Raw genomic sequence first — 121,896 nt, 5'->3', positions numbered from 1 at the left:
GTGAGTTACTTAAGTGTAATATAATAATCTTTATATAACCACCCTCAGGTTATACAGATGGTGACCCCTGAAGTCATGTTTACCTCCTTTTAATGTCGCTATAAAGGACCAATGCTGATATTTGAGATAAAGGTCTTGCTTTTTTTTTTTGTTTTTTTTACACCAACTTCGTTTTTGTCTTTTTCTTAAACGAGTATTACCAAAAACACCCCTTACGTCATGCTTTTTCTCCCCCTTCGCGTGTGGAATGGTGTAAATGACAGTGGAACGGAGGGGGGCGGAGCGTGCAGCATCCCTCACGTTTAAATTCAATTTGCCTCGAGGACCCCGAATCCAAATGCGAATTTACGACAGTGGCACTGGATAATGGGATTCACGTTCTCCGCACACAGGGGTCAAAAAATGTTGTCAGGGAGGGCTGGGTCGCCATCTCTCCACCCACACCGACACCATTGTCGACGTCATTGTCATCAAAGGTGTTGTACAATCGAGATAGTTCACGCGCTAGCCTTCAAAAGTAGCAACCGCTGTGTCCTATTTGAGCTAATGAAATTGAACGAAGATTATATTAAACGTTAGATAGAACAAACAAACAAAAAAACAAAAACAACCCTCAGCTCGTGAATAAATAGCGGTGGATATATATATTTTTTTACGACAACTTACATTGCGCGTGCTCCTAACAGGAGTTGCCACTTTTCTTCAATGTAAATAATTATCATGCTGTGTAAGGCGAGAGGGGGCTTAAATGTGGTTTAGTTTTCAAACGTGTTTCTTTCTTGCAACTCGTAGCTAATACATATATAACTACGAGTTGCAAGAAAGAACATACGGGTAACTCTCTTGTTCCGGCTGTGTTATCTTCGTTGAGTGTGTGCCGTGGATGACAACAGTACAGCTCGTCGCAACAACAGCAGCAGCGGCAGGAACAGCGGCGGCGGCAGTGTATTTGTCATTGCAGCAGCCTAGGGGAGCGAGGTGAACCGAGGGGAGGAAAGGAAACGAAAGGATTTACGGACACCGTCCAAGCATGGCTACCCAAACGACAGCATCATGCACTGGATCCACTCTGTTGCAGCCGCTCAGTGAAATTATCAACCTCCCTCTTGACCAGGTATGTGTTTGGATGAAGAAAAAAATTGATCGGTGAAGCGAAAGACACGTTACGATACATGTTTGTCACAGTTAGGAAGCATCCGTAGATCTGAGGTTAGCAGAGGCTGGTGATGCGCACTACCAAATCGTTAGCTTAGCATTTATACATTGCGGTTTCACTGAAAACGACTACACACACATGCACACGCACACAAATATCACAGTTGGTGGTTCACTGTCACCATCAGCTAGTTTTTAGCCAAGCTACACTAACGGTAATGCCCTTTGTGTCTTTATTTCGATGCCCAGATCCTAATCCAGTCTCTTCCAAACTGGGATCTCTTAAATATTCCATCGGGTCCTCCAGTCTAATTGAGGTCTACTAGTTTAAATGTATTTAAATTTCACTTAAATATTCCTTAAAGAGTCAGTATGCAGGCAGGAACGATTAACCCACTGCATTGTTTTTTCACTCTTACATACAAAATCTATCGCTGTATAGTTAAAGGTGAGCTGTTTTTAAAAAATCAGGCTTGTGATTATGATGTAAGGCTTTATTTTAGGTTCATAGCTGTAGGAATCTTAGCTCATGAATCCCTCTTTAAAAAATTCCCAAACCGCGAAAACATGTGACAGTGTTGTGTTGTTCACCAGAAGAGAGACCCATGCTGTTAAAAAAAATGCCCAAAGCCAGGTCTTTGGGCATTTTTTTTAACAGCATGGAGACGGGTTGGGTAACTTTTGATAGCTGTGCCTTGTGTGGATTATTTTGAAGTATATTTGTCACTGGTAGATTCTTGAAGTAGTGCAAAACATTGGCACTTTAGCTGCACTCACAGGCACCACACCCACTAACTCTGGTGGATCAGTCCATAATGATCTGTAATGGTGGTTTCAAAGCTCTGGACAGCAGAGATGGTGTGTTTGTCTGTAAAAGCGTCTGACTAGTCTAAGACAGATAAGGCCCATTTTTATGTCTTTTCTAATCTCGTGCATTTGTACTGAAATAACTACCTTGCTACCTTCCTTGTCAATGTCAGGTAATGTTCTTTTTGTTAACTGTGATCTGAAATCAAACCTCGATTTACTTTTTATTCCCCACATTGCTTTCGGCATTTGCCATAACTAGTCTGAATAACACTTTGTGAAAGCATAAAAAAAGTTCCCCAAAAATGTTCTCCTCCTAGAGTGGCATGCTCCTAATGCCATGCATTTTTCTTCACATGCAAGTCTTGAAGTCATTATAGAAGGTTTTTGGTGGGGAATGTTTGCTTCCCCAGCCAAGCACTAGTGCTAGTGTTTTACCATATTTTAAAAGTAAAAATGTAACTTTGTTACACAAAATAGTTGTGTCCAGAATCATGGATTTTGTCATTTGTGAATAAACTACGTGGTTTGCATCTCCATTGGCAGACCCTGCACACAGCTACTTAGTCAATGTTTAACTCCTTGTCTTGCTGTGTCAAGCAGTAAACCAGTCTTTCATCCTCAGTTGAAGCTACATGTGGAGACAAGAATGTGCCATTATTTTTCTCCTCCGTAGAATGTACCAGTTTCTGCAGGGAGTGTCATGTGTTGAGGACTCAGTCACATGAAGTAAGGAGTGTACATCCCTGGGATCCAAACTTATTTGCTTGTTTTTTGATTGCAATAGTTGTATAATAAGTTTTAGAATTATTAGAGGAATCTGTAGCTGACTGGAACCAAATCTCATGCTAAGCTGTTGAGATTTTTATTCTCTTGTATCCTGCAATATTTAGCATGTTTCAACCTCAGCGTTTGGCATTAAAATACCTACATTTCCATTTCTACTCTGTGCGGTCCCGTGGACATCAACACCTGCTTTGGTCTAGCACCTCCCTGTATGTTAGGACTCCTCGGCACTGGCTCGTCTCAGAGCTATAACAGAAGCTGTAAAATCTAAAATGACACTATGTTTTTCCTTCTCTCTTCTTTTTCTCTCCATCACACACTGCCCGCCTTCTGTCAGTAACATGCCGGCACTACTTTGAATAAGACCTCCCACTGCATTTTGTGTGCCCACACAAACACTATTCACCTACTCTGATTCAAGAGTTTTTATAGGAGAAAAGATTACACACAATTACATTCAAAAGATTACACACAATTACATTCCAAAATCCTAAACTGTGCCATATCTAGTACAAATTGATGCACTTAGTCTTAAAGATACAGTGTTCATGAAGAAATCATCCCCATCCCATCTTCCTCCTACTCAGTCTTCTTATGTCGACTGGTCTACAGATCCTTTTTTTTTTTATCAGGAAGCATGAAAGACAGTTTTTGTTTCAGATATCCACTTTCAGTGAGGATGCTGGACACTTATTGCTCTCTCTTACTCCCTTTAGGACTTGGTGTTCTATCACGTATTTGCACAATTAAGCAGAGCTGCCTTAGCTGCCATTTTCAGAGCTGGTGGGTAAATAAATCAAATCAAATCTCTTGGATTTAATGTTTGCACGTCCTGTTTTTTTGTTTTTTTTTTTACAAACAGGTCGAGGCATCGCAGATCCAGTTTCAATCTGAAATGTCCAGTTCACATAACCTCACAGCTGCTTTGCTTGTTATCAAGGCTCATTGGGTCCATATCATCATTCAGCTGAGTGACAGAAAATCAAAAATAACCCAGTTGAATGAATTATGCAGTCCATCTATAAATGTATGACTCCATACCAGAAACGACTTCGGTAATGGCCAAATTCAATTTTCCTCCTTTTGATGACACTGAAGATAGAAGGGACTTTTGTAATTTGCAGCATCAGCTGTGATGTTTCTTCTGCAGCTGTTTCAATATGCAGCAGCTGGAGGCCTAGTAAGAGACTCCATGAAGTATATATGCACTAACCCTTTGTTTTAGACATTTGTAGGCTGAAAGTGATGTTTGAATTAACTTAATATAGTTATAATAACTGGTGATAGCAATACCAAATGCATGTGAAACAACAGATACAGCCTTCTTGCTTGTCAACAGTGCAATAGAGATCAGTTGATAAACTTTTTTTGTACGTGCAGCTATTCTTTGTCTTGCATTTACATTGCAGTGCACCAGTTGTGCACTTCTGTACTGTCCTTTAAAAAAGCAATTCAGCTGATAGCTAATGCCATAATAGAATTTTTTTTGATTAATATAAAACGGGAACAAATCCATGCACATCATGCGGTGCAGGTGCAGAGCTGAAAAAATATAACATGGAAAAAATGAACGGCTTGCACACTACAGGACTCAACGGTTTTCTTACTTATTGCATCTAGTTGTGACATTTTAGGCAAACCTGCTCTTCAGCAGACAATGAAACACTGGGCGGCACAATCTTAAATCACCTGTGATAAGTCACATGACCCACGGCACTAACGTCTAATAAGACAGTGTCTTGTATAGGACAAACAACTGATAAATAATTGACAAGTCATACTTGTTGCCTTGGCATAAATCAGAAAAAAAGGTGCCTCAACCGACAAAATGAAGATTTTTTTTTTTTTCACAAACCCAACAACTAGTAGAAGATGTGACGCAACAGATAAATATCATCCACTGACATCAGTAAATACCAACTTTGTGATGCACAGATGGTTGATGCAGCCATTACAGCGTGTTATTGTTTTGTTTCCTTACAGCGCTCAGGCCTAGTGGCTAAAACTACAGGGTGGTGATCGTGTCTGTAACCAATGATCTTGTTGTATTAAGTTTACATAGTTCACGCATGATATACTTTGCATTTCTATTCAGTGTTCTGGGTAAACGTGATGTGACTTGATAAAGTTTACTTGCATTCAAAAGGCTGACGGCACTACCACCTGTGCAGGTGTGTGGGATGTCTCAGAGGAGCATGGCAGTGTGGAAATTTCCAACTGTACCATGTTGTGTTTTGCAGGTGGTGCACTCATAGGCTACACTGCCACGACTGGCACGACATCACCAATAAAAGGCATTTTGCTCATTTACTTAGGGTCTTTATAGATCTCAAATATTCAGTGGAGATTTTGGATGAGATGTTTTTAATGTAAGCAGTGACCTTTAAAGCTGGGAGGCAGGAGCTTGCATGTATTCAGGTTCAGAGACAGCTTTGAGATTTCAGCTGATTATTGCAGACGTGAGTGTGTCAGTAGACCGTAGTGGCCCTGCCTTGTGATGCAGAGAAATACTGTCTGATGGATTACACAGTACTCTCTCTAGTCTCCAGTGATTTGATGGCTCAGCCACAAAAGTATCAATTTCTCACCTTTGTCATTTCATCTTGAAATAGCAGAGCATTTGTACCCGTGCTGAGAGGTATTCCGTGAACATGCAGGTTTTGTAGCTCAGTGGTAATTTCACTGTGCACTGTCTGATATAAAGATATAGACTTTGGGGCTCACGGTGTACAGGCGGCTCTGCTCTGTGTCCTGTGCTCCCAAAAGGCCCAGCTGTAGAATCAATCTTCTGTTTGTGCTACATATTGGATTGCAGTCTGTCACAGTCAACGGACATGTCTGTTATCACAATAACAAGCTTTCTTTTGTTGCTGCTGCTGGATTGCCTACCCAGCTATTGTGCTGTAAGGCCTTTGAGCCCACACAGTGCTTGAGGGTTTGACTCCCACTTTTCTTTTATCCACTGTCAATTCCCTGTGATCTGTGACACAATTCAGTTTAATGGTTAGGTTAAAATGCGTTTAACTGAGGTTTGAAAGCAGATAAAAGTAGTCACATCTATAGTGTAAAAAAACGGGATCTTGAAAGGGGACTCAAAATAATTCCAGATACCTCTGATTTCCTGTAAAATGAACTTAATGTTCCTCTTATTAGCCTTAAAGCAAACATTTGCTTCTTTCAGTTCATTTAGTAAAGCGATAGCAGAGCTTGGATAAGCCTTGCCTGAAAAATCCTATGTTTGCTCCTCTCCAAAGTCTCCTGCCACTGACTGAGTTCCCAGAGTCCCCTGCCTTGGGGCTTCTGGTCTTCATTTTAAGCCCTTGGGTCTTGTTAGAGTTTCCCTACCTCCCCTTTGTCTTTAATTGGCTGACCTCTTGGGAGTTGTATCCTTTCAATTGATTTCGGTCCCTTAGCTCTCTGTAATACAGTGCCAGTGGCTGTTGCGTTATTATGGTTAGCTATCAACTATACAAGCATTGTGTAATTCCTCCTTGGGAATATGGGAATGCTTTGTTGTTAGTTGCTGATAACAGGCAACGCAGTAATAATAACAAGCAGACAAGCTCCCTCTAAATGCAATTAGACGTAATGATTATGTGTTTATGACACTTATCTGTTACAAGTGTGACATACAGCAAAATCCAGAGAAGTACAAGATCTGACCATAGAGGAAGGATCAGCCCATAGCTTTCCAATTTACACATCTTAATCAGTGTAATTACTAAAACTGCATTTTGTAGTACTTCTCCCACATAATGTCCTGATTAAGTTCCATTAAATGTTATTAGGAAAATTAAATTTGTTGCACCTCTTGTGAGTTTTGGACCATTTATTCTTAATTTCTTTTCAACAGCGATTAAAATTCTGCTGCTGCCTTTCATATATTTCTTTCCCTCACTGAGTCTGCTACATTATAGAGAGACAAACTGTGCGCAAACCTGCGTTCTATCATCATAGCGTGGCAGTCACCCTTTTATTTACCCTTTCAAGTGATTTTTCCCAAATTCTTAAGTTGTCTGGAGACTCACTGGTTAGCTGGTTTTGGTAATCTTTGAGCAAAACTTGGAGCTCCCCCCTTTTTCTTCCACTCTCAGTATTCACCATGACCTCATCCTGTATTATGGTTGAAGTGATAACTCTGATGGGTATGGATGTATTTCTTACTAACCATAAATGCAGTCATGGAATGGCAAAGCCATTAGGCTGAAAGCATCAGTCAAGTGTGATACAAGGCATCTGTTATGTCACACACACACACACACACACACACACACACACACACACACACACACACACACACACACACACACACACACACAGTCAAGTGATTTCCGTATATCCTGTAATGTAGTTTATCTACTAATGCCTGTTGTTATGGGTTTTGCTGTTTGCATGGTAGAGCAAAGCAGGTAGGTTGTAGATTGAGAAAGAGAGGGAAATCTGTGCAGCTGTCGCTCCTCTTCAGTCTGAAGTGCTCGCCACAAAAGTGGATGTACACATGACTCAGCTATACTAACTCATTAGTTCTGTTGGTAATGGTGTGGTGCTATGAGGGTGGATTGGGTTTCTAAAAAGCCTGCACTCTCGGGCCTGGAGTGCCAGTTTAGTACTTTAGTGGCACAGCATATAGGTGGCACAGAGAAGATATTTTCAGGGGCTCATTTTAGCTGTTTCAAATTACAGGCTAGTCAAATTTCTATAAATTTGATGTTGCAGAATGTGAATTTATGTGACCAAGCAAAACTCATCTGAGAAGATCTGCTTTAGGTTATGATGGTGAAGGCAAAGCTCACAGTCTTACTTTATTAGGTGTCACTGAGCGAGGCTGTACTTTAGGAAACTGCAGCTTCGGAAAGTTTTCTCAAAGTAATTAAATGATAGATAATGTCAGTTTATCCAGTGGTGCACAGCAAAAAAGGATTTTTAAAAATTTTTTATTTATTTTTTTTAACCCATATAAACAAATTTAAAACTCATGAAGCAGCGCCTGAACATATTCTCCGCAAGCTTATCAAATACAAGGGCTTCCTCGGACAAATAAAATGTCAAATTCATTCCACAGCCAGTTTTTTTTCATTTCGTCAAACAAGATGAAGGAGATGCATCCAATATAAATATAAATAAGAGAATATACAGTACTGTGCAAAAGTCTTGCACTGTATGTTTCTTAATATTTTGCTTCTATGGAGTCAGACTTTAATTTATTAAAGTAGTCTTGAACAATAGTTATCCCAGCTTGTATTTTAAGTTGCCTGCTTTTTCTACTCATTTTCAGTCCAGTCCTTTTACCCTAACCTGTTTGTTTTCTCTTGCCAAGTGGCAGGCCTGCAAGGGCAGCAGAGGAAGAGTACATGAAACTCCATGTCCTTAGGAAATAGGAAAACCTTTTAAGTTGATTTATCTAGACCAAAACCTCATCATTATTGGTCTCAGTGGGACAATAATGCCAAGAAAGTAAGGTAAACTGTAAAAAAAAAGAAAAAGAAAAAAAGCCTTAGGTATGCCAAATTAAACAAGAACTGGACTGCAAATCAGTGGCGATAGGTCTTGCGGGGTGATGAATCCAAATGAGAGATTGGTGGTTCAAATCGCCTACAGTGCAGAGGTGGTCAAGAGTGAAGTACAACACTGGTTATAGCCACCTGTAAGACACAGTGGAGGCTCATAGTTTGAGGCTGTATTTAAGCCATTGGTGTTGGGGATCATGTCAAACGTGATCCACCAAGCAACCATCTGGAAAAAAGCACAAAATGGAACACGATCAGTCACATATTGTCCTCTTCATAGCCCGGACTTAAACATTATTAAAGCTGTGTGAGGTCATTTTTGACAGAGAATAGAACAAAAGGCAGCCACGATCCAAAGAAGAGCTTTGAATGTCCTGGAGAACTAGTCCCGAAGACTACTTAAAGAACTTAAAGAAAACCTGCCACGGGGAGTTTATTGGTAAGCTGAACAAACTGTTCTTGCCTTATATACTGTATTTCCATCTATGTTTGCACATTTCATTACGTTGTTGTTCCTATTTCCCCATTTCCTCAAAAAAATAAAGCATTGAGGAGTGGCTGAAGACTTTTGCACAGTACTACGTGGGCATACAACGAATTGACCCTCACTGGAAGACAGTCACATTCACCAGGCCTCTGTCTGGCTGTACATTCCAACTAGTCAACACAAATGTTGACTAAAAAAGTACGAGTTGTATTGTCATTTGAAAAGTGGGACTTGATTCATCGTGTTCACTCTCCAGCACCTTCTGCTATCGATTCCCTTGAACTTGATTAGTTGTGCCACACGATGCTTTTTAATTTGTACTTAAAGGTGAACAATGCTATGTGCACGCTTCAAGCTGACAAAGTTACAAATTAGTGTGCCATGGTCTGCTAGAATTGTTATCCCCCCACTTGCAAACATGAAAGCATATTGTGCTTGAAGCTTCGCCACATTATGTACATGTGCATCAAAGCAGCCTCGAGTGTTTCCTGTCACATTGCCAACTTCTGCTAATAGCCAGTCACTTCTGCGCCAATTGACCGAGCATTGTAACACATGTTCTTGATACTTTTTGAAGGATAGCACAGCCTTGAATTTAGAAAGAGCCATTGTATCCATTTTGCTTGTACGATGCCTGGCTGATCGTATTTGTCCATTCAGAAACATTTTAGCAGTTGCCACTCTGCACATGCTGAGTTGCACCTATTGCTATTTTTAATATAGAAAGTGGCCGCAGTTGCTTGGGTTTCTCTAGCATTTGATCGCTCTCTCTCAGTTACAAAGAGATATCAAAGACACACTGTTGATAATTTTAGAACAAGCGTGTCTACACACAAACTCCACTTCTACTTTCCTGTGGGGTACACTTGTGAAGGGGGACGTGGTTTCAGATGGTATGTCTTTCAGCGACCATCAGTAGTAGAATAGAAATGTATTACCACAGAAGAACAACCACAGAACATTCATCCATCCAGCTAATGTCGGTTACTTAACTTGCTTATGTAACATTATCCCTGCATTTACAGTCTTTTGTAACTTTACACAAAAACCTGTCTTTTGTGCTGGTAGGTCCGATAGCCGAGCTAATAAAGCCTGCATCCTCTGTTGCTGATATGAACTGTAAATTCTTGTGAACTATTTGTGGCGTTGCCAGCGGTCAGTGCCAGTTTCCTTTAACTTGCAAAGTGTTATCAAGCAGTTACTGGTTTGAATACATTTGACTATTTATGGCAAGTTTAGGGCCGCACTTTTCTTAGGCTGTTTTACTCTCTGCATTGGTCCTCATCGGCTGAAGAAAAGGCTTTCTTTAAGAGTTACACTCAGGAAATCTTTGCAGAGCTGGTTCACTGAGTAAAAAAAGGCCTTCAGACAGTGTTTGTCAAAGCTGTCATGCTCTTGTAGATTAATTTATTATAGCTCTCGGCTGGGGGTGGAGAAGTTTAAATAAGGTATTTCAGAAACATGCAGATTGAGTCAGAGACAACAGAGCCACCTTTAGTTTAATTGCTGGCTTGATATGACGTCTTTAAGATTAGATCCAGCTCCTCTACTTCACTTTTAAAGTATTGAAGGGGATTATTAAAGCAAGGCTGATCACACATGGCAGCCTGCCCTCCCTTTGAAATGCTGTCTTTGCACATTCCATGTGCACAGCTGTGGCCTCGTGTTCGAACAACATGAGGGTGGTGATTAAAGTTTGCTTAGACGCTCGAGATGTAACTAGCTCATCTTTATTAGCAATTCCCCAGCAGCTCTGTGTGAGTAAAGTGAGATGACCTGTGTGGGCAACAGCCCAGTATTTTTTTTTGCCCTTGGGCCAAAACTTGACATGCAATCAATTACACCAAAAAATGTATTGTTTAAAAACTGCAGCTATTTTGCATTCATGAATCAGTACACACACTCATGTGAAACAGCAGCCGTCCAGAGAACAGGCTCTGGAGTCAGTCCCTTAGGTAATGTGACAGAGATAAGATAATAATACAGCTTCTTTAAACCCTTCCAGCAAAATTTAATCATTCTAATTATTTGCATGCATTTTTTAGGGAGGGTTATGTGTGCATTTTTTTTTTTTTTTTTTTTTTTTTACTCCTGGGCACTATATAGGATACCCGATGCTTGAATAAATGCTACAGCCTGGTTGCTCTGACTCAACTTTTGTAAATCGCTCGTAAAACTAACCACACATATGAGTCCTATTTGGAGACTGTACTCACATGCTATTTGGGCCCATTTAGTACATGTGACTCATAATCTTAAACTGGACTGGACTTGACTTGTTTCTTCAGTTTGCATTGATTCAGTAATGTACAATATGGATGGAATGAAGGTCGAGCTCAAGGTCAGTGCATCTGTGGAAGCACAACTTTATCGTAACACCTTCTTAGGGATCCAAGATGATTTTTGTGGGGGAGGGCTCAGATGATATTTATGATTAAAAGCTGCCATATAATCTTTGCTTGGGACAGGTTCAAACACTTTCCTGGAGACACACACACACCATCAGCATGGTTCTGGCCCAGTGCTACTTTGTACCTTGTGGGGAATGTCTGATTGTTCGACTATTAATAGCAGTGACTGTAGAGCCTGACTGGGATCTGTGGATCAGCTCCGAGGGGGAAAGCACCACACTGCAGGGTTTAACACGTCTCTGTTTGTGTGTGTCTTTGTGCACCAGTGCACACTTCTTTTAGGTTAGCCTTATCCGCATGACACTTTCCTCATTATCTCCAACATAATATAGCCTTGGGCAACACGGTGAGTTTATGGCTCTGAGTGAGGCCTCTATTCCACAGTTTTCAGTGGCTATCTTATTCATCTGACAGCCTTTTGAACTGACTTAAGTGAGACTTTGTGAAAGTGTCAAACTTTTATTTTTTTTTTATTTCTTCTTCTTTTTTATTTTTTTTTTAATTCGAGTTAGCAAAGAGACATAGCCAGTGTCACAAAACATGTCAGAGCTTTGTTTTTGTTGGCTGAAAGAACAAGACCACTTTTGTTCTCGTACTGTCAGCACAACCTCGTTGCGCTGAGCAAACACACACGCATACACAAACACACTCACACACACGGTAGTTTGTCTTTGGGAGCCATGACCAATTGTGGCACATTTACTGGCAGAGGCTAAAGTACTCGTGACATTTCCCACGTCTTTGCCCGCAGAGAGTTTGTTTGGCAGAGGATGGAGCTCACTATATTACATGTTATTGAAATTTACTGCCTCATATATGCATGGACACATTTGCTCTTGTATAATTTTCCTACCTCCGTTTCAGAAAGAAAATTCCTCATCTCTTTTCCTCTGTCATCCTTTTGTTGTCCCCGCTTTCTGTAACGTTTAAGAACACTCTTATCATCAGCTGTTTTTAATCTTCCGGGGAATTAAACATGAGTGCTCTTTCTCGTTGTCACCTAACATGAAAACTGTTGCTTGCACTGCACCACTCTCTAAAGAGGATTAGGACAGTGTATGTGTGGTGCACCATATTTCCTCCACAGACAGTTTTGCATCGAATGCAGACTGTGGAACTAGTTGAGTTTAACTTCGAGGCTTTGGTTCCCTCCCTCCACTCGAATCTGCATGAGTCACTGTGGACTACAGCTGATGGAAATCAAATGAGACTGTGCGGAGCGGGACTGTAGCGCTGCTTAGGCTGTATGGGTGGAGGAGTGTTTGGGGGGAAGGGTGGGTTTACTTAATGACATGGAAAAAAGGGCTTTATGCTAATGACTGTCTAAATTTATCTCTGTGTGTGTAGACACACACAAGCAGATGCACACACATGCTGAGATGGGAACTCACCCGTCACAGCGAGTAAAGGGAGGCTTTGTGCAGGAAGGAACTATTTTAGTCCCTGGGTGTTAAACACAGACTACACACATGGAGAGGACAGGAATACTCTTCATGAAAAGTGATATTACCCCTGTGAGTGTGTATGTGTGTGTACCTGTGCTACTTAGGCTTACTGGAGTGAAATTTTGTCATTCCTTAAGCAAAGATCTCATCTATGGAAAAGGTGTTGGCACCAACAGACAGCAGGTCAAACTCATCAAGGCAGTCTTTAGATGTTTATCTCTCACGGTAACCCACGGGAACCTTTTGTATTGCATTTTCCCCACTCTTATCATAACACACAGTTTGACACAAGTGGGTAAATAAGCCCTTTAGTAGACTCGATGCAAATTCTCACTTCTGCTTAGCATTCGTGCTTTATACCTGAGGCGTGTGTCTGTGATTGTGAGCCTGTCATCGGTTTCCTCATAGGCCACATGTAGATTTCCACATAAACACTACTAATCACATCCTGAGTTTATTGGCGGTTAGTCACACAGGTGATATGGATATCAGAGTCTGTCTGTCAGTCAGTTGCTCTGAATTTTTTAAAAAGTCAGTTTTTTTCAATTACAGTCTGCAGACATTATTTTCTTTAGTGTGACTGTACTATTACTTGGCAAATGTTAGCATGCTAAATGAGTAACATCTCAGACCCCTTGTGACCCCTTGGCAGTTACTGGTTGCTAAATGGTTGGCAAGTGGTTGCGGCAGTTGGTGAAACTAGTTACAAAATGAGTGCTGCCCCACAAATATTCTTGTGAATGGTTTTGTCATTAAACGCTAGATTGCTGTGAATGCCCGCGGTTTGTATGGAAGATGCCGACTAGTCTGCAAAGGTGTCCAACTCCTCACTTAGTAGCAGTGAAACTTGGGGAAAAATGCAAAAACAAACAGGAAATGGCAAAAGTAAATTTCGCACCTTTTTAAGCATGTTGGCTGAGTGGTGAGAAGGTGAATGGTCAACAGGAACCACTGGTCAAGCAGTCAGGAAGTGGATATTTTCCGTGGGGACCAGACATTGCGATGGTGTCACTGAATGAAGACTGTAAACACTATAGCTGCATAACTTGTGAGCATGACATAATTGTTTTAATGTTAACATTTAGCTCAAAGCACAACTGTGTTTCAGGGCAGCGTGAAACTGTCGCTAGCATGGTTGCAGTCTCTTACTGTTGTTTTTGTGGAAAAGAGAAAAAAGATAAGATTTGCCCAGAGTATAATAAAGGACTTGCCGCCCATCCCTTCGTTCCTGTACTATCCCTACTTTCTTTCCTCACAGCCTCCCTGCTCAGCTGCAGCTCCTCTCCAACACAAAATTCCTGGCTGATGAGACAGATAAAAACCTGAACAGAGCGGGAAGTAGTTGCTTTATAGACATGCTTTAAAATCCAGATTGTGGGTGAGGATATCATTTTGGTGATAAACGAACTGGAAAAACTGGAAAAAGATCAGCCCCGAAGGCCTTTATGTTTCCTCATATGCATGCAGGCACCCATACATGGACACTGGGTTTGACTTGGTAATGAGCTTCAGGAAACAGGCTTATCTGTCTTCAGCATTCACAGTGATTTCCTGCCTTCCTTTCAGCTTCTTTCCCAGTGCCAGTTTGTGTCAGTCTATAATATAGCGTCTTTAAGCTGAGCTGAACTGAGCCCTGTGCCACAGCTGCCAGGAAAAACTGCCTGACAGCTTATGGCCTCTAAGCGCTGGCTGCACACTGGCACTTGCTACCTATCAAAACATCCGTATGTTGCCTGTCTCTGTGATCTGTACACTCTGTAATGACATGTGATTGATTTGCTGAGACATCCCTGTTTGACATTGTATGCTGAAGACAAAGGATGGAAGGGGCTTTAGCTTCACAATGGTTCTCACCAGGCCTCATTGGAGCCACTTCTCAGCTTCAGAAGTAAATATTCTGTCAGTAGCAGGCATGGACATGGCACCTTACCAGCATCTCAGATCTGCAACTTTTTGTTTTTGGGGTCTTCCTCCCCCTTTCCCAAGCTGGTCTGTGTCCCTTTTTTCCTTGTCATAAATGCAGTGCATTTATCCAGAATAGCATTTTCTCCTCTTTCATCCCCTTGAATCTTGAACGATTCTGCAGCACAGATATTCTGCCTTAGTTTCTGAAACAATAAGAGTGCTGTACCCCAGGGTAAGGTTGACTTCAGAGTGAATCAATAATGGAAGAGGGGATCCATGTATTATGAATGAAGGAACAACGTACCTCGGCACAGGAGCTTGTCTACTGCAAAGTGTTTATTCAATAAACAACCATCCCAGGCCAAGAGAAAACACATTTAGCCTAATCTTTTAACAAATCCTGTGACTATCACGTCTGATATTGCTTTTCTTTTCTTTTTGGCATGTGGCGGCTTCTATAACGATATAACTTTGTTGCAAAGTACTGCATGCAACCCAGAGGGAACACTGGTTCCTACATATCCCAGAATTCCTTAGATTTATGTCAAAGGCAGAGGGCTCTGGTTGAAAGCACCTTTTTAAAGCGAAGAAGGGGGAAAAAATCACAGATGCTACAGTGTCCATTCACAGTGTAAAATCACATCTGCGAGTGAAATGTAGCAAGTTTGCTTGTCATCTGGTCTCATTGTGTAAGTGCTGCCTGGGTGAAAGAACCGTTCCGAAAATGGTTATGTTTTCCCTGACAGCTTATTTCTCAACTGCTGGCATTAATTTCTAATGTCAATCTCCTACATGATTTCACAGATTCTGCAGGAGCTCTTGTAATTGACTTGTGAGCAATAATAATATATCTTTCCCGCTGAGCTGAACACACAGCACTGAGCGGTGAGAGGTACTGCAAGCTGTAGCTTTTGTCTATAAAAGGATTCCGATTAACTAACATATGGTGCAGAAACACTTTGAGAATATGAATGCAAATGCTCTCATTTCCAATAAGCCACCAGTTAGTGGGGAGCCGCTCTTTAAAGTGGTCATGTATGTGCGCTTACTTTTAGCTATTCAGTGTAGATGTTGCACAGCATTCTCACAATGAACTCTGTGTGAATCAGTTAGTCAATGTTTGGCAACTATAAAAGACTCTCAGGTGCTTTCTTTAGAAATGAACCCCTTCATTACTCATTAATTCAATCTTTTCCATCTCAGATAACAATCAACAGGTAAAGTAGCAAGTATGTAATAAAAAAGTCATCTTTACTATTAAGGAGACTTTTTCTTGCAAGGACTTTAGTCCTTGAAGTAAATTTGTAAGTATACATTTGGTCTTAATCCTGCAGATTTTTCATGAACTCTCCTGTTCTCCTTTAGTCCTGGGCAGTGTTGGGTAAGTTACTTTAAAATAGTAACTGAGTTACATTACTAGTTCTCTCAAAAGTAACTCAGTTACTTCAAGTTACTCGTTACTTTCAAAGTAACTAGTTACTAGGGAAAGTAACTTTGGTTTTACTCAGAATTCTCTTGTTAATGTGTTTCTTCCATAACTTTGCCAGTCTTCTAGCTTGCTTACTTGCCACAGTGCACTGTGCCACCTACCAATAGAAAGGAAAAGATAATGTGCATATTTCCACGAGAGAAATCCCACGCCTGGACCGTCATTGACTGCTGCCATGATTCTAGCCTACGTCACAGCGTCATGTGCGCCTTTTACATCAACACAAAAACTGCAGTCGTGGTGCTTTCGATTGTACTCAGAACTCGGAAATTCTGCCTTCTGAATAGGAAGATGTAGGTAACACCAGACTGCAGATGAGCTGCATACAGGGCTGGACTGGGACAAAAAAATTGGCCCGGGCATTTTGACTAGAAACTGGCCCACCATTATAGGAAAAATCATAAAGCCTTTGAATGAAAACAAACACTGTTGTGACAGTGATGTACACTGTTTTGATGGTATATATGCATCAATCTATCAATTGTTTGTTGTAAGATTCAGATAATTATTTTTTAAAAGCGAGACATTTTAAATGAGAATAAGAAAGAAAAGTATTTCTTTGTGCCCCCCTTTCCCTGTTAATGCCCTACCTGCCCCCCTGGCAACACTTTGCTAGACCCGCCCCTGCACAGTTACCAGCTGTCAGCTACTTAGAAAAGGATCCTGGTGTTATTTGTCTCTCAGAAACAGTTCATAACTTCAACTCATTCATGCCACCTAAAAGGTAAACCTGTTTCTCCATCACCTCTTCAGCTCTGATGATCCAGTAAGGACATCTCCTGGTTTCATCTTCATGTTTCCCTCTCACCAGATAACCAAACCATATCATGACCAGCAAACATCAGCTGATACTAGAAATTAATATTAAATAAATTCTAACAACAGCTGATCAAGCTTAAACATGCTGCTGTTGTTTAGCGCGACATCCGCTGGTTTCCTCTTTCTGGCGCAAAGTGGGCGATAAACAAACAAGAGAGCCGATCAGCTGATCATTGATCAGTTTTCATGATTGAAGTAGAAACAGGAGAGGGAGGGGGGGGGGAGAATGAAAGAAGAAGAGGCAGCTGTGCAGCGTAAACACAGAATAACTCCAGCTTTGTGCCTTTTTCATTGTAGCTGAATTACGGGACAAACTGTTCCTTTTCACCTCAATAAGAAACGCGTAATATTTTCTCTGAATACCAGACGGGACGGTTGGCAACTCTAATAACTTATGAACAAAATAAAGTTCAACATCAGTAACATAGCACCCACCCAGCTGTATAGAAACTCCGTCATGCTAGCTAGCACGCAGTACGGAAAAAGTCAGAATAACGAAAATAAACTCCACCTAAACTTGGTTTATATCTGACCCAGAGAGACTGCAGGTCATAACTTCTTACCTGAAGTTCAGTTCACACTTGGACCGGCGGCCGCCTCGGGTCTCATTTCCTTCTGTGTCCCTTTCCCTCCTCCAACTGCTGGCCTCCACCACTTGCTAATATTACTGAATCTGTGGAAGCTCCGCGATAGCCACCACACGAAGTAACGAGTAACGACCCTTTCTAAATCCTAGTAACGACTAACGCGTTCCTGGTTTTGGCATAATAACTAGTTACCGTGCTCGTTACCACAATAATAACGTAGTTATTGTAACGCGTTATTTAATAACGCGTTAGTCCCAACACTGGTCCTGGGTCCTCTGTTCTTTATTTGTCCTAATTAAATAGCTTGGAAGCGTAATAGGTGAACAACTGCAATCTCATTTCTCAGTTTAAGAATAAATGATTGACAGTTCTCAGTTGGCCCGCTTGAGGTTTTGCCACAAATGGTCACCCACAGCTCCGCTTCACTGTTGACTCACACAATGCTGTCTGTCTGTCTGTCTGTCTGTCGGTCTGTCTGCCACGCCCTTTCCTTGCTCTTAGGGCAATATTTTGATATCCAGGGAGGGGCCAATTCACACTTCTTGATTTTCCAGCTAGTCAGCAAAGGACGTTGTAACTTCCTTCAGTACAAATCCAGAGTCGAGGGGTTGTGGCTGTAATAATCTAAGATCTAATTTAAGATGCATACCTGTGGTTTGACATACTTTCAATGCTCATTGGAGTCATGCACATTTAAACGCTCCTAAAAACTAGTTGGGTTCCCACAGAAACATTCAACTAGTTGACTTTAACTGCTATTTTTGTCTTACTGGAATACTTGGATAAATCAGTGACTATAGTAAAATGTGGGCTGTTTGTTGCTTTGCATATCAGCCTGTTACCCCGTGGGCCGGTGTACAGGCACACAAGTCATATTCAGCAAGTGAGCAGCTTGAAGGTAATCAAAGTGTAAAGCAACATCCAAAGCTGTGGACTGGCTAAACACTGTGCAAAGAAAGAGGCTTGCATGAGAAGGGGTGGGTGGAGAGGGAGTCAGAGAAGGTTGGTTTAATGTGATTTCTTGTCATTACATTAGGGCATCTTATTTTATTTTTAGCACTTGAGCTTTAGAGAATTAGAAGCAATCTGCAAATGAACTGCGGCTTAATTTTGCCAAATTTGTTGCGCTAGAGTGCTACTCGGTTATTACTACAAGTCAGGGGATGATTTAGGTTGAAACTGGGCCTTTTCCCTGTTAACCATAGCTGAAAGATGGAAATGACAGACACTGTCAATAAAACTTATCTTTATTGGCACACAGCTGGGTGCGGTTGTTTGTCTTTCATCCATATGAGACAGATAAATGACTCATAGTCTTCTTTTGGCAGCCGTGGAGCTAAAATGACACATTTCTTCCCAGTGGATTGCTTGGATTTGTTTGCTTTTGGGCTAAGCTGAAGGAGTATCAGCATCAGGACCTGCACACAGCCATCTGGTTTAGCTTCTCCTGCTTGATTATTTGTTAATTACACTCATCTCAGTGCCAACTGGTTTCCCCCTTTTAAACAATATCACTCGTAACAATAGAAGAACAAACCAGGGTAGCTTCTATTGTTGAGGCTCATATACATTGTGTGTGTGTGTGTGTCTGTGTGCGCATGGAGAAACAAAAGCCCTGATATTTTCAACCAACTAGATTCTGATATGAAACTCTCAGGCTAATGCTGCAGATGATTTGTGGCTACATAGCCCTGCAGACGCGAGGGCTTTAGTACTTAGGGCTATATCTGTCCCCCTCCCTTTCTCTCTCATCAATCATGCAGGATCCATAGATAATGGATGGCGCTCATGGTGTTGCTTGTCTTTTACCGTTCACTGGCCAGACGGATCTGTTAACATGACCTATATACATTGGCGGGCTGTCATGTATTCAGACATGTATCGCTTAACGTGACATCAAACAAATGTGGGCTTAGTGCTTAACAGTCTGTTTCCCTTTACAATGTACTGATGTTTGAAATTTGTTTTGTATCTGTAGTTCATTTGCATCTGCCAAAGGAGGCTGAGGGCAGAGATGGACTTGGAGAGGCAATAAAGAAGTTACCGTGCAGCCTTCTGCTTTGCATTTGTGAGGGTGTATGTGGAATAGGCCTGTGCAATGTGCAATTACATGCTTCTATATTGCAGAAAACGTATGATGTTATAGAAAAACTATTATTAAAGATATCATAAGGTTAGGTTCTGAGGTTGCAGAGGTGAGGGTGTGGTGGTTCTTTCTTCTCCCCATATTCACAGTAAAGCTTCTAGCTAGCTATACTGTCATCCTCTTTTTTATTTCTATTTTAAAAATAGTTTTTAAGATAATCACTGTTTAGAAAAAAAAAAAGAAACATGGATGGAATGGGAAAAAAAAAAGTGAGATGTCAATGAACACAATAATATTTAAGACATGGAAAACCATTGAGTTTAAAAACATTGAAGAACCATAGACAATATAAATGATGTTACCCACTGTTAGTGAAGTCTCTTTATGAAGCCTTGATGAGTGTTTTCGCCATCATCATCTTGGTGTTGATGGTGAATGGCTTTATGAAACTTATACAAAATGGACCTAAAGTTTTCTGCCTTGAAGTGTGTGACTGAGCCCATAAATTCATCAGTATTAACAGAGGTCAAGTCCAAGGGGTTTTACACTGAAAGTCTTTCACAAAACACATGGTCCCTGCAGGCTACATAAGCATCAGTCATTCTTTGTCACCTTGCCAGAGGGGATCGACTGCTGTCTTGGCCCACGACTAGCTTTGGAAGATTCAGCTATGTGAAGATAATTGGCACATTAAGTTACCAGTAACACTATGTGCAGAGCTTTTCTTATAACTTGTGTGGAACAATTCATATTCTCTGTTTATTAAATCACCTTTATCAAGATTAAAGTACTGTAAAAGACTCTGTTGTGAAGGCTGATTGCACGTACTTAAGCTGTGTTGTGAAATCTTCACTTCGCCTGGGCTTGCCTCTTTGCTGCCCTGCTGCGTGTGTCAGACAAAGAGGAAAGGCTTCAGCGTGGGACAACAAAACATGATAGGGAACAGTTAGCTTTTTATTGTTTATTTGGCTCAGATGCACTGCCTCAATCCGGTTGTTCAGTGATGACGCGACGAATCCTACTTCCGGGTCTAAAGTAGTCTGCGTTTAATATGGCTTTTGTGTTGTTAACATGTTTAATGTTATGTATTTTCTTCTATTTGATCTCAAAAAGCTCCTAAAACAGTCGGTGATCCCTGTTGACCTCCCTCGGCTTTTATTACCACTAATCATTTATTTAAGCTCAGTTTTTAAAACCTTAGGATGTAACTACAGCCCAGCCATGCAGCAGTATATGAATGACTAACCTTGTATTGTGGATGGATTATCTCAGTTGTTCTCCTGGCTGAAGTTTGGTCCTTTTACAGCATCCTGCCATGCGATTACATTTGTTCCTGACCACCGACAACACTCACGGTAACTTTTATCGAGTGGAAAAAAAGTTAGCTTGTTTATATTATGCTAACATAGCTGTGTCGCTAGCGGTCACGTAGCACATCATTATATACCAGCTAGCCAAACTTCAGTAACCCTGCAAACGTCACTGCTGTTTAGTTTTCTGTCTTCATTTATGCTGGAAGTGATAACAGAGCTGTACGTTTTAATTTGTTTCCAAAACCCCGCAGTCAGGACATGCTATATTGTATTTAGATAGAAGCTAGCGAGCTAACTTCCTGCTAACTTCTAACTCCGTTAAATGTCATAAATTCCGTTTTCATGGATGCCTGGATGTTAAACTCAATTTTTACACCTGGTAGAGCAGAACGCTGATCATTTTATTAAAGATGAAAGACTTTAGACAGTTTTTCAACTCTCAGTAATGCCACAGTGATCGTTTGATATATGGACCTGCAGCGGAGTTTAGACCCAGACACGGCTAGTGACGTCAGACTGAACAACCGGATAGTAATTTTAGGGAAAACCCTATGAGATGTTTGCAAGATATGTGTCAATAAAATAAATGTCCTTTCTCATAATGTGTTAGGCATGTTCATGTAGCATTTGTGTAGTGTGGTGAGAGGTTTTACAGCACACATGAAAAGATTATTTAGTTTTCTGTACCAGTATATGACACACGAGGATTTACACTGCGTAAAATGGTTCAGTGTTGCCTGCACATGTTAAAATGATCATAGATCCTTACTCACCTCTTTGTATACTGAAAGACATGTCAACACTTCCAAAACTACTTGAAATATAATGATGACAGACAGTAGGGCTGCACAATTAATCGTTAGAAAATCGCGATCTCAATTCATACTTATGTGTGATCTCATTTCCAAATGACAACGATTTTTTTTTTAAAAAAAGGAAAAAAGATGGCGATTGTACCGCATTTTGATCCGGGACATAATTTGCATGAAAACAAGCACTCACTCTTCCTGCTCAGCAAATGACAAGGGCGGAGCCTTATACCACGTGATACAGAAGCCAGCTGGCAGGGAAAAAACAACGGAGAGACGAAGCTGTAAGGCCAAGAAAGTGGCAGGAGAAAATCTGTCCCTGTCAACCACCCAAACATCAATAACGGGAACCTTATACAGCGCTTCCCTATACCCGTCGAACTCCCGCAGGCACAAAGAAATTACAGAGGCTATCACTTATCACCTGACCAAAGATATGGCTCCCATCAACACTGTGCAAAACGAGGGATTTATGAAAATTATCAACACCCTAGACAAACGCTACACGGTGCCGTCCCGCAACTATTTTTCTATTGTTGCACTACCTGCTCTATACACGCAGCGTAGAGCAACGGTGGAGACGGAATTTCAAGCAGTACAACATTTTGCTTCAATGACAAAATGTGAGACATTTATTGTTTTGTTATGTTTATTTATTGTTTTCATGTTCTGTCTCAACTGTTACGAAGTTGATGTGCAGTTAAGTGCAATAAATATTTATATTGGAGAAGAAAATCGTGAGAGAATCGTGATCTCAATTCTAAGCAAAAAAAAATCGTGATTCTCATTTTATGCAAAATCGTGCAGCCCTAACAGACAGTGTGAGTCAAACAATTATTACAAGGTTAGCTTGGGCTGTTGTCACAATTGTGTCAAATAGCCTTGATATAGCAAAATCCAGATGGATCAATACCGTATAAGAATCTCTTTTCTATCTTCCACCTGTGTTTGGTGTTACTAATCAAACGGAGAGGTTTCCTTTGCCCCCTCCCACTGGATTCAGTCAATCTCACTATTGACTGGTGTAAAGCCTCTTTGCTGTGCCATTTGGAGACATTAGGAGATGAAACAAGGTCTCAAACACCCACTCTAACACCCTCCAACCCAGCTATGACCTGTCAGACTCATATTATATTATTGTTTTCATAAATAGATGGATATTTTTTGCTTTATTTTTCACTATTAGAGACAATTTAATTGCACAAGGTGGACCACACCTTTGTTTTATGCTCAGTGTCTTCTACTATAATCTTTCATATGCAAGTGATACACAGAAAAAGCATACATTTTTATCATTCATTACTGTGTCTCTGTGCGCAGGTTAACTTTGTGGCATGTCAGCTGTTTGCCCTGCTGATGGCTGTTTGGTTTCGGATCTACCTTCATCCCAGTAAGACCAGTCCCTTCATCAGACATGTGGTGGCCACTCTGTTGGGCTTCTACTTGGCTCTCTTCTGCTTTGGCTGGTGAGTCACCCCTCTGTTTATCCCGCAGCTCTGTTCTTGTCATCAGTGTGCTTTCAGACTCTGCTCCAACCTTCCTTCCTACATTATCACGTTAGTGACTTTGTTTTCCTGCAAACAGAGGGCATGTCCCAGTTTCATGTTATGGCTATGTGCTTTTTTTAAAAAAAAATTTATTTGACTTTACTTATGGTTCAATTATCAGTATATAGTATGTTATGTAATGTTATATAATACAAGAAATGTTATGTAATGAAGTGTTCATTTCTACTTAAGTTATTTTTCTACATTTCCCAGAATGCTTCTTCCTAAATCAGGACGTACGTGAACAGTTCACCCTCTGCTGGTTTTGCTAAACTAGCATTCATTTTTACACGTAGGTAGTGACTTTCTATCAAAACAAGTCGTTTTGATAGAAAGTCAGCTTTTAAAAATGGTGACACAGACACCCACATTTGCTTCTTGTTTGGGTTTCGTCTGTCACAGAAATTAAGCCAAAAAAAGCTAGACTCCCAAACCATTTTGGATTTCATCCCTCTTGCAGCAGTACTTATTTTCCAGTGTCATGGTTTCCGTTGGCCTTTGTTGTCCTTGTAAATATGAATGCGTGCCAAACATTAAGTCACAACTTGAGGTGCGCCTTGGCGTTGTTTTGGCTTTTCGTGCACCCCCCTACACACACGCACATAATTTTTTTTTTTTTTTTAACCTGGTGTGTCCAGGGCATTTTGGATCTGTGCAAGCAGGTCAGAATCTACTTGAGTGTAGAGATGCCAAATGGTGCCAAATGGCAAAGAAGGAGATTGGTTTTAAAAAGAAACCTCTCTGATGGCTTTCTTTCCAATGTCGTTTTCTGGTCTATTTGAATTTCTTAATCACCTGCAGTGTTTATTCTGTTTAAATTGAACTCTGGTTCATTTTCCTGTTGATGCATTTCATTTATGCAGGTGTGAACACAGTAATCACACCCTGGTGCTGACCAAAACAATTGCACCAAGACCCTTTGAGGAAGTGGTCTCAGTGCGTTTCAAAATGAATTTCACAGCGGTTCATTTATGGCGTGAATGTGATTTGACCTTGATCCTAACAAGCTACCAGGTGTACGTTACAAGGTTGAACTAAAACAACTTCCCAAAGCCACGTCTGCTTTTTCCTCCAAGATGCAGCAATGCACTACAGATGTGCAAAGGTTCGTATAAGCTACCAACTAACCACAAAATGAACGTAAACGCTCCGTGTTCTCCAGTAGTCTAGAACATTTTCACGTGGTTTGTAGTGATGAATTTTGGTTCGCTTGGAGTGCACTTGGATTTTTCTTTGTGTGAAGAGAAACCAAACAAGGGAGAGATTAAAAGTTAACAAATTCATCAGCTGATTCACACTAGAGTAAACAAACTATAGGTGTGAAAAACAAAATGTCACTGCTGGTTTTTACTCTGTTGCTTTAAGAAAATTCTTACCCTACTACCTCTACTGCACACAAATGGTTTACAATGAATGATAACCCTCAAGTGTCGTGCTCATATACAATAAGATTGTTGCTAAAACTACTAAAATGCTCATCAAACACTAGTAAAATCTGTTAGCGTGCAAAGAAACCAAATAATCAGTTAAACTGAATACCACAGTGACACTCTTTGGTCTGCCTATGGCCTGATTATTGTAGTTTATTTGTGTTGATGTTACTATACCAAAAATGAAACCAGACTTCCTGCATATTTGTCGGTGGTTGTTCGGAGGTTAGGTTTGATAGTACGATTGCCTCATTCGTTATTCCGGGCTTTTTTTGGTTTTTTTGGGTTTTTTTTAAATTCTGTACTCATTTGTTTGTCTGCTGTTTGCCTGCCATCGTCTTTGCACTCCCTTGTCACTTCTGCCACTACCTTCACAGCCCTTCATGCCAAAGCAAAGTAATCGATTGGGTAGTAACTGCTGTCTCATTAGGAAGCTGTTGTCCTGTATTAGACCATCTACTGTACCTCTGGCACATTGCCACTGTGTGCGTGCGTGTGTGTATATATAGCAAACGCAGGAAACACTTGTTTCCTCCTAATCAGACTTCAAGCTGCACAGCAAGTGAGAAAGTGATAGCCAGATAAAGTGTTATCTGATCATCACACCGATGGGGTCTTATGTCACTTTACCAACAGACTGTTTATGACTGAGCTGACACCAAGCTGCAGATGGATGATAGTCAATCATATAGTATCAGAAACACTCTCTTTATGTACAGTGACATGAAAAAGTATTTGTTTTGGTTTCTTTTGGATATTTGCCACACTTAAATGTTTCAGATCATCAAACAAATGTTAATATTAGACAAGGATTTGGTTATCCTTGTCTAATATTAACATTTGTTTGATGATCTGAAACATGCTGATGGAGTTGTCAGCCTGGTGGGAGGGTGGTTGGCATGGTAACCCAACTTTGTGAACATTCTCAAATTGATGCTATTGGTGCCACTACTAGAAATCTGTTTGATTCTCTGTGACCCTGACTTCAAAGTCAAGGTCATATGACTGCAAGGTCAGAGGTCAAGTTTTCTTAAAAGACTTGTGAATCCAAGAACTCAAGAAGAAAGTCACCTAGAAACTTCAAACTTAGACCACAGGTGCATCTACGTGGAGGGTGAGGGGTAGCACTAGTGGCCTTTAGTATTTTAAAATGATGATTTCATTTATTAAGGGAAAAACGTTATCCAAAAATAGAACCAAAATAGAAAATCATCAACATCTGTCAGTCTGGAAAGGGTTACAAAGCCATTTGTACAGCTATGGGACTCCAGCCGACCACAGTGAGAGCCACTGTACACAAATGGAGAAACCATGGAACAGTAGGGAACCTTTACAGGACTGAACAGCCTATGAAAATCACTCCAACAGTGCATCGACAATTCATCCAGGAGGTCACAGAAGAACCTGGAACAACTGTACGTCTTACTAGTCTCAGTTAAGGTTGGTGTTGATGATTCATGGTAAATGGTAAATGGCCTGCATTTGTATAGCGCTTTTCTAGTCCCTAAGGACCCCAAAGCGCTTTACACTACATTCAGTCATTCACCCATTCACACACACATTCACACACTGGCGATGGCAAGCTACATTGTAGCCACAGCTGCCCTGGGGCGCACTGACAGAGGCGAGGCTGCCGGACACTGGCGCCACCGGGCCCTCTGACCACCACCAGTAGGCAAACATGGGGTTAGTATCTTGCCCAAGGATATTTGGCATGCAGCCAGGGGGCAGCCTGGGATCGAACCACCGACCTTCTGATTAGTGGCTGACCTGCTCTGCCACCTGAGCTACAGCCACCAACCTTAAGAAACAGAATGGGATCCATGGGAGTGTTACAAGGAGAAAACCAATGCTGACCAAAAAGAACTCAAAGGCTCATCTCACATTTGCCAAAAGCACAATGGGATGGTATTCTGAGAACTGATGAGATACAAATTTAACTTTCTGGAAGGTGTGAGTCATGTCACATCCGGAGTAAAACTAACATAAAAAGAACATCGTACCAACAGTCAAACACGGTGGTTGTAGTGTGATGGTCTGGAGCTGCTTTGAAGCTTTAGGATCTGAATGACTTGCTATAATTAATAGACTTATGAACTCTGCTCTGTACCAGAAAATCCTGAAGGAGATGTGTGGACATATTATATCTGGCAGCCTAATCAGTTTAATGTAAGTTTTGAAGCTGGCAACCACAAATGTTTTCAAAATTCAGGCAAAACACAGGCTGTGGTTATCCATGTGGATGCACTGCAATTTCTAAATCACAAGGCCCCGTGGCAATAACGGTCCCAAGTGGACTTAAATTTATTTTTGTAAATGAACAGCATTTGACTTCAACCACAGGCTACTTGGAAAAGTCGTCTCAAGCAAGGCTGTGGAACTTATCATCAGATACTGGCAACAGGGGAAGTGTAGTTATAAAGGAAGTGAAACACCGACTTAGTCCGACAACACAAGAGATGTGAGCAAACTTCATTTTTTCTGGCCAAAACCAGTCGTCTATTTTAGCACAAAGGGGCCAAATAGTCACTATTTGATATTTACCTCTGTGAGCGCCCGCCAAAGAGTTTTATTGTCTGCAGTAATTAGTAGGTAATAAAAAGACTATACACCCATAGAAATGTCATTAAGAAGATACGTTTTATGGAGGTAATATATAGCATTTATTGTACTTGGCTCAGTATTCCCAGTTAAGTGTTTTATGTTGCTAAGACTGAATTAGCCGCTAATCACAGGGTAAAAAGGTTGAACTTGACAAGTGGAATTGGTGATAAACATGTAATGTAGAGGAAGGAAAGGGCATTAAATGCATGAATGCATCAATAGTTTTTTTGTTATGTTTTTTGTTTTTTTTGGGTGTATGCTTTTTTTCAGGGGGCATATATGATGGCTTTCGTCATGGCTTTCATAGCACACAGACATTCTGCTGCTGCTCTGTGTTAGAGCCCTCGACTGCTGGTCTTAAAGGAGCTTCCTTCCAAATGCTCCAGGCTGACTGGTTTCTTTTAGGTTGTATTTCCTCTCTGCCAGAAACATACGCTTTTTCCTCAATGCTGCTGGACAAACATTTGGAACTGATTATTTAGTACGTTTCAGGCAAACTGGTTGGAGTCTCTTTGTATAAGAATTTTATTGCCTTTTCCCCTCTCGGACTCTTAACCCTTGTATTTTCAGTTAATTCCCTTCACCCACCCCTATGATCTCTTGTTCCTCGCCAGCCCTGATAGACGTGTTGTCTTTGTTGAGTCACAGCTAACACACTGTGACATCTCTCCTCTCCTGGAGGGCTTGACGTCTGTAGGATCACACACTGCGCCCTTCAAAGATCCATCCGGTAGCTGCTGCCACTGCTGAACTGTTTGTGCCTCGCACAAAGGGAGAGAGGTGGATATATGGCAGAGTTGGTTTAATATCTTGTTAGTACGTGCTGTTACTAACATGTTAATTAAGAACATAGTGTGATGTTATGGTCACATTCCTTGCCCTGTGACTAAAGATGACACTTTACTAGTTACAAAGGTCTGTCCTCACATGGTTGCTGGTGTGACTATGCTTTGTAATGCTGTAATTTCCTCTTCCTTACAACTATACAGGTAGATAAATAAACAGTGGTATTTATTATTTGTGGTATCTGTCTCTCTACAGGTATTCCCTTCATTTCCTGGTCCAGAGTGGCCTGTCTTACAGTGTGATGGTGTTTGCTGGGCTGGAGAACATGCACAAGTAAGAAGAAAACTCACAAACCTATAAAAAAATCTGTTTGATTTAATAAACCCTGAAACCAAAACTTGAAGTTTGCTGCACTTGAATCTTGTCATTAATGTTACATTAGATATTGGACTGTTTTAAGGCTTCATGTGCTTTATCTGTTTAGGGCACATAGGCCTAAGTCACACTGATACTGATTCTGCTCCCGGGCTTTTGTGTCCATGCCTCATGAAGACAAACGCACACACTCAGACGCACAGGCATATTCACATTGGCTTAGATGTTATTTTTGCTAGAATTCAAGGTTATGAGTGCAGGTGTGAACATTGGATGTTTCCCCCTGGGAAGATCGCTCTAAATAGATACTAAGGAAATATTCATCACAACAGCTGCTCTCAGAAAGAAAAGGCTCCAAACCCAGTGACAGAATGGAAATGACAACTTTGGTTAACTAGATGAGTAACACGTTTTGACATGCATCACCCTTTGCAAGAGGTTCAACTCTTATTGTCCTTTGTAGCCCAGTGTTGTGTCTTTGCAGGTTGGTACATAAGCGCAGTCCACTCCCTCTTGCGGTAACACTTATGAAACCCTCACCTGCATTATATTTTTACATAACAAATTAGTTATTATCAGTCTAATAAGCTGAGATCGAGCTGGGGGTTTGTGCCAAGTGGCTGGACACGTCAGTCTGAACTTTAGATCGCAACCTTTGTTCTTTGAACTATTTCTAACATAGCAGCTTATGTAAACTTTAAAATATCTCAACACATAAAAGTGTGCCACTGGTAAAACGTTTACCTTAATGCCCTCTTTTCTTTTTTTAAAACTTGTCTGCAGTAATCAACCTAAGGAAATAATCTTTTGTCCCCTTTTAATGGAGGCTTGCAGTGAATTATTATAAAGCTAAATACACTATTTTTTTTTTCCACTGTGAAACTTCAAGCTGCCATGAAAACACTGAGGGCAAATCGACATATTCTCCAGTGTTTAAAAAAAAAAAAAAAAATGCCAATCCATAGTAGGGGACATAAATGACATCCTGGATTTCAGCTGCCATCTGTGACAGATGGGGAAATCTAACGAACCCATACACAACATACAGTGAGGAAGGTCAAGCATACAGGGAGCTCAGTATGACAGCTTTTTGGGTCTAAGTGTGGATCGAACCCAAGTCTGGCTGTAGTCTGACTAGAGGTGCTTTGTTTAGTTGTTGGCATCATATTTTGTACTATTCATCACGTGAGCTCCAGATCTCTTTCACTCCCAGCTCCCTGCTGTCTTTGACGGCTCACCTGTTGGATGTGGCAAATGACGGGGAATGTTCTAGATGCATTCCAACTTGCCTCGAGCGTGAACACAGCACTGCCTGCTGGTTGACGGCAAAGAGGGAGAACTGTGACATTGTTAGATATAGTGTAACTAATGAAAGAGGCTATCAGAGTAATGAAAGAGCCCACTTACAGGGATACTGGCAGTAAAAAAGAATTGTAACAAGTCAGACTTCTACAGAAATGAGAGAAAAACTGCTGTCTTGATGCAAATGTGTTGGTACCTGATCTTTATAGTTTTCAGCTTTTGAGCCTTAAAATGAGGTAATTGTATCTAATTGGCTCTTTTACAGCATGTAGCTACTTAAAGCTGTTTAATCAATTGGGTTGTTTTTCTTTATTTTATGTGTTTTTCTTTTCTTTTTCATTTGTTTTAGTGGCCTCAAGAGACATTTTCACACATGAGCTGTGGGCCTGAGCTATATGTGAGAACGCAATTTTCTACTTCAGTTTGATTTGATATCAAATGGTCTTTGCCCTGCCAGCTCCCTAGTTTGATGTCACCTTGAACCCTTGTGAGAATCGAGTATAGTCTAGAGAATTCACAGCCAGCCAAGAGCACTTAATGTATCCTTCCACCTGCACACTCTCTAACCAGGCAGCACCTTCACCTAAACCAAACAAATGACACATAAGTCTGGAACTTATGTGTCATTTGTTTGGGGAAAACATAAAGATAAAGAGATACTGGCATGATGCATATTCTCCCTGTGCTTGTAGGTTTCTACTGGATACTCTCACTTCCTCCCACAGTCCAAAGACATGCACAGTAATTGGTAACTCTAAATAGGGCGTAGGTGGATGCAAGCTAGGTAAAGCACTTAAGTGTGGAAAAGGCGAATATAGTGTAGCATGCATTGAGTGGTCATTAAGACCAAAAAGGGTCTGAATCCAAGTCTGTTGCATCCGTCTGTTCATGAAACCACTTTGCTACCCTTTAAACATCTGTAGCTCCAGTGCTAGCCAACAGAGTTAAGGAAATTTGATCTCTTTTTAAATTGACTGTAAATCTAAGGGTGACATTTGTATGAATTACTTCCTCAAATTTGCTTGGCCTGCTTTTAGTTTTCATTTCTGTATACACCGTGCACTGTATCCATACCTGCACCTCCAGTGTGGCTTGACCTGTCTACCGCTGTCCCACAGCGGGAGACCAGCCTGCTTTAGTCTCCAGGCTCCATCTGATGCCTTGAGTGGAAATGAAACACCCCCTTCTGAGCTGTAAATTACACAAATACAAATCAGGTGATGATAAGACAGGATCCCTGTTGGGCTCAGTACAAATATAGCCGGTCCTGCATATATAGTTCACATCCTCACTGATAAAATGTGGCTGCACACTTCTACTGCAGAGTGCTGATCCTGGCAAAATTAGGGTTTTTGATAAAGATTCTTTTTTTTTCTTTTGTGGAGTCAAAAGAAAAATTCCCTTTTGTGTTGCACTAAATCACTAAATGTGCACTTTCTGGCATACAGTCTAGTCTTTTTGTTAAAAGTGAGTGTAATTTCTGACAGTGCAACTGAACAATGTACCTCACTCCAACGCATCAGTAATATGTTTTAAGTGGGCTTTCTCCAGGTGCTCCTGCCGCCTCTCACGGATAATTGGTGATTTTTATCTCGGCTGTCAGTGTCAGAATAAGCGTTAGTAGTCATTCTCTTTGTGTCTGCTGTGTGATGGACTGGCGACCTCTTAACGATTTACCCCTCTTTTCCCCAGCTAGGACAGACTGCAGATGCAGATTTCAGTTTTTAATTCAATGCTGGATGACTGTTCAGGCAACAGTGACTTACCTCTTTCCCTGACAAACACTTGACGACCTCCGCTGCACCCATAATGACGAGTCATGACACCTCAGAATATATAATTAAAGATGTAGTTTGACCACCATCAAAAAATAGTTTCCAGGTTTTTCCAAGGATAACTTGACTCATTTTGTAAAACCCCGTATGGGGGCTCAATAAAATGTGTATATTTTCACCAGATCTGACGCATGTGCAACGATACACGGAGCAGATATAATAGGGCGTTCACACTTTCTTGGGGACAAACTAATCTACTCCTTGCAAGTTTTCAAGGGGTAAAGAGTTTTGTCATTACATAATTTCATTGCATTTGTTTCTTGCCACCGGTATTTACCAGCCAGTGTGACAGATAGCCCTCCAATATTTACTGACCAAATGCAGAGTCTTCCTACTAATCTACTGCTTAGTGGGTGTTAATTTTGGACCACGTATGAATGAAGCCTTGAGAAATATTATGTGAAAGCGTCTGACGGACAGAATATTGTCAATTTATGCAAGAGAATAATGAAACCAGCTTTGAAAAAGCTACAGGCAGCGGTGTGGGAATCTTAGCAACATTGCAAAGAGCCGTTTGGTCTCCTATATGTGCAGAATGCTGAAAGAATATTGTGTAAACTGCTTATACCCTCGGATGAGATGCCAAGTGTGGGCTGTATACAAATCTCTGAGAATAAAAAAGGACTACGCAGTGATTATCACCAGTTTACTGTGCTTTGTCTGTCTCCTCTAAGGGTTTTGTGATTAAGAGGAGTGTGCAATTGTAGTGTTTGATTGCTTCTAGAGAAATGGCTCTTGAAAGCTATACAAATGTTTCATACTGGAGAAGTACGAGTGCCTTCTTTTATTTTGTTTCATACGTGCTTGGCAGCAGATATCAGGTGACGTCTTGGATACAGTAGGCTGTGAGAAGCAAGAGGTCCCGTTGTAGCTTATCTCCAGCACAGCATTGTTGTAGCTGGTATGCTGTATTGCTTCTCAGAGAGGCACAATCCTCTTATTGTTGACAGCGGAGGGATGCTATCTGGCTAGCTTTGACTTGAGCTGACTCTGCAGCAGCTTTGTGTTAGACCCTTTAGCGCTGCTCTGTTTTTGGGCCTTGTCTTGAAAGGTCGTGTTGTCCTCCGTCTTCCCTCCCTGACAGAGATACATTGCTGGAGCCTTCTCTGCCCTTTTGTCCAGTTTACGACTCCCCCCCCCCCCGCCGCATAGTTCTGCCGTGTTCCTGAGGCCACTGCGTACTGTGCTGTGTTGGGGGAAAAAAAAAAATCTTTGTTCAACCACAGAGATCAAAACAAAGAGATGAAAGTTTATTTTTTTTCTCCCCAGAACTCTAAAATGAACTGTTTATGTTGCACATATCAAGGTGCTGGTCTGAAAAGCTCCTCGTTGCTATGTTGAATAGTTGAGAACAAGTCGTACCCAAGTTTCTTAGCGGTTTTTGTGTCTGACTTTTGTGACTACTACTTTATTTCTTTTTTTTAAATGTCACTTAAATGCAGATAAAATCTAATAATTTTTTTTCTCTGCTTCTTTTCTGTGTAGATACTGCTTCATTGTAACACTGGGCTATTTGATATTGTGTCAAATCACACGGGTCTACGTTTTTGACTACGGCATGTACTCTGCAGATTTCACAGGGTAAGCTAACACTAGAACTCTTTCATCCTCATTTTTCACATTTCTGAAACGAGCTATTTCGAATGCTTTCCTTTTAAGACCACGCTCCCTTTAAGCCCAGTTTGATTGGCTAGCCCTTGCATATACAGTGTGTTTAAAGATCAGGTGTGTGGGGCATCTGTGAACTGTATGCCTGAGCTGACCAAATTTTAAGAATAATCCCCTCTCTGTCCTCTCTAAAGTCTGAGGGAAACTGTGTGTTTTGAGTAGACTGAAGCCTGAACGTTTGGCTCACGGGGATTACTTGTGTGCTGACCTCAACATTTGAGACTTTGCCAAATGACAGAAAATGAGGCATAATCGGTGCACTTTTAAGATATTTTGGACCTTAATTTAACATTAAAGACCTTCAGTGATTGAGCTTGAATCCCAAATGGACTACAAATGACGCTAAAAGGAGAAGTCGTCGATAAGAATCGGCCGAATATTGGATGTGACTCGAGCTAAATGGATACAAGACTGAGTCCCACTGCTCATCTGTGTCCGCACGAGGACGTCGGCAGGGACTGCAGTTCCAAGTGGCTGGTTCCCATTTCTCCAGACAGTCTGACAGTTTGAGCACACAGCCCGCACTCCCAGCAGGTTGGGGGTGGCTAGTTACTAAGCAACCTAATGCAAAGCCATACTTCCTCTGTGAGATTTCACTCCTTCAGCTACATCTGTTGTCCCTCTGTTTTCGCTCAAAATGTCAAAATCACATGTTTTCTTAAATGTCATTGTACCTCCCACCCCAGCCAAATGTGCTTCGGAAAAAGGGAATTTTATTTAAGGCCAGTATTCAGATTTTGGACTATTTTGTTTCCTTACTATGTTTCTTTCGGGCTAATAGGGGAAACGTCTAAGATAGGTGTTTATTTAATTAGAGTAGTAGTGCATATTTATTGAGTTAATCCATTTTTTGCATATTACAAAAACATCTCCACACAAAAAATAATTGCCTCAGTGTAATCAATTAGGAAAGTTTTTTTTTTTCTTTTTCAAATATCTTGAGCCACATATCTCCACACTATATTTCAAAGATGACTAATATACAGTAAATACATTTTTTTCTTTAAGTCACTTAACACTGACCTATGAGTCATTCAGGCAGAAAAAAGACATACTCGTGTTGTGTCAACACATAACATACAACGCATTTTAAATTCTGGCTTTAGGCACTTTTTGCAGAAATACACAATTTCTTCCAATTTCTTTGCTGAATCTGCAAAAATGCTTGATGCCAAAAGATGAGACAGTTAGGCATAAAATAGTAGTTTTGCATCAATAAGGTGATTCCTAAAGAGCTATTAGCTGAAAACTTGAAATATTTTGGCATGGTGGTCAGTGTGTGCGTGGACAAGTGGAGGGCAAAACGTTGCAGGCCTAAAAAACCTATCAAGAAAGCTTGCCTAAGAGAATTTAGGTTTTATTAAAGAATAAAGGTGGTCTTATCAAATATCGACTTTCAGGCTGGTTAGTATTATACAAACTGTTTGTATTTAATATACTGCATTTCCATGAATCTCTGCAACTATTTCTCTTCTTACCAAAATATAAAGAAATGACATGTGGCTCAAGACTTTTGCACAGTACTATAGGTAAATAACGCCTCATTTACATATTTATCCGTAAAACGTGCAAGATAAAAAAAAAATAAAAATAAAAATAATTGGCTTAAGTCTCATAGTAACATCCCATAGTTGCAACTTTTACCCAATTGGCCTTTAAAGAGCAAATAATCTCTACCCTGTGGCTTATTCTTCCGTTTGTAGCTCAACTTCATGCCACCAGCAGCTTTCATGTATAAAATTAATCCAGAATGTGCTGATGCAAGCACCAGGAGAGGAGCTGTGTTTTTCTGAGTTCAGGCTTATACATATCCCGCACTGATAGAGAATATCATTAAGTCGGGATAAGGAGGGCTGACCAGCACAGAACTGGAGAAAAAAACAACAACAGGAAGTTTAATAAAGGCTGCCGTTATCCTGGAGGAAACTAGCCATTGTGAAGATACTACCACTCAGTGTTTGCACTGTTATTGGAAGATTCCACATAAAATATCAAACAATAGTTGCTAAATGAATATGGGATAGCAGCCAGGCAGGAAAACTCAGGACAAAGGTTTAGTGCATGAGGAAATGTATGTATCCTAAAGTCAGAACACTGAGACTTAAATGTGCTGCGTGTTTGTTTTTTGGTCTGTTTGGTTTTTTTTTTTTAATGTTTACTCTGTCTTTAGGCCCATGATGGTTATCACACAGAAGATCACCAGCATGGCATTTGAAATCCATGATGGTAAGGACAAGTGTCGTTAAAGCCCGTGTGTCTCCAGTGTAGTGTGCGTGCGTGTGTGTGCATACTTTGAAAAAAAGAAGTAGCAGATGTGACAGAAGTGAAAATGTCAGTTCAATTCTCTTTGGAGTGTGAAAACAGATCAGATGGCCACATTTCTGAGCCAGTTGTCAGTTCCTACAGTGGGCTACTGAACCAGAAGGAGAGCATAAACATAGTTATATAATGGAGCAATGACCAACTTTGCATTGTTTTTTTTCCCCCTTCTCAACCGTTAAGACTTTCTTTAATCCCAAATCTAATTAAACTAGACTTTGTGCTTTTGTGCTGTCCAAAAAGTCAAGTCAAGTCAAGACAAGACATGTGATGGAACAGTCCCGTGTTACATTGTGACATACTGCAGAGCCTGTGATTATTTCTTTGTTCTTTTTTAAGGTAACACAACTTTTAGTGGACGTGCAAAAGTCCAATTTGTCTCCCTGTGGCTGACCTGCATTTGACTCTCCCTCCACTCCTGGAACAAATAGAGACTTTGCTGATATAATTGAAACACCACATGTGCCAATGAGGAGTAAATAAAGATCCAGAAGTGAAATCATGTTTAAAATAGGAACACCTAACCGAGTATCAGAGAGGTACTCACAGCTGTTTAGCGCCCACTTGGTGGCTTAAGTCACCTCAGTGTACTGACTGAACACAGTCATCAGTCTAATGACAATTTGGATGATGTTTACTTGAATAGTGTGATATAAGGATTTTAACTGCTTCTCTTTGCAATTATGCCAAATGCATTGGTGTCACTGGATGATTTTGCAAAGTCTCACAGGAGTACATGTTTTCTGGAGATTTCACTGTATTTTGTAAGAAGCCAAATCATTAAGAACAAGATGTAACATGTGAGTGGCATGGACAAAATCAACAGGTTGGGCAACCAGAGTTTTGAATCATCATCACTTTTACAGAACTTCTTACTGACAATGCATTTCCCATGGCCTGCAATGCAACAATGAACTGAGCTGGTTAAGCCAAGGAGCTGTACCAGCATGTTTTTATTTTAAGTTTTTGCAAACATTTTCACAAAATTCTTTACATACGGCTTAAAAATTTGGATGTCTTTTACTCTTGGTAGCTATGCAGTAACGCTGTTAAGTCCAGTCCACTGAGATAAAATGGCCCATGAATTAAATGATTTTTGACACCCCTGGTCTAATAAGTGGCCATGAACGAAGTGCCGCATCCTGATTACTTGCCCAATATTTATTGTCTCCCTTTGTTAGAATACATGTGTCGATGGCACAGTTTACAGTCTCAGAGGTCAATATTTAATTTGAGTTTTAAATTGAGTCAGAGGGTTAAATTGTGGCCCGAGGAACAGGAAAGTTTAACTAAATATTAGCTTGCACAACAGGCATATAATCTCATAGTATAATGAATTGCATAGCCACTGGTCTTCATAACAAAGAGCAGACTGCAAAGTGGAACAGCCAGTGTTAGGCGATGAGGTTATGCACACACAACACCCTGTTTGCTCTGTTGCATCATCTTTTCTTTACACCCTTTGCTTTTGCTCTCCGTCACTCACTGTCCTCTGCTAACTCAGCTGTGATTGATATTGTATTGAATTTTTAAACAACATAATAGCTTAATGAATGTGAAATGGGGACAAGGGGTGACGGTATCTTAAAAAACAAGCACTGAATAGAGAGATGAGAATGTAAGAATGAATATTTAGGATCAGGTAACAAAGGATCAGGTGTGTGTGAGCCATAAATTTCCATGTAACGGTCGTTAATATTGTAAAGAAATCGTTCCTGTAGCAAGTGATATTGTTGTGTCCCGCTCAGCTATATGCTGCCAGCCAGGAAGGAAAATTTACCAGCCTGCGATTGATGGAGCATAAGTTAATTTCCACTGTTAGACAGGTGGTCTCCTTACCAACATGATGGTGGTCTGAACCCATTCTATACCTATTCTGTGAGCGTACATTGAACTCATCATCACTTCCAAGAAACTGGTTTGCGATGACTTGAGCTTTGTGGCATCAGGGCATGTTACCAGCCATCAAAAGATGGGTACTGTGCTCACAGGGTCAGCAACAATACTCAGGTAGGCTGTGGCGCTTAAGCAAATCAAGACCAGGAAATGTATTTTCCAGTCTTCTATTATGGTGATCCCATGTGAATTGTCACCTCAAGTTCCTGTTCCTTTCCTGTAGATTAGATATTTGCCTTAAGAACCAGTCAATCAGGTTTTCCTAATAAAGTGGCCGATGAGCATAAATGAAGAGGGAATTGTGTTATTAAGGAAGGCCAGGGCTGCGGACAAAAACAAATAAAAAAGGGGATTTACGCGCCTGCAACTTTCTGGATAAAGCCGTGAAGCGATGTCCAAAAGTTTGCAGTTTAGGGCAGCCTCATAGGATGTGAGGTTATACACCCTGGTCAGGCCCTGTGTAGCACCTACGCTAACTTGTACAATTAACGCTGCAGAATCTATGGTACAAAATGTTTTGTTGATAGTTTTAAATGGTATTAAGCTGCTGTGGCAGGAGTGTAATCCATTTCAATCCATATCTTGTTGACAGAATAAAGAGCTAAAATAGCATAGTGTATTAGAAAAATGCTTGTGACCCTTAACAAGCTTAAAATAATGCGTGTGTGTGTGTGTGTGTGTGTGTGTTGTGAAGCTGTTATGCATGTCACCTGTTGGCATTGAAGTGTCTCTCTACATTTGTAGGTTTGACCAAGCGAGAAGGGCAGCTGACTCCCGGTCAGAAATACTTTGCTATCAGGTATGTGACTCAGGTATGTTTTTGATGCTTCAAATGATGAGTTCACTGAATCAAGTGGAATTAAAAAGCTGCTGTGATTTTTAAATTGGCATTCAGTCTGAGAGCAATGATCCTCTTTTCTTTAATAAAGGCGTTATTGCTTTCTGCATAGGCAATCGCCACACTGCCCTCCCCTTTCAGTCTCTCTGGCGCTGTCAAGCAGTTGTTAGGCACTCTGTATCTAGGAAACAACACATTGACTACTCTCTGGTGACTTGTACTGTGGGAATGCCTATCCCCTCCATCTATCCTGCTGTATAACTGACCCCCCCCCCCCCCCCCCCCCCCCTCCAGAGCAGGTCAGCCACTAATCAGAAGGTCGGTGGTTCGATCCCAGGCTGCCTCCTGGCTGCATGCCAAATATCCTTGGGCAAGATACTAACCCCATGTTTGCCTACTGGTGGTGGTCAGAGGGCCTGGTGGCGCCTGTGTCCGGCAGCCTCGCCTCTGTCAGTGCGCCCCAGGGCAGCTGTGGCTACAATGTAGCTTGCTATCGCCAGTGTGTGAATGTGTGTGTGAATGGGTGAATGACTGAATGTAGTGTAAAGCGCTTTGGGGTCCTATGGACTAGAAAAGCGCTATACAAATGCAGGCCATTTGTCATTCCTATTGGAGACCATAATGCAGCAAAAACAAAAGTAAAAGTAGTTGTTTAGAAACAGGTAGTTTATATTTGTCAAAAAGGTTAGAAAAGACTAGCCAATAAAAAGAACAGAATAGAAAAAAATGCACAGCAAAGAATAACACATATTTTACATGTGAATCTTACACAAACCAGCCTAGATGGTTATAAAACCGAGCAAACATAGTGATCACTAGAAGACCTACTCATTGTAGCTTTAAGGCCCTAGACATCACAATCCTTCGCTGGGCTACTCTGAGTCAGCCGCTTACTCTGAAATGGCTGCTGGGAAGGACATCCCGCATGTTCCAGCAGTCAGACTGTGCTTCACCTAGCAGATGAAATTTAAATAGGAAAAACTAGGAGAAAAAAAAGTCTCCAGGGTCAGTCGAGATTCTCCATCTTTGCTTGGACCGTTCAGTCGAATAAATCCTACTTCTTCTCAGTCGATATGGACAATACTGCTCTAAGGCATTATAACATGGGTTTAGTCACTCATATATGTTTGGTCTGGTTTCTGTAATGAATGGATGAATATTTTCTAATGTTCAATCCCTGTCTCCTCAAGTCGTATGCCCAGTTTGTTGGAATACTTGAGCTACAACTGTAACTTCATGGGGATCCTGGCAGGGCCAACCTGCTCCTACAACGACTACAAGGCCTTCATTGAAGGAACGTGCTACCAGCCGCGGCACCAGGAGAACGCCAACGGCAAGGAGAATGGAAAGTACAAGCAAACCGAACCCTCGCCCAAGGTACAAAGCACATTAGTGGACACAGTTAAGTTCCATTTAGATTGGTTAGGCAGATGAGCCTAACGGTCAATACAAAATTGCAGTTTTTACTTGACAGAAGGTACTATCTTGAATCTTGAATGCACATAACTGTGATGTAAAATTGCACATTTCGATAAAAGGCCCAAAGTGGAGCAGTCCTAAGAATAATATATTGCCATACATATACAGGGTTTTGATTTGCGTGACAGAAACTGGGACATTACTGGGAATGTGTGACGCAAATATCGAAACCTCAAGGTTTTTCATATATTCTTGATGCATAATGCATTAATAATTTAACGACAGTCCAAGATTAGCGTTTGTGTTTAAGTGTTTCATAAAAGAAAGGAACAAAGTGAAAACAGATGTTGCTAAATATAAAACATGAAAGGATTCTCAAGGACTTGATTTACCTTCCAATCAGCTTAACCGGGTTTCTGTAGAATAACATCACCTCTCGTCATGTTGCCAGCGTTCGTTTTTGAATATAATAGAGTGCACCGAGTTTAATTGGATTGCTTAATTGCTTTTATTGTCTCCCACCTTTGTCCAGAATGATGTCATCTCCAAGCTGTGTACCTGTGCTATCTCGCTGGCCGTCTATCTGTCCCTCTACAAGCTACTCCCAGTGGAGCGCTCGATAGACGACGACTTTGTAAACTCCACACCCTTCCATCTCCAGGTTGTCTACCTTTACTTGGCAATGCTGGCGCTGAGGCCAAAGTACTACTTTGTCTGGACGCTCGGTGAGTTTGACTTGGCTTTCTTATCAGTGAATAACACATTTCCTCCCATAAATGTGTTATTCAGAGATTTGAATCTGTCATTTGAATGTTTACAAATAAAATCTGTATATTCTGATTTTATGCAGATTTTAAACATTTGCATAAACACTGTATATCCTTATGCTGGAAAGGAAACAGTCTTTAAATAACATGTGTAACGTGCACAAAATGTTAGGAAGAGCTGGGACAGGAGAGGGAGGAAATACCTTATGCCTACTGGCATTCAAATTTTCAAATTTGGTGATAAGCTGGACAGTCTGATGAAATGTGTGTCTATAAGTGTTACTAAGATCATATTGCTCAACCCCACTGCCTCTTTAAGTTTTATAATTGAACTTGTCTATGTGAAATGCAACCTCAAGATATTTTTTGAGGTAACAGTGCCATCTAGTGGTGAAGATCTAGTGGTGTCGCGCTTAATTTTAGACAAACGCATCCAAGGCTCCATTTGTTTCCGTCACTACTTTACAAACTGCAGGGAGGGAAGCTCTTGTCATTCTTTACTGTAGTCGCTCTACTCTGAAGCCCATGTACCTCTGTCCCGCAGCTGATGCTATCAACAATGCTGCCGGATTCGGCTTCAACGGATACAACAAAGATGGCTCCCCACAGTGGGATCTGATATCAAATCTCAGAATTCTGGACATTGAGGTCTGGATCTTTGTTCTCATTTTATTATTTTGTATCCAGATAAAGCTACTTTTTATGTAAAGCCTGAAAGAATATTTTTTTCTGTATTCGTTTTCAGTTCGCCACCAGTTTCAAGTTGTTCCTAGACAATTGGAACATTCAAACAGCTCTTTGGCTTAAGAGGTAAGAGCATTTCTGTTATAATGCTGTAGCTTTCTTAGTCTGCAAGAGAACAAGTTGTGCATGTATATTGTCCTTGACACATAAGCAAAAATGTTTGCTTGATACCTGCATCATTTATGTGGAGACATTTTACAGAACCTATAATCTGAAGCATTTGTATTTGATGCAGTGAACTTAAATTAGACAGTTTTGCCCATTTATGAGATTTTGATTCATTGGTCTCCACTTTTTTGGACTGAGCGCTAGATGTACGCGTTATGTTTTCTTCTCAGGGTGTGCTACGAGCGCTGTCCCATTAACCCCACTGCTGCCACCTTCCTGCTGTCAGCCATGTGGCACGGGGTGTACCCTGGCTACTATCTGACCTTCCTTACTGGCATCGGCATGACCATGGCTGCACGTGCAGTGAGTACACGCAGTGCACACTGTTCAATTGATGAAAAGCTTCTGAATTTGCATATTACTTACTTTCAAAAAACTTGCATTAAAATTTTGCTACAAAAATTGATTTGTTTGCCACCGCCATACTAGACTTTAAGACCTCTATAGATTTACCACAGCTACTTAACAGACCAACGAACACACAACAAAATCACTTAATGGATTGCAAGTGGATAATAATGAAGTAGTGTGCCACTTGAACCTCATTTTGAGCGTGAGGCCATTACCACTAATCTCAGCAAAGCCAGACATCTTCATTCCAGTTATGTCAAAAGAGGAGACAGGAGGAGATTTATGCAGAGACAGTGGACTGATAGTACACTAGGAATGCATTAAATCTCTGGATAAAAGAGATAAAATGCAGAAACGGTCAATTTTGTGTGCGGGGCAGTGAGTTGTGAGTTTCTGCAGCGACTGTATCCTTCTTTATCTGAAGGAAGACAAGCAGAGCATTGACCTAGTTATGCCAACTTCTGGCCTTTGCCACACAAAGCTGTTTCAGAGATAGATTCCTCCTAAGATCTACGAGGGACAGAAAGAGACGGCGCAAAAGAAAGATGGGCAGATAATGAGTGGAAGCCGACAGTAATCCCTGCTGTCATGTGGAGATTTTTGGAACTAGGTCAGTTAGCTCAACTTTAGTCTATCGTACGGAAGAGTGGGTAGAGTATAATTCGAACTTTACAGCTTCATTTACCTAAAATGTTTAAATTGACAAGTTGAACTTGCAGTAAGAAAAATACTTTCTCTTTCAGGTAAGGCACAACATCAGGCCGTACTTCCTGGTGTCTGACTCATACAAGGGCATCTATGATGTGATCACGTGGGCATGGACTCAGGTGGCCATTAGTTATACAGTGGCGCCATTTGTGCTACTTGCAGTAGGACCCTCACTCAAGTTCTACAGGTACGTCTATGAGCTTCTTATACACTGTGGAGTAGGAGACACAATGTCAGCCTTTCTTATTTAAAAAAAATACATTCATTTTGCAAGCAATTCTGTTGTGTGAGATTACCGTGGTATTGTAGCAAACTTAAACTTTATTATTGTTGTAGTATTAAAAATGTAAATGAAATCGTTGCCCGTAGTGTTGAAATTTACATGTTTTTATTAGCCTGTCAGGCGGTAATGGTTAACGAGACAGCTTTATGATTGAAGGATGAGGAGGAAATAAAACAAGTGACCTTAACATTGACCAGTCGCTGCAAAGAAATTACGATCCAAACATCAACAACAGCTGCTAGAAAGGCAGTAAAGAACAGACACTGTAGTAGTGATGTGCGAATCATGAATGAATCGTTCAATACTCGAGAATCACTTTACTGACTCGTGACTCATGATTCACAAGCCCAACTGACACACTGACTCATCCCTGTTGCTATTAGCAAACTAATTTCATTAGTAGAAATATATCTAGCTTATAATTAAAATTGTGTGGGGGGAAAAAAACAACAGCCAGTTTCTTAACAAAAACATTTCTGCTCTGAACTGGAAGAAAAAACCCTGAGTCACATCAAGACAATAGCTCCTCAGTTCACAGTAGCATCGCTCTGCTAGCATGCTAACAGCACATTTGAGTTACTCGCCCCCTCCCTCTGTGCTGAATCATAGCATGAACGAATCACTCACTCACCCCCTCCCTCCTTGCTCACAGCTTCGTCTTCTTCTTCTTGGTTTCTTAATGTTAAGAAACATTACTGAGCTGCAAATGTCATAAACCCATAATTTATTCACAATAGAGTACAGAATGGTAAATGGCCTGCATTTGTATAGCGCTTTACTCAGTCCCTAAGGACCCCAAAGTGCTTCACACTACATTCAGTCATTCACCCATTCACACACACATTCACACACACTGGTGATTGCAAGCTACATTGTAGCCACTGACAGAGGCGAGGCTGCCGGACACTGGCGCCACCGGGCCCTCTGACCACCACCAGTAGGCAAACATGGGGTTAGTATCTTGCCCAAGGATATTTGGCATGCAGCCAGGAGGCAGCCTGGGATCGAACCACCGACCTTCTGATTAGTGGCTGACCTGCTCTGCCACCTGAGCTATAGCCACCCACAGAAAACATATCAAATGTTTAAACTGAGAAAATGTACCATTTTTAAGAAAAATATTAGTTTGTTTTCAATTTGATGGCAGCAACATTTCTCAAAAAAATTGGTAGAGCCATGTCTTGTAGCAGTCTATGAATATCCTGGAACTGAGGAGAGCCGGGCTGGACTTTTGGGAGAAGATTGTCTCATTTTTCAGTCCCGGGTCTTAATTTTTGTATTTTATGTCTGTGATGCGCCAGATGTTTTCTGTTGATGAAAGGTCTGACTGCAGGCAAGCTAAACTGGCTTGTTTGTTTGTTTGTTTGTTTGTTTACTACAAAGTCATGTTGTCAAACATGTGCAGTATGCAGTTTACTGTTGTCTTGTTAACAACATTCTCTCTCATTGATGTTTTCGCAGGACTTGGTACTTTGGGTTACATCTTCTATGTCTGCTGGTGGTCCTGGCCCTACCTGTCAAGTCGAAACGCCGGCAGGCCAAAGAGCAGCAGGACGACCTCCAGAAGGACAACCAGACAGATCACAACAGCACAGACAACAACTGCAACCAGAAAGAAAAGACCACATGAGGGTCGGGACGGTGACGCGCCGCCCCTTCAGCAGCAGAAACACTGAGACGAACTATAAACTACTGAGACCTGGAGTGTGTTGAGTCCGTTTACCTGACAAAGAACCAAATATCTCCTATCAGACAGAAAACACAAGTCTACATCCTGGCAAAAACTTCCAGTAGCAAGGCTGACAGCAATCACACTTCTGACATGGATACAAGACCAAGGTGAAGAAATGGCCAAGGTGTAAACTAATGAGCGGTAGTGGTTACTTTACAATACATTAGTGAAAACGAACACCTCCAAGCTGCCTTAAACCCTCTATGTACTTTGAAGGTGAAATAACAGTTTGAATGGCACGCTGCAGGAACCTAAATGCAGTTACACCAGTGTGGTTTCATGTAAGGTAAACAGATTTAAAGCGCAGTATGTGGAGGGTTTTTGTCATTGTCTGGGTACAAGCCTCTGTTAGGTGGCAACAGAAAACCGTGTACATGTAAAAGAAACATAACCTTTATCATCAGCTGCCAATTTCAAACAGGCCTTAGGATCCTCAACATATTGTTTGATTTCTATGTCTTTTTTTTTTTTTTTTTTTAAATCTCTATTCCAGAAGAATTCACATCGTGTGTGTTTTGTACTTAGATGTTTGAGATGACACTAATTGAAATCCATTCTGAATGCTCTTTTGTTTTTTGTGGGATGACTTGACTATGCCTGAAAGAGAGAATCTCAAAGTGGAATTCAGATCTCATTCCTCTCCAGTCTAAAAGATTTAATAACTGGATATCTTTTTATATTTTTCATATCTGCTGCTTTTTTTTTTTTTTTTTTTTTTTTTTTGTTGGGCAAAGAAGACTCATCTGATAAATGTGTGTTTCAAAGGGAGTTTGTTTACCCTATGGTAACTTAGAATACCTTTTAAGGCTTGTTGACTTGGGGTTCAGAATTATTATTATTTTTAAATTTCTGCTGATATTTGTCTCATGACAGGTTTCCTCTGTGTTCAGTTGTTAAAACAAGTCTCCAAAATGATTTTAATTAACAGAATTCCTACAGAATTTACATCCTTCTTGAGTTATTTGTGCAGTAATTGTCTTAAGTCCTACAAACGCAACAGAAATCTAATCAGATCACCGCACTGACTTAGAAATAAAGTGTCAAATGGTCCATGCACAGTGCATAAAAGCACATAAAGAAACCAGTTACAGTTATATATGTACGTGACTTTATAGTATTGTACAAATTTCAAACACATAAGTCAGCTGTTGTGGTAAATGGTCTTATTTCATATTGTGTGCACTTAATGTTAGCCTAGGGGATGTTTCAGCATTTGCTGTATGGTGTTCCTGTTTCCTCATGTTGTTTTGGTCCGTGGCTCGCCTTATTAGCCTTCTAGAGTCCCTCAGTTGGACCTTATAACAGCGACTGCTGTGATATTTTTCTGAAATCATTAGATCGGATTAATGAATGATGTAGTTAATGAAAACATGGTGCAGAGAGGACCTTTTACAAGGCACCTCGCTGCTCTTTGAATAATAGTGACACATAAATGTACCTGTAAGAGCAAGATATAATCTTGGGATTTCAAAGCCCACAACATCACTTTGAAATTATGCTTCCTTTTTTTTTTTTCTTTTTCCAAAAATCATTCTCAATAATTTAAGTTAAACTGATGCATTTGTTTCCTGTAAAGTAGTAACAAAGCAGCAGAGATGAGTTGGGGATTTTTCTTTCTTTTTTTTTTTGGTTTTTAAGACTAAGATAACACTCGCATTTTCCTGCCATAACTTTGTGTGTGTGTACCAGTATTCATGTGACCCGTTGATGTGAACTCGACTTCACTATATTTGTAGCCTGGGCCCTGTGTAGGTGAGAGCGGCCCACCCAAGGGGAAAGGGATGTCATTGTTCAAAAACATAGCGATTATTGCACTGCATGGCCACCCAAACCAGCAGATCAATGCAAACTGCTCCATATGTCCAAAGTGCCAAATCATAAATGGCGCATTTTGGGTTTTTTTTTCTTTTGTGTATAAGTGGGCCTGCGTGTGTGCGTGTGCGTGCCTGTGGAACATATTGGTTATTTTTGTGTCAGAAGGAAATTTATTGAAAGATTTGTATAACAGTACATTACAATTCTGATTTATGTGGGGGAATAAAGAGAACTTATTTTTAAACACTAACACTGCCATTATGTCATAAATGATTTGTTTTTGTCCTGTTAAAAAAAAACGAAGTAATTTGTTTTTAAATGAATGCAAACACTAGTACAAAAGGGCTTTAGCTGCATATATCACATGTGCATATAACATTAACCTCCTAGGACCTGCCGTCCACATATGTGGACATTACATCATGGGTTATTTAGACCAAAATACACAATTTTGCTCTACAAGGGTCTAATATCCACTTACGAGGACATTATACTGCTACTGTTCTATCAAAATTAGTTTTTTCTTAAAAACAAAAATAAATAAAATCTGGTAATTCTTTGTTTTTACATTCATTGGGCCCCAATGTGACCAAATATCAAAGAGAAATTAAAAAAGCATGTCGTGGAAGAGTTCAGGTCTTAGGAGGTTAAGATTCTTGCATGTTAAAGAGAAACACGAGTAGAATCATTAAAATATATTAAAACATATTTATCAATTGGGTTTTTATCTTTTATTGATTTTTGTCTCTTTTTTTTTTTTTTTTTTAAACAATACTTGACTTGTGTGGATATATCCTTCATCCACCCAAAGTCAAAAAAATGGGGCAAACAAAAGGAATTGGCCTTATTTTCTGCTTTGTAGTGTAACAAAATTGCCATCATCATTAGATTATCCATCTACTGCTCCATGCACATCATAATGGGAATTGAGTACAAATTGGGGGGAGTATCCAGATGCTTTACTCAGGTTCAGCATTTATATTATACTTTAATAGGCGACCAAAGAAAAAGCTAAATATTTTGCTTTATATCAACAGAATTGCCTAAAAGCAACGCACAGCATGTAAGCTTTGTGCTTAAAGCTTATTTTAACTACTTGTTGAATTCAGAAAAATATTTTGTTGTGTTTTTAAACTCAGAACCTATAAAGTTACTGTTAAAACTGTAAAATTAATGTCGTACAGTAAAAACAAATCCCACCTCCCCGCTTTTTTCCCCCTGTTAGTTTTCTTGCCACATGTTACCCTGCTGTACTCTTGGGTGCGAGGAGGTGGAGTCTTACTGTAGCAGGTCGAGGCTCCTCTGTCAAATAGAAGCAAAGATATTATGGCTTAAAAAACGAAGACTTTGTGACTGGATTATCTGGACCGGAATTAAAATACAGAGCAACCCAGCGTAGGTAAGACTACTTTAAAAAATTGTTGGTGTACTTTTCTCCAGCTTTTTAGAGGAGATAAAAAAAATAAATAAAAATGTAGGGACCTGTTGGAAAGCTAACGCTAGCCTGTTAGCCCGTTTCCAGGTTTGGCTAGCTTGTGTTTTCAAGTTGCTTCCTAGTGATAGTGAACGGGAAGTCGCTGCTGTGTTTGCAATATCGTGTTTGCAAAAGACCTTTGTCAAGACACCGGAATAACCGAGCCACACTATTTCTAAACCTTTCTTCGCCTCGTCACATTTAAAGCCATCTGATTATATGCGCGTCATACAGATGTTCTTTTTTTAAGAGTCATGGGGGTCAGAGCAGTGAACGCACCATAGACTTGGTGACTTTATATTATACACCGTATCAACATCGTTTAAATGGCACGATGTTGATACGGTGTTTTGCCTGTCAGTTTTTTGTGTCCATGAACTTTGTGCACGTTGCAAAGCCCACAGCCAAGCAGTTTAAGACTCTGTGTGTATCAAAAACATGAGACAGTTTTTGCTTATCCATATGACATTAGCAGACCCTAGTATGCATAAGGGAACTGAATCCTCAGCAGTTTCATACCCACATGACTGGTCATAAAAAGCTGACAGGTTAAATTTAGAGACCCTATCCAGTGTTGCTTAGTTCCCTTCTAACATTTGAATGCGTTCAGATAACCAAACAGCTGACGTGGAGTTTTATTTGATGGTTTGTGATGTTAGCTAGTGCTCTGTGTTTTTATATAAACACTATAAATGTCATGTTTATGTCAGTTTTCCAGCTGGAAACAAAGAGAATTGGGTTGCAAGTAACAAGTGTTTTCATTACTGATTAGAATTTATTATTTTCTTGGTCGATTTGACTTTTGGACATTAAAATGCCAGAAAACCGAACTTCTAAAGCCAGTTTCTTGTTTTGTCAGGGCAGCAACACAATTTATTTGATAAATTGTCACATTTAAGAATGGGTTAGAAAATAACTTGCAGTGATCGACTGATTTATTTGGTAATCCTTTGTTTTTCTTTATTTTTGTATCCAGAATCCTGTGTGTAGATCATTTTTATAGCACTAATTCACTTTCACAAGAACTGTGTTCATTTTCATTAATAACAGTAAATTGTTTGGTTTTCTACTATATTGTTGGGTGATTCAAAGGGTTAGTTTAATATTTAATTTTAATTGATCAGCACCTGAGTCATTGTAAACACTGTGATTATAGTGATACTAAAGTGACAGCTCCCATGCTACTTTATTGCATTATCTGTAAAATTAAGTCATACAGATGAGTCCAAACATCCTAATTGGCCTTTTATCTTTATCAGTCGGTGCCAAGCCATTGCATGTAATGAATGAATATCTGGTCGTGTGCCTCTATTGTGTTGGGTGAGGATGGGCGTAGGCCAGCCCCCTCATCTAATATTCAGCTGTTTGTAAAAAGGGGGGGATGCTGAGCCTGAGCCTGGCAGTGCTTGTTGAAACTGTGTGCAGCTGAGCAGAGAACCACTGCCAGTTTTACCCTTCACGAAGGTAAGAGTTTCTTTTGTAGTAATGTTTTCTGGAGATTGTAGGTCTTATTTTCCCTTCTTTCTCCAGCAGCTTATTTTTGATGTTTTTTCTTTCTTTCTTTTTTACTGGTTTATTGTCTCTGAGCTTTAGTGTGCATGTGTTTTGTGAAAAAGATGCGATTGAGCTCCACTCTGATCACTGCTGAACAGGGAGAGAGCACTTAATGTTTACTGATTGGTTCTTGGGTGTATTTGTCCACCCATTATGCTGAGAGGCAAGAAGCTGGGGAGGGTGTGTCAACAGGCTCCAATTGCTTTGACTGTAAACAAAGGATTTTTTTCTCACCTCTTCCTGGCACTGTCTAATATGGGCAAATGGTTACCAGGTGATCCCTGACTGAAAATATAAAGAATTCAGAAAAAAAAGGTTAAATATTTGCATTGATTGGTTACTCTGCATTTGAGTAAACTGCCAGGCCTTTGTACTGACAGCCCAAGAGGCATGTGACATTTGAGTGTTTATTGACCTGAGCTTGAGCTGCTTGTCTGAAGGATTATGGTGAAATATTGAGCCGTATATAAAGCCCATTGCCAGGGCAACTTACAAGCAATGAATGGAGCTGATTAATTCTTTGTTACTGTGGCAGGAAGTAGGTCTGACCATTAGGAAAGAGCCCAACTTGATGAATGATTAATGAGTGCTTTTATCGATTGGCTGAATCCCTAATTCCTGTAAAAACCCCTTTCAAAAAAAAACATATTTTAGGGGCTTTTTCTTGTCCAGATATATTATACAGTACATTTATGGGAGTTTTGTGCCATTTTATCTTAAACTGGGAATATCTTTTCTAAATATAGAGTAAGTCAATACCCAGTAGTTAAAGTGTCAAAGAAAAAAACAAACCTTGGCCGTCCAGTTAAGGTAAAAAGGCTTAAAATGACTCAGTAAATTTAGAAACATGCTTGTCTCTGGGTTTAGGATAATTCTTGAGAATGGTTCACTCCAATTATAGATAATCTCGCTCCAGTGGGTTATGTGCATTGATTTGTCATATAGTCACTGCGTCTTACTGCTTTTTTCCTATCGGTGCTAAAGTACTTTTAGGGAGAACTCTGCTTTTTTCTTGTGTACAAAAGTTCCGCAATGTCCAATTTCAGGAAGTGGAGGAGGGTAGAAAAGGCTGGCTCTGATATAATTGGAGCAAACAGTCGAGTGCACCGATTGTCCTAGCCTTTATTACATCAGAGAGTCAAAGTTTAAAGACTATTGTTTGTCTTCATTGGTATTTGATGGCTTGGTTAACTATCTTGAGCAGAGCTTTGTGATTGCTCAGCCTTCATTATACTGAGTGGACAAATTTCAGTCAGTGTTTTCAGCCTCAGCAGACAGACTGAACGAAACTGAAGAGAACTAACAGCCCCTGCTCATCCCTGTGTAATAAGCTTGTTTAATAGATTGTAAGTATGGTTATAATGATACTTTAACATGATATTAAAAGATTTGTAATGACCTCTGAAATGCACGCTCAAAAAAAATTGTCCTGATAATTTGTGATCAATAATATAGTTGCATTAGAGTGGATATTGCAACATGTCGAACTTTTTATATGTGTGTTTCTTAAATATTATACTTTAATGTGTACACCATCTAGTTTCTGCTGTATTGTTATTGCTTGTATGTATGCATGCAAGTTGGGGTTTGGACAGTGGTGATTTATTCCACTGCATCACTTCAAAGGCACGCCACACCTCTTCCCGGTCACGATTTTAACTTCTTGTTTGTCTCTTAGAAGTGCTGTATATTTAGCTGCACAGGCCACAAAGCTATTGTTGTGCTCTTTAGCTCATTGTGAATGCTGCTTTTGCTCTCATTCTGCAGGGGTGTATAGCTGGTTAGCTGTCAACCATGGATACCAGCACGTCCCTAAAGATGACCTCTCTGGCTGTCCAGAGTCTGTTCAGCTATGTGGACGAGGAGAACCTGGCTGCCATCAAAGCGCATTTGGACATGTTCACGGATGTGGACAGCAGGAGTGATGTAAGCCACATCACAGCAGCCTTAATGTTGGCTCTAAAAGTTCAGGGAAGAATAAGCAGTAATTAAAGGCTCTTTAAAATAACTTTAGTTGGTGTTATGTAGGAAAACTGAAATCCTTCTGTGTGGAGTTTGTGTCCTCTTCCTGTTCAAAAACATACTTGTTAGGTTAATTGGTGATTCTTGGCTTTAGGTGAGAATATGAATGGTTGTTTGTGCTTGCCTTATGAAGGACTGGTGACCTCTCCAGGCTGTTTCCTATCTCTCACCCAAAATCAGCTTGGATTGGCTCCAGCTAGTAGCTAAGAAAATGAATGGATGGATGAAGATATAGTACTCATAAAACATTATTATTTTATTATCTTTTGCGTTCTTAATTATTTTAGATAACATTTTAGATATCTCTTGTCGCTGCAACTAAAAGGTCAGCTACTGTTTTACATCAGTAAAGAAATTGTTTATTATGTGCACTTAGTACTCATAGGACGTTATTGCAGTATACCCTGAAAGACACAGAGGGATAGAGCTTAGAAGGGAATATAAACATCCGAGGCCATTAAAAGGTAATGCAGTATCTCCACACTATGTGTACTGTACACTGTACGATTGTAGCAGCTGTAAGTAGCCTGATTCCTGTATTTGCAACATATACAATCTTAAAGGATAATGCCAGTGAGATGATATTTTGTCAAGAAATCCTACAAAAAGACCAGAACTCCAAAACTGAACCGATCCTACTACTAATAAGTATTTTCATGTAGCCAAAATCTGATTGTTGCACATTGCTGTTTGTTTCCATGTTTGTCTATATAGGTGCTGTAGTTTATGCACAGTGCTTGTATAGACACCCTCTTGCTGTTGCTGTAATTACCACAAAGTGCTAAATTTCCTGCAAATGAGTCCCGAGTTACATATAGGAGCATTTACCAAAATAAAATAGAGCACATAGCAGGTTGTTAAAAGATTAAAGAAATAAAATTGTGCAGCGACAGACAGTCTGGTACCCGAGTAGAGCAGATTTTGTAATTTTAGGCTTTACATGAATTTGTTGACAAAGAAAAATTGAGACAATTCCAGACCTCTCCCTTAATGTGGAAAATATCAAGCAGCGTGTAGACTTGTATGGGACAGTAATCAGTTGTGTTACTGTACATGAAGTCATAAAATCGTTGGACCTATCTGTCATTTTGTTCCAGTGACGTCTTATTTCATTTGTATTGGATAATCAACCACCTGTACTCTGCGTCTCCTTGTTTCAGAATGGACAGACTCCCCTCATGGTGGCAGCAGAGCAGGGCAGTCTGGAAATAGTGCAGGAGCTCATTAAGAGAGGAGCCAACGTTAACTTGGACGATATTGTAAGTTCTCAAATGCACACGCACGTGTCATCTCTTAATAAAGAGCACAGCCCCAAACATGAGTAAACGCAATGTACGCAGAATGGAGGGACAGGTGAAAAACAGTGCGGTCATTTAAACCACATCATCCACTTTACAAAGAAGACATAACTAGTGGCCTTGATGTTCCATCTTGCTGAACTCACCACATTCGGGCTTAGCCCTCAGCTGTTATGATCCGTCATGAGCCATAATGACAGCTTATTACATACTTTTACCTTCGCTCATTTGAGTAAATGACAGGATCCACTCACTAGCCAACACCCTGCGACTTCAGATCCCAGCACACACTCACGCACGCACGCATGCAGCCTCCTACTTCGACGCACGCATGCATTGCTCTCACACCACTTATTAACATCTCACGTAATGTAACCTATTATTACACATGGCGCACTCAAAGTCAAAGAAGAGAGGAAGTTTTCCATTTCGTAGTCCTGTCCGTGTCTCACACTCGTGCTCTGTGACACCTTTGTCTCTCGATGCGACACCGCGTTCCCATGAGCACCTGGTACGACCAGCTGGTAGGTGCGGTTTTCTTTTTTTTTTTCTAACCATCCTCGAGCGTCCCATTTATTGCTCTGACAGATGCTCTGTCAACTGGATTTAGAGAATGGGAGTTCTCAAAGTAACAGGTAGTGTCTGTGTACAGGACTGCTGGACGGCGCTGATCTCGGCAGCTAAGGAGGGACACATCGAGGTGGTGAGGGACTTGCTGGAGAACAATGCTAACCTTGAGCACAGAGACATGGTGAGAATGTAGACGGTGTGAAATTTTTCCTCATTTAAAATATGTAAAGTTTGTGTTTACTGTACTACAAATACAAAGGAGCAAAAATGAAATTTGGCTAGAAAACTGGGCTCCCAACATCTAGCTAGCCTTGTGGGTGAAACGTGATCCAACACCTGTTACGTATTGGCCAATAGCCTTTTGTTTTGCTTTAGCTCCTCACTAACTCCCCTTACTTTCAATCAGTGTTACCAAATAAAGTCTTAAATGTATTTGGGGTATATTGCTGAGCTGGAACAAGCTCCAAGCACAACCAAAATGACTTAATTTACGATAATATAAAAAAAAAAAGGCTAGATAGCTTAACAACAGAAAAGAAAAAGACCTCAAATCAGTCTTATGAATTTACTGAAATGGTATATATTCCTTTTATATTTATTAATGCTTTCTGTTTGATGTGACAGTTCCACTGCTGGTTGAACAGAGTAATGCATTAGCTTGGAAATCGACCTAAAATTAAATTACTTTCTGTCTGATGGCTCCTTTCTAGTAGTAATCCCATTTACTGGGCTCTGGTTGTCTTTGCATGGGCAGTGATATGATTTAGTTACTTCGTCAGAGGCAAAGACTCGACAGTAACCAAACTATAGAAGCTTTTTTCTGTATTAATAAGATTAAAAGCAATGCTTAGGAAATATGATCTACATGTTGTTCCTAACTGGGCTGAAATCCTGGGAGAAATGTTAAAAAACACAGTAAGGATAGTGAAAACTAACAGTCTTTATGTATCACCGTGTATCAAAGGATACATTTGCTTTCGTATTATGTACCAGACATGTACATTATAAATCCTTGGCCTCTGCAACTCCATGGCAATGAGTCAGGAGGTGGGCTGACTCATTGGCGTTCATGGTGTGTCTAAGCTGCGTAGGAGAGATCACAGTCAGTCATCACAGTGGGATTATAATAAACGACACTGTGTGATACTTCACTTACTGGGTCACGTCATCTTTAAATAGCACATTTTCCAACCACAAAATCTGTCTAGATCTGTACTAGCCTGTAAGGTCAGTACTGTTGTTTGTCTTCCTCTTTATTATAATAAAATAAACTGAATATTACATGTGTTGTGTGTGTTGCTGTTTTCTGATCGTGTACACTTAAACTCCTCACTAGCTGAACTAGATTATCTGTGTTTTCTACTTAGGGAGGCTGGACTGCTCTCATGTGGGCAGCCTATAAAGGTCGTACAGATGTGGCCCAGCTGCTTTTGGAAAAAGGATCCAACCCTAACATCACTGGACAGGTATAAAAACTCAACACAGCATTGTTATTTGTATGTTATCTGTGTCTTCTGAAATCTTTGGGCATCTGTGATCTGATAATCTGAATAAAGACATTATTTGGTTTGTTTGTTATGATTTTAAACTCTGTGTAAATGCAGGGAAATAGAGAGAAATGTCTCATTTTAAATAAGTGGTAAAAGTCAGTAAATTTGAGAATTAAAGATAAAAAAGGGGTAAGCACCGCAGTGCTTTGCCTCTCCCCATCATCTGCTTTTACAGCTTGAAGCATTTGTATGACCGCGGGCTTAACACTGATCATTAGTTACTGTCAGCATGACTACACGGCTGTCCTCTGCCCCAACAGTACAGCGTCTACCCCATTATCTGGGCGGCAGGTCGAGGCCACGCAGAGATTGTCCGTCTCCTGCTGGAGCACGGAGCCAAGGTCAATTGCTCAGACAAGGTAACTACATACTGACAGATGCTCATTATTTACTTGCTTTAAATCCCACATAAGATGTGCTTTGTGGTTAGGACTCGGTCTAAAAGAACATTCTTATTCCCCAAGTGCCTTTCCTCTGTCCTGGGCCTCTTATTTGTTGCCCTTCCTTCATGATTAATCAATCTCTAGGTTGTTGATTGAATCATCTCTTGCACTCTGTCATTTTTTATTTGTAGTATGGCACCACTCCTTTGATCTGGGCAGCCCGGAAGGGCCACTATGACTGTGTGATGCACCTCTTGGCCAATGGAGCTGATGTAGACCAGGAAGGAGCAGTAAGTAGACTGTCAGTAGCATTCAGCAGTGATGCTAATCGTTTCATATAAAAATGGACACACTGTGTCAAAGGGAGTGTTTTCCTTTCTGTGTAAATTATTTTGATTACGAGTCAAGCTGTACATTAGGCAGCACCTCAGCTGTAGTTCACATAACTATAAACAAGACAGTGCTGTCATTTATTTCAAGGACTACTCCACACAGATGTAAGTACTCAAGAACTTCATTTGGCATTAGTTGTGATGATGCCACTAAAGGTTTCAGCAAAGTCACTTTTATTATTAATAAAAATAGTGTTCTTAATTATTTTGTGTCTGGAATGTTTGAGTAGCAGCATTATTTATTTTATTTCCACACGAACAAAACACAATCTTAACCCCCCCCCCCCCCAAATGATTTCTGCAATGTAGTGCATCTGTGCTGCTTCAAGTCATGTTGCATCTATGCTAATACAAAGTGAATGATGCGCTTTTTTTACGTGCTGCATCAGTAATCGGATGGAACTGTCATAGCTAATGTTACAGAGCAGTTTAAAAGGCAGTGACTAAGAGACTGTGGAGTTTGCAAAACCCGGGTTATTAGGCTCTTTAAGCTAGATTGTTCATTGACAGAAGGGTGTATTGTCTCTTAAAGCTCCTGAAATAAACAGGCATGCGGGAAAGGATGATCTTTACTGATAACTGCACATTTTTTGTTTGATAATAGGAATGAATAGCAAAAAGGGGTTCGAATGATGTCTAAATATGCCTCTTTCCTTGGCTTCACAGAACTCAATGACGGCTCTGATCGTAGCCGTGAAAGGCGGCTACACAGAGGTCGTCAAAGAGCTGCTGAAGAGGAACCCAAACGTTAACAAGACAGACAAAGACCACAACACAGCCCTTACCATCGCTGCCAAGGAGGGACACACAGAAATTGTGCAGGACCTGCTTGACGCCGGAACCTACGTCAATGTTCCAGACAGGGTGAGATGTTTGACAGTAGCAGCAGCAGTGGCTGATATGAAATACAATGGAAATAAAATACAACTCACTTTTCTCTGTTTGGTTTTCTCTGGTTTCTCTCTTGCAGAGTGGGGAAACAATGCTGATAGGAGCAGTTAGAGGAGGTCATGTGGAGATAGTGCGAGCTCTGTTGAACAAATATGCTGATATTGACGCCAGGGGCCAGGTAGAAGCTCCTCTCCTTCTGCCCTCTCATGTGCTCGGTGTAAAATGTCACCCTACTGATCAGTACTGTTTACTTATCCCTATTGTTTCTCAGTAAAGTGAACTTTTCCCCATGGGTTAGAATTACAGATATTTCTTGTTGTTGTTGCATAGACCTACCTTAATGTGCATAAAAATATGCACAGTACAGCATAATATGCTGCATTCCCAGCTATGCATATTAAACCATATATATTTTATTTTATTTGGGATTTTGTTAATGCAATTTGTTGTTGTTAGTACAAAAAAAGCTTTTATTTTTCATCAGGATGGAAAGACTGCCCTCTACTGGGCAGTGGAGAAAGGTAATGCTACCATGGTGAGAGACATTCTGCAGTGCAACCCTGACACCGAGAGCGCCACCAAGGTATCTTTCTTGACCTTTGAACTTCTTTAATTTGATTTCTTGATTATGTTGCAATTTAAAACCTCCAGAAAATCAAATTTTAAAACATGGTATTGGTATTTATATATAATTGTATTTATTTATTTATTTTTAAATGTGTGGTGTTGATTCATTGTTCTTTTTTATTTTGGCCATTATTCAGAGACAACAACAGCAAATATGTTTCCACACAAAGTTCAGAGAGGACAAATTATTATCTGGAAGGCTGTAACCTTCACTTTTACAGAGCGTTTTCTAAATAGCAACACTTTTATAACTGGATTTCACTAAACAAATGGTGAGGATAACAATAAATAAAAATAAACCTTAGATTTATACAATACTGTGCAAAAGTCACTGTGATATCTTTATATTTTGCTTCCAGAGGAATTCTTTCATTTTCAAAAATGTTTTCCAGGCTTTCTAAAGGTTTTTCAGAGTCTGTCTTTGTACACTGGCTGCTTTCTCACTCATTTTCAGTCCAGTCATTGTACCACAGCATTTTCAGAGGCATTGTTTTTGTTTAAGCCACTTAACACTGACCTATGAGTCATTCAAGAAACCGGTCAAAAAAAGACACCTAAGTCAAGGATGAACCGGTGTTGTGTCTACACATAACACATTGTCTACACAGTGTTATGTCTACACATGAGGCAGTTTAGCAAAGACCCAATTTTAAATTGTATCTTCAGGCATTTTCTTACAATAAGCCTACTGCAAAAAACAAAATACTTGTTCTGTTTTTTATTTTAGTTTTATCTGTATAAAATCTCAACAATAACACAGTTTACACAAACATAAAATTGTAGGTGATTCCAGAGAGCTGAAAAACTTAGCATATCTCAGGTGTGCAAAATAAAAATAAGTAAACAAAGAAACAAAGAAACTGAACAAGTGGAGCATGAGGTGAACAGTAAAGTAATCTCCTAACAAATGGGAACAAATCCAGCAAGGAACAGAGAAATGCATTTGGCCTGCCCAGAGCCCGAACCTCAACATTGTTAAAGCAGTGTGGGATCATCTTAACAGAGAACAAAATAACAAGGCAGCCAACATCCAAAGAAGAGCTTTAAATGACCTTTAAGACGCCTGGAGAGCTACAGCTGAATACTACCTAAAGAAATTAAAAGTAAGCTTACACAAGAGAGTTCAGGCTGTTTTGAAGAATAATGGTGGTCACACCAAATATTTTATGCTTGTTAGAATTACGCAAACTCTTCTATACTTTATATACTCTGTATCCATATATGTTTGGACATGACTCGAAAAATCGCTACACCTATTTCAGACTTTCCAAGCAAATATTAAGAAATGAGGGGTTTCTCAAGACTGTATAATACTTTATTTCACAACTTTACCCCTCAATCTTTTTATATGTTGCCTGACCCTTGCTCTGAGTTCATGCTGCATCTCTCTGATAACAAATAACCTCAGGCATAGATTATTTTGTGCTTTGTACATTATTAGTCCCATATTGATTTAGCCAAGCTGTGAAATTTAACAGTGTGTAATGTAATAAATAGTCTGCTGCATACGAAGGTGATGTGGTTCTGAAGGGAAATCATTGTAAAGTTAATTGAGTGATTGTGTTTGTTTGGGTTTTAGGAGGGAGAGACGCCGCTTATCAAAGCAACGAAAATGAGGAGCATAGAGATCGTGGAACTGCTACTGGATAAAGGAGCCAAGGTGTCTTCAGTGGACAAGGTACTGTTTAAAGCACGCTTGGTCTTGCTTCTGTTTTTAGATTGTGTTCTCAGCTTGGAGTGAACAGTCATTAACTGAGCTCTGTGTTTTCTTCTCTCAGAAAGGAGACACGCCTCTCCACATCGCCATTCGAGGGCGTAGCCGAAAGTTGGCCGAGCTGCTGCTGAGGAACCCGAAAGATGGCCGCCTGTTGTACCGTCCCAACAAAGCTGGAGAAACACCGTACAACATCGATTGCACCCACCAGAAAAGCATCCTGACGCAGATATTTGGAGCGAGTACGACACATTTCACATTGCAAACTAAAAAAGGAGAATTTACGTTCAGAATTTGAGAAAAGAAGCTGTTTATTTTCTCTGAATATTTTTTCCTCCTAACTTTCTCTCAGAGCACCTGTCCCCCACTGAGTCTGATGGAGACATGTTGGGTTATGACCTGTATAGCAGCGCTTTAGCAGACATCCTTAGTGAGCCCACGATGCAGCCGCCTATCTGCGTTGGCCTGTATGCTCAGTGGGGCAGTGGCAAGTCTTTCCTTCTTAAGAAACTGGAGGGTATGTATTCTCCTGGATGAGAATAAAGTGGTACTGGGATGTGGAAAGTACTTTTTATTGTTTTTTAAATTTCTTTTTTGTTTTCGCCTCTCCGTTCTTCTCTTGTTCAACAGATGAGATGAAGACATTTGCAGGCCAGCAGATAGAGCCATTGTTCCAGTTCTCATGGCTGGTAGTCTTCCTCACCCTGCTGCTCTGCGGCTCAGTGGCCGTCGTTCTGGGCTTTACTGTTAATCCCAAACTGGCGATCGCGGTCTCGCTCAGCCTCCTCGCCCTGCTCTACATCTTTTTCGGTGAGGAGACAGACCGGCTTGAATACTGGGTACTGAATGATTGTGGGAAAACTCTGCTTTGATTTGAATCACTCTGCAGTGAGATGAGAATAAAAGGTCAGCCTGCTGTCCAAAGAGAATGTCAAGCAGAATTCTTTAACTGGAAAATATTTTGACCCCTGTTTCAGTGTGGCGTGTTTTTATGCTGTGCAAAAACATTTAATCTAAACTGTAAATCAAAGCCTTTTAATAATGAGTCAGTGACAGTGTTGTAATGAACCCCTTTTAAAAAAATTACCAGCTTAGCTACTATTAAATTTTAATTCCGTTTAGTGGACATTACGTGTAAACATTGCTACGCTAGGACTTCTAGCCAAACTTAATTTGCAGATCTTGTCCCTGGTTAGGCTTTTGGGGTCTTCTATTATCCTAATACAGAGACAATTACTAGTAGAAACATAGTCAAGCAACCACTGCAGACAGTATAGAAATATTGACTAAAGCAAAAAAAATAAAAAATAGGAACAATGAGTGAAAAATAACAATTAAGAACAAAATAAAGAGAAAAATGGATGCTTTAAAGATCCAGCTCAGTGCTTACAGATCAGCCTTCGTTTGAATCATAATTTACTAAAGCGTGAAGAAACGTCTTTCGGCTGTTTTCATATTCACAAGGGGGCGCCACAGCATGTATTTGATTTAGTAGATTTTTATCCTGCATGCTGTTTGTGAGCCTCCCAGAGTTTTAAGTCTCCTCCTGGTCTTGAAGCAGGGCATTTTTTGCATGTTTGGTGAATGCTTTAATGTGTCTTAAATTCGTAAAATCTTAACAAGAAGCACAACCAATCCTACTCCATCATCATCCTGGTTACACCATACTTGACAGCATTTGAAAAATTTTGCCTGTCACATTTTTTTTTTGTCACTGAGGCTTGGTCCTGGTAAAAATCTTACTGAATTTCAGAAGCCAAACCTTTTGAGGTTTAAGAAGATAAAGTAATCACAGATATTGGTTAAATGGAGTAAGGTGGACAATGTTATTTTTTTCTTTGTTGACTGTGATATGTCTTTGCATTTAGTATTGGTGTACTTCGGAAGCCGGCGTGAGAGGGAAAGCTGGAACTGGGCATGGGTCATCAGCACCCGGCTCGCTCGTCATGTCGGTTACCTGGAGCTGCTGCTCAAACTGATGTTTGTCAACCCTCGTGAACTCCCTGAGCAGACCACCCGCGCCCTTCCTGTCAGGTGACAATGATGCACAGACACAGAACTACATCCACTCGATTTATTGTAGTCAACACATAAAATACACCATCACAATTTTCTTGTTGTAAGTTGTAAAATGCAATGCATTTGTTAGCACAGTCGACTAACTCTGTATATGTCTGCTGTAGTGATGATATTAAACTAAATACTGATCTGCATTCTCTCGCTCTTTATGCAGGTTCTTGTTTACTGATTATAATCGCCTGTCCAGTGTTGGAGGAGAGACGTCAATGGCTGAAATGATTGCAACGCTGTCAGATGCCTGCGAGAGGGAGTTTGGCTTCTTAGCCACCCGGCTGTTTAGGGTTTTCAAGAGTGATGAGATCCAAGGTGATGTTACTGGCTTTTTTTATGAGTCATGTCAGGACTCGTAAAGAAAAAGTTTACTGAGACAATAAAGAATATTACATTTACAAATAATACACTATATAACTAAATGCTGTTTTTTTTTAAACGTGCTGCAGTTCAGCAAAGGATAAATAATATAAATTATGTATTTTTATTAATCAGAACTTGTGTAAAATTCTAATGATGGGAATTCTGTGGGAGTCTTATAAGCATTGTGGACTTTTCTTGGTGAACCACTGCACAAATTGTGATGGTGAGTCATTGTGGGCAAAAAATATGACGGAAATACAAATGAAAGAAAGCGCTCGAGAGACCAAGAGATACCTGTGTCGCAGTAAATAGACCTTTGAAGAAAGCTGTGCAAACAATCTCCCGACATCTGTCTCCCTCTTAGTTAGCTACATTTGGTTTGGTCATGCAGGAGTGGTTTTAACCTGCTTCAACAGCAAACAACAAATGATAAACAAAACAAACTTGCAAGTTAATGGTGAAAGTAAATGAATAGAAAGAAGGAGCAGGCTCCAGAGTAGATTCCGGACCAGAACTCCCAGTAAGCCCAGTATAAACACCGGTAGCTGCAGATGTAGCAGGAATTTTTTTAATTCATTGTTTTATTCAACTTAAAAAGTCTTTATATCCTTCTTGATGTATTTTTAGCATGTGAAGGTGTGTTGTGCCCTCTGTGCATCTGTGTAATATTACTGTCTCCTTTCTGTGAACCCCTTAGGTCAAAAATGGAAGAAAACATGTTGTGTTCCCTCATTTGTACTCTTTGCATTGATGCTAGGGTGCTTGATCACTGGTGTGGCACTGTTGTCTATTTTTAAGGTAGGTGTTTTTAGTTCTCTGAAAAAAATACTGTGTAGGTGTATTTTGTTTATCCTGGTCTGAAATAGCCTTACAAGAAGAGAGCCTACCCAGTATGTGTCAGAGTTTCAGTCCTACTTTTTATCTTTTGGTTCCTCAGGTGGACCCTAGGAATCTGACAGTAAATGCAGTGCTGATTGCGATGGCTAGCATGGTTGGCCTGGCCCTGCTGCTCAACTGTAAGACCTGGTGGCAGGTGGCTGACTCTGTCCTCAACTCCCAGAGGAAACGCCTGCACAGTGCTGCCAACAACTTGCATAGACTCAAGAGTGAAGGGTTTATGAAGGTAATTTAGTAATTGTACATAATCAAGAGAAAATGGAAATCCTCTGACATCCTGTTGCCATGACAGTGGGGCATTCAGTTTGCTTATGAAATTATGAAGTTGTGCTTTCTAATTCAATTGATTTCCTTTAGTTCATAGAAAATGAATTGGCTTTGATTTGTTTTGGGGTTTTTTATGTCTCACAGGTTCTGAAACATGAAGTGGAGCTGATGTCAAAAATGGCCAAAACTATCGATGGCTTTACCCAGAACCAGACACGCATGGCGGTTATCATTGATGGGCTAGATGCTTGCGAGCAGGACAAAGTGCTGCAGATGCTGGACACGGTGCGTGTTTTCATGTGCGTCAGTACAGGCAGATTAACAATTAGAGCAGCTTCCTCTTGACTGAAAACAAGATAATGGAATAATTAGATTTTTTTGACATCTGCCGCTCAAGAAAATTTATAACTATGAGCCAGAGTGTTTTAGAGCATCTGCCATGTGGTTTAAACACAAAGTGGGTCTTTCACCTGTGCACACAGAGACCACACATCTCTGTTGCACTGCAGCCACCTTGGTGTTCCCAGCTGCCTCAGCTTGCCTCCAAGTTTAGATTCTTTTTCCCAGCTGCTCTAATATAATTTCCTTTAGCCAAATGTTATTATTTGGTGAAGTAATCCCAGGGAAGACGGCAGCCTCCTGTGTGCTAATGCAATCTTCTCATCTCTGCAAGCATGTCCCAGTCACTCCATAACCTTTTTCTTTTGAGAGAGACTCAAACAACACATTTGTCAATTAACTAAATGTAATTTTTTTTCTCTCAGTCTGTGTACTTTTGCTATCAGATCATGTGCATTAAAGATGCAGACATCATGTGAAAACGTTTTCACTTGATTCTGCTGACAGCTGCTTTTGGACAGGAGGTTCATCGTCCTGCAGGCGAGCCTTAGGGTTGTTGGCTACGGGTTAACAAACCAGCACTGCATCTAGCACAAATTGATGTCCTGTGACACTTGGACAATGTCTCTTAGTTAGTCGAGTGGAATTCCCCAGCACCATGTGCTGTGGACAGTCAGCTCTCACAGGAGTCATTATGTTTAAGTACTACAGCTGACTGACTACCTCGAGGTGTCACGTCATGGAGTGATTAGATTGTAAACATATATTTAATGCAACTGAAAGATACTGAAAAACTTTCTTATGGTGTTTCTTTTTCTTTCCAGGTAAGGGTCCTCTTTTCTAAAGGCCCTTTTATCTCCATTTTTGCCAGTGACCCCCATATTATCATCAAAGCTATCAACCAAAACCTCAACAGTGTGCTAAGAGACTCAAACATCAATGGACACGACTACATGAGAAACATTGTCCACTTGCCCGTGTTCCTCAACAGCAGAGGATTTAACACAGCTAAAAAGATGAGCATGGCAGCACCCACCAACGGGGAGCCACTGTCTGGTGAAGGTAGACGACAAAGGCTACACGTCTTCCTTTTAAAGTGCTTTATTTTTTTCTTTACTGTCGTCTTTTAGTGTGTTATATAGCTTTTTGTGTGTGAAAAAGTCTGCAAAGTTACACCCAAAGTTTACTACAAAGGGAGTTAATCTCTCCCACAATAGAGTGCTGCTACTGAACAGTTTAAAGCACCTCATTTGTAGGTCAAGTGTTACTTCCCCCACATCTATGTCACAATAAAACAAACATTTCCACTCAGCAGCTAGTTTGACACACCATTTTTACTTACTTGTTGAAGCCATGCTAACTCTAAAATGTCTCACCAAGTGCAAACACACTAAGTCTTCTGTTACTGGTTGCAAGAGCAAAAACAATGTGCACTTCCCCCATGTGAGGAACCCAATAACCAATTGATTACTTTTGGCAGTGTCCCCATAACAATGTTAGCACATTGTGGGGCTAATTTCACAAGCCAGAGCAATAGTATATTGGAATTGTCACACTGAGGCATCAAAATTTGTAAGCTTTTGTAGATGTGAATGCTTTTTTGTTAGCAATTCCCTCATAGTACATTTGTAGAAAAATATACCGACGGGCACTGTTCTTGATCCTGTTATTTTAAAGAAAGCAATCTAGATTTGCAAATGTCTTTAACGGGTTGTTCCTTTGCTCATGATCATCTCTGCACCAAGGTTATGCTTTATGTAAGGTAGCAACTTCTGCAAGACTTTTTTTGTTCTGGATCATATTCTTGGCTACACCCCAGGATTTTGTTAGCCACTAGCCACTAGCTGGTGGTGGTCAGAGGGCCCGGTGGCGCCAGTGTCCGGCAGCCTCGCCTCTGTCAGTGCGCCCCAGGGTGGCTGTGGCTACAATGTAGCTGCCATCACCAGTGTGTGAATGTGTGTGTGAATGGGTGGATGACTGGATGTGTAAAGCGCTTTGGGGTCCTTAGGGACTAGTAAAGCGCTATACAAATGCAGGGCATTTACCATTTAGCTCTAAGAAGGCAGCTCCTCCTCATAGAACTACGCTAATTAGCCAACGCTCCAGGCAAGCTGACCCATCTAGAGTAGATTGGAATTTTTGTAAGTGGGGTCTTAAAGAGGCAGCAGCTGAAATGATACGTTTCAGTGAGATAATAAAAAGTGGTCCTGTATAGTAAAGGGAAAACCATGACCCACCCTTCTAGTTGACCCACAAATTAAAGTTATAAACTTGTAACTGGGCATAATATGGTCACTTTAATATATACAAGTAGGTTTACACAGAGCTTTGAGGCATTTTATAAACTCATAGTTTCATAAACTGTTTTACATCTAATACTTGGTGATGCTTGATCGTCTCTGTTGACACTTTGACTCTTCCTCTTCATCCCTTTCTCTAGGATGGCATGAAGACACGGACAAGAAGATGTCTCAAAGCAGCCTGGCTCAAGACCAGGCCAAACTTGGCAGCAAGAATGCCTTAAACCGCAGGGTAACAGCTATTCAAGTCAAGTTTGTAAAAAAAAAAAGTATTACATGTAATATTTTGGTGGGATTTACAAACACACATCAGTGGTTGATTTCCTAACTTTAGGTTTGTAAGTTAAGAAGACGAGGAAGAGCCGTGGTAGTTCAAAACAGATTGTTAATAAAAAGAAAAATCAAATAAAAAAACTCCAAAGTGTCATTAGTCCAAATTCTACTTTAAGCAGGGAGTGTTCACTGCTTGCACCAGCCTGTAATACCCAAATCAAAAAGGCTGCAATAGCACATTGAAGAAGCTTTGGACACAATATGAAAGCAGGCAGGGTTTTTTTTTTGTTTCAATAATTTCCCCAAAACCCACGCTGTTTAGGAAAGTACTTAATATTCACGTTTGATTTCTACATATTAATCAAACAAAATGAAAAAGCTGCCAGTTCACTGCTCTTTGACCAGAAAACATTGGCTTCGTGTGAGATATTCTGGCTGAGAAACCTTCACTGCTATCTCTCTTCAGCCTCCTCCCTGAAGGAGGGAGGAGGAGGGGTTCAGTACAGGCGTGGTGTTGGCAGGCGGTGCAGAGGCCAGAGGACAGAAGGAGACACACAGAGACAAAAAGAGAGAGGTGCTCGGTGTGCGGCCAAGGTTCCTGGTGTAATTGATGTAATGGCTGTTTATCCTTCCTGCTGCGTTGCCACAGCCTAATGACAAGGCCTAGCAGCAGTGGGTCCCTGTGACAAAACACTGGCACCAGGTCTGCTGGCAGGAGGCTAAGTGACTCTGCTGCTGTCGCTGATGCCTTCCACCCTCCTATGAGACCTTCCCCCCAATCCCCCCTTTCCTTCCCACTTTCCTTTCTTGTTTTTTTGTTTGTTTGACATTTGGTTGTACCTTGGGTTTACCCAGCATCCTCCATTATTGATGTTGGCCCCTTTAATACAGGTCAGCATTCTCTTTTTATATGCCGCTAGCTAGCACTTGGCAGGAGGGCCCTATTTCTAGAAGTGGAGATTAAAATGAGGGGGCAGGAGGGCAAATTGACTATGAGCTCTCTCCACACTGAAATTCTGTGACTTCTTGAATTAAGTGTGATGCTGTAAATATCTCTGTAGTATTTTAACATTTATTGGATTGAAACTAATTGCTGCTTAGTATTTCTTAGCACTTCAAGGAATCATCAAAATAAACCATTGACGCTGTGAAGCTACAGCAAAAGTTAATAAATACCAAAAAGCTAGCCCCAAAGAGGTGTCTCTATGATAGACCTTTTTGGTTCAGACTGAGCGGTGGCCATATGTTTCATCTCTCTGAGAAAGAGGTCATGAGACTGGTGTTACAACTTCAAAGTCAACCAAAAGGCTTGTCTTGGCTCATGACCATTGCAGCTGTCTGAAATCATCACAGATGTTCTCCGGTAGATCTGTGTCAATAGCTTGCCTGTGTGTCATGACTTTTCAGTGTTGGACAGCGGCTCTTTGATTTCTTCTGTGCAGTCACAGAGATTTAGTGCTGTGTATGTCATGGCCATTAAGAGATTGGTTATATGGAAGGAAAGAAACCCATGTACATCTCTTTTACAGGGCTTATCGGTATAAACCTTAACTGGATTATGTTGAGAGTAAGGTAGTGTTTGCTGTTAAAAATTATTGTGGTGCTGCTGATACTTTAAAATAAAATCTCTCTCTCAAATATGGGGTATGTGGAATAATATAGAAATGATCCCATCTAGATGTAGTCGTAGTCTAATGAAGCAAAGGTTCTTAAAATGGTCTTAGATCACATGGTGACCATGAAACCTCTCCTCTGGTCTCATGATGCACATAGCGGGACAGTAAGGGTGCGTTCTCACAAACATCAGTCAGGGTCCACAATAACTGCTGCAGTTTCAGTTTAGAAGTCTAACATTAAACAGGAAAAATTTATGGCTCTCTATGGTTCCTTTGCTGTATTTCTTTTCCATGTGTGGCTAGAATACACTTCCTGTTTTCCTGGTCCCTTTATTATATACTGTGAACCAGTGGTGTCAAATATAAGGCACGTGGGCCAAAGTCGGTCCGGCAAAGACTCCAATCTGGCTCATTAAACAGCTTTAGAAAATGTGAATGTGGGCACAGATTTTAAACTTTTAACTGTATTTATGAAGACTTTTTATAAATATAGAAGAACCTTAGAAGAACCTTTCCTGTAATTTTATGCATTTATTATGTAGTTTCACCGGTTCTGTCCACTTAAGATCAAAGTGTGGCCCACGATATAAAATGAGTTGGACGTCCCTCGTGTAGTGTTTTTTGGCGATCCATTATGTAACTTATTGTGAAGTAAAATGCAGCATGTACCATCTCCAGCCTCATGCTAATGAGTGTTTGTCTGCTAAGGACACATACCGACGGCGTCAGATGCAGAGGACCCTCACCAGACAGATGTCCTTCGACCTGACCAAGCTGCTGGTGACCGAGGACTGGTTCTGTGACATCAGCCCACAGACCATGAGGAGGCTGCTCAACATTGTTTCTATTACAGGTGAGGAATTAACCATGATCTGCTTGGGAACTGTACATATTATTACAGTAATAAAGCCTTTTTTTTTTTTTTACATCAACATCCGCGCTTCAAGAGTTCTGTTTTAATGAAGAGTACATTTTGCTTGTAAGCTTAAACAGTAATTTTAATTTAACCACAAAGGCTTGGCAGACTTAGGATTTAGAGGTTATAAATATATTATAATAAATTACACAAGGGGTACAGTAATAGAACAGAGTAGAAGATTAAAAACAGTTGGCACTACCACTGACAGTTTGTTTTTAAGCAAGTTGGCACAACAAGCCCCTATAGCTGATTAGTGCTTGTGAGCAAAACCATTATATGTTATACAAGTCAATGATGCAGCCAAAAGAAAATGTTTGTTATTAAGCAGATTGGAAGTGACTTCTGTGGCCCCTAATCCTCTGATTCGTTGTTGGCAGGTCGTCTGTTACGCGCCAATCACATCATCTTCAACTGGGATCGACTGGCGTCATGGATAAACCTGACAGAAGAGTGGCCTTACAGGACATCATGGATCATCCTGTACTTGGAAGAGGCTGATGGGATGTCTGATCAGGTTACTCTCAAGACCATCTATGAGAGGTATACACACACAGAAACATCATCTTTTGATTAGTTACTGATCTGATTTATTGACTTTCTTGCCTTTCTTTCCCGGGTTGTTTTATTGCCTTTTATTCATTCTCTTTCTAACTTGAGGGCAGCACTAGCAGACTGATCATCAACTAAATTATCTAAGTGAAAATTAGATGATGGATGTATTTGGATGAGTAAAATTCCACATCTTCAAGCCGGAATAAAAAGCCTGAGATGTCAGCTAAGAATTTGCTTTTATTGCTCTCTGTTTAAGTAACCCTAACCAGCAGGTGGCAGTAGAGGATTTTGTTTTCCATGCAGGCGAGATAATCTGTACACATGTAGTGCCAAAGGCTGTGCCACACTAATTGGCAACTGTCAGGCAGATTTTGTAATTGACCATAATGTTCAAGGCGAATGATGACTGAGTTATTGCCCGGATTCGAGATTCACAAAGGGACACTAATTCTTTAAAGTCTACAAGAGGAGCAGTAAAGTCTTGTCCCTGTGTGTGTATACTGTGAGGTCATGAATGCTTTTAGGCGTGCTCACCGCAGACGAGAGGAGGAGACCGATAGAGGCTGAGTCGCTGGGTTTGGGCGCTGTTGTGCATCAATCGCTGGCCTTTAAAGGTTGCACTCTGTCACAATACACTAGCGCCCACGACTCCTGCGGCAGGGAAGTGTCACAGACGGTTATTGTCAGCTATTCAGCCAGCTAGATTCAGCCGACAACTCTCCATCCCCCATCTCCAAACACAAACCACTACCTCATTAGACTGGATTTTTGCTCTATGGTTTTTTAAAGGACAAAAGTTATTACCGTTTCTTTTTCCATATGGCACTACAGAATGCAGATTTTTAAATGTCTCGTTTCTCTCTGCATTTTATGGGAAAAAATATCACTACATTTCCTCCTGTGTATGTTTACTCTACTCGCATTCACTGGAGACCCTAAAAGAAACGTTCTTACTTTTGCTGTAATTATTGTGGAAAATAAGAGAGCCATAAAAACTGATGTTTCTACATCTAACAAAAGGCCTGGATTCAAGTCTCCTTACCGCAGCATGGGGTTGTACTTAGACTACTCATTAGACCTAATATAGCCATCATCTTGCTTTTGACCAACGGCCCTGTCTTTCTTTATCTTCCTCCTCGCTGAGTGTCTTTCCAAATGGCTGCTCTGTTCCGCAGTGGCCGTCGAAGAAGCTGGCTTAATGATGATGACAGGAAGCCTCGAACAGGCTAAACACAACGCCTTGCCTAGAGGCCTTATCTCCTACACCAATCTTCCGCTGATAAGACTCAGGCCTCTGTCTGTCTGTCTTTTTCTGTCTCTGCTCTTTTCTTCCTCTTTCATATGATCTGAGGCTCTTTAGGCCCTTTTTTTGTTCTGGATGAGTTATTCTGTCTCATTCCCTTTAACGACGGATGGGCACTTGACTGACCTCTACGAACCTCGGGGTCTCGGGGATTGCCTGCCTGTTTGAGAAGTGGATAGCTTCTTTTATTTGCTTTCCTTTTCAGAGCGTTAAAAAATACACACATCCACCCACGTCTCGTTTCACAGCTTCACTTTGACCAGTTTGATAATTTCCTTTTTTTATACTTAGCATCCTTTTGCTCATGTGGTTCAGATCTCATCTATTCTTTGTTGTGTTTTATTTTGCAAACATGTGTGCGAGTTGTCATGCACAGCCTTTTTTACACAGCAAAACTGCACATCCCCTGAGCGTTACTAAGTGAATATATTAGTGGTGAAGTGAACGTGGGGGGTGAGTCAGCCCCTTATAGGTCAACTGTCGCCCTGCATCTCAGTCACAAGGCAGCAGCTCTTCCTCTTCTCTGCCCTCTCTTTGTAAAAGTGTCTACAGCTAAGTATACCACAGCATCAAAAATAAACTTATTGTTAACCATAAGACTGAAAACAGTGCAGCTGTGGTTGCAATTAAATATTTTTTTCTGTTTCCATCTTCATAAGTACAAACGTGCTTTAAATGGGGCTAACCACCATTAGTTGGTCTCAGTTCAGATTGCATGCCCCATACATTAAAACTAAATTAACTCTCACACTGTAAATTATTATGGAATACACACAGGCCTTTCAGTGAAGGGGGTGAGCTGAACTCTTAAGAAATAATAAACAGAAATGCTTACCCACCTTCTCTCCTATCTCACACAAACAGACAGGATTTCGAAACAGCTAAATGTTTTTCACTAACTTGCTTTGCATTGACAAGCATCAATGAAGGGCTGTGAACTGTCATTTTAGGACGTGGCGTGCAGAGAAAAGCTCACTTCTGATTCCCGTTGCAGGAACAGGCTAGTACAGCCGTCTTAATCTGATGGAGAATGCGTAATCGGTTAATAACTTCAGCGATTTCTATCGTTAATGCTAAGACTGAGGGCCGCCCAGGCTCATGCACGGTAGCTGAGGGAAAGAGGTGTGTGAGGAACAAAGACGGCACTGTCTGAAGGAGATACTGGTCCAAAGCAGTCAAGCTTTTACTCGAAGCATAGGTAAAATGTTTGTGTCACTACTTTCACAGGGGAAATTGCAAAAAACACTTGGACGAGTGAGGCAGCCTTGTGGTGTGTCCAGTACACTGACAGAACCTGAGAAGAAAACAAAAACTCAGATGCTTTAGACCAGCATCTGCAAGTCTTCAATTTGTAGTTGTCAAATTAACAAACCCAAATCTTTCTTTTGAGTTTGTTCTTTCAATTAGTAAATTGGATCTGGAGCCTGCAGCATTATGACTATCATTTTCGGTTACATCATTACTTCCTCTTCGTTATTGTCTCTTCTCAGAAGTTGTTTCTTAGCTGCCATTAGAAACCTGATGATTATAGCTACCCTGGCCCTCTCCTGCTTTGCGGTTATTGCTGTATATTTATTTCCTTGAGCTTTTTCAGCATCATTATATTACATTTTGCCATCTAATGGAAATTCATTTGTAGAGTGAATTTAAATGTCTGAACAAGTAGTTTTAGGATGTTGAATACACATCTGTTATTATTGTTGTGAACGGTTGGTACTAGTCTCCATGGGGGTTTGTATTTGTGAATAAAAAGCAAAAAAAAAATTAAAATAAGTGATCAGAATATATTTTCTAAACTTAACTACAGCTGTGTCCTTTTTTCTGTTCTTTGTCATTAGTTGAAGATTAAAAGCAGTGGATAGGCATTAAGGACATGGTGTTCAGCAATTAATTATGCAGAATTAGTCAACAATCAGCAAAAAAATCAAATGTCTAAATGACGAAATAAAAAGCAAACCAGCAAAGTTAGCAAATAATTTGCTTTATAGTGTAGCAGTATGGCTGACAGAAGGTAGGTATTAGCAAAGAGAAAAACCCAAAGAACAACGAGAAAGGATAAGCAATGAAGACACGAGGAGTGTAAATAGTGAGTGGATGAGTCAGTTGGCAAAAATATGTGATAAGTTGCTATTTTTTAGTGGAAAAAATTAAATATTGCTTCCAGGCATTCAAGTAGCTAGAACCAGAACCAAAGGAGTTCCTGCTTTCTTTGGTTTCTGAAACACTGAATATCTTCGGGTTTGGATGTGATTTAAATATGCTAACTGCAGGATCTTCAGGGACTTTCAAATGACTTGTACTTGTTTTTTGATAATTTGTTTCACAGTGAAGTAATTTTGGATGTAGGGTTAACATACTTGGATCTAATCATCTGTGAGGGCGGGTTCAGTCGGGTCCTAAGAGAGTTTATTCCTGGACGCCCAGATCCAGTTTTCAGCTCTAGAAAAAGAAAAAAAAATGTGTCACTGGTCCACTGAGCAGGTTCCTGCGCTGCTCTGACATCTGGTACCCTGTGTGTGCCAGGATGCCCCTGCTGCACTCAGGAGTGTGTTTCTGGCGTTGCACCTGAATCTTCTGTTCATTACACACCCACTCATATATATACACACAAACTATTGCATGCCATGGACTTATAGACACTCTCTCACACACACACTCAGGAGTTGTCATCCGTGCATGTTTCAACTGAAACTCATTTGCCACTACAAGTTTTTGCAATTTACACAGGTGCACACATGAAATCACACACAAATCTTATGCATGCAGTTGATAGAAAACTCACAAAAATTCACACACACTAGCTAGCTCTCACACCAGTGCAAGAACATATGTCACTCCCAACTCCTCTGAGAATCGGTGTAATTAATCAGACCCTGAGATGCAGGCTGTGTTCAACAAACATGCGTACTCACACACATTCACACAGTGCAGGAAGCAGAACACAGCAGAGAAATTGTTGTCAGGTGAATTTGTATTTAGAAACACAGTGACACTATGTTTTGTAGTATTGTGGGCAAAAAAAAATTCCCACTTTCTGTGCCCTCTGTGCTTTTAATCACCAGGTCACGGCTTGTGAATAACGAACCGTTTCTCTCATCCTTTCATCTTCTTTTCACCTCCGATTTGTTGGCTTGACCCAGCGTTCATACGCTAAACAATCACCCTTTCAGTGATGTACAGCCAGCCACTCGATGGACACTTAAAAACTTTTTTTTTTTCCACTAATCACAGTCTGAATGAATATGCAGCCCACCAATTCACTCTTAATTAGGGAGACTCTTATCCCAAGTACTGAAACATTAAGATGACACTCTCTTCATTCGGGATTACTTTAATTGGCACAATTATTGTAATTTGGTTGCAATTATGTGCAGGGATAAAAGCGCCATTCCAAAGCTCACGCTGGTGATTCCCTTTATGCGGAGTTCTTTTAATAAGCTCTTAAAAATCTGGACTCAAAAAATGGCGAGACCCTGTTCTTTTGTTATAATGAACACTTCTGAACTTTTCCTGCCCTCAAATGAAGAAAAAAAAGTCTTTATTCCTCACCATACAGCCCATTCATATGGAGTTCTGTCGCATTTGCAACACATTCTATAATCTAGCTGCACGACAAATGCGCAAAATGGTTTTCTTCCCTCTCTCTGTCCTCTGAGAGAGCCCATTGTCCCTGTACCCAGGAGGTATTTCAGTGAAATACAGAGTAAAACTGGTAATTCGATCGTTCACTGCGCTGCCATTTGCCAAGAGGCCTCCAAACGTGTGTGAATTTGTAAAGGCTAATGTGAAGTCACCTGTGTCTCAATAGAGTTCTGGCTCCATCGCTGATAGGACACCGCCACTGAGTCTACACACTAGTGTGCTGACAGACCACCTGACTGAAGGGAAGATAAAGACAGACGGAGACAAAAACGAAACTAGGGTTGGTGTGAGATAAAGATGGAAAAACAGGAACAGTTGGGGGGTGGGGGGAGGTAAGAAAGAGAGAGCAAGAAGAAAGAGTTCTGTCTCTGGAGGTAAAATAAGGTAACGGAACCAAAGCTTGTGAATACTACAGAGGATCAGACCAGATACCAGCAGGATTACCGCATGAGGCGTTTGCCATTGGTGTGCTAGCGTCTCGGGTGTATTTGAAGCCTCAGGTGATGCTGCTGCTCCAAGTGAGATAGTCCAGGTGGTGGACACACACACAGAAATTCATGCACATGTCCCCTGGGTCCCACGTGGCTGTTTATATTAGTGAAACCGGTCCTCTGCTGATTCCACTTGAGTGCACGTATGCGTGTGGGTCGATTTGGCCTGCTCTGTCGTTCTTGCATCCCTCAGGTGTTTGCTGGCGTTGACTAAGGCATGAATCAGCCTCAGCCAGCTCCAACACCACCCAACCCCTACTGAGCTACTTAAAATGTAAAAGGAAAAAAAAGACAGCTCTGGCCAGTGTGTACAGGTGACACAGGAGGAGGTGTGTGTGTGTGTATGTATGTGGAAGAGGAGTTTTTGACTGCTCTTGTGTGTATTTGTGCAGGGAGGCTACCGGAAAGAACGTTGTGCAGCATTCTTTGCTAGAAAATCCTTAAAGCCTTTTTCATTTGTGCCTGCAAGCCGAGGTTGAAGGATTAGTCTAATTGGTCAGAAACAAGAGAGCTGCTCTGTTCTCTTTTTGTACAAAGCACAAATAATCATTTTTAAATGCAGTAAAAGCCCCACCGCTACACCTCTGGCTGACCTCTGCTCCGGTCTTAGAGCCCATCCATCAGACCACAAGGTTGGGTTAACATTTAAATGTGACACTTAGATGGAAGAAAAAGAGCAGAGGGCTGAGAAGCTGACAGCCGCCTGATACTTTGGTATTTCTGCAGTGTTGAGCATTATCACTGATCTCTCTCGTGCTTTCCCGTGTCTTTGTGCTGGAACTGCTAGAAGGTGGGGGCTGATTATAAATAGCAGCACAGGGTTACAAGAGGGTCGGCGCTGACCTTTAAGGGGACAGTGAGATTCACCACTCAGCCACTGCGGGAGCCACGGGCAATCTTGATACGCACACACACACATCCGGCTCTTAACTGACATTAACATCCTGGCCCTTCAAAGGTCAATGGAGGTTAGGGCTTGTTAGAATATGTGTGCAGAAACCACACGGAAATTGCAAAGAAGCCCAGAGAAACATATTGAGGATTTAGCCTCTGAAAGGTTTCACAGGTGCTTTTTTTCTACATTATCATTGACTTTCTGTGATCTTGTTGTCAGCCTCTGTAGTAGTTGCTCAAACAGTCTGCTTTTTTTTTTAAGTCCTTAATAATCACGCGAGGCTTTACATCCTTGCCTCTAACTTGGATGCAAATTGAACTGGAGAAGCTTTTGTTTTACCACAGTAATTTCCTTTTCTTTCTCTCACATTCTCATTGATTTTTCTTTTTCTCATTCCAGTTTCTCTTCTTATTATTGACACATGTATCCCTTTCAGTGACGTTGAACAGGATTGCTCGTCCAGTCTGAGACTCCCAAGTTTGTTTGTCATATTAATTTTTCACTGTATGGATTCATTTTTATTCCAGCTGCATAATCTACAGCTGCCCATTTGTCTTCACTTTAGCAGTCCACCCCACTTAACCGAGCATCATATGGCCTATCAACTGGCCATTACAGCTATCAAACAACCACATGTGCTGATATGAGCTTCATGGTGCAATTACTGTCACAATGAACAAACTGTGTAATGACCCAAGGATGCTCCAAACTCTCTTCTTGTGCGTAAATCACTAAGTTGAGGTTTACTGTTTTAATATTTGTCAAGAATGAGGCCCTAGTTGCTCTGAGTGGAGGGTTCAGTTAAGGTTTTTGGGGTCTGGAACAAGGAGGCTCCATTTCGGCGCTACACATGAGTTTAATCAACATTTCACGGAACCACTGAGCCCTGAGCCCGTTTCACTGAGAGGCCGCTTGCTCCGAAACTGCTTGGTTTTTATCAGCATGGTGTGTTTCCCATTAGCCTGCTTGTCTCTGTGGTTTGCTTTGGGATGCACAGGTCCAGCTTAGTACAAGAGAGTTTCAATTACTGGACTTAACTTTGCCACAAATGTATATGGAAAGCAGACGCTGCCGCAAGTTGTCAGTTGGCACTGCCAAGACAAGGAAGCAAGGAAAAGGGAAGGTTAGAGACGAAGGGGAAAGCAGAGACAGGGGTGTCCACAGTACTTGAAGCATTTGCTTTAAATCAAGGAAATGCGTCTGGATTTTTAAGGAGACAAAGAACATGGCGTCATCTAAAGTGAAAACATATTTTTGCTCTCCCCCTCTGCCTTTGGGTGGTGGAGGTCTTGGCAGCTTCCATTGTAACAATAACCTCCCTCAGCCTTGATGCTGTGAATCCACGCGCCAACTCGCCTGTCCACTGTTTTTCCAGAGAGGGCCTCGCTGTTTTCATCCACATGCTGGGTAGACACTACCAGCAGCTCTGACATGACTCTGACCAGGAGAGGAATGTGCCGGACCCGGGCCTGGTTAACTTCTTCACCCACACATTGTTGTACTGGTCGCACAGTGTCTGACATCGAAACTCTTGAGCTTCTCAAACACAATGCGCACAGGCGGTTGTCTGTTCTGAGGCATCTCTCTGTCTTTGGGCCCCTTTATGGAAATGTTTGGCAGAGAGACCACCTCTTTGTGGCGTGTGTGCGAATGTCACCCATAAGCACAGTGGGCAGCTATAAAGCAAAGTCAAGTGGCACATTCATACTTTCTGTGCCCAGCGAGAGTACTGAAGAGAGAGCGAGCGAGATGAATTCTGCTCCTTCCCATCAGCTGCAGTGTGTGGGAGTTGAGAGGAGAAGAAAGGCTATGCCCCAGTCAGCTTTGGGACCTATTAGCATTTGGATAAGCCCAGAAAGCTCCCAGTAGCCACGCCACACAGCAAGAGGTTGGACCTGTGCGCCTGCATGACTGCAACTATAAGCCTGGTCCTGTCAATGGGCCTATTGTGCTACAAAAATGGCTGCTGAAAATTTTTTCTTCATCTGCTTGAAAGTAGTGTAGTGGCTTCTTGGACACTGCAAACAAAACATCCAACTTCTCATTAAGCAACTGGTTTCTGATAAGAATGACTAATTAGTCCATAGTGATTTGCAGCCAACATCTCAAACGATAGGAATTCTAGATATTGGCATTTTAAGTGGTCGTATCTCATTTTAAAAGTGTTTTTATCATTTAATGGGTACATGCATTTCAGCGTGTTACCCAGACTCCTGCAGTCAAGTTGTTAGCTCTCAGTCCATTAGTACTGAAATATCATTTATGGTAATATATTATTATATAAGGTGTAATAATCATAGCCTCAATATAGGGACTCGCACATGTCAGCAAATTCCTGGAGGGAGATTGCTGAAACTGTCAGAATGGATCTCAATGGATGTATAGAGAAAGGAAAAAGTCTTAGCTTTTCATTTGTTTCAGTCGTAGCTTGCACCAGATTTACAGTAGTGTGAAAAGTGTTTCCCATTTTTTTGTATGTTTGTTATACTTGCATTTTCTAAATGAAGGTGAACGAGCTAAACTGCCTTTTTAAGGTCATGCCACAGCATCTCAATCGGATTCAAGCGAAGGCTACGCCAAAGTCTCCATTTTCTGTAGAACCCAAGTGCACTTGAGCTTGAGGTCACAAACAGATGGCAGGGCATTCTCCTTCAGGATGTTTTGGTAGAAAGCAGAATTCATGATTTCATTTACCACAGCAAGTCTTCCAAACACTTTTTCACACCACTATAATTTGCTGGGTTGTGTCCCAGTGCATATAATACACCGGGACACAACCACAGGATGATTAACACATAATACAGCATGCAGACGCATGAATGCTGGCAATGCCGTCGGCTGCTTAAGTAGGTTACGTTGTAGGCTTTACCAGTCTAAATCAGCTGTTTGTCATGTTCTTTTTCAGAAACCCAATATGGCAATGGGTCACAGTAGCTATATCCATCTTTTATGTACAGTTTATGCTTATTTTGTGGGGGGGGGGGGGGGTTCCTTTTCCACTATTTGTTGATTTGTTTTGTTTTTCACGTTTTGGTCCTCCTTGAAGCAGGATTTCCACTCAGTGTCTGTCTTTCCTTTCTTGTCTGAATAGGTAGTTGGGAACTTAGTCGTCTTCTTATTCTCTCACAGTTTGTCTGGGCATGATGGATGTACTTGACTTGCTCTTAGCAAATCCAGTTGTATTTAGAAGAGACATCTGTCTGTGCTCCTGTATGCTTGCACATTGTGCATTACCAAGAGCAAACACACAACTCAGTGAATTATGCACATTGTAGCCAGTTTCTTGGTTGCCATTGTTGTCCAGTATAAATTAAGGGTTTTTTATTTGTTTGTGAAACTTGTCTCAGTTTTAACAAAAGCAAATGTGTCTGAAAATATGACAAGATAAATGAGTTATTGAGTTATTTTCAGTTATAATTCTTAGTAACTTATCATCTAACATATGACTCCTCGGGCTATAATAAATCTATGAATATAAACAGTCTGTAGTAGACCAAAATTTCTGTCTGTGTGTACATCTAAGCATAATAAGTCTCAGTTATACTTTCATAATTGGAGCCCTTTCTAATTTTTTTTCCTGTTTACACATTACAGAGTTATTTTAGATGGTCCTATAAAAAGATATAAGATTCCTTAGAAAGTCTGTGGAGGATGTTCTTTATATAGCAAAAGGAAGTGCTCTGTGTGCGTGCATGTTTGTGTGTGTGTGACTCACTGGCTCCTGTTGGTCTGTGTCTTCAGACCCACAAATAAACAGCACTAAGCCAGCTGGAAATGGGGAAAAGCACAAGATTCTCTCAGTCTGTGTATGGGTTAATACAGTTCATGAGAAAAGGAACCAAACACCCCCACACACATACAGTACACACACACACACACACAGACACTCGCGCATGCGCTTAAACACATACTCCACCCTTCATCTGTGCCTTTGAATTTTCCCATCCTGACTGCCCAGGTGTCTGCAGTGGATATTACATAATTGTTCTCGTCAGTGTTATTTGAATCAGCACTCAGGCTGACACCATCAGTGGTGGTGCTTACGTGCATGTACACTCAGGTAACAGCTGTGCCTTCAGAATCACACTTATCCGCTAGGTCACAGCAGAGGGTTCGTCTGTGTGCCAACAATGAGCTTCCTCAACTTTTTGGGTCTTATTAAAGGTTCTAATGGAAGAAACACTGAGAGGGCTTTGTCCACTGGAGCCAGCTGTGCTGCTCTGTCCTCTCTACTCACAGCCTTTTCTGTCTCCTCACTAGGGATGGGTATCGTTGAGGTTTTATCCGATACCAGTACCAAACTGGTACTTTTGAAATGGTGCTGGTGCTTAAACGGTGCTTGAACCGGTGCTTAAAGAATGAAGAACACGAACTTTGTCCAAAAACCTCTCGTGTTTAGCCTTTTTTTTGTAAAAAGACAACAATGTTAGCCTTTTCTGCAGCTATAGGGGATTTATGGCATCACTCTTGGCTGGAAGCAGTGCTTAAACAATGGGGGGGAAAAACACAAACTTTGTCCAAAAACCTCTCATGTTTAACTGTTTTCCACTTTTTCTTTGGTCATTTTAGCCTTTTTGGCCAGGGTGAAGTTAGTATCTGCCATCAAACAAGAAGACAGCCGCATGTAGCTATGATGATGTTTGCTAGTTCACCTTACATGCATTAATGTAATAACGTGGTTAGCCTACTCAACGTAAATTACACACGAACAACATTAAGCTACTCACGCAGAGAAGAACGGCTGCTGCTGCCATCATCATCCTCATCATTTCTGCTACACTGGCAGGGCTAGGGGCCAGGACTCTCCTCTTTGGGTTTTTGGGGGATGTTGCAAACTCCGGGTCCGATAACAGGCACCACACCCGCAGTAGATGTGCACGGTGCACAGTGCAAGCTATCAAATACGGCGCATTTCTCTGCTTTTAAAAACACGCTATGCGTCGCCAGGTGTTTCATCGGATTTGAAGTGTTACCTCCTTTGACAGTATCACAGTATCAGCTTAAAGCACTTGTTGCAGGCTGCTGAGTTTGCATCTTTTGCTGTGAAGTACAGCCAGACTTTTGACCGCTTCGCCTTGGGCATTTTTAATCTGTAGCTCTGCTCTAAAAGAACGTACGTACCTGGGCCCGCCTACTACGCTTGCAAAGGTAAAATGATTGGCTGGAATCCAAAGTGTATGACATTTCAGGAAAAAAAAGCGCCGAAATAAAGCACCGAAATGTGCGCTGCTTTTCGGTCTGGTTACTACCGTTTATGTCCGGTACCGGTACCCATCCCTACTCCTCACTGTCTTTTCTAAGTAGCAGTTGGGTGGGTACAAAGGGTTGCTGTGAGCCACCTGGGCTGTTCTAAGAGAAGATCCTGAGTGGGAAGATAAATATGAAAACATTCACTTGATTCAACTGAAATAATGTATATGCTATCAACATGCGGGATTTGCATGTCATATATTTATTTTTCATTTATTATGACTACCAAACACGCCAGAATGTCTCTCTAAGACACCCAAATGTCAGTATTTCTTGTCAGACTTGAGCATGAACCTGCAACAAGGTCACAGGTTTTAGCGCTGCAGCAGCAGACCTGTCTATCACCAGCCATCTGTCCTGTGGAAATGTCCTTGAACAGAGGACTGGAGCCCTACCTGTTCACTCACTGTAAGCAGTCTGGAGTGTCAACTAACAGCCAGAAATGGAAATTATGTAACTTGTAACTGAGTGTTCTGCACCTTTAAAGGACTTGTTTGTGACCACCCATCACTGAGGTATGAGAACTTCACTGGAATGGGCTGATGGAGGACATTTCAGGCCACCGTGTTAACCAGATTAAGTTAGTTTATATTTTGGATTATTAGCTAACAGTCTGCTGTGTTGAGCTCTGGCCAGATGCTGACCTCATCCTGACTTAGCTAGCATGCAGCAGCAGCAGCAGCCGTACTAATCATCCAATCAAGTCACAGAAAGACGAGTCTGTGTTCACTGTTGAAAACAGCTCAGTCTTTGAGAAAAACCCCAACTTTTCCAGCTTGTATTCCCTGCACAGCTCACCACTAGACAGACTGGATGATGTATTAGAGGAGGGTGAGTTGAGGTTGATCTGTAAGGAGGGAAGGTTAAGGGAGATGTAGGGAGAGAAAAGCATCTACTGAGAAAATGATGAAGGGTTTGGATGACAAATGGAAGCCGAGATGAGAAAAATCTCTACTCCCCACTGAAGTCTCCTCATTCATCTGATAAGAGCTGCATACTCTCATGATGAATGGCCGGTGTCATAAGTCACTCCAAGTTTCATATTTTCCTGTCTGAATGATAGGATCGGTCGAGATGTACTGATTGCTGTGGCTTGTTGTTGTTTGTATCCTGTGTATCCTTGGCCTCATTTTACCCTTTCTGTGATTTTGTGATAGCACTTTTAATATTATTCAGCTTAAATAAAAGTCCTCACTTCATAACCTTTCAGCATTTGTAATCCATATGCAGCATTTCCGGGGTCTAAAATTTGGTTTATACAATTTTAATTTTAGTGTTTTAAAATGGAATATTCCATAAGCTGAACACAGCGTCGATAAATTGTTCTCATCTAAAGTTCTTCATGTAGTACAGCTTTTTCCCCCCTGCTGTATAGACCAGGAAAACTATAATCATGCAGAAACAGAACAACCTCCAAACGTGGTGTTTACTTAGGGCCTGTGATAACAAACATCACGTTAACCGTAGCAGCACATCATGACGCGCTTCCGTCTGCTGCTTGCTAAATTACCCTGATTGTCATCTTCTCAGGTTTCCTCCTCTGCTCAGAAAAGATAACATCCCTCACTCTATCTGTACTCGAACATCCCCGCTTTCACTATCTCGCCTTTTTCTAAATCCAGTTATCTCTCTACTCTCATGATGATGATGACCGTTGTCATATCTTTTCAATCTTAACAGAACTGCTTGTTGTTTCCTCTTTCCTTTTTTTGTCAGAATTTAATGATTTCTATTTTTTTGCTATGAATCCACAAGTCAGAATTTAGCATGCAGTTACATATTTATGCCATATTTGTCAGTAAGACAGAATAGTTTGTCGTCATCCTTGTGCTCTCTTTGGTTCTTAACTCATAAAGAGGAGTAAAAGGTGTCAAATTGTAATATTGTTTCCAATTGGTGCTTTTTAAATTTCTGTTATTTGTATTGTTAAAGTATTTGATCAAAGGGTAATTTACCTTTCTGATTTCTAATTTAGTGTTCACGTGCAATACAAGATGTAGTAAAATGGTGTTAACTAATGTCATACATACATTCTGATAAGTCATGCCAGCAGTGGTTGCAAACATCACATTTCTAAACACCCTCAAATAGTCAGTGGTGCCATGTGTTTTTTGTTGTCCTTGGCATTTTTCGTCTTAATAAGTATCAATTAAGGTAAATATTCACTACAATAACTCCTTCAAAAATTCTTCATTCCTCTAAAGAATCTCCAAGAACATCCCGACCACAAAGGACGTGGAGCCTCTGCTGGAGATCGACGGAGACATCCGCAGCTTTGAAGTGTTCCTCTCCTCCAGGACGCCTGTTCTTACTGCCAGAGATGTGGAGATGTTTCTGCCCTGCACTGTTAACTTGGACCCCAAATTGCGGGAGATCATAGCAGGTCTGTACACACATGGTATATTTTACAGATGGCAGAAAAAAAAACAAACCCTGCCATAAATAGCATAGTGTTAGTAGATATTTGAGTTGCAATATCCTGTCAGAACAACTTCAGTGCTCTTTGGCAGTCTCCTGTGCTCTCCTGCAGGGATTAGCATTCTTTCAAAAGATATTCCCTCATTTGGTATTTTGATGATAGTGCTGGGGAGTGCAGTCTACCACATCCAAATCTGTTTTATTTTGTTGCAATCTGGGGAAAGGAAAGGGAGCATGAAGGGGATGAACTCTGTTGTTGCCTCTGAAGCTTTCAGCCACATCTCATGGACATCTTCAGCAAACGGACAAGCTCAGTTGGCACGTGGATGATTTAGCTGTTATGATGGGACAAAAACCCCCAAACTGAATAGTGAACAATAGCATGGAGACACTGAAAACTGTCCTCTATGCAATGTGTCCGGTGCAGTGCCAGCTCATTTGGCAGTGGCATTACTCATAGCATTGTAGCAGGGTTTGCTCTAAAATCGCCCACTGCAGGGGCTCTCAGTAACCCACAGCGTGGGTCTTGTTTCCAAACAATCAAATGTCGACCAGCGCTGTACGATCAGGACAATGCCTTCGCTCCCCGTTTCCAATCTGGCCATAGTGCAGCACCAAATTTCACACTTTGTAGTTACACTGACGTAATAGTGCATCACTGTTAAACTGTAAGCCAGAGCGGAGTTGTACTTTCGCTACCGTGCGTCAGCGTCCATTCGGCCCGTACAGGAGTGTGGATGACGCCTGGTGTGAAGCTGCTGCATCATAGCGTTATGAGACCACAGAAAACACACACTCGCACACACAGAAAGTCTGTTCCACTGAAACAACTTTGAGTCACGGAGGGCGCAGCTGACAAAGTACTACAACCAAACGCCCCGATCTGTAAGTACAGTACTCTGTTCCTAAAAAGGTGCGTGTAGTGTATGCATCCATGAAACATGTGTTTGTACGTGCTCAAAACTGTGGGCGTTTGTGCCTCCACTCTTATCCACGGCGAAACGGAAGGTGACCAACGCTCCTACCCAGTCATCGAACTCCCTGCGCTCCCCTCCCTGACCAGTTGGTACTTGGTGCCCAGTGTCCTGTGGCCAACCAGTGGGCAGTGCTGTCAGTGATACCCGCCCATGAGCCTGACTCACATCATAAGGCCCCCATTGTGTTCACAGGCTGGATTGGGTCTCACTCAGCGTGTCATTCAGCAGCCACTTGTATAACCAGGAGACATTCTGGTGCCTGCTTCTGTTTCTGGTTCTTCCTTTCTTGCCAGCCGCACAGAGCTACTCTGTTCTGTCTTCGGGCTTATTTAACTTTAATTTGGGAGCTTTAACCGAAGCTCCCTACTTACCTCCTCCACGACTTCTCTCAAAGTCAGAATGGTTCGTGTGAAAGCGGTTGTAGCAAAGCACTTACGGGATGATGTCTATGAGTTCACATGGTCCTCTTTGTTTGTTTACATGGGCGAATTTATTTGACGGGGACAGCAAAGAGCTGCATGTGCCAGAAAACGTCACGTGGCTGGCATATAATCTGGAAAACAGAGAATATCAACACGCCTGCTGTTTGTGAGCAAACAGAGTAATAGGAATCAATGTGAGAGTGGAATTCACAGTTGAAGGTCTCTGTAATCGTAACATCTGCGCTAATTTTCTTTCCAGTCTGTAGTTGTTTGACTCTCTTCTTACTGGGATAAGGAGAACATGTTCACGAACAATGTTCTTGTTGTATTCCCTGCAGTGCTTTGAGAATCAAAGAATTTTGCCGGCATGTACGTCAGCTGTTTGATATGTAGTTTTTTTCCTCTGAATTCACAACTGTCCAAACTCTCCAGAGATTATGAAATAAAGCTAAATTATTGATGTGTGGGTGGATCTGAAGGGTCTTTATAGTCATCGCCAAGACATGATAATCAGCATCACAGATAAACCCTTCCTCTCTCTCTCACTCTTTCCATTGTACTTCTTCCCTGCCTCTGCCGTCTCTTAGATGTGCGTGCGGCCAGGGAGCAGATGCACATCGGAGGAGTGACCTATCCCACACTGCCCCTCCAAGAGGCAGCGGCCCGTCCCCAGTCAGTTTACACCCAACACTCTGCCGCCTGCTCCCCAGCAGGCTCCTTCACCGGATCCCTGCCTCCTCAGCCACACAGTGCCTACTTCAGTGGAATGACTGGCCCTCAGCACCCTTTCTACAACCGGGTGAGGAAACATGACTTACATCCTGTACCTACAACTCACTCTAAAAGGTGTCTATATGGCCAAATGACAATGCTAACAACCCAAAAATGGCACACAATAGGTGCTTTCAGGCCAAACAGGTCTAAGGACTACCCACTGGGGTGGTCCCATGTGAGAACATACCAATGAGGAATTAGGAAAAATGTAGGCGGAAAGGAAATATAGCAAGGACATAGTTGAAAGCAGTGTGATGTTCTTTTAGGTAGTGTTACAAATAGCTGTTTCCTTTAGACAGAAGCTTCTTTCAGCAGCTTGCTGCTGATGTTAGCCTCCAAATCTGATCCTTGACCATTGATAGTCTCCATTAAATCATATTGATTCAGATCTACTTTGGTTGTTGTGATTGTCATTTTCACTGAGTGCAGACTCACACAGCCAATATCAGAGTCCTTCAATCTCTACTAATATTTACTCATTGTTTTTCTTAAGAACTGTGATTGGCTCCTCTGGTCAGAAAGCACCTATTGAAATAAAGATGGATTTCAAAGAGTTACTGGATTTAGCTGCCCAGTCCTTTATTCCTTATCAGTTGACCTACATTGCAGATTTGGACAGTGCCGCATGACCATGATATCCCCCCCAGCATCCTTTCCTGTTATATGTACACATGCTCATGCTCCTTTATATGATTTTATGATTTTTGTTTTATTTTGTCTTCCTGCCTGCCTTTCCACAATCCTTCTTTCTCCCCTCGTAGCCTTATTTCCCCCATCACGTGTATCACCTGCCACGGCATTTCTCCCACCATGTCCCCTCATCCTCGCGTCCTTCCATTAAACCACCCGGTCAACCGCAAGACACCAGTGGACTTGTAAGTAAAGAAGTTGGGCTAAATGCATTTCACACGTGCTTTCATCTCACCGTAGCACATACACCGTAAAGAAGTGTTAATAGTGTGTTTGACGTTGTTTGACTGGATCGATTGAAAGTTTAAACGCTTTTTACTCTTCTGGTTCACTTTGTTAATAAGTTTATGACATCTGAGCAGTGCTTCCTGGCAGCTAGAAAAGTCTTATTTGATTAGACATACACAGAGTTAAGTTAATAGATTAAATAATTAAACTTGTAAAATTTCAGGCTCAGGACAGCGTGGAGTTTTAGCACTCAGTGTTTAATGTGCTGTGAAGTCCATTGTGAACCGCAAAGTATGACCTCCTTTCCTTTTTTAATACTTCCTTTTCTGTCGCACACCTCATTTGTCCTGTTAGTGATTCTATATGCTTTAGTTTTAAATTTCTTCATTTCCTCTCAATGATTTTATAACTCCCTGTTTTCACTATCACTGTTCTCATTCACAGTCCAGGTCCTGACCTTAGCGGGGGTATTTCTCTGTTTGTAAAGCCTTACCCTTGCAAATTAAGAAGTTTAAGGTCCTCCCAGTAGGCTGCATGCTTATAACCCCAACCCTCGTTAACACGTCTCCCTGTACAATCCTTGTCTCCATTCTGCACTCCATATCAGGACATTATTGCAGAGGATGCCAGCGAAGCCTTCCACACAAGCCCCATTGACCCCACAATGGTAACCTTACTAACATTAGCGGACGTGTAATACGCACATACAAACTCAACACTAATGCAAAAAACAAAAAAAGTAGTCCTTCATTATCTGCCTGCAGGCCTGATGCTTAAACCTCACATGCTGCACGAATAACAGGCATGCCTCGTTGTGCGGCAGGCTACTTATTTTGTTGCAGTGGTTTACAAACGCCAGGAGAACTAAAATAAGCTGTCACGCCTGCTGCGTGCTGCAAACTGCTTAAATACTCATAGTAAGCTGCATCCGGTGTGATTATTACCCCCCACTAAGGAGTGTGCAAGCAATAACACATGTAATTATAACACGCTGAATGAAGTTAATTCTGATTCTGGCACACTGCAATCTCTACTTCTCTTATAAATGGATATTTCACACTGCGAAGTCTTGGTGAAAAGTGTGTGGGATCAAAAATGGTCTGTCTTAAAACGAAAGCCAAAAACACACACTGCCCATTGCTCATTTTGTGCCCATCATAAGTGATGGGCAGTGTGCAAAAATCAACAGCGGGTTGGATTTTTTTTTTCTTCTTCTTCTTGTAAATGGATGTAGAGGTCCTGTGAACTTACATCAAGGATGCTTGGAGTTGCACTGAAAAGAAGTGAGCCTCTGCATCCAGATATTCACACATTTGAAGAGAAATCAGCCAGTATTAGAACAATTTGATGATAACGCTACTCGGGAGATTTCTGCTTCACAAAGGCACTTATCAGGCTGCTGCCAGCAAGCATTTAGAGGAGCTGTATGAAAGATTTAAATATAGATTACTGAGTAATGTTCATTCCGTCTAACTCTTATCTGTCTGTATTTTGTGTCTTTAATTTAAAAAAAAAATCCTTTATACCTTCATCAGTCTCTTATATTTTAATACCAATTTTTGTTCCTCGTATCTCCCTTGTGCTCTTTCCTCCTTAGTATAAATTTTCACATTTTCCTTCCCTTTTTTGGTTTGTACTTAATCTCTTTGTGTCGTGCTCATGTGTCCCTGCATTTCTACAAAGCTGCAAATGTGTATGTGTACATTTGTGTGTAATTCCTAGTGTGGGGATATATAAGCAGCCCTATCCCAGTGTAATTGCCTAGCTGATGTAAGTGCGAGTATGGATTCCTCTGGCTGCTGGGATTATCATCAGAGCAACTGTTGGGGCTGGCAACACACGTACAGACAGACACACATATATACTGACAATGAGCCCAGCGCTGGTAGAGCTTATCTCCTTACCAAGACGCTTCCTCCCTCACAGAGCTCTGTTTCCTCTTCCCCATCCTTCTGCCCAGCCCTGAGCTCAGCCCAGCTGTAATTACAGTCTTATCACACACACACTGGGAGGGTTCACACAAACACACACACACACGGACACACCCGCAGACATTCATGCTTTCACTCACGCTCTTAGAAGACACGTTTGGTGTCTGAATCAAGGAGCCTTATTCAAGGCCTTCAGTGAATCGAAACTTTTGCTTTTTCTTTGCAGAGTGAGAAACGTCTCATTCTCTAGATGGATCTTTCTTTCTGTCTCTATGTCCTCCGCAGTCCGCTCTGTCTGCAAAGATTATGGCTGTAAAAGCCAGCTGACTCCAGCGAAAACAAAATCTCTTTCTCTGACAATTCTACTTCCAATAGCTTCCTCTTTTCCAGGCCGACAACACTGGCTGGCTAGCTGTCTCCCCTCCTACTGTTTGACAGATAAATGTCTGCACTGTTGTCGTGGTGATGAGTTTAACATGTGTCCTTACAGTCTCTCTGCTTGTCTGTCTAAATTTCTGCCTCCCCGCCTTCTTTTTTCACAGGTACACTCCTGGTTTCACAGTGTTATAAATGTCTGTGTGTATTTTTGTCTGACTTCTTGTCCGTCTGCTTCTTATTTTTTTGTCTCCTGATCAAGCATTTAAAGCCGCTGCCTTACAAATTCAAGCAGGTACACCTTTGGTTTCGATGCTACTTCCATTTCCATCATCCACCTATCTCTGCTTCATCCCTAACACTTGTACCGGTGTACGTTGCATGCTGTAGAAACACGGACTTGTTGCTTTAAAGTCAATGCAAAACACAACTTAACTAGTATAGTTATTAGAGTCACTAACATAGTTTCATTCTAGAGTGTGGATATGATCAGTAGTTAAACTCCCTTAGTGCCAGTCTTCATCCTAGCCATTACTGAAAGTTGGCACCTATTATTGTGTACTGTGTTGTAAGAGCTGCTTAGGTTTTTTGTCTAACAACCACTCACAGTTCGGCTAAGCTCTGCTCTTCTCTCCCTCGAAACCAGAAACAAAGCCAGGGGGCTTAGACTGAAGCCTTGTCTTAATAGTGCTAATAGCCGAGTGGAGCGGGAGGAGGGAAGGATGGAGGGGTGAGAGAAAGACAGTGATGGAAAAGAGAGTGATAGGAGGTCAGTGCAGGAGGCTGAGCAGGGAGGAATGTGAAAGGAAGGAAGGAAGGAAGGGAGGGAGAGAAGAGGGAGAAGGAAGGAAGAAAGAAAGGAGAACTTTGCTTGTCTCAAAGACGAGCAGAGCCAGAGGGAGAGGGGTGAGAAAAGGGACGGGAGGGGGGGTTGGTTGAAGGAGGGTGGATGAGGTTTGTTTGGTCTCCGTGCCAGCGGGTGGCATTTTGGCTGTCTGTGAGGCCTTCACAGACAGCCAGTTGCATCAACAGGCAACTGGTGTTAGTCACATCGAGCTACGTAGCTGCTCATCAGCAGAGGCCGCTTCGGTGTTGGTCGGCTCACAGACTCACAGACTCCATCCCTTAAGTGTTGAGCACACACATTATGCGCTTATATATACACAGAGAAAAAGAATAAGGGAAGATAACAGCATATTTGGATAGGTTGGCATTTATGTTTACTTTTACACTTACACTGTGTGACTGATAGAAAGAAATACAGTGTGAGATCGTGGTTTTGCACCTCTGTGTGCCTCGCAGCTAACAGCCCTGCACGTCTGTTTCTCAGGAATTGTTGCTCAGCGAGCTAATAAGTAGGGTTGGGAGTTATGAGTTGCTCTAACAGAATGTGTGCGTGTGTTTGCTCTGGTGACTTTAACTCCATGAAAGCTGTCTTAATATGTTCCAATTATATGTTAATGTGTTTTATTATGTAGGGCTCTCCCGCCATCTTGCTCAGCTCTTTGAACACAGACGCAGTGTGCGAGCGTCTCAGGCAGCTAGAAGGAATCGACCCCACCATGCTGCCTCAGTACACCTCCACCATTAAGAAGGTACGCGTTTAAACTAAAAGAAGTTTATGTGAACACCTCATTTTTTCTTGTCATCTTTGTGTGGCATTCTTTCGATGGTCACATTTATTGCAACATATGAATGCAGTGTTTTTCTTCATGAAGTTCTCGCTACTCTGTGGGCTTTTCTAGGCAATTGCATTGAATCTGTGAGCAAACCAGTCCTTTTTTTTATCCGTTGCAGGCCAATATAAATGGTCGGGTGCTCACGCATTGCAACCTAGATGAGCTGAAGAAAGAGATGGAGATGAACTTTGGTGACTGGCAGCTCTTCAGAGGAATGGTGAGACTAGATTGCTTCATTTAGGTGCCTTTAATGCAATAATATTGTGCAACTCAACATCTTGCTAAATATTGTGTGCATGTTCTCACCATTCTTGTGCGAGTTTTCTCTTGAAGCTCTGGTTTCTCATGCTCCAGAAAAGATGCTAGGTCAATCTTGCCTTTCTGGGCCTGTGATACTGTTGAAAAAATAGGCTCTAAATCTCACGAGTTTCCTTTCCTGGATAAATAAAGTTGTTTTTTTATTAATTACCCGTTAAACTCTTGTGAACAGAAGTGGTCATATGTAGGCTGACAGGGAAAGCATTAGTCCGCCACAAACAATATCAACTGCCCCTCTGCGACTCTGACGTATACTCAACCATACCAGGGCCCCGCTGGTGATATTTGTTTCAGTTGTGGTTTGTGCCAGAATCCAGACAATATCACATAATAAGACATCTCGTGTTGTGCTGAGATATTGGGATGGAGATTTTATAATCCGTATTACGAGAAAGGCGCTAGTCAGCCAGCCAGAGGTCTAGTCGGCTCAAATCACTAACACATGTAGCCGGCTCCACTTCATCAAATGTCAGTCTGTGCTCTTAATGCCAAGGCAAGAGCCCCAGATTGGTCGTGTTTTACCGGAGATCCTATGCAGGGCTTGGGTAGAAGCAGCTGGAGAGTGCAGTGGCCTTGCAGCTCCATGTAAAAACCAGTGTTGTGTTGCCAGGATGCAGCTAGCACAGCCATCTGGTTCAAGATTGCTGACTGATATCTGGATGAAGGGAGGGTATTGTCAGGGAGGAGGGGACAGCTGAGTAGATCTACTTAAGGAACAGCTCCCAATTCTGTTCTCACAAGCTTTTGTTGTTGTTGTTGCTGCAGTCTGATGTACTTGTTACATTTAAACACACCAAAAACCAACACGCTAAGTGACTTGTTGATCACATATATTGTCCTGTATTATTTAAGGTCATAGAACAGCGGCATGCTGAAAGCCAGGCAGCACTTCAGGATGAGTCCCGAGCTGCTAGCGAGCAGGGCAGCAGCGTGCACCTCGGGGAGCCCAGCAGACGCTCAGGGGGAGCCCAGCGCGAAACAGCCGCCTTCAGCCTCAACCTCAGCTTTGAGGAACTCAGCGGCGTGGGTCTGGAGGAGCCTGTGAGACGCAGCAACAACTCACACTGGCCGGTTAGTCTTCCTGTCACGAGCTTGTTATAGAAATATCACAACTGCGGCGTGATCAACCAGTGTGTGTGTGGGCACATTATTTTAACACATGCAGATGTGCAACCGTATTGAAGTTGCTACTTTTAAGCGTAACTGTTATCATGTTACACTTGGAAATAGTCGGACCCCAAACTGTTGAATGGTCGCTGCACCAAGCCAGTGTGTTGATGGCCTCAGCAGTTTCACATAAATGTGGTTTAACCCAAAAAAAAGAAGAGCACAGCGGAGGAAGCTGACGATGGTCTTGAAATTTGCAGAATTAAAAATACTTAGACACTGCTGCAAACCAAAAGGTGTCAAAGGGCCCCCTATTTGGTATTTTCACCTTTTTGTATTTCCAGTGTGCAAACATCTGAGACACATGCAAACGGTCACACGTCGTGTGACACTGCTGCTGTTTCAGATGACCTCCAGTTCCCACTCCACACGCGGTCTTTGCTGGAAACATTCAATTCTCAGATTTAGAATATTTCAGATCTAATGATCAGTTTCAGTTTCAAGTTTCAAAGTTTTCTAGTCATATGCACATTAAAGAAACATGTTTCCCTGTACAGTGAAACTCTTCCTTTGCTGTACACGACAGATGCCAAACAGTATGTAAGAAATACAGTCGAAATATAAGATGTGCAAAAAATAAACTCTACAAATAAAATCAATCTGAGCTACAAAAGCTCATGTACATATTCATGCAGTTTAGAATGCTGCTGTATATGTCTGATTGCACACAGAGTAAATGCTGTTGCACTCTTGTTTTATGCACTCTTAAGTCAATAGCCCAGAACCATAAGGCACTCTGTACTCAGCACATGACAGACTCGGATGAATGTTGCACCCCAACCAAACTTTTTCCTCATTTTTTCAGGTGGCAAATCACCGCACTTCAAGCATGTCTAGCCTGAATTCCCAGGAATCCTCTAATGACATCTGCAAGCTGACAGACAAGCAGCAGGCTGAGTATCATGATGCCTACAGGGAGTACATCGCTCAGATGGCCCAGCTGGAGATGTCCGGCAGTGGGGGAGAGAGGCCTGTTCAGCCCCACCCTGGACAATTCCTTCAGGCTGCCAGCTCAGAGGACAAAGGGGTGGGTGGACAGTCACAAGTACACTGTCGTGTTTTTGTCACCACATCGCTGATGGCAGAAATAGCTCATTCAAATAAGTCTCTACTGTCATGACTGGAGGAAAGTACCGTGTAGTTAACTTGTGATTTTGAAATGTTGTATTTAGCTGTACTGAGAAATGGCGGAACTCGAAGTCTCAGCTGAGAAAATGGAGACCACTGCTTCTTGCATTTCATCATTATTGGCTTATATTCTTTGTTTGTCTTGGCACCAGAGGCAGAGATAGGAATCCTTTTGTCAGTGGTCTCTCAGAGGTCAGCAGCAGAGGATTCAGTATATTTTTATGTTCTCCTCATTGAAACTTCTTCCCTCTTCTCAGGCCAAGGAAGGATCTGATCAAGACAGCCGCAAGTCTTTCACCAAGAGAAGCTCCAAGAATTCTGATGCCACAGACTTTGCCTCAGGGACCGATGGATTAGACCCCATCAGCGAAGAGGATGAAAAGCTGGATCACAGCTCGTCCTCCAGGACTCCAGGCTCCAAGAAGAAAGGAGCTGGGTCATATTACCACAAGCTGCCCAATGATGAAGACTCGGGCCCAGAAGACTCTGACAACACCACACCTCTCCTCCATAAAGAGGCAAAATTTGGTGCTCTGTCTTCCCACAGCTCCAAGCCAACTGGGCTGCTTGCCAAGCCTGGCTTCCTCACCGAAATCCTCATCGATAAGAAGGACTCGTCCGATTCGGGGATGCGCTCCAGTGAAAGCTCCTCAGACCCATCCCTGGAAGAGGCTGAAGGAGAGACTGGCAGACAGAGAGATGCACTGAAGCCCAGTCTGATTGAACTGGAGCTGGAGGGCTTGGTGAAGAAGAGAGGCCCCCTACCCAGCAGCCTGAGCGGCCTGCAGGATGCCACAGTGGCCCGCATGTCCATCTGCTCCGAAGCTCCATCTGAGGCCAGCCTTATGGCCAGCAGCCCAGATGAGGGGTGGCCATCCAGCGGGGTCAGCAACCTCAACCACAGCGCCAGCAACACCACCCTTAATAACAACACAAGCAGCCCCAGCGACACCAACACTAACACCAACAACAGCCATCAGCAGCAGGCTACCATCACAGGCACAGAGTCCGCCTGCTCCAACATCATCTCCCCAGATGTCATCATCATCCCCGGCAGCAGCACTGCCAACACCACGGCAGCCACCATCCACCACAACCAGAACCTGCGAACCATCAGCCTTGGCGACGAGAGGGAGAGCGTCCTCTAAGAAGCCACGTGTTTGTTACACTAAGAAGGGTCATGCGGAGTGTGGTTCTTGATGTTTGTATTGTGTTGCGATGAACTAGCGTAGATGAGTGTTGTGTTGTTAAGGACAAAGTCAAAGAAGAGTTGTAAGGTTTAATAAAGCAACCACCTTGATTTTTGAAAAGGATAAATCTGATAGTTGATGGTTAAATACCAAAAAATGTTTGTAAGGTCTGTTTGTTTGTCCCGTGTGTTTTTGTCGTTAGTTTGGATTTTCTGTGTGTAGTGACGGTAATGTTACAGTAAAAAATAAAACAAAATAAAGTGTTGCTTATAGAACAGTAGCCATGACTGTGAAGAGAAAACAAGTCTAGTGTTTCTGAGGCATTCGGCCTTCAAAGCATGTTGTGAGGTTGCTAGAATATTTCAGGTAGAACAAAGTGTAGACACTTGTGCTGTTTTCTGTGTGATAGAAATGCATGAACTAGACTGCAAAGCGTCACATGTAAGTGTGTTTTGTGAATCAATAAACATCCTCAGTATGTGGACTCTTGAAATCAGTCTGACGGGGGTTTTCTTTTTTGTTTTCTTCGACTTAACTCAGCTGCTTGTGCAGTACATTATTGGAATTCGCTGGCAAATAGGCCAGAATACGCACATTAAGTCACATTTTTAATAGCTTTCATATTTTACCTAATGATGTGGTGAGGAAAAGCAAATGTCTTCAGTGGTAGGATTCGTATTGACCGATAGATGGCGCACTCTTCATACAAACGTGCTACTGCCTGGTTGTACAGACACCGCCTGTCAGGTTTGAGGACTCTGAACTTCAACACAGTAACTCTTAAAGTGTCCTTTAAGGAGCCGTTTTTATTTCAGGTACTTCTACATTTAACTGTAAATGAGTCTTAACTTTAAGACATGCTTTATTTATAAATAGATTTTTCCTGGTTTGTATAAGAGTGACTGTTTCCACACTTGGAGATTTTTAAGTATCCCTTGGGGTTATTAAAATAAATAAAATAATCACCTAATGGGAGGCCACAGATTACTTGGCGGGTCAGTGGTATGGAAACATTTGAGATCCTGCAACACGTGACTGTCAGGTCTCACTGCGGGGTCCATCACGTCACCCAACAGCACGCATTAGCCGCCCCCTGCCCCCCCTTTCTACCTCAGTCCGCTTTTGATGCCTGCTTTAAAGAACAGTGGACTGCCAAATGACCACGGGTGGCTTTTTGATTTTGAACTCCCGTCATCGTTTGACTTGGTTTATAGTTTAATTTCACAGGAATCAAGCTGATAAAGTCCAAACTGCGGACACCGGTGGGGTTTGATTAGTCAAAATCTGGTCTGAATACAGATGCTTCTAGGACGTTTTGATCTGACTCGTACTTCTGTTTTGCAAAAAGGGGAAAGGCAAGTTAATAGCTCGACTTACGGAATCCAACCCATCACAGACCTATAGTTTCACCTCTTTCCCACAATTGTCTACCATTTAAAAAAAACAAAAAAAAAAAACAACAAAAAAAACAATAGATCCTCGGCTTCTGGCTCTCACAACCTAAACCAGTTAATCCCTTTTACTTTCAGCGGCATGTGAGAAAGTAAGAGTGCAGTCAGTGCGTCCTCAGTAAGCTTTTACGCAACCGTGCCTCCAGGTCGTGTTTGCCTTGGAGAAGTGTTGACGCTGTGTTTTAAGACTATTATAGGTCACATACTGCAGGTCTGATAAGGACACTCTGTACGATTAGTTTTTCATGCATCTCAGATGTTTTCTTTACATCCAACCTAAAGCCAACACAGATAACCTCAGCTTATTCTGTATCTGACTAGATCATTTTACGCACTGGTTTAATATCTCCTGAACAAACAAACAAAAGCCCACCACATTTACCCCCAACCCGAAGTGGTTCTTCCCCCAAATGACACATATCCAAATGGCGTTTTTGATTTATTTTGTATAAAAAGGTACAATTTACATTACTTTTATAAAAAGTTTCAGCATAATTAAGTACAACATTACACTTTTGCAGAAGTTTGAAATTCCTGCAACTATACAAGATAAACTCCCGATGAGAGTTCACAAGGTTTCATTCTTTTCATTTTAACTTTTTTTTTTTTTTTTAAACAACGTCCAGTCCTTCATGTGCCAACAATTCTGACAAGACTAAACTTTTTACAGTAACTAACCAAGCTGTCTATTTACGTTCCCACCTCCGCAAAAAAAGCGAAGACTTCAACAAGGAGGAGAAGGACAGGAGGGGGGGTGAAGAGGGAGGAAGAGGGATGGGGTGAAGTCGGTGGTGGTGGTGGGGTGGAGGATAATCCTTGTGACAATCTCGTTTTTCCTCCCGCTGTCGGGAATATAACGCGCCTTCCATTTCCAGAAAGGACCCACAAATAATAATAATAAAAAAGTCTTAAGTTAAATAATAATGAAGTGTCCAAACAGAAAACACATCACATAAAGATTGTCCCATAATAAGCAAAAGTCTCTTGATTTCAGCGTCAGAAGAGGAGAAAAAAAAAATCCAGGCCTGGAGGACAGAGGTTGGAGGTGAGGGAAGGGAGAGAGAGAAGGGGGTGGGGGGGAGAGAAGTCCTGCTCCCCAGGTCCTGTGTGTGTTTTTACGTCTTGACCAAACACCTGCAAAAGATTGAGAAAGAGAGGCGTGTTTAGAAAATGCAAACAGGGCAGAGATCCGGACAGACTGGCGCCAGGGAGGAAGCCGCAGTTTTTAACATTTAACCAAACACTCCCAATACTAAGCAAACCCTGCGCTCCAGATGTACACACACAGAAAGAGAGAGAGGGGGAAAGGAGAGGGCGCACGCACACACAGGCAGACACACACACACACTTCTCGCACAACTTCAGCCTACAATCTGGGGAAGAATCAGCGTAATTGCCGCTCAGCTGGCGCCTACCCACTTCTTGTACCAATTATGTGCAGACATCGTAGTAGCAGTAATCCAAACAGCCATTATTTTCCTGTTGCAGATGCTCTTCATTATAGACACAAGAGGGTATAATACAACCCTGACGATTGCTACTTATATACAGTAAACCAAGCAGCCTGGAGCGAATATCTTGCCACTAAACTCCAGCGCGAAATATCAGTCTGCTACGTCTTTCCACACAGCAGATGAGACACGAAATAGTTCGATCAATCTGTGACACACTAAAGTCTCGCAGAAGCCAGTGATGTGATCTTTAATTTTGTTTCGGATGAGCCTTGTAACTAATAATAATAATAATAATAATAGTAATAATAATAATAAAAATGTACCCAAGTCGTGCTTGCCATAACAGACGCCCCAGTGTTGCATCGCATTCTCATACAAAAACATTAGTGGGACCATTACAGCAACGTGAGACGACATTCGCGGTGGAACAAATGGATGGGTAAATGGTAATTCAAGCCCATTCTGCTCCAGCAGACTGGGAGACAGGCTGTAGCGGAGCCTAAAAGCCCTGGACAGAATGCAGCAGCAGACATGAGGACAGCCTACTTACCGCTTTAACGATGCAGAGTCCGGCTGTCATCTGTCATCAGCTCTGATGGCAACTCCGGGGACTGAAAACAAACAAACAAACCGACCAAATGTTAATTCTTTAAGCAGTATCCGAATGATGTGTCTGGCGTTTGCAATAGTGTTATGTAGGTCAAATCTCTTCCTCATCTGATTCTGAACAAAAGGAGGAAAAAAAAATATAACATGCCATTTCCCCCCCTCCTCCTTTCCAACAAGCCATTTTGTGCGAGTTACGCATAGGCTACAAAGGCGCACTGCTTATGCGCGCACATGAAAAAAAGAGAAAAAAAATCCACCAAATCTTTCTCTCACAACACTCTGGACTGTCGCTTTTCAATTAGGATACGCGCTCAGCTACAGTGTAATTACCTGTAATGACAAGATGCTGATATCTGTGTTGAGGGTGGTCAAAGGAGTCCTGGACGGAGTCTGCCCCGGCCGGGAAGGGTGATGCAGGCTGGTTAGTGCGACACTGGAGTCCAGCGCAATCTGCAGGTCCAGGATGTAGTCGATGACATGCTGCAGGATTTCCATCTTGCTGACGTTCTTGTTCTGGGGGATGCTGGGCACCAGCTCCTTCAGCTTGGAGTAGCAGTCGTTCATGTTGTACAGCAGGCTGAGCGGGTCATCCACCGGGGTCTTGCTCCGAGAGATTCCCAAGGAGTGCTCTGATAAATTCACGCTGTTTTTCCGGAAGGATCGCACGGGGCTTATTGCTTTCATTTTTGTAAGTGTTGAGCGAGAGGGTTTGCTTGTGTCGGATGTCTTGCTTCTATTAAGTCCTGTGATTTGCCAGACGATCTGCGATCAGACTGGATTACCTAGCTGTCAGTGTGGTTTATATAGCCAGTAGGCTGGGCATGCGGCACGGGCGGGCCAAACGCGCTGATTGGGAGCTGCTAACATGTCACTCAACTTCCTTTATACCCTCTATTGGCGCTTCTCATTCAAACCCCACCCCCCTTTCCACCAGGTTACCAGTGGCAACGCATGTTGGAGGCGGAACCCCGAGGGCGCTTCAGCAGCTCCGGTGGGCAATTTGGAAAATTAAGCCCTTACCTGTTTCTGATCAAGAAAATTAATGATTCTCATGGATGTCAGTTGACAACGGCAAGGCGCGAGCACCTTTGCCTGCACGTTTTAAATTTGACCCCATAGATTTGCGATCGGCGTCGAGCTTCAGTGGGTTTAGAAAGGTGTATTTAAATTCAACATAAAAATAAATAAAGGAGATCTTTTCAAGAGTTTATCTGCTAATCCTATTTACGGAACACCATCAAAGTCCTCATCAGCCAGCACTTATTTTTCCTTCTTGCATCAGCGCATTCAGCTGTGGATTTGAAGTTGTGGAGCAGTGATGATAGTGACCGTGTCCGGCGCGCCTGATGACTCTTAATTCACACCAGCCCGGACCGGCGTGAAGGCAGGTTCCTGCATGAAGGAGAACAATAACCTTAAAGTGGAGAACTGAAACAGCTACCAACAGAAAGAAATGTTCAGACCAGTCAAAGTTTTTTCTTTCTTTCCTTTAATTGTTTTGTTTGTTTATACGCACTAGGAAACGTACCCATGTGCACGAAAGATTATGGATGTTTGTTTTGTTTTGGTGGCAGAAATATACAGTTTAACTAACTAACGCACCTAATACCTGATTAAAATGTATTCACTGTATTCACTGACGCCAAGAGTCTGTAAAATATATCACAATAAAGTGCGTGTGTGCGTTAGACATGATGCGCGACAGTTGCAATCAGAGGGAAAATCATCAGTCGATTTACTCCAGCGACTTTTCCCCACAGTTGTATTAAACTGTAGTAATCCAGAGCATCGTGTTTAGACCACTTTCACGTTGGAGATGTGTCTTTAATAAAGACCCAGTGCACTTCGGCACAGCAGAGTGCAAATGTAGCTTTTACATCCACACACGTGAAGAGGCGATTAACTACAATTGACACTTTAATGTTTTCTGAATGAGTCATTTGTTAGCAGGAATTACACGCTTCATTCTTCGGCTGGAGGTGATGGGGGCTGCTTAATACTGCACTAAGTAATTGCCCCCAGGGGCAGCTGAATGTGATGTGCGCGATTTTGGCACTGTGGATCAAATTTGCTCCAGATGACGCGTTTCAGTGTACTTTTAAAAAGACGACGAAGCGGTCAGCGTTCGTATTTTCAGTTTATTGAAATATAGGCCTAGTAATTTGGCAAGGCAATTTGGTTGACAGGATTAATCAAAGAAAACCCCACAAGTCAAAAGAATCCGCTTTCTACAGCTTAATGGACCACAAGAGAAGCATTTCAGGGGTGGATCCTGATGAAAAAGCCCAAAAAGGCTGTTCACCCATGGCAAAGAAAGACGCTCTAGTCTATAATAGTAGAAGCTATGCAAAGGGTTTGAGTCCTGAAATTCTCATAAAAAATATATAAATATATATATAAATATACATCAAAGAAATGTTTCCGGGATTTCAGAAAAACCGGTGAAACACCATCTGTGCCATTGTTTTGCGCGTGGTTCAGTTCACGGACAGCTTCTCCTTCAGCTGTCTGACGAGCCTGATTTTTTTTTATTCATTTCTAATATAATCTGGAACTCCTGCAGTCTGCGTCCACATCTGGTGCAATAGGATTTTTCCATTTCTCCCCTTCATCCTTTCGCTCCCACAGCTGTGTACATTTCGCTCTGCGCCTCTGACTGATGCCTGACAGACAGGTGATGAATTGGCGCAAGAGCACGTCGGTACAAAGCCGAGCGAATCACCGGCAGCAGCAGCAGCCGCAGCCTCACCCTGCCTTCACTCTTCCCTGTTTCTCCTTTCTCTCCTCTCTCTCTCCCTCTCTCTCCGTCTTTGGAGCAGACTCTCTGGCGCCGGCGCCGTGACGTCACCCCATTCACAGCAGCCCTCGAGCCAGCCCTCCCGGCGCCGCCGAGGCGGTTTCCATAGAGACGGGGTTTCGGGGATGTCAGTCAGAGGTGTTTCTCAGCTGATCGAGCCGGGGCCCGAACCAGGGAAGCGTTAACACCGGGGACGGGTTTGAGTCTCCGGAGGAGTCTGCTTTGGTGGTGGTGCTTCGAGGGACCAGCGGATTATCTCATTACAAATCTTAAAGAAGAAGAAGAAAATACCACTAAAGGAATGTGACCAAAGCCTCTGTAGTATGTAGAAGAAAGTCTTGTAACCCCGCAGCCATGCTGAAACACATCTGGACCCTTATTTGGGCGGTTATTTTAAAGCATTATCTAAAATAGCCCATTTTTAAATTTCTGTAGCCAAATGCATGAATCACCAATCAAATCTGATTTTAAAAACTATATCTGTCTATCTATATAGTTATATAGATCTATAATATCTGTCTTTAAAACAAAGTTCAATTGGAGATTCTTCGAGTGCCGTGTCCGCTCCTATGATGCCTCTAGTGTGACTAAGTAGCCTACATTTACTCGCTAATGGAGGATAAGCTTACAGGTCCGTATTTATTTGATGCTACTTCTGCTACATCCCAACCCGCAGGGAAATACTGTGGACATACTTTTACTCCATTAGGCTATATTTATCTGACATCTATAGTCACTAGTTTAAAGATTAAGATTTTCCACAGGAACATTAAAGCCAAAGATAGATTAAAACCCAAGTGAATATAAAATAGCTTGATTAATCTTCATCTTATAACAGATGAATCACTCATAATGATCCACGGATGCCGCTAAATAAGAACACTTGCATATTTTATGGAGTATGAATATGCTTCTTACTTTCCTAAGACTTCATGCATGCTGTGACTGTTTCAGTGCATGATTGGAGATTTTAATTTCTTTGTTTTATTTCTGAGTGTCATTATGAAATTAATTCTTTTTGCCTTTTCATTTGCACCAAACTTTATATTGTTAATGGTAACAAACGGTCAGCATCTTCTTTCTGTTTTCTGTGATTAGGCGTGGGTGTGTGGGAAGAAACCAACTGCAGGCCTATGTTCAACTATGTTTGGATTGATTTATTTTTAATTGCAAAACCTAACCAGTCTTTTTTCTTTTACTTTAAAGTAATCTGTCTCTTTTCTACTATGAAGCTCATACTTATTTCCATATGTGGCTGTATGTCTTGTTCTGTACCACAGTGTCAGAGTTCATGCATCACCTTGCGAAAAGCAGGGAAAGAACCTGCACAAAAGTTTGTGAGCGCACAGTCAGACTTTTAGAAACATGCCTCTGTGACTCCAGCAGTACTGCAAAACGTTTCCCAATTTTTTCTAAAGTAACACAGTGTTGTAACTCAGAGAGATTATCCAATCTGAGCGAACAGAATAGTAAAAAATAAAAAATAATAATAATGAAAAAATAAATAAATTAAGAAATCCCCATTAACCAACTCTCTTTCAAATATCAAGGGAAGGATCAGAAAGTAATGTTCAGCACCCAAAGCGGAGTCGGGCGCTCTACAGCCCGACTGTGCTCCGGTGAACTTGTTGATCCTCCTCCCCTCTCCCTACCTAACTCTCAAGGTAAAAAGATGAAGCTGGCTCTAAACGATGTGCCGATCGTCTCCTGGTGCCAATACTTTAATTACGGGAAACGCAAAGAAATGAACTTTTTGGTCGACCCTGCTGCATGCAGTGAATCACAGTGGAGGCTATCAAAGTGTCCTCCCCGTGCGCCTAAAAGTTAACCCGAACGGCGACTGGTCTTCAGTTCTCATAATAACAGCAGAAATACTACTAATAATAATACTAGTAATAATAATAATACCAATTACAATACAGTAAAACAAGAAAAATAGGAGAAAATGTTATATTATCCCTCTACGGCTGATGTTATCGACCCCAGCCGTGTGATGGAGAGGGTTAAAAGCGGAGAGGAGAAAACACCGATGATTAAAAAGCTTTTTTTTTTCAACGGTTATTTAAACTCGTAATTTCTGAAATGTGGGTTTGATCGTACAAACCGCGCGCTCTCTTTCTTTCCTAACACTGAATTCCTCCTGCAATTCCGAGTCCTCCGACGTGACATCAGCCGAGTACACCGCAAGTAACACTTTGCTCTCCACCGTCCCTCAGTACCGAGCGGTCTCCCCTTCGACACTCTTCTTCGTAGGGCTGCCACGCGCCTGTCGCGTGGAGGAGTGTACACATCAAACAGTGGTGCAGTGACTCTTTAAGCAGCGTCTATTCTGCAGGGCGGGGTTTGCTAAAATAGGCCCACACCCCCAAACACTGATGTGATGCGGTGGGGTGAAGCGTGATCAGCCCCCGAGTCACCTCTAGCACGGTAAAGGCTTTCTTTTACATTTATCGCAGCTGAACTGCAGACTACGATCAGGCTCATCGTCAAGTAATCTGCACATTAGCGTTTCAGTAAACCCGTCAATCAATAAGACAACAGCAGCTTACAAAAACCACCATTGGGATTTTTTGTTGGTATTTTTGCTCAAGAGCCGACACAGATTTACTCATTATCAAAAGAGCTGTTGAATCATTTTCTTTCAAATTCATTGGACTCATTATTTTATCTCGGTGCAGTAGAATAACTAAAAGGTTATGTGAGACACCCTAAGTTGTCAGCCCACATTTGTGACTTGATTATGTGAAATACTGATATGTTTGATTTTTTTTTTTTTTAAGATCAGAGAGACTGTTGCATTGATTTAACTGGCAGCTGACTAAAATCCTCCATCCTGTTGCTTTCCTTGTCTTCCAGTCCACCTCCTGCCCGTCTTTTAGTCTGTCCTGTGGTCCAGATGGGACTCTCTCTGCTCTCTGAGCAACGGCCATGCCTGGCTTTACTGTAACGTGAGAGGCTGTGGCCGCATCACATGCAAGCACTGGGAGAGATCTTGGCCAGATTGGTCTGGGAGACAAAGGCCGTGGCTGTCCAAGTGCCTTCCAGGCTGGTGGTGGAGTGGCCACTCCAAGCCTCCCTGGAGGCCGGCCTTCCTCTTCTGCTTCTCCCCAACGCACAGCTGGCTGCAGGAGAAAAAGTGGAGGATGGAGATGGACAGTTGAACTGCAGCAATATGATGTGCATTATGCTACCCCCTACTCTATAGTTTAAACCGTTCAAGCAACTAGTTGTGTAAAGTTAGAACTCCACTTATTTTCTGCTGAACCGCTCGGCTTCTTTGGACAGAGAAACAACCACCAACCAGTTGGCAGTGTGAAAAAGTTGGCTGCAGTTTAACTTTTAGGCAATATTGCCCGTTGGCATACAATCACACGCTAACATTGCTGTGTCGCCCACCTATCACTGCGGTACAGCTGTCACTGCAGCTAGCAGTCTGCACCCCCGTAATCAGATATCTGCATATCTCCACTTTCACACAGGGAGTATGACAGTGTGGGTTCTAGTAGAATATTGTTAAAAGATGATTGTGGAAATGAGATTTTTTTTCTTAATGCAGCTGGGAGAAGAGAGGTGAGCTGGTGTGTGAGTGGAAATTAGGAGTTGGGATTGCTTATCTGTCACAGCTACACGCATGTGACAAAAATGTTTTTTTAAGTCAACGTTAACGTGTGGCGTTAATGACCACTAGTCAGTTACTGTTAGGATGTGACAGGTGCAGGAACAGTGTAATATCATTGTGTTCGTCATTAAACTGATGAAGTTTGGGGCTGTTTCAATCCCAGGGTTCAGTTTGTCAGGTTCCTCTATTCCAAGGGGAATTGAGAATGTATATGAGACGTGAAACTAGGTTCTGATACCACCTAGCCCTCAGACTTCTTGGATTCTGTGGTAATGCGGTTGTGCGTGCTCATCTCGAAGATGATATGTGTCAAAAAAGCCATTTTGGTTAAATAAGCTTTAGCCTTGCATAAGCGGTCCCCTATTTTCATCCACGACACCAAATTTCAGTAAAGTTATTACTGCCGTTTTGCAAGACATTCCAGGAACTAGAGCAATCTCTTCACAGGGACCATTTCTAATAGCATACAGAGAGCTGTATCATATCATTTTTCCTCAGCAGACCTTAAGAGTTCAAGAGTTCAAGTTGTTTTTTCTTTATGGATTGCAAAAGCAAGTCTTTGAATCTTTGGAAACATGCTGAAGCAATGTGCATGAGCATGCAAGAGAAAAGCCAGTTAAAGTTTAAAGGGGTTTGTTGAAATAAGTCTAGAAGCAAAACAAAACTGGAGCAAACCATTAAGAAATGGATTTGGCATCTGAGCTGCAGCTGTTAACATTTTGGGCCAGGAAGCACATAATTAACGAAAAAAAACCCCAACAACTAAACTAAACTAAAAATAATACAATAACACAAAATGTAAAAAAATCTTACCACGATTAAAGCTGAAAGATCTTTACTGAACCATGTAGGGTCATGTTGGTACAAAATTGTTCTAAAATTGTTCATTTTTAATCCTTTCAATAAAAAAGACAATCAGCTGTACCACTGTAAAAGACCTACAAGGATCTTTAGCTGGAGAGGATGCTAGATTTGTCTGGGACATGTAGGTTACTTTACCACAATATTTAACCATGAAGAGCATATTTAGAACCTTAATTTTCTTGGTTTATTCTCAGACCACCACATGCACATAAACTCTACAAAAATGTTTCTTTTTTTAGTTAAAAGAAACATGTCATAGCTGGAGTCACGTTTGTGTTCAATACACTGGGCCAAGCAACCAAAAAATTGATTTATATCTTTAAGGTACATGACCTTATGCTTGACTGCTGCGACACACTCCGACAGGAACACAAGAAGAAAACATTTCGGACTGACTTCTGTCTTTTGCAGAACTCTGTTTCCTTCAGCTGTATCTCTTAGTTGCAGCAAAGCCCACTTCCTTCTAACCACAGTCATCTTGCTCTTACTCAATCTTTATCTATTTATACAGCAGAGAAGGAAGAGAGAGTTAATGTAGGAAACACACTTATTTCTGTAAAAACAGGTCAGCCCTGTTTGATACATTACATGCTCCTATACATTCACTGACCACCGGTACATCACCATAAATACATTTTGAAAGGATGTTGTAGACTATGTGTTCATATTTGCAATGGACCTGTGTACCCCACCTCTCACCCCATGCCACCTTCTCATGCCATTAAAGTGATGTTAATTGCTGTTTGCATTTTGTTGTCTTAAAAGTTGTTCGTTTTAAAGCTGCTACGGAGAATTACATCATATGGAATGTAGTGGCTCCATCGTGTAGTGGTTAACACCTTCTTCAAAAATCCCTAATTTCCTAATTTGCAACCTGGAGGGCAGACAAAACGTACCAATTCCAAAAAGTGCAGTACCTCGAATGGCCACTTGACTCTGGCTCCAAAAGTGAGTTATTCGACTCCCACTTACAGACTCGTCTAGGACACTAACAAAATTCTCTGTTAAATGATAAATGGCTTGTTTTGAGGGTAAGAAATGCCAGTAGTAATGATGCTAAACTGCAGGTAATAAACCCAAAAGTTACAAACCAGTAGATGATGTCATGATGGCTCTATCTGTAATACAGTTGTGGTTAGAAGTTCATCATGGGCATGAATGTTATGGTAATTTTTAGGATTTTAATGATTTCTTTCAGCCTTTTCTAGGGTGGAATTATTCTATAGCATCCATCTTTAATGACTTTAAAAACAAGAATTAGGTGCGCAAGTTTGGATTCATTCTGGATCTTCTCTACTACACACAGGGTCATACAGTATACATACAGGCTCAAATATATACACACACCCACACTAATATTTTGTCAAATGTCCTTTAACAAGTTGCACTTCAATCAGATGCTTTTTGTAGCCATCATCAAGCTTATGGCATAATTCTGGCTGGATATTTGATCACTCTTCTTGGCAGAATTGGTAGAGTTCATTTAAATTAGCTGGATTCCTGCCACAGACGCAGCTTTTAAGCGTAATGCACAGATCTGAGGTTGGAGCTTTGGGAGGTCAGCTTAATGTTAGCCTGCTTTATCATTTTCAAAACCAGTCTTGATGTGTTTGGGATCATTGACCTGTTGGTACAGCCAAGTCTCAACCATCTAGCTGTTGCGTTAAGGTGAAGATGAAGGTAGTCTTTGAACCTTCCCGTTGTTCTGAGCATTGATCAATCCAATTAGTGGTGTCAAACAAATCCTTTTTATGCTGGCAAAGCCAAAGTATCAGTTTTAGCCAGTCATGACCTTTAAGGAGAAATGAATAGGCCATGACAAGTGGATGTTTAGCATAATTTATTAAAAGATTTAAGAATGTATGTGTGAGATAATCTGACTCGAGTGTCAATGAAGGTGGCAGGTAAGCAGACTCAGCAGACATTTTGGGTTCCCAGAGATAGGCAATTTATTCACAGTTACCGCCATCATATGCAAAACTTAACAAACCCACACAGCTTTAGTAACACAACTCTTCTCTCCTTCCTCTGAATCAGCAGAGACTGACTATATATAGGGCTACCAATTTCCCTTCAGTTAGTCTAGCCAGTATCACTAGCTTGAGCTGAGGAATCTAAAACTAAACACAAATGACTGAGAATTACATAAAGCTCACCACTTGTCTGATTAACACATTTATGCAACTAAATTGCTCTCTATAAGAAAAAATATTCAACAAGTCCCGCTGTATCCCGAAACAAACAAAAGGAAGCATTCCTATGGTAAAAGAAACCCCTCCTCTTGGTTTAACCTGCTGATGTCAGACATGACATCATCAGTACTTTAAAAATCAGGAAATGCTGGGCGGGCCTTTCCTCACACCTGACCTACATGAAGACTGAAAACAAAAAACAAAGTGAGTATGCACGAATTCTGCAACATAATAAAAATATAAAGCAACATGTAACTGAGTATTTGCTTTAATTTGCCGAATGTTTGGTTTGCTAGTAACATAATGCTTACACAAACAAACCCGGGATAGTAAGTGCTGCAATGTTACTTTGACAATAACAAATCATAGCGAATAAATATATAGAGAGAATAATGTGCAAAAAGTTCTGGGACAAGTGGAGAGTATTTCAACCGCTCATCCACTTTGTCACAGTATGTATATGTTTGAGGCAGTTCTATTGTGGTACCGTTGGCTCATAATTGTTCACATACTTTGATAAAACAGTGTGAACAATGCTGTAGACAACACATGGGAAAATATGTGGTGAATGCTTTTGGACACATCTTGGATTCACATGACTCATGCTTGTGTTCTCCACTCATATTGGTATCTGACGCTTTGATTTAAGATTTGTAAAGATGCTTAAAGAAAGCAGACGTCAGCTCTGTTAAACATCTGTCTGCAGGGCTGTGGACTTGTGGTCGTGGGTCCCCGTGTTGCAGTGGGTTGCTGACGTTGTCTTGTCATGCCTCACATGCAGATTTGCTGCTGTAAGCACACCGAAGTGGTCAGGTGGATCATTGAGAGCCAGTGCTTTTAACTGATCACAACAACAAAGGTTCTCACAGCCCTAATCCTCTTTGGCTCTTATCTCTCACCCCTCCTCACCCGTCACCCATCTCATCGGCTCACACAGGATCAGACTTACCAGCGGACTTTCTCATGCCTTTCTCTTTTGGTGTACTCTTAATATCCCCATCACTTTCTCTCTCTCTCTTTCCTCTTAGATTATCTATCTCGCGACGCTGACGCCGTCTTCGCCTTTTTTTAAAAATTCTTTTTTCTCTCTTTCACTTGCACAATTTTATCGCTTCTTTCCCACCAAGTGCATCTAGGTCTTAAAGGACCCTCTTTACCCTTTGACTAACAAAAGCTGAGTCACTTTTGAAATGAAGAGCAAAGTCTTTGAATGACACTCGCTAAGCCCCATTTGAAGAGAAGTTTCAGTCTCTTATCAACAATAGCTTCACCCCTGTGTGTCGACTATGATCAAGCATAAGGCGTTTCATTCAGGACGGTGGGAAACTAACCAAAAAAAGCAGCCGAGAGAAAGCGTTTGAAGGAGAACTTCCTTAAGCTGTGGCATCTTTACGTCTTTGTGATGTAATTACATTAAATCCTCAAAAAACCTGCTGTGTTTCACATTGCCGCTAGTTTTTACTTCCTCTATATGACAAGCTCCAGCACAGCTAGTCCCAGCCAACAGGTTAATGTGGCCATTTACTTTTATCTCAGCAGAATGAATCAACCTTTAAAGGCTATTACTGTTATTAAAAATGCCCCAGAGGGAGCAGCTATGGCTTGTGTATTTCCAGGGTTTGTGTATGTGTTGCAGTTAGGTTTAGATTATTGGGACTTATTGGAGTAACAAGCTAATGGAATTAAGGTGCTGGATTTCATGCACCGTTGCCAAGATTCAGCATTAAAAGGATGTGTGCTGAATAAATAGTGCTTTAAGTAGATGAGATTCCGACACGGCAGAGATTCGCTTGTCAGAGCAGCATTGTTTGCTTGGCTCCTGAGCCAGTGAAACTGTCAAGTGTGCTGCTGGCCACGGATAGATGGATGGATGGAGGTTTCAGAAAGCGGATTTCTCTTCTCAAAGTGCATTTTTAGACGCTGAAGTTGACAAACTCTTCAAATGCTGAGAGGAAAGAAACTTTTCCTTTCGCATTTAGCTTTCAGAACGCAAAGGCACGAAGCGGCTCTGAAAGGAACTGCTGGAAGCATACCTAAAGACACCAACACCCTCCATAGACGAGCAAAGGTTTCTATACAGATCTATATTTGCCAGCTAATTACATACATGAAAAGCAGAATCAAAACGAAATCCAAATATTTACCAAAATAAACTCGTGTTTTGTTTCATTTCTCCGTCAGCTGTGCCAGAACAGAGTCCTCTCCATTACAGATAATTCATCTGATGTTTGTGTTTGTTGGTGGATTAGCTGGGAGGCGTTGCTGTTGGCCCAGGCTGTAAAACGCTCTCATCTGTATTTTAATGGACTAAGAAGCAGTGGGAGGATGTGGCTCCGTGCCACAATTTCACAGTGAAAGAGAGGATCGTATGTAGCAGGTAATCTATTTGTGAGAGTGTTTTATCCGTATAAATGGAATTAGTGGCTGGTTTGACGACACATTAAAAAGGCAACGTTGAGTTCGTGTGCCTGTCTTTGCTTTAATGATGCTCTGGATGCGATGGAAAATCCCCCCCCCCCCCCAAAAAAAAAAAAAAGAATACAAAAAACAAAGGCATTGAAATCAGAGTGCACCTAGACTAAAGTAAAAGTGGAATCATTAAATTGTAGATGGATGTATGAAGTACCGCTGGCTGCAGGATGCACTTTTGAAGGCTTATCACAGAAAAAGCTCTAAATTTAATTAAGAAAAAACCCACCAGTCCACACCAGTTTCACAATAAGATGAAGCAATTGCACAGAGAACCTGTAGCTGTTTTCTTTCCCAGCGAGTGTTTTAAAGCAAATTGACAGCATGCGAGTATCACACAAAGTCATGCATACACAAATACACACACGGAGCTTGCAGATGGTAGGGTCTCTCCTACCCGGCTCTTTGTAGCCCTTTCACAGTTTGAGAGGAGGAAGAGAAGCCTTGTCTTTTATCATGCTCTGAACGCAGCAGTGTTGACATTGGGATGGCACCTAATTAGGTTAGGCCCAGCACAGCATGCATGGTTAACTAGGCTGGCCTAGGCCTCAGGCTCCACAGATCCCAAGGTGACTGGCACACTACAGCGGGAATAATACCTCGGTCTACTAATGTACTTTTAACGTTATCCATCTTCTAAAAATATTACGGCAATAAATACTCATGGACACAGTTATTCTTCATGCCCTTCTGCAATTAGAGGGAAACACTCAAGAAAGCACAAAAGTTTGCTCTAGCAGTTACAGTTCCTCTTAAAAAATATTTGCATCAAACAGCTGCTAAACTTTCTCTTTTTTCTGCTATCATTAGGGTCTTCTTTCTTAGCTCTTCAAGCAGTAATAACAGCTGAAAGTAGCTGTGAGAATATCAGATTATAAACGCACCAATTAGTGGCCACTTCAAAATAAAACTGCTCTGGATCATAGTACTGTAGAGAAAGAACCGTTTACCTTAGAGCTCTGATCTTATGTTTGGGAAAGGCAGATGAAAAGTCTTGTGATTGTAGTTAATATTTGCAAGACAAAGTCTCTGAGAACAATTTGCAGAGGTATGGTGTCAGGTTGTTCAGTAGGGCTTTTTGAAAGCATGTGGTGTTTATAGACTAAGACATTTCATTTTAAAGCCTTTCGTGTTTCCTATCGACCAATGACGGAGGACCAAGCAGGGTTGCGAGAGCCTGACAGTAGCTCTGTTTGGGTTTAGTTTCACAGTTGTTTTACTTCCCCCAAGGGGCTGTGCTTTGTAGCTTCATTAACAGTTTCCTTGCGTGGAATCCCCTTCTCTGATTCTATTTCCGCTTTATCGCCTTTTATGCCTCATTAAAGTGAGATGGTCAAGCTGGAAAGGGGATGTGAGCTGAAAAAGAGGATATGGTGTCTGGGAGTATCCTGTGTTCCTGCTGACATGTGACACTGGTGATTTAAAAGTGACACACTTTGACTCATTTCTGTTTCAGCGTCAGCCCTGACAGAGATGGCGATCTCTGTGCAGTGCGAAACTGGCAAGAGAACATCTTGGCCACTTAAGGTCACATTAGCTCCTCACAGGTGTGAGAGAATCAAATGAGATCATTTGAATGTCTGAGAGTGGCTACGGAGAGGAGAGTGTCTGGGCTGCTTGTAAAGAAAGACAGAAGGCGAGTGCTGCAAAAGGAGGAGGAGGAGGGAGAGTAATAGGAAGAGAACAGGAGGGAAGGAGGAGGGGGTGTCCGGTCATGCTCAAGCCCGGCGTCTTTGAGAGAGAAGAGGGGAAAGACACTGGAAGAAAGAGGGGGAAAAAGAAAGGAGAACGCTTTGCAAGCCACCCAGGCTTCATTACCATGTCAATCTGAAGAGAGAGAGATAGAGAGGGAGAAACAGGCCGGCCAGGGCCCAGCAGTGGGGCCGGATCCATATGGTGCTGCCGGCTCTGGAATGAATAGTGAATGGAGCGGCTGGGCGCTGGGCTGCTGGAATCTGCCTCCAAGCCTTTGTGAACAGGATGACCAAAGACAAGAGGGAGCTCTGCAGATGGCCCGGGCTATAAATAGGTAGCTAGTCTATCTCCGTGCTGTCACTCTTCTTGTCTATCTGCCTCTCAGCTTCCCCTCACACCACCCCACATGCTGCCAGGCCCCTGGACACCACTAAACCCAGGAAATAAAAGCCTATGGTTGCATGCCTGTACGACAGGGCCACCGGCCCGGGAATCTAAGTAGCGCAGCCGCCCCTCTCTTCAAACATTTATCATTCAGATTTGTTAAAGATACAGGAGAGGTGCGGGACACGCTGTGTGGCGAAGTGTGTGAGTGCGGTCTAAAAGAGAGAGTTGCTAAGTTGCTCAAACACAAGCTGGGGAAGGCAGTGAGATTGAGCAGTTGTGTTTTCTGTCCAAACTTCTCGCAGATGGACTTTAAAGTGAGTGATAAATCCATGTCCAGATTGAGGGTCCTTTTGTCATTAAACTAAGCCTTAGCACTGCTGTCCATCTGGCTCTGCGAATGTGTATGTGCATGTTTGGCTGTGTCTGTGTGTGTTTGTGTGTGCACACTGGACATGATCCGGTACTGGGAAGAGCACTACAAGCGTTCCTTTTAGAGTCTTGGTGACTGTAGCGCACTATAGGCTAGCCTTCTGCTCTAACATCGTACATTTTCTTTCTTTTCTCTGTCATGAACACATGAACACACACACGCACGCACACACACACACACACACACACACACACACGTACTTTACCCCCCAGTTCTTGTAAACACATCTCTAAGCCGGCATGTGCTTCGTCTGTAGCAGCCCCAGACTCTGAGGTGCCTGATCCGTGAGCCAAAGATAATTGTTAGGAGTGATGGAGCTCAGAACCAGACCTGTGGAGACAGAGCAAGAGATGACGTGTGTGTGTGTATGTGTGTGTGTGAGAGAGAGAGAGAGAGAGAGCAAAAAGTAACCCACACACACAAACACAAGTGGCCTGGATGGCTTACGTCTGGACCACACAGAGCAAAAGGCATCCGTCAGGCTGGTGTTTCATAAAAGCTATGGCGTCAAGGCTGGGTGGCACCAAAGTAAGAGAACGACAGAGAAATAAAGACAGAGAGAGAGAAGCAGACAGACACACAGACAGACATACAGTCAACCAGAAAGAGCTCTTTCCAAATTCACCAGGTTTCTGTAGCATCCAATGGGCTGCGGTGTTCCAAGTTTTATTGTTTTGTCCAGTTGGAGTTGCATACCAGCTGCTGGCTCTATGTACTGTATGTGTGTGCGTGTATTTGTGCATAATGACTGCGCTCTAAACAACCTTCTGACATGTAATGGCTCTCTTGTGGTGAAAGCAGCCAGGTGCTCACCGCAGGCGACACCACCGGGTCAGCTGATGATGTGAGACACAGACTTGACTTGATGACATCATCGTCCTCCTTCTCATATGTGTGTGCGAGTGTGTTTGCAGTGTGCAAACTAAGACATTAAATCTACCGAGAATATTAAAAAACTACATTTTGGAAACAAGAATTTTTCCAAAAGCTAACTAACAGATAATTTCATTTTTTTCTGATATGCATACATAAAAAATAGCTTCACGATATCTTGAAGCATTTCATATTTCCACCCCTTCTGAAGAGTAAATGCTTTGGAAACAATGTTCTGCCCCTAATAGTACTGTTTTATGTCTAAATTAAACATTTAGAGATGGAACAATAAATATTTTAAGACAGAAAATGAGAATAAATGCCTTGTTAAGACATTTTTTGCCTCATTTTCCCCCTCTTTTTTTATGGCGAAAAACTCCTTCCCAGTAGAGGCCCTCCATCTGTTTAAACTCCCGCAGACACTTTGTATCTGTGTCTTTACTCCTAGAAGATGGTAGAAGAAAAGAGACAGATGAACTCGTGTTATTATCCTGCCAGACAGTCAGATGTGCTGCTGCTGTAAAAAAATAAATAAAATACAGCATTTATCAGCTGCAGCAAGTTTCTTATTTTTGTGCACGGCAACAGCCAGTATCCATCATCGTGGTGGTGTGTTGTGTCACAACAACCCAGAGGTTGTTAAACGCCCGCCACTAATGCTGCGGCGTTCATCTCGGAGAATGTGCTATTATCAAGCATGCTCTGTGCAGACGGACAAAAATATCTACGCTGTGGCGCCATGACATCACAGACGCTCCCTTTGGGTGGGGAAAAAGTCATGTAATTGCAATATGCTCTATCATTAGAAGGGCACGGTGTCATTATATTACATGAGTTATTGTAAGGATTAAAAAAAAGAAACCCAAAAGAAACCCACGTTCTTCTCCTGCTTCGGCCTCATGTTACTGCTGCTACTGCGGGTGTTTTCTGCTTCCTGTCTGTATAGCTGCTAAAAGCTTTGACTTCCCAGCTGGCCGGCGTGTGATTCAGCTCACCTCCGTGCTGTTCGGGCTTTAGGCTTCTGAGGGACTTAGTAGGTTTAGACCAACGCAAACAGGAGACCACTACAGAGGGAGGGCGGGATGAAGAAGTTAGAAGGAGCTGCGAGAAACGGGACAGATGGGGTAGGGATCAAGGCCCCGTGTCCCTCTGTCCCTCTCTCGACTTGTCTTCTGTTTCTGGTTCAGGTCTTTCAGCCATTATGTGGGGCCAGATGACAACCAGCCTGTGAGCTCCTCTAATTATGACTACAGATGTCCTCTTACTGCTTCTCTTAAACTGTTATTATAATACCACGTCTATGATACTATGACATTCTGCTTCTAAGAATTAAAAAAATAATAATTTCACACTACTTTGGGCATGAAGGATTTTACCCAGAGAGCCTAATCTGGCAACCTGCCTTTCCCATGACCCCCCCAGCCCCCTCCCCTCTTCCCCACCACCACCGGCACATGCACACAGAAAGCACCAGAAAATGACAGACAGTGAGACAGAAGTTGTTTTTATCTTTTTCCTTTTTCTCCCTCTCTTCTGCATATGGTCATCCGTTCTGCCTGTCTATCTGTCTGTCTGTCATTACAGTAAATCAGAGGGCTCTTCGGGCTTTATCCGAGCGTCCTTCTGGCTGGGACGGCTGCAGCAGATGTTGGAGCCTGGGACAAAATGGATTTCCCCCCGCCGAGAGCAGCTTTTCTTGCCCTCCTTAATGGAGGCTCCTTGAAATGCTAATGCCCCACCATTAGTATAGTGGTGGTCTAGCATAGTGATGGTGGGAAAAAAGGGAGAGACCGCGATCCTGACTGAAAAACCTTTGTGACTGGACAACCCCTGGAAAAATCAACTGTGCCGATCCAGACGGACAAACGTCCAGTGGAGGTGCGAGAGAGAGAGAGAGAGAAAGAAAGAAAGAAAGGGGCGATATCCATCTCACCACACACACAGCTGGGTCGTGTGATGGCATCTCATCCACTCCCCCCCCCCAAACCTCATCCATCCCTTCCTCAAAGTTCAGCTCCAAAGAGGGATAATGATAATCGTGCATATAAAGAGAGCGATAAAAGAACCAATTTCTGCTTTGCACCAAGCGTTTAAAGGATCAGGGAACGATTTTGAAATTAGGAGGCTTAACTTGTTGAGGACATTTCACAATGAGCTGGTGGTTACTGTTATCGGAGGAATCAAACGGCGAAAGGCAAAGCTGCTTTGCTGAGTGGCGTGTACCACGTTTTTTCACCCCTACGAGCACAGACGAGGATGAACGCAGCAGTTGGAGAAATGCATTTTTTCTATTTGTGCAAAGAGGCAGCTCAGTAAAAGATAAAATCGGCTTGCAGGTGTGAGGGAGGCAAAACCTGACGTGGCCTCTTTGGTCAGAATATCAAAATATGAGGCTGGCTTCATATTTTTATTGAAAAGTGTGACTTGAAACTATGCAGTGACTTCTGTGGAGTATCTAAAGCTAGATGAGGATTTTTGCTCTCCTGCTATTTCTTGCTTAACCCCCCCCCTTCCCTCACACACACACTTGCAGATTTATCGCTCTGGACACTCTTGTCCCTGTCAGCAGCTGGCGGGCTGAGTCTTGCTTGAGCTTGTGTGTGTATGAATGCATGTGCACAAATGTGTGTGCACATAGCCCAAGTAAAGCCTGCTGCTCTGCTCTGCTGTGCTGGCGAGGCCATGTGGCCACTTTAAAGCTCCTTTCTGAGAGGCCTGTGAAGTTGTTAAGGAGCTCCACTACACTGGCAGTTGGCTCTGGGAATCCCTCTGCCAGCTGTAGCCTGCGCACACACACACACACACCCCTCCCTGCTTCACTTCCCTCTCTCTGTCTCTCATGTTCCCCCTCTCATGCTTACACTTGCTCCGTTTTTCTGTGTTCGCCGCCGTCGCTGTCCTCTCTTTCTGTCTGTATTTGTTTGTCACCTACTCTGTTTTTCGTGCTCCCTTTCTCCCTCCCTCTCTTTCGCTCTCTCTGTTTCCCTCACTCTGTCTGTTCCTCGTTCTGACCGCGGTATCTGCATAATCTATGTAGTGAAACATCATTGCGGACCTTCTGTCTCTTCTGGCACCGGTCCGGCTGCACATGTTTTCTCCTGTATACCTGCTCAGATCGCTGGAAATGCACTTTGGCAACCGACATGGAGCCACATGTGGCAATGATGGCTGTTTAGAAAAAAAAAAAAAAGATGGTTTTGAAAGTGGGTTTGGAAAAAAAAAAAAGGGTCCACAGCAAATAGTTTGTATCACTAACTCTGCGAAAAATGAAAGTTAAATATTTCTTCATCTTGCCTTCACTTTACCGTTGCTGTGATTATTCCTGTGTCAGTCTAGCTCGCTCTCTCTGACTTTTTTTTTTTTTTTTTTTGTGTCACTGGCTCCCTCACACTAGAAGGCTGCATCTCTCTCTGAATCTGGCTGACCTTTCATCGAGAGCAGAGAGCAGGTGCACCTGTGTCCCGTTCCCTGGCTCATACTCCCAAGGTCTGCAGTGCACATCTGCTTGAGTGCTCTTGCTTGTACACACAAGGAGGACATTTGCTTGTATTGTCATCAACTCCATTTGCAGTGGAAGTCCCCGGCTGCAGGGTTATGGATGATATGGATGAATCACAGAAGAAGGCCAGCGCCTCCGATATTTATTCACTGATCTGCTGATATTCACCGTGAGCGATTTTATCCTGAAAGAATGACACAGCACCTACTTTTAGTTAAGGTTTAGCTTTAATGGTAAGGATCTTCTTTGCTGCCATACAGCTGAGTCACCACGCATGTCACATGACTTTAGATTAGCTCACTCACTATCAGCTTTGAAGAAAGTGCAGATGATTTCGACCTCAGTTTTTGCACGTTTACCTTGAAAAATTTGGTGTGAGGCTTAGCAGGTGCAGATTTAAAGTAGATTTGCTCACTTGCTTAACTTGAAGACTCGATTCTTGATTAAGGAATATGGTCAGATTAAACTATTTTATATTAGACAGCGTCTCGCCTCTAATTATCAGCTGACAGACAAGGTTTGGAGCTCCTGTTGACTCTCCTCTCCTCTCCTCTCCCCAACTTTTCCTTTCTCCAGAGACGACCATGCAAGCTGGCGTCCTTTCACTCCACAGATGTCTCTGTTCCTATAGGGCTCTCGCTGCGAGGAGATGTGTTGGCAATCCTGTGAAACACACCTAACACACGTGCCTGGGTGTACACACACACACACACACACACACACACACACACACACACACACACACACACACACACACACACACACACACACACTCACAGATGCTCACACACACACACACTCGCAGAAACACCCAAACACACGGTGTGATACTGCTGTTGTCGCCGCTGGAGTCGATGTCTGTGAAGACTCTCTCTCATCTTCACTCCCTCACTCTCTTGTTCCTTCCTTTTCCTGTGTGTCGCTGTTCAAAAGAGCGACAGGAAAAAAGTGAAGAGAAGAAGCTGTGTGTGTGTGTGTGTGTGTGTGTGTGTGTACATGTGTCTGTACACACAACATATCCTGTGTGACAACCTGGCGTAACCTAGATCCGCCAGAGCTCTCAAGTCAGGTGTGAGAAGGTTGTCACCACATACCTGAAGCTCGCAGGATTAACACCTGTTATGAGCTCGAGTATGTCATGTATGTTTGTCAATGAGCATCTCACTGCATTCATTGGGATTCTTTTTTTTTTTTTTTTTTTTTCCCCTTTCTGCGAACAAACTTGCAACGAGCCAATCAAACGAGGCTCAGTCCCTTGAAGAAGTTCTTGGCTACATAAATAGACAATGGTTGCGGCTAATTCTGGTGATTTGTTGTTAAGTCAGTTTATAGAGTTTGCATATTTCCTCCGTTTTATCTCAAATGTGCGTCATCTGTGTCTGCGATGCCTGTTTAGGCTAGCATGTTGGTGTGTTTTTCTGTTTTCAGCAGTCGTGCTCTGATATGTTCTCTTGTTGGCTGTACTGTTGTGTGTCACTCTGAGTGTGTGTGAGTTTGTGTGTGTGTGTGTGTGAGAGAGTGTCCACAGCATGGCAGTCCATCTGTCTCCAGGAGAGCAGCTTCCTGTTCTCTCCCTCTCATCTCTGCCACTGCAGGAACACACAACCTGGTCTGACATCCGCTCACACACAACGTGCACACGCAAACACACACACACACACGCAAACACACATGTATGTATACCTTCTGTCTGTCTATCTGTCTGTCTGTTTGCCGACACACATTCGTCTGTCTGTCTTTCCGCACACATCCCCATAAAGCTCATCAAAGCCAGTCATCTGCCTTCCTTCTGTCTCTCTGTCTGCCTGCGTGTCTGCCCATCTATTTGTCTGTCATCCAAACCGGTCACAAATGATGGAGGGGGGGTGGAGGGGGTTCACACGCGCCATTTGGCATCCCCAGCTGAAGCTCAATAGAGTGCTAAATGGCTGGGACACAAAATGGCTGCAACAAAGTGCCTGACTCAAAATGGCGACAGATGGGAGGTGTGACACTGAGTCAAAGGTTTCGGCATTTCTCTGGCCTTTCTGAGCGGCGACTGTTTTGAAGTCCAGGGACGAAGCAAAGGGCCGTGTTGACTTTCTATACACGGCGGTCTCATCGATCGCCCACACCGCCGACCGGGATGGTTTACAATGATTGTTCCACATATCCTTGTTTGCTGGAGAACAGTGGTGCCTGGGGTGTGTGCATGTGGAGCATGTGTGTGCGTATCGCGGAGCGCGCGCGCGGAAACGTGTATCTGTGTGTGCGTGTGTGTGTCCGAGGGGGACATTGATTGGAGCTATTTCTTCTTTGCCACATGACAGATGCAGCCTGTTCACAGTAGAAACGTCAATGCCCACACCTGCTTGGGTGGTGAATGTGAGGCATCACTGATGATTGCCTCGGTGGAGCCAGACTGAGAGACTGACAAAGTAGGAGGAAGGACTTTGTTAGGATGCTGCTATCTGCTAGAAAGCAATTTTTTCAGCACTATAAGCACCGCGTTAAAGATGAGCGTCGGCTAATTCATCAATCAGCAGAAACGAGCGTGTCTGTAGGCATCCGTAACATACACTCTCAGCATATGCCTTCAAATGGAGAGCTGCGTATTAGCCTAATGATTCCATTATATAGGCGACAACGGTGCATTGTTATGAAAATAAATATCACTGTAAGCCTTTACAGTTGGTGAAAATTACCGCACACCACATGTTGTGTCTGCATTTCCATTCAGTACTGTTGGTTTCCAGCTCTGCACCATCACGGGGCAATCTGTTGACTGTTGATTTTAAGCGAGAGATAGCCGCATATCATAATATTTCTGCACGTGTGTCATCCGCGCAGTTTGCAGATTATAAATACAGAAAGATTGAAGAGAAAATCGTGACAAGGACTTTTCTGGCACATAGAACTGTTTTAAATGAGGCAAAAAAGAGAGCCAGTCCTAAGCGTTGGGGCGTGTTTGACGCAGGTAGGATTATAGGCACTAATAAGTTATAAATGATAGTAATGGCCATCTGTTCGCCTATAGGGAGCTCCTAGCCAGCTCTGATTTGGCACGCCGAGCCGCGGCACGACAGACACTCCTTTGAGCATTGGGCGTTTAGAACGCAGCCACCTCGTGCCTGGGCATTTGCTAAATTCAGACGTGACACTCTGACAGCAGATGCTCAAAGCTAGACTTCAAGACGAGGATAAGTACAGATTTTTCCCTCCTCAACAGGAGCATTATGAACGTCGTAGTTATGGAACTGTCAAGTGTGCCTCCCATTAATACCAACCAATTAGACTGATGGTTGCAACATAGGGACAGAAAATCCACACACTGCAGCATAAAAAAAACATAGTTTGTGATTAAAAAAACAAAACAAACGATGGTTTGAAACGGCACAAAGCACCTGAATGCTACACCGCTTGGGCAGTAATTGAGTGACTGTGGACAGCTTTGTCCCTGGTAACCGTGGCCTCTCCATCTGTGTGTGTGTTTGTGCGTCAGGGCTCTGGTCTTAGCCCCGTGGCAGGTGTCTCATCCCAGTGCAGTGTTTGCAGTCTGGCCCCTCTAAGCACTGTAGCCTGTCTGAGGCAGATTACACACACACACAAGAGCAGATGGGTGCAGACCTCAGCACCCACAAATACACAAAACAAGGCCAGACCAGCTGAATGTACTGGATCTATACATGTGTGAGAGTGTTTTTGTGTGTATATATATATGTGAAATTAGGCACACACAAGACATGTTTGTTCCTGCATTTATGTCTGTATATTATGTGTAGAGTATGCACCAATTTGTGTGTGTTACTTGCCCCGGCATAGCTAAACACATTAGTGGGTAAACATTCTAATCCTGCTGCCCAGAGATGAGGCGCAGAGTCTCTGTATTCTTCCTCTATCTCCCACATACGTCAAGTCCTGTATCAAGGCATGGCTGGGTAAGATATTTCACTCATCTTTCTCAGGTTCGCTCATATCGAAGCAGGAATTACTAGCATTGGTGGCTAGGATGCTAAACTAATGTGCCATGTCTTCTGTTATCAGAGCTTGTGTGGCTGGGATAAAATGCTACGGCATGCTAGAAAGCGCCCAAGGCTAGAACGACACCAAAGCTTGCTGACACAAGAAGTTGGGCAGAAATGCTCTTGTAAATCTGAACAGGCACCAGGTCATATGTGTAGTCTCACACTGTAAAAAAACAACAACAAACAAACAAACAAACCCCATAATGAAACTGGAAATACAAACATTTTATATAAATCTAAACATACCACAACTGTATTTCAGTTAACCTTCCTGTAAAAAAACTATACTAAACAACCTACCAACATAAAGGTTTTGTTTTTATTATTCTAATTATTTAGGTGAACAGAGTACCCTGGAGTTCAGTTAGGTATATTAGAGATTCTCAAACACAGTTTATTAAAGAGGATTAATCTAAGACAAGAGCAAGAAAATAACAAGGAGATTTTCTTTCATCAAGAATTGCCCAAAACGTTACGCTACATCTCGCTTCTTTAACGGTCTCCACTTTAAGGCTAGGCTACTTTAAGGTTACCTGAGATTCTTTCTTAATGATTAGATTGCTACCTATGCCATAGCTCAATGCTAAATATGAAGCAACCTCCAGGAGCGGGTAGCATTGTTCAGTGTGCAGACTGAAAACAAGAAGCAAGCCTGGCTCGTATCGATATGCACCATCTCCCGCTGCTTGCTACATGAGAGAAAGGGCAAGTATGGGCAATGACCTGACTTCATTTTCTCTGCATTGCCCAGATTTCATGTGTGAAAACAGCTTAAGATCATTTACTTTCCTGGAGCCTCCAATAGTTTCTTGGCCTCTTCTCCCAGTTATGGACTTCAGAAGTGCATCACGGGCAATTTGTTACAAAATTGAAACAGAAATTGGGTTTCCCCAAACTTCAAAGCACACAACTGTCTAAAATGTCATAGCATGTTGTGATATCATGTTTTTATTTTTTTTAAACCTGATGAACTTGACATGAACCATGATGAACAGCCACAGACCAAAAGTAAGTGGACAGGAGTGCTTCTGCTTATCGCATTTCACGTCTGACGCTAAAAACACTGAAGATGGTGGAGAACATACGACATTTTAAAGAAGCTTTTTTTTTTTGTTTCTATATTGTGTGACAGCTGATCCCACCTGCTCAGAGAGTCAGCTGTGGTTTGACACTCATTTATTGGTTTCCTTATGCTGCAGTCTTTTTATGGTTAGTGCAGTTTCACAGCGATGACAAGGTGATGTCAGAGGAAACTTGTTTAGCTCTGACTAAGCTGACTGGAGGATGCACACATGCGTTTATATACGTTAACTGCCCCCCACCCCCCTATGTGTACACACAGATGCTCCTCTGTATGGTCCCCTCACAACTGCTGTAAGATCCGTCATGTGACCTCAGGCTGCTGGTCACACACGAAAAGCCGAATGTGTCACCAACAAGGCTGATATATGGGATCTTACAGGACACACTGTGGTGTGTGTCTTCAGGGCCCTTATGTCCAAAATGGAAGAGGTGTCAGATGACCTGAGGATGCATCTCTGGGACACAACAACTGGAGAACTGTCTTACGCACACACAAATGCACATTTTTTTCTGTACGTCACAGCAGCAGTTTGACTTCATTCCCTCTGCACCCTGCATGGATGCTCAGTCAACACCAGCCTCCTTCCTGCTGAGTGTCTCTTCGCCTTCTGTTTGCATCTGTGGGAACACACACACACACACACACACTTGCAAATCCATAACCACACCTGTGAAAGCTTTGATGATGAGTAATTAGCTGACCAAACAGGTACTGCTTCACCTGATGACTGAGGCTGCAGTATTGAATCTGGGAGGAAGGAGGGATGGAACAGCAGGAAACTTCCTCTTTCATCATCCAGTGTATGAATCCTTTCATGGGATCAGATTCTTTTTGTCTGATATTACAATTCACGGCTGTCATGTCAAATTATTGTCACTTTTCACACTTTTCAGCATCTGAAATTGAGATTGGGCATAGTTACGGTGCATGTCTGCGTGAGAATGGATGTGTGTGTTGTCCTTTTTTTTTTCGCCTTTCTTCACAATGTTCCACCTTTTTGTTTGGCTCGGTTTTTTATTATGTTTATGCTTTGGGGTTGAATGTGTGTGTCAGGGCATGAGTGTGTGCTTGTATTTGCGTATGTTGGGACAAATTAGTTTTCAGCTTGACTGCGTGCATGTGTAAATGAGTTTGAAAGGCTATGTAATCACCCAAGATGAGAACTAAGTGTGTGTGTATGTGTTTGCATGTGTGTGAAGGCAGCTGGACCTTAGCCAAACCCTTGCCAGGTCCTTTTTGCTACGTCCTCTCAAGAATGAAGCACGCACTTGTTAGAGTGATTCTGCATATGCGTGTATGAGCGAGAGAGAGCATTGAGAGTCTTATA

General features: G+C 41.9%; 3 protein-coding genes across 9 annotated transcripts; 2 read left to right on the top strand and 1 right to left on the bottom strand.

Annotated features, from left to right (window-relative positions):
• Window positions 1-389: 389 nt before the first annotated feature.
• mboat2a (membrane bound O-acyltransferase domain containing 2a) lies at window positions 390-47,130 on the top strand. 2 transcript variants are annotated; one of them, XM_086274597.1, is made up of 14 exons: window positions 390-476; window positions 872-1,114; window positions 22,927-23,072; window positions 28,229-28,306; window positions 32,971-33,066; window positions 35,324-35,379; window positions 38,113-38,167; window positions 39,397-39,583; window positions 40,158-40,350; window positions 40,937-41,040; window positions 41,138-41,202; window positions 41,475-41,607; window positions 42,399-42,550; window positions 44,108-47,130. In XM_086274597.1, exons 2-14 carry the CDS (start codon window positions 1,031-1,033, stop codon window positions 44,274-44,276), a joined length of 1,518 nt encoding a protein of 505 aa, XP_086130723.1. In that variant the 5' UTR covers window positions 390-476; window positions 872-1,030; the 3' UTR covers window positions 44,277-47,130. The 2 variants fall into 2 exon arrangements, with proteins under 2 accessions (XP_086130723.1, XP_086130722.1); XM_086274596.1 differs by having other exon boundaries at window positions 422-1,114.
• Window positions 47,131-47,428: 298 nt separating this feature from the next.
• On the top strand, window positions 47,429-93,635 carry kidins220a (kinase D-interacting substrate 220a). Of its 6 annotated transcripts, none has more exons than XM_086273692.1 (32): window positions 47,429-47,588; window positions 50,989-51,147; window positions 52,404-52,502; window positions 53,194-53,292; window positions 54,479-54,577; window positions 54,922-55,020; window positions 55,236-55,334; window positions 56,103-56,300; window positions 56,407-56,505; window positions 56,812-56,910; window positions 58,534-58,632; window positions 58,733-58,910; window positions 59,021-59,185; window positions 59,299-59,478; window positions 60,537-60,702; window positions 60,902-61,053; window positions 61,799-61,899; window positions 62,039-62,224; window positions 62,410-62,550; window positions 63,429-63,666; window positions 65,045-65,136; window positions 67,502-67,646; window positions 68,090-68,252; window positions 82,050-82,228; window positions 84,250-84,461; window positions 85,198-85,311; window positions 87,923-87,955; window positions 89,139-89,255; window positions 89,458-89,556; window positions 90,510-90,728; window positions 91,630-91,851; window positions 92,210-93,635. In XM_086273692.1, exons 2-32 carry the CDS (start codon window positions 51,016-51,018, stop codon window positions 93,098-93,100), a joined length of 5,115 nt encoding a protein of 1,704 aa, XP_086129818.1. In that variant the 5' UTR covers window positions 47,429-47,588; window positions 50,989-51,015; the 3' UTR covers window positions 93,101-93,635. The 6 variants fall into 6 exon arrangements, with proteins under 6 accessions (XP_086129818.1, XP_086129816.1, XP_086129820.1 ...); XM_086273690.1 differs by having other exon boundaries at window positions 47,429-47,592; XM_086273691.1 differs by lacking the exon at window positions 47,429-47,588 and adding an exon at window positions 49,061-49,131.
• Window positions 93,636-95,019: 1,384 nt separating this feature from the next.
• id2a (inhibitor of DNA binding 2a) lies at window positions 95,020-97,447 on the bottom strand. The gene is made up of 3 exons (XM_086273697.1): window positions 96,987-97,447; window positions 96,598-96,658; window positions 95,020-95,727 (listed from the first exon to the last, which is right to left on the bottom strand). The coding sequence occupies exons 1-2, from the start codon at window positions 97,338-97,340 to the stop codon at window positions 96,602-96,604; spliced, it is 411 nt and encodes a 136-aa protein (XP_086129823.1). The 5' UTR covers window positions 97,341-97,447; the 3' UTR covers window positions 95,020-95,727; window positions 96,598-96,601.
• Window positions 97,448-121,896: the final 24,449 nt, after the last annotated feature.

Source organism: Aulonocara sp. 'chitande type north' Nkhata Bay, linkage group LG19 (genome assembly GCF_057382095.1).
Source record: "Aulonocara sp. 'chitande type north' Nkhata Bay isolate Kocher_YH1m ecotype deep benthic linkage group LG19, A_spYH_male_GT1.1, whole genome shotgun sequence".
Lineage (NCBI taxonomy): Eukaryota > Metazoa > Chordata > Actinopteri > Cichliformes > Cichlidae > Aulonocara > Aulonocara sp. 'chitande type north' Nkhata Bay.
This window is presented reverse-complemented; position numbering and strand designations above follow the sequence as displayed.

Bases quoted from the DNA above. Each gene is read 5' to 3' on its own strand.
- mboat2a (XM_086274597.1), top strand. From the start codon at position 1,031: ATGGCTACCCAAACGACAGCATCATGCACTGGATCCACTCTGTTGCAG. The intron at 35,380-38,112 runs GTAAGGACAAGT...CTACATTTGTAG, and splicing joins GGCATTTGAAATCCATGATG to GTTTGACCAAGCGAGAAGGG. The intron at 41,041-41,137 runs GTCTGGATCTTT...ATTCGTTTTCAG, and splicing joins TCAGAATTCTGGACATTGAG to TTCGCCACCAGTTTCAAGTT.
- kidins220a (XM_086273692.1), top strand. From the start codon at position 51,016: ATGGATACCAGCACGTCCCTAAAGATGACCTCTCTGGCTGTCCAGAGT. The intron at 65,137-67,501 runs GTAACAGCTATT...TTGTCTGCTAAG, and splicing joins AGAATGCCTTAAACCGCAGG to GACACATACCGACGGCGTCA. The intron at 89,256-89,457 runs GTACGCGTTTAA...TATCCGTTGCAG, and splicing joins ACACCTCCACCATTAAGAAG to GCCAATATAAATGGTCGGGT.
- id2a (XM_086273697.1), bottom strand. From the start codon at position 97,340: ATGAAAGCAATAAGCCCCGTGCGATCCTTCCGGAAAAACAGCGTGAAT. The intron at 96,659-96,986 runs GTAATTACACTG...GTTTGTTTTCAG, and splicing joins TCAGCATCTTGTCATTACAG to TCCCCGGAGTTGCCATCAGA.